This window comes from Falco punctatus (genome assembly GCF_963210335.1).
Source record: "Falco punctatus genome assembly, chromosome: 3".
NCBI lineage: Eukaryota > Metazoa > Chordata > Aves > Falconiformes > Falconidae > Falco > Falco punctatus.
This window is the reverse complement of record NC_137582.1, coordinates 18283132-18411080: the sequence shown is the minus strand read 5'-3', so window position 1 is coordinate 18411080 and position 127949 is coordinate 18283132. Positions and strand designations below refer to the sequence as shown.

Below are 127949 nucleotides of genomic sequence, written 5' to 3'. Positions count from 1 at the left end.
ATGAGCTACAGTGGGATGAAAGAAAAAAACCCTAGAAAATGATTGGCTTTGGATATTTAGAAATCGGAGGATTTGGTGGTTGTCCCTGGGATGCCCTCGTTCCCATATGTGCAGACCAGGGAGCAGCGCGTTCTTGAATTTCTTAGCAGCACCTATAGCTGTCTGTGTCCAACCCTGATCTAGCTGCTAACATTTCGATGGGTAATGAATACAGTCACCAGGATCCCAGTAGGCTTTTTCTCAACTTCTCCAAACAAATCTAAATTTTCCTGTAATGGTGGATCCATCATGCTAATTACAGCTATGGAGAAAGGTTAGCCCTGTCTGCCAACAGCTCATCTGCATTGCCGAGGCACAGGTCAGACTTGGGAAGGATTTATTTCTGTTGCAGGTTTTTATTTAATCCCTGTAGTAGTTCTGGGCTTTATTATTGTAGCAGCACAGGCATCCTCCGTTAATTCATGTTGTGTTGCTGTGCCTGTCACACGTGGGCTGGAGACTTTTGTGCTCAGAGGCTTCTCGGGCTGCGTGAGGCTGCATATGGATGGGTGATGTGGGGAGTGGGCTGAGGGTGGGGATTGCAGTCCTGGGGAAGGAAAGAATGCTTAGACCAAGTGAAAATGGATGAAGGTCTCCTGGGATTTGGGACATCTTATTAATATTCAGAAATAGAGCTTATAGCTTCAAAAATTACTGAATTATGCTGTGCATCGTTGTTTTTGCAGACATCTTTGCCCTAAGTGGGACAAAAGAGAATGACTGTGACTGCACTGTCATTTTATTTGTAAACAGAAATAGGTAGGCCATCAGTGACTTTGCTGTAGGCAGTATAGGTACCTCCTTATTAAATAACTAAAAAAAATAATACAGCCCCTGAAGGCTGCATTTCTAAGGAATTCTAACAGCTTCAGAAAGGCCTTGCAGCTGGCACCGTGATGTTTGTGTGATACCTGCAGAACACAGGGTTGATGCTCTAGAAGAGATGGAGACCTTTTTCTCTTGACTTACCCCTTGCCTGGGTTACCGCCGGGGCTCTTGCCAGGGCTGGAGTCAGCAGAAGGTCAAATGCGGGTGAATGGAGGCAGATGCCTCAGGAGATGTTCCAGCTTTGTGCTGCCTCTGTACTGGGCTATGTCTAAAAAGCAGTGAACCCTAAAGGAATGGATATGCTGTAGCTTGGCCGCTTAGGCTGAACTTAGAACTTTAATTGCCCAGAAAGCTTATAGAAGGTTGTTCTGCGTCCTTCATGACAGGGATAGCCCCATTTTTGCTGGGAAGAGCTCCTACACAATGTTGCCTGCTGCTGCCTAGGGGTCTAATGGATAATTGCGTATGTATCTGTGTAACTTGCATATAAAGTGCCACATATGTGTTGCTTTCTTCTATATCCGCTTTCCCTGCTCTGAAATGTGTCCCCTGTCAAATGGCTCTGGAGGAAATGCTCTCGGACTGGTGAGTCTCCATGTGTGAAATGCAGAAAAGCCTCCTACCTTATCACCCTGCCAGTGACTCTCCCAGGGGGATCCGCACCATCCACTTCCATCAGATACGTTTGAGAGACAGACCTTAAATATATAAATTCATAGCACAAATTCTTCTTTGTCCCGATAGTAAGTTGATTAAAACTCCTGTACTGAAATGCTGAAGAGCAAAGAAGAAACCTGTGACAACAGCCCCACTCTCTGTGCTGTGCTGCCTCATTTCAAGGCAGATGGTAGCAAATTCTCATGAAGTGACTAAAATTGGCCAAAATGAACAAAAGTCGTTGTTCCACGTGTTGTTGGAGATGCAGCATTCAGGTGTCCAGCGAGCATGAGTCTTCCCAACCTAAAAAAAGTCGTAAACTACGAGGAAGCTATGTTGTGGGATTTTTGCCTTTGATTGTAGAAGCAGCAGTTTATGCTCAGGTCATGGGCCAGGACTAAGTTTTCTAAAACATGAATGTGATAATTGAGCACAGTCAATGGCTCCAGGAGGGAACCCTGAAGTACTTGTTATTTGTGGCACCAATTATCCAGCAAGACAACTTTCTGAATATGTCACTTTCAGCAATTAAAAAATGGTTATTTTTATCACAAATGGCAAAAGCAATAGAACATCAGTGCACAGTCCAGATCTGGCTCTTAATTTCAAAGGACACAAATTATTTTAAGGAAACAGAGGGCTGACTTTTGCAGGAGAAGCTAACCTTTTCTTCCCCATATTCCCTGGAACTTTCTGTTGCAAATTCTTTAAATACTTTGCACAGTCAATTAAAACTTGTTATAACAATATATGATGGTTCGGCCCGGTGCAGCAAAACTCACAACTGGGCATTTTGCAGTGTGTGACTAAGGGCATGAAACATGGGATTATGCTTGGTTTGAAGGTCACGTATGTGATGCTCCATCTTGCTGGGTTTGAGTTTATGATGGCATCACTCAGCACAGGTGACATTTTCCATGTATTATGCTGGCTGCCTGCAGTGCTAGGTAAACCTTATAAGTAGAAGGCTGCTGGTCTGATTTCTGCTTGATTTTAGTGTCTTGCTCCTTTATCAAAAACCATTTTGGGCCAAGAACGTGAGGCTGGAAGAGAGGGAGAGTGCTGCTGGGCATGGTGATATGCACTCCTGTGACCTGGCATCTTTCTGCACAGCAGAGCCCTGAGAGCATTTTTGGTTAAAGTTAGTGAAGTTACGGTCCGTGACATAGTTGCTCTTGGCCACGCTGACAGTGTAACACAAGCATCTCAGGCAAAGGCGAGCAGAAGATGAAGCATCAGTGATGCTGTGAACACTGGGGGGGACATGCTGCTCCGATATAGCAATAAGTACGGAGGCAGCATTAATATTGTCGGAAGTGTGTTGGGTTTCTGTGGTTGTCCAAGACTTGCAAGTGATGTTGCCTCAGGATCAGGTGGCAAATTTAACCTCATCCGTGTTGCGGTACAGAAGGGCAGACCTGTGAGGTTCCTGAGCGGCACAGCTGAGATGTCTGTATTTCAATTAGGATGAAGGAAGAAACAAGTGAGAAGTTGCAAAGATATCGGTGTGACATTCTTAAAATGGCAGGTCAGGGAGACAGACACACTTTTGAATGGCTGTGGCTGAGAGCACTCGAGAAGGCAGCAGGAGGTTACCGAAACCGAGCTGAGGTTCTCCAGGCTGAACAGCAGCGGGGGGTACTCAAACCGCGAAGCAGGTCTGCAACACTCGTCCGAGTGTGGGACCGAGGATACCAGATTCTTAAACAAGATTTTGTCATTGTATTCCAAAGTTTACCATAGTCTCTGCAGACTTCAGCTGAGCTTCACGGTATTTTGCTGTCATATTTAATATTTGCTTTTTTTTTTTTTTTTTTTTACTGTAAAAATTTAACTTCCCAGGGTGTTTTTTGTGAACCTTGGACCCAAGTTGATATTTTCATCAGACTATTCTGATGGCAAACTAATGGCAATTAGAATGCAAACCAGATGCATAGTCATAGTATAACAATTAGTATCTTTAAAACCTATTAGGCTGTTGTAAACAGAAGGATTCTGTGTGGTTTGTATGGTGATTTTGTGCATGGGAACGTTAACTGTATTACCTGTGTAAGCAGCTCTTGGACGGAGTTACACTTCAGAGAGTGTAATGCAGAAAGGGCTGGAGGATTTAGTATTTACCTGCAAAAAGAGTGAAGTGACTGTCTTCCCCAAGGTGTTTAGTCCCTGCCGACCACCTGCTGCCACGAAGCTTTGGCTCCGGCGCTGGTGCCGTAGTTCTCTGCAGAGTATTCAAGAGCTGTACAGGGTGCTGGTATTTCTGTAAATGGATTTTAGCTATTTGCTCTGAAGAGGTTAAAAAAGCCACTGAATTAGACTCTGGAAGAGCTGTTCCTAGTTTTACAGATCATTTGAGCGTGACACTCACTTTTTTCAAAAAGGCAACTACCTGAGATGGAAATCTTAAGAATAATGCAGTTCTTGCATTTTGAACTACAACAACAAAAAAATCCATATAATGTTTTTAAGTTAGACCCAAAACCTTTTGACTTTTAAAAACATACTGAGTTGCAATTGCAAATCATGCTGGCAGCTTGCTTATGTGGTCGAAGCAGGTATTCACTGCTGGAAATACAGAATTGTGTTTGGGAACATCAGCTGCAGTCAAAGGTCTGTTAGCAATAGTGATACAATTTGCTTCCACTGAGCGCTGAGAAAACCTCTGTGCTGAAAATAGCCTTTCTGAAGTATATTTGCCTACCTGAATGTCATGTCTTGAGCAATGGTGTGGGAAAGGAAAGCTGGTGTGGCAGCTCTGTGGAGGCGCTCACAGCATGAAGCGGGTCTGAAGCCCAGCGTGGGCTGAGCTGCGGCAGTGCTGGGCGCTCTCCCACTTGGACAGCCACCTGGGAAATGATAATTAAACAATCCCCGTGCAGGGCTGTCTCTCTGATGTAGGGGAATTCAGATCCAATGTTATAGCCAGAGAGGGAAGTACACAGCTTTCTGAATTTCACGTGCAGTCAGAAGCGAGGTGTGGGTGATGGCGGGGTGTCTGGCAGGGGGATGGAGATGGCAGCTGGCAGGATTTCCAGTGGGGATAGGGCTGTTCTTTTGCTTGCCCAGTACAAGCAGGGACAGAGACTGCTCCTCTGTAAGAAATAATATTCTGTGTTTTGTGTTCCTCCCTGGGGGGTGCCACGCATTGCTCTCCAGCTCTTGCTTTGAGCTCAATTCCAGCCTGCACATGCCAAAAACTGCAGTGTAACCAGCCGTGAGCCCGTGCAACTGCCTGCCTTGGGCAAAGATGAGGGAAAAACAAATTCCCTGGGGGGTTTTGGAGGAAAGCACACAAGCATTTCATTAGCCAAGATACGCGTGGCCTCTTGCTGGTGTTAGATGCCCTTTGGATATTTTTAATGTCCTCATGTGAGAGAGAAGCTATGGATGAGACAGAATCATGTACGTGTGTCTCTAGTCTGTTTTAATTGTGCTTCCTCCCTTCATAATTCCTTGCTGTGGGAATTGCAGCTGAAAAAGTTTTGTAAGAGAAATGTGGTCGAGACAGTTTGTGCTTAGGAGTATCAGATGTTTCACTTCAGGGTGCTGTGAGCCCTTCTTTGGAAACAAATCTCATGGGGGGGTGTGTCTTTGATCATGTTTTATTTATTCTGAAATCAGCAGAGTTTCACTTCAGACTCTGAAAACTGGAGTATTTTTTACATCTATACAGCCAGCTATGGAGGAGGAGATTCAGCAGCTGTGCCTTGCACATCTGCTGGCTGCTTACCCCTCGCAGGTGTGCTCTGTGGACTCTGCTTTTGTCAGCTCTTTACCCTGGGATGAATGCAAATAGCTGGGAAAAATGGATTGTCTGTGTTCTGCTGCTCAAGTTTATCTAGAGAGTTCATCCTCACTTGATTAAAAAGTTTGCAAACCAATCTGCAGTCCTGCGCAAGTAATAGGATGGCAAGAAGATTCATGCCTCCGCCAAACTAATTTGTTTTTATCTGTATTCTTTGGAGTAAGTGATAAGTGGTATTTTCTAGAGAAATGGAGTTAATCTTTCTCAACACAAGACATAAAACAAAATTAAACAGAAAATTGTTGAGCAGTTTTATCTAAGAAAGGAAAAATCTGGTTATGCTAATAGCAAAGTACTTATTTACAGGGGTATGTTATGGTTTATGATCATCCCTGAAAGAATCATCATACTTTAAAAAAATTCAGGTTGAAGCATCAGCTTCCCAGTCCAAACAAGCCAGTTAAAGCTGAAGACCAGAGCTGAGAAACTCTAAATGACATATTTTTCACAAATAGTTTACCTGTTGAAAAAATGCAGATGGAACAGGCTTTTTTTTTTCTGAACTATTTGCTGATTTAATCTAAATATATTCCATTGTGAGATATTTTACCTACATTTAAATTTGAAAAGTAAAAAAAAAATAAAATTATCATGCTAAAATAGGTGTTTCATTCAATCCCAGACGGATCAAGGTTATATTCTTCAGTTCACCAGCAGAACCAAACTGGTCCTCTCCTTTCGGTTGGTGGCACAATGTGTGAGACAGGCACAAGGCAGCCGTGTGTTGCCCAGGATCGGATGGAGACCAGTGCTGGCTGCTCCCCTGCAGAGAGTCCAGACAGGTCTAGAGGTGCAAACACACGTCCCTGCATGGATCTATAGAAGTTGCTGCTTTTTTAAGGGAAAAGGAACAGCATTAAATTTGTGGGGCCGGTTTTCTCTTCTCCAAACCTTTTTGGTTCAAAGCCCTCCCTGGGAGCATCCTTGCAGAGAGGGATGCCCAGCCAGAGCTGCTGCTGTGCCCTGTCCCGCGCACCGCTGTGGTACCCGTGCCTCACAGAGCAGCAGCCGCAAACCCTGATGAGCCGGTGGGAGTTTATCAGGAAGGCGAAGTGCTAAAGTGAGATTGTAACCATCTGTCAATAGGTTTTTCTGTGGGAGAGATGTAAAGGGCAAAAAGGTTTTAATTCTAGGTAATCCTCAATTTTCTTGACTCGCTGAGCAGCAGTGCTGTGTCTGTGTCTCACCTGGCTGTGATAACTGGAACAGCGAAGCTTCAGAATGAGAAGAACTGGATGAAAATATAAGAACAGAAGTGAGGGGATGTCCTGATTGCCGTGGTCCCTACCAGTCTCTTAGGACTGACTCATTCATCAGCTTCACCATCACATCAATCCCATATATGGCATTGTGGTGGTCAAATAATTCCTTTTATTTTAGAAGAAAAAAGCAGTGGTCCATATCATCACACTGAAGTGAAGAAATGTTTATTTCCTGATTGTGCTGAATGCAAGATTGCTGAAGCACTCCAAAGGCGGTATGGTAACCGCAACGGTGAGATCGCAGGGAGCAACCCAGGTAATGTGATCTGTAGCAATTAAAGAGGTAAAATGTCTTGTCTTTCAAGGTACCAGATTAGTTCCAAAAATACCTTGCAAGTTCTGGTGCCTGGCAGTTTCAAATACAGCTGTGTTTGCATAGTATAGTTTGAAATGGCTCTTAGGCAGAGCCTAAGTGTATTGCTAAATGGACACACAAAACGCACCGTGGCTGGCCTTTATGGCAAATGTTTGGTTAAAGGAATGTTGTTGGGAATGTGCCCGTCTCTGCTGTGGCTGACACTAAGGATTTGTCATGGCAAGTTAGAGGACAAAATGGTTTGATATTTCCAAAGATGAGGGGAGTGGAAATCCATGTGCCTGTCCCTAGTGCTGGTTGCAGTAGTTTTATCCCACTGTCAGCCAAAATGGGGATTTTGTTCCTGCTATATACTTGAATCAGGGTAAAAACCCCAGGAATGTTATTGAACTTGTCGCTGCAGTCATTGCAGTATAACGGGACAGATCACATAAATGCAAGGTCTGGCTTCAGCCGCTCTGACCTGTACTGACAGGGACCCTTGCAGTCCTGAGTTATTCAGGCAACTGCTGGCAAGATTCAAGGCTGAATTTATCTAAATATCATAAATCCAACAGAGTTTTTAAAACCACAAGAGACCAGCTAACACTGGTCTTCAACCATACATGTCATCTCTGTTCTGCCAAGGAGCTTACTGCTGGGTTTTGGAGGTAGAGAGGCTGCAGCCATTCTGGAAAGAGAGATGTGGGCAGGTAATGGTTTAAGGTTTCCCAAGCTGTGGATTTGCTTTATGGGAACAGCCTGCAGTTAAATACATTTGGACAATTGTGCTGGTGAAGGTGCTCTTAGGAACCAGCCCGAGAGTGAGTGACTCCAGCAGCATGGAAATTGCTATAAACAACAACAACAAAAAAAGATCGTTATATCTTTCTTGCAGGCAAACTGGTTTTGGAAGTAGCTGACCTAAAAATAAAATAGAAAACACTGACACCACCCTTCAAAGTCTTCCAGGGTGCGTTTGCTCTGCCTCCAGCGCCTGACTGCCTGCTCATGTGCTCTGCTGGCATACTGCCTTCCCGGGCTGCCCAAGGGCTGGGCCATCCTGTGCCGTGGCAGCCTAGCACCTGAGGGACAGGGTTGGCAGAGATCCGAGATCTTCTTGTTTTCTACTTTGTTCTGTTTGGAGAACATGTTTTCTGGCTTCGAGATGCAGCCCGGGCTGAGCCCAGTGAGCCTGTGGCGGCTGCATCTTCAGGCTGCACGATGCGTGTGCTGGTTCAGGGAGCCCCTCCCTGGCTGCCCCATGGGTATACTGTTATTTATATAAAGCAGAAGAACAAGTTCAGGAGAGACCAAGGCTCGTGTTTCCTTTCTCTTTTCATTTTTTCCTAAATTCATAGTGTCATGCTTAGCACATCCAGGCAGGATGCAGAAGACTCACCTCCCTGTTGGGTTTCTGTCAGACAAATTGACCTGGCATTTCCCACGTTTTTATAGAAATAGCTTAGCAGGTGTTGAGTGTCAAGACTTCATCATGGAAAATGTCAATTGCTGTACAGGCACTTTAGAGAAATGCCTAGAGTTTTTGGAAATAAATGTAATTTCAGATTAGTGACTGGCTTTCTCCAACCTCTGATAAGTGGATATTTGGCTCTTGAATATATATATATATATATATATGTATTATGCTCCAAGATATGGCTTAATTTGCAGTGTGTGGTCAGAGCTCTGTGTGTGTTCCTGATGCTGCAGCGGAGTCTCCGTAGCTGTGGTGGAAATGGATCTCTAAGAAATGGGGCAGGGGCTCTGCTGCTGCGGCTTCGGGGGAGAAAGGGAGGGAGCAGGCGGTCCCCAGGCTCTGCTGGCCAGCGGGTCTTTACTCAGAAAGAAAACAATTAAGTGACAAAGGACTTTGGTTAACCTTCACAAAAAAGCATCGGGCTTTCTTTCCTCCTGTTCTGTTCTGTGTTTGTGTGAAAACATAGTGACAGTTAAACGAGCTTTGTTAAATCTTTCATAAAACAGGTTAGCTGTGAAGGCAGAGGAGTTAAAATAGTCTAGCATTTTCCCCACAGACTTGCTCGCAGAGACTGCTACAGATACCAAGGTCTGCAAACCCAGGATTCCTATGTGCAGTTGCTCATTTTTGCACACAGAAATTCCTGTGAGTGGCTGTTTTGAGAGAAATCCCATAGATCCTGAATTTTCTTCTATTCCATCTGAAAGTCATTTTTCCCCAATCCAGTTCCATCTGAAGTCCATTTTCTCCATTTTTCCAAATGGGGGAAAAAAAAATTATGTAAATGTGACAGTGTTTTTAAGTCCACTGTTTTTTTTTTTTCATGAAGGATCAGCTAATTATTTTTAAAGCATCTGAGGAGAGCAGAGGGGAGGCGAGGCAAGGCAGGCTTTTTGGGGACACCTATGAATTTCTTAGATAATCTCATTTCCTGGCTAGAAGTGGTTTGACAAACTACCCCTGGATATGAAGCACTGTATGAGAACAATCCAGGTCTGTGTTTTATGGAGACTTTGGAAAAAACAAAAGCTGTGTGTGCTCAAATGCTGATGTAAGGAGATTATATCAGAGGTGACTGCCAGCTGCATTTCCAGTTTCAGCGATTATCACAGTGCTGCTTGGATTTGTTTTGTACTAATTAAGTTTTAGTATGTCTCAAACTTGTGTTAGTATCTTTTTATTATGTTAATATCTAAATTCAAATTGAAAAGTGTAGCTAGCAGCCTACACATTACCTTCCACAAAACTAATCTGTCTTGAAAAAATTATTTCATGTTTTTTTTCTTGAAAAAAAAAAATCATATTTTTTGAAATAACAGACAGAAAACTTCTGTCTTCTCTTTCTGTTTTTCTTCCTGTTTATATTCCTAGATGCCTATTTTATCTGGCTTTCAGGTCCCCAGTGCAGTGCTTTTTTGCTGCTTAAAATAAAACAATTCCTTTGCAGGCTAACAAATGTGCTTCCAAATCAGGAAGGCAAGTATTTAGCTTCTGTGCTACTAACCTGTGCTGATGCTGTGAGCTTTCTGTGTTGAACCTGGCAGTGTTGGCGTGTTCAATAGCTAGACATCTCCGCCGTGACTTACGGCAGCGCAGAATAGCAAATATTATCGCTGACTTCATTTTGTGCAGAATAACTGATGGGAAGCAATGCAGCTTTTTACACGCGTCCTTGTTTAACAAGGGCTGTAATTCGTGCAGCATGTGGTTGGTGTGGAGAGACTGTTTAATGGAGGCATATTTCCCCCCATTTACAACTCAAACCCTCCTAATAAACAGTGAGTGAAATCACAGGGAGCTTAAGGAGATGCTTCACCTTTCATATGCTCTTTTCTTTGCTGGATAACAGGCAGCAGCTACATTTTCCTGTCTCTGACAGTCCAGACAAAGCTTGGTGGACTGTTGACTTTAATGTCTCGTGGAGTATTATAAAAGGAGCATAGAAGCGGCTTGTATAAAAAGAATCATCTTCTCTTCTTTTACCTTTGCCTTTCATGGTTGCTGTATTTTTAGGGTAGTTTGAGGCAGTGATCAGAATGAAGATGTCAGACTCGCACTGTGCAACCAGTTCAGCCTGCAGCCAGACTGCACCTTTGGTGTTTGGACTGGGATGGAGTAGTGCATGCCGTATACAAGCTCCCTTCAGCCCTTGGTTTGGGTTTAAAACTCCGGATTAAAGTCCTGGGGCCAAAATGCTCTTGTCCGTTCTCTGAACTCTTAGCATGGAAAAGATGCTGCTGCAAAAAGAGCTTGGACCCACGTTTCAGCCAGCTCTGTGCAGGTGATTAAAGATCACCATCACCAAATGAGAGTACAAAATCATGCGGAGTGTGGATGAACAGGATTCTGGTGGTTATAATTATCCCTGTTCAGGGTCAGGGTGTTGGGCATCAGGGTCCCCTGGGGTGGGGTTTGGGTACTGCAAAGCAAAGGGACGCTCTCTGTCCCACCTTTGACACAGCCTGGGTTGACTGTCCCTTGCTGGCATCTCCAAGGGCTTCGGTGGTGACCTGCCATGGGGGCACGTTCATGCTTCTGGCATTTCCGTTTTGCACTGGTATCCTTTGTGACTCAGGATGGAGCTGTGGGTTCCCTCATTCTCTAGAGTGGGAGCTAAGTGGTCTGGGCTTGATCTGTGTGACTTTACCCACCTCCTGTTTTCTTGAGCTTGTATTTTTAGTAAAATAGAATTCTTTCTTCCACCTTGTCATTTTGTAAATCAGTCTTATGTGTGAGTGATATGAAAATGATATGAAAAGCAAAGCCAATGCAGAGAAGGCCATGCCATGGGGTCTATTTATAGGGCAGTGCCCTTCCTGAAGTATGACCTGTTGGCTCAGGTTTTTAAGCTTTTTGGGGCAAGAACTATCCTTCTGCATAGGTCCGAATGAGTCCTAGGACAGTGGCACCCAAATTTTGAGTGGGGTTCTCAAGAAGCGATCACTCTTGCTAAACCAGAGACACTCACGAGCACTTAGCAATGCTGAGGCCATTCAAGGACATGTAAAATATTTGTGTTTGGGCAACAGCGGCAGCATCTTTCTGAGGAAGAGGTTTGAGTGACCAGGAAAAAAGGTGTGAAGTGGAAACGTGGAGCCAGGAGGTACCCACCAGGGGTGAGACTGGTGAGAGCCACAAAGATGACTGCTTGGTGATATTTGCCAGCCTTGCCACCTCCTTCATGCCCTGATAAGGGAAGTGAGTCCATGGAGCCAGAGGAATCATTGTCCTGGTTTTGCATATTCCAATCTGAAGTTGCACCTGAAATCACGGTGGTGTAAATACACATTTGTCAAAAGCACAAGGAAAATTCTCATGGCTGTGGCACTGAAATAACAAGATACTTCCTCAAAGTTAGCTGTATGTTTGACATGGACTCAAACTGGTCTGAACACAGTGTACAGGAGTGTTGTTACACCAGCCTACTTGGCAGAAACTCCATCTTATAGACAAATTTTATGTTTGCACCTGGCCTACCATTTGATACGTGCTATAGAAGCTGCACCACATAACAGTCTTAATGGGCTGACAATCAAAAGCAAGCCAAGAACTGAAAAATAGCCATTGCAAGGGGGAAAACTCAGTGCCATTGGCAGAGCTTGTAGATAGGAGTTTGCATTACAACTCGTTCCCCTTCTCAATGTAATGCCTGAATAACTTGGAATAATTGTGTCACATTATCTGATGTCTTAAGATTGGTTTGCATGGTATGGGGGAACATTAAAAACTGCAAACCACCCAGCGGTGAAGTGCCCCAACAGGTAAGACTCAGAGTTACTCCGTGATTTCTCAGCCTGTAGGCGGTTTTGCTGCACATGTGGATGGGTCTTTCTCTGCAGCCAAATCATGCTAGAAATGGAGGAGAATATTTAAAAAAAGGCTGGGATTCTCAGGTGATATTGTTCCAACAGCTCAGGCTATTAATAAAAAACAACCAAACAACAACACAACAAAACACAGGAAAAGGGGACTATGATACCTTGCAAAACCTCTAACGGTAAAATAATGATAAAGTCAAGGTAAGCCTGGCCATGGAACTACTTGGAAAAGTTTCTGGCTGATCCTGTCAAAGTAACGTCCTTGTGCTCTACCCACTAGGAAAAAGCCCTTCCGACTTGCTGCTTTGATATCAGAAAATGCAACATTTGTTCATTCCTTTCTTTAACTGAATTAAGCTAGCACTGACTGAGTAGTTTGCAAGAACTAATGAGAGCTGAACACCATCTGGAATGCCTAAATTGGGGTCAAGTTATCAGATGCCCAGAAGTGCCAGTGTAGCTATTTGTGAAGATGTTTGCCGTGCCCAAAAATTAACAGAAACATTTAGAAAGCTTATTTGGTTACAGATTCAATCCTGAACAGATGAATCAAAAGTGGCCAATTTGGAGGCAGGGCCGGTGTTTTCTAGCCCAGGTCAGCTGCACAGTCAGCATGTGGAGCAGAGAGCTGTTCACGGGGGGAACCTTTGCCTCCCTATAAAATCAAATAAGGTGGGGAGTGGCACCTCTTATTTGTAAGTGGGACCACACCTGAGAAGTCTTTATCAACTGTATTGGGAGTTATTTTAGGGACTCTGAATCACAGTGTATGGGGACTGGGCATTTTAGGGACTGTAGTACCTATGCTGGATGCTGAAGAAGCTCTCTGCAGCTGGCCCTCTGCTGTGTTTTGGTTTCTGGAGCTGGTTTGCAGTGGTGTGAAACTGCTAACTGTTACTGCTGTAATGTCCTGTTTAAGGCCTGCATGCAGACAACGCCATTCTGGTTTGAGACGTCACAGAAGAAAATTAAATAACGCGATAATATAAGAACAGCTTTACAAATTATCCCACAGACATTTATGAAGGCAAAGCAGCACAGATAAAATACACAGAGCAATTCCAAATCCATTAGCAATGGATGTGCTTAGAAGCCCTGTGTCTATTATGGAAATTTTGGGGCAGGTGTCCATAAATTGATAAAAATGCATACCCCAAGCGATGCTGATGAAGCTGAGGCTGGATCAGTAATGAGGGAGCTGTGCAAGGCACTGACACGAAGTATTCTCCATAACTATAGACACAAAGAAACAAATATGAGGCTGGGAAAATCAGAATTCACGTCAATCTAACTTAACAAGGAGAAGTGATTGTTTCACAAGTGCTTATAGGAGGAATTAAGTCTGTTTAATGCAGTCATTAGGAAAAAGGAGAAAAATAATTGCGAATGATCAGAGGGCGAGTCTGACTCATGCCAAAATCAAAAGCATTTCAAAGGCATCACTGTATTTGCCTTATCAAGCCTATACTATGGAGTAAGGTCTAAAAAAATGAAGAAGCACATGGTGTTACAGATGCAGTAACTCCCTGAGAAGGTCTCCCCTGAAAGGGGAGAGGGCATACAAATAATTCTATGGGCAATGATAACTTTAAAGCAACTTGTTTGTAGAAAATTAGGTTCAGGGGCAACAGAGGAGGGTAATAAGATGAATTGTGGAAAGGAGACTGAAAAATTACTCTAGGCAATGCTGTATGAGGTGTTAAAGCACAAAACGTTCCCTCATGCATGGCTTGGAAGCTTGCCTAGAGGTGGGATTTGTATTATGGACACTGCTGAGAAAATCCTGTATAAACTTGTTTCTGTTGAAATAAAAAAAGCAAAATAGGCATCTGCTGACATATGAACATAAAAATGTCACCCACAGGTTTTCAGACCCAATTTAAGTAAATAAACTTGTGGGTTAACTAAACCAACAGGGCATATCTATATGGGATACCAAGAAGTGCTGTTGCTAAAGTTTCCTTTCCCTTTTCTAAAGCAACACAGCTATGGAAGAAAGCAAACCAACTTTATCATGTTTTTAACTGCAATTGTGCAGACACAACTTTTTGAATGGTTATTCAGAATTTTATTACAGAGGGAAACCAAACCATCTGCGTCTGAGCTGCATGGGAAGCTGTAAGAATGCAAACGAGGAGAAGAAATGTATTTGATTCACATGGGAGAAAACTGGCCGTGTAAATTCCGGATTCTCCATGCTGTAAGTAAAAGTGAGAAAGGGATGCATGTGAAGCAGAGACATCTCTGTGTGTGATACCTTCAAACCATTGGGAATTGCTCGTGTAACAGCAGTGGAGGATCCAGGTACAAGCCTTTGTAAATTACATTTGGTTTTATTAAGTAAATCTAGGGGAGGGATGCGGTTGAAGTTTTGCCTGTGGAGCAGACAGATGCGGTGTCAGTGATCACACACTGCAGGCCAGGTCACTCGTATTCGCATTACGTCCTTTCTACCTGATGCCAAAATCAAATATTGCAGGACTCTTGGGTGGCGTCAGCTAATACCGTATGGGGAGACTGCATTTGTACCACAACTACGGTGGCCTAATGTTTTGAGCTTGTTGGGAGTATGTGAACAGGAGCTGCTTAAGGTGTTAGGTATTAGGTATGCCGTCTTTTTATGCCAGTAACTTTTTCTTTCCTGGGCCATGGATGCAAATGTTAAACCTGAACCTGCTGGGAGAGCTCAGGGGGTTCGCCTGGTAGATGTCCACACCTGCATGAGCTCTCTAGAAGCGTGTTTGGTCAGCTAAGCTTTCAAAATGCTTCTTTACCTCCGTTGACCAGGAGGCTCCAGATGACTAATTCACATGTGAACAGGGAGTCTGCAGACATCTGGAGACAGAAGAGGTGAATCTCACCTCTGTCATCCAAACTGTATGACTTGCAACACAACTCCCTTCTCAGAGGAAAGAGGAGAGAGAACAGCAGAAGAAAACCAGGAAATTTGGCAGCACGTTCAAGTTCCTCCTTTTATGTTAGAGCTGGCCTGTGCGTGGCTGTATTTTGCACCTATTTTGTTAGATTTGTCGGTAAGGGGGAAAATGGGTTGCTTTAAGATGGAGGTAAGCTGGTAAGTGAAGTAAAATGAAAGACAGTGTCTGTGTCTGCAAAAATGACAGTATCCTGGAGACTAATACTGTGTGTGCTTTCAGCAGAATTACAAATATTCCTGCTGGAAAGGCAATCGTGTAGTAAGTGGGTTTGAGTCAGAGAAGATGCCAGTGTTTTAGGAATTGCAGCATGGGCTAGAGTGATAACAGATCTTTGCCATGTTTGTTTCCTGGTGTTTACGCACAGCGAGTTAGGGTGAAAAAAACACAAAGCGTTTAAGGCTGTCACATCAGGGAGTCAGAACTATGCCTGAAGCAGCATCATGACTACATAGCACCCACATCTGTGGGTGCTCAGCATCCAGCCTGCAAGGTGCGGAGCACGCACGGTCCCCCTGCAGTCTCTGGGAGCAGACTTTGCCAAGCAGTGCCACCTGCTCCAGCCCATAGATTTCACGGTGGCACAGCCCTTCTCCTTGGCCCTGTCATAACTTGTGCTGGAATGTGGTGCTCAGTTTCCTGTGGTGGATGAGAGACCTTCATGCTGCTGAGATGGGTAAGGTGCCACGGTGTACATAGCTACATCACCTGCTCTCACACAGAACTGCCTGTGGATGGAGGAACCCAGCATCCTGGTGGCCACGTGGCTGCCTTGAGGCTTGGGACAGATGCTGCTGTAGGTGCTGGAGAGTGGGACTATGGAGGACGACAGGACTGTGGTGGTCTCTCTGACCACAGTCACCTTCCACACCAGCTACGACTCATATCCTGCAGCTGTGTGACAGATGCCTGACTCTCTCTTCGCTGTGCATTTAGAAATAGGGATGTCTTCCCATGTGATCAGGCTGTGCTGGTGCTAGTTGAAGGGGGGTGGCCCCTCCTGAAACCCTTGTGGTGGTGGGAGCTGAAGTTTCCTCCCCTCAGAAAGGCTGCAGGGGAGCAGGGGAGATTCAGAGAGAATGGCTTTGATAATCCAAAGGATAGGAAACAGCTGAGAACAACAGAGTTTTGTGACTTTCTGAAGAGGAAAAGATGAGGGAGGGCATGGTAGAAGTCCATAAAACCCAGAGTGGCCTGGGGAGGGGGTGGACATCTTGTTCACTGCCTCTTCCAATGGGAGAACTCCAGGCCAACCAATTGCACTAAAAGACAGTGTAAACCCAAAACCTGTTTGGTTTAGGCAAGATTTAGGCATCAGGTTTAGGCAAGCTGTGGAGCAAGTGGCACTGGGGAGCTGTGGTTGCTGGAGGTGCTGGGGTGAAGTTCTTCCTTCTCTCCCCTACCAATTCAGCTGCTACAGACCAGGAAAACGCAGCTCTTGGTGGGGTGGTCCCTTCTGCAGGGTTTCTCAGGAGTGTGCCCTGCTGTCATTTCCCAGCAGATATTCTTCTTGCCATAAATGCTGCTACTTCCTACCAACTAATTCAAAGAAGCAGGGCTGCTCCTTTCCTCCCTTTCTCTGGAAGGCTTGAGCCTCCAGGAGACCTCATGCCTTGAACAACTTCTAGCACAAGCTTTTTCTGGAGAGACTGGCCCAGGCTTATGCTTTCCCTAGGCTGTGGCAGGGCAGAGATGGGCTGCAGCCTCCCCGGTATGCTCCAGACTCCACAGCAGCTTCAGTCAGGCAGCATATGCCTCGGGGGGGGGTTCCTGTTGAGAAAGCAGAGAGAAATGGGCCGTCAAACTTTTATGGTGGGTTGTAATTAATTTGCATGAGAATTCTTCTTCCATTTCAGTGCATGGAAAATGTTTCTATAGTAGCTGAAAATGATCTCTTTTCCAATCATTCTGCATCACTAACCACCTTTTCGGGATTGAATTTATTCATGAGAACCCAGCAACTTTCTCTGAGAAGTCTGAACTGCTAGAGAAGCCAAAGATGATGATCTATTAATTGTGAATTTTAAACCCCTTTGCTTTAAAAACTACTGTATTTGAGAGCCTTGTCCTCTGTGCTCTGAATGGAGTAGCTTTACCATTAATGTCTTCTGGTATAAGAACATTACACGGTCCTGTGCTAAGTAGCAGCGCTGACCTGCTTCATCTATTCAGCACGGTAGTTATGTGTCTTATGCAAAATGTTTCTACAGTGAGAAACTGTGAACAAGTTTCCCTCTCATCTTTGCCACCATTCCCCTAATGATTTTAGAGACCCTAAGGCATCCCACCCATTTGTCTTTTCCAAGTACTAGTATCCTATTTTTTGTACTTGTAACTTGTCTGGAAGATACTCCAGATCACCTCAGTCACTCTCCTCTGTCCCCTGCCAGTTTCTACTGTCTTCTTTTGGGTCTGCACAGAATATTAGACTGCACAGAATATTAAAACTAGGTGTATAGAGTGGCATAGTACTTTTTGTCACAAAACAAAGAGATGACGGATGCTTCGTCCACAAGAAAGACTCTTAATATATGACCACTGCATAAATAAAATGTCCTTGTAACGAAATCCCCAAGTGAATTTTCACAACAAACCTCTCCTTTGGTCTTTCTTTCCCCTTTCCTCATGTGTATGAGAACCTCTGTCAGCTTTGCATCTGCCTGGGTGGAGCCCTTCTCCCCATTGACTGTTTTCCCATTTCTGTCCATCGATGTGCTTTACTTGGACCGTACTTCTCCTCGGCATTTCAACACACTACGTTGTGTTAATCAAACCCCCCCTTGCAAGCGTAATGGCGCTGTTCAAACTAATAGTGATAACCAGATGATGAAAGCTAGCCACACCTTTTGGTTACCCTTATCTAAACTCCCTAACCAACTTGCCTCGTCAGGGCTTGAGGAAATATTAGTGGGTAAACATTTATGAGTCACAGTGGTTTCTGGAAGTCACCTGCCTGAGCAGCAGGGAAGTGCCCGGGCTCACATAATCCCTTGGCCAGGGAGCTCTCCCCAGTCTGTATTGCATTGCTGGAGATGGGTCCTGACAGACCTGCTGTTACCCCCCCCCTTGAAACACAACGAAGTTTTCCGTGTTTAATCATCGGGTAGCTGTTTTGGAAAAGTTGCTTGTGTTATTGGTTCTCGAATTATTAGTCTCAATTTATACCAACCCAAATCCCACTGTTGGAGGATGGAAGAAACCCCCCTGTGGATTTCTAATAGAGTGAATCATTAGATCTCTGCAAAGAGTATTTGCGCTGCAACCCCCTGCCCCCAGCCGTTTCTGAGTACGTAGTAACCCTAAGATAGGTAGAGTTAACCCTAAGATGGCAGAGGGAAAGCCTGGCATCGACACCCTTTTCCTCTCCCTTTTCTCCCTGCAGATGACAGCCCATCGCCGCAGTCGCTGCTTCTCAGCTCACGGTCCGTGTTTTGCAGCCTCCTTTGCCCCTGGGGTGTTCAGGCGGGTCAGGCAGACCTCACTGAACTCCCGGGTGACCTCCTCCAGGGCACTGTGGTGTCTCTCATTTCACTTTCGTTTATTTCACTTCCAAACTGAAGCAAACCAAATCAAATTACTGGCACGGTATTTCTGAGCATGTCTCTCTACACAGAGATTAATGCAGTCAAATCTGTCCACTTTAGAAGTTAATTCAGATTAAGTCCCCTGGCCCCCCTGTGCCGTAGAGCTGTCAGTGGTCTCCCACAGAACCAAGAGATTGGTAGCTTCCCAGAAATTGGAGAAATAAAAATACCCAGGGTGAGATTAATGTCACTGTATCTTTTAAAGCCCTTTTCCAGCCAGTGCAGAGCAGGGAGGCACAGCTCCTCTGGTGTCCTCCGGACAGTCCTGGAGCACTCAATCGAGGGCAGCTGGTCCCTGATGGATGCCTGGCACCATGCAAGATGATTCTCCCTCCTTAAGATGGGTCAGTAGCCTGAATGTGGAGGAAATTACATCACTTCCGAAATGTAACATTCAGTGGCAGCTATAGCATCCACTGATCTAGCTGTGCTCCAGAAAAATGCCCCAAATAATTAAAAAATGAGTGCAGCACTGTGAAATGGAGACTTTCTTGAATGTGGGAGCTGGATGGATTGAGTTTCACCCAGAATAGCTTGGAATGACTTACAATAAAATTTGAGTTTTCATCTTTTGTTTTATTTGAATCAGTTTTCAGAGCTCAGCCCTGCGGCATTCCTTAAGGAAAACCGATGGGTCACGCTCAGTTCCCCTAATGTGCTGTTATCACAAGCAAAATTGGAACTGTATAAACACAGGCACCTAGTGCCATTAGAGACGCCAGGGAGCTCACCCATCAACAAGGGCTGGCAAGTATAGAATCCATAGGACTCCCCCATTTCTGGAGCAGTGAAGGGAGACCAAGTGGGATCTCCTGGAGCACCACAGATGGCACTGATTGCCCTTGTTGAAGCAGAGTTGCTCCTTTGCGTCTGTATTTCTGAACCTGGGTTCTCTCGTGTCTCCAGCTGCTGTCCTGATGAGCGTCCACCTAGACATACCTAGAGCCTTTCCTCAGAAAGCTGCTAGAACTACTTTGTCAGGGTAAGCTTATCTTTGGGTGAAGGAATGAAAAAAACAGCTCTCCCGGTACCTTCAGAGGACACACAGGGAACCTGTGAATCTAGAACAAGTACTTAAGATTGCAGTTTCATCAACATCTGAGCCAACCTGATGGTTCCATCTTCCCTTTTGTCCTTCTTCCTGCTCTCTGCTGTGTGACAGCTCTCCCTTTGCTTCTGGCTCCAGAACCCTTGGTTCCTCCTGCAAGGCAGCTCCAAATTGTCCACTCATTTCTGGTGGGTTAGTGAGTTAAACTGGCTCAGAGCAGTGCTGCTACAGGTGGCCTAAAATACACACCAGGAACGTGGCTGAGAGCAGAAGAGGGGATTTGTAAAGGGGAGCAATGTCTCCATCCCTTCTTAGTAGCAGTGAGCTGTTAAATTGATTCAGATGGCTGCGTGAAACCCCACCAATGATAAATGTCTAAACTAGGTGGCTTGAATGTGGCATTGTGTGTTTTCCTTAGCACCTGGAACATCCGTGCTGACTAGCCACATGCTAAACCAACCGTAAACCCTAAAAAATCAAATAAGAACCCAAACTAACCGTCACGATGCAAGACATTCCTCTTGCCAAGAGATCAGGCTTTTCTTTTCTTCCCCATTTGCTCCCCAACGCAATTCTTTGGCAACATGAATTGCAAAGCTACTGAACTGGGTGGCAAAATGACTGCACATGCAATGTACTGCACAGTGACTCGGGTCTCATTTTTTGTGCTAATTGTATGAATTGCAGCAGTTTGTTTATCCTCTTATATGAATAGTGTTTCTTAATATGTGAAACAGGTTTACTTTTGCAGAACCGTGGAGCACAGTGAAGCATGTACATTTTTTTGATATGCGAGGTCAAATGATCAGCTAGGTAACACTTTCTGTATTTGGTCAGCAGGTTGGTGTTTGATTAGTTTAATTAGGTTAAGCAAGACATTACCTAAAATATGCCTGTGCTTTGTCCCAAAGTTTACATTTGTATTGCTCCAAGGACTGATGAAAATGTTGCATTTGCTGTATCCCTGTGATACTGTAGAACATCATTTTTTGTATGAATAACTTTAAAATTATATCCTATGCTTGCAAATGCCTCAGGGAAATAAGGAACTAGAATCATTCTCATATTGCAGCTGCATAAGCTGTAGTTCAGAGAGGATGTATGACTTGTGCGGTCACAGTAACATCAACATTACTACAGGGAGCAGGTTTCATCCTCGACCCGTGCTGTAAATCCTGATATACCTGCACACACCATTACCAGTATCAGAATATAGGATCATAGAAGAGGATCACAGGAGGACTGAGCTTGGATTGTCTCTAGTCCAAGCTCCTGCTCAGAGGAGGGTGAGCCATGAGCACAGACCAGGTTACTCAGGGCTTGATCCAACCAAATTTTGAAAACCTGCGAGGACAGAGGCTGTACAACCTCACTGAGCAGCTTGTTCTAATGCTGGCTTGTCCTCACTGTGAAAACATTTTTTGGTATATCCAGGACATATAGGGAGCAATATCTGTGAACCCTGGAGGGAACTAAACTCTTGAGCTTTTTCTTGTGCCTATCCACTCCAGTGTTCTCTAATATCTTGGTCCAGCTCCCGTTGTTTTCTTCGGGATATTTGTACACTGGGGAGAGTAGTCTGAACTGGCAAGTCTGGAGAGAGGGTCTGTGCGTGCAGAGAAGGAGCAGAAATTGTATTAGTGCAGCAAGTACCTGAACTGAAGCCCAGTGAAAGGAAATGCATACCCCATTTTGGCATTGTTGCACCCCAGAACATCAGGATATTGTGTTTCTGGACAGGTTCAATGAGCCAAAATGCTGCCGTGAGTCGTAAGCTGGTTCCACCTGGCCACAGCAGCAGAGCAAACTCCCTGGTGGCAGGAGAAAGAAAAAATGTCTCTGTAAAGAAGCACTATGAGCCAAAACCACAGCGTTTTGCAAGGCTTCACTAAGCAGCTAACTATACTTGCACACTTCAATGCTTTGGGATACCTTATCTAGAATAAGAGTCATGAATACAATTAATTGTTTAAACAGCCCCACCCTCCCGTGGCAGATATCGCGGTGGGTTAGGCATAAATGCAGGCAGAATCCCGATGGCAGCTGAGGGAGGATGAGTGGTGTGTCTGGCAGGTGCTGGATGAGTTGCTGAAGGTCAGCTTGACACCACACAACAGGGAAGTGTAGATGGAGGCAAAAAAGCCAAGGTAGTGTCTTTTCTATTTTTCCTCTTCTTTGGCACTTGAAAATGTAAGACAATCTGCAGCCAGAAAAATGAGGTTTAGAAATACTTACAGACTTAGAATTTTAACATTGAAGTGGTTGCGTGAGGGTTTCATTTATGTCAGCAAGTTTATATTAATTACTTATGCTTTAAAAGTCATTAAGGGAACATCATTAGTTGTACTAAACTGCAAATGGGAGATGAATGTATCTGGCAAGCACATTTTCTTGTGTCTTTAGGGTTTTCTTTTCCTGTCCACTGTTTTTTAGAAGTTTAGTGTCTTCAGGATTACCCTCGTTCACACATGGTGTGCATCAACCCAGCAGTGCAAGTAAGAGAACAGAAATCCCTTGGAGTTCCCTGGTCCAGACTTTGGGGCTCAGATATACAGGAGCGGTTTCTGTGGCCACATCAGTCTAACGTTGCTGGTGTCTCTCCCTGTAGTTTTGTGATTCTGTCTTGAAGAAGTATGCAGAAACAGCATGCCATGTTTTGTAGGTAGAGGCATGTATGCTTCGCTTTAACCAGTGAGAACTTCTTTTGATTTCAATAGGATCCATCTAAGGGCAAAATCTGACACTTAAATTTTTTGATGTTCAGGTGCGGCAGCTGGAAATACTCTTATTTTTCTGAAATCAATCCAATTAATGAGTTAAGGATTAGCTCTAATTTGTGAGGTGCTTGTTTTTCATAAAGAAAGGATACTGGCTTTTTGCTGAATGAGAACAGAGGAACATATGGGTGTTTGTGCCTATACATGTATACATGTATGCATGCATATATCCATGTTTATCTGTATTTTTCTATATTTCTGTTTACAGTAAGAATATTTAAATAGAATGGCTTGATTATAGTGTGTTTTCTTCTTTCTACCTTCTTTTGCAGTGCAGCTGAGTGTGGTACCGGCAAAGTTTGCCCTGGCTGTAGTAGACCAAACCTAGAACTTTTTAATGGATTTTGTAGCATCTATGCAGACTCAGAGATGTGGAACTGGGACCAAAGCTTGGCCAAAGTGCTTAAGAGGGTTTGCCTGAGGATTTACCATAAATTAGTTTATATAAATAGTAAATAAATGGTAGTGGAATTAATTAATTCCACGTAGTGACAGATTTTAATTTGTGCCTGCCCTAAATTCTAGGACAACTGCACAAGGTTTTGTATGTGAAGAGAAAGGCATTTTTTGTTTCAGTAGTTTGCTTTCTTGAATGAAACAGTCTAAGAAAATGTACATAAAATTAATCTAGCATTAGCTCTGGTAAGATTTAGATCAACTTTTCCTTCTGCTGAAATGCATTTCTTCTACTGAGACAGCTGGAGCTTGAATCATTTACTGTTCTAGGGGTCTGATGCAGACAACAGAAATCTTCTCCACCTTCTCCATCAGATGCCTGGGGTGTTGGATTAGTCTCTGCACCACAGAATTCCCAGACTCAAGGTTTTTAGAGGTGACTCTAAACAGTTTATTAGCTTTGGAAAGTGGTAGTTGTTTTTCATGGATTAGATAAATCTCATTTCAGTTGATGTAGTTGAGTTTTAAGAAACCATAGTCATAGCAATGGAAAGCATTGTAAACAAGCAATGCTACAGCTCTTGGGAATTTGAATTATTCACAGGAAAATGTGAAATAGCACAGTGACATGAATCCAATCTTAAAAATATTACTGCTAACTTCTTGTGGGCCACTTGCTTAGGTAGCTCTTTCTGACATCAATAGGTTTTTATTTTGAGGATGCTGAAATATTCAGCGTTTGATTCAGTCCGTGGTCTCATTTTCTTAGGTGCTGCCATTGAAACTTCAGAAGTGAACCTGGTCTTTATGGGTAATAAGGAAATATGGGCAGTGTTAGAGCTGACATTCTACTTATTGTCTGATTTTATCTCAGATGCAGTTCTGGGATAGCTCTAGAGAAATAAGTAATTGCTTCAGAGTTTACATCAGCATACCTGGCAGCAGGATTTAACCAATTAAAAATAAATGATGTGACTTGAGTTGTTTATTGAGATGTAAATGGATGGCTTAAAAAAAATTGCACAATTATTACAAATGAGACCAACAATCATTTTACAATAGAAAACAAAGCACAGGTGTTCCTGCTTGTGCATACCCCTTCCACCCCAGAGTCTGAATAGTTTGAGGCTGCTGGCGTGCAGCTGTGTTGGAAAGAAACCTGTATCGCAAGGCAGCTCTGGGCTGAGGCAGGCATGGGGAGCTTGGCAGGAAAACCACACACGATGCAGTGAGAAAGGAGCTGGGTCTCCCCTTGGCGAGTTCTGGGTGGCTGCAAGAAGCATCTGACTGCTGACACTGCTCCGGAGGAGGGTTTGGGTTTCTCTGTAAGCGCTCAGGGAACTGTAATCCCTCCTTTTTCTACCCTGTGCTGTGGATTGTCATCTGTATCACTGCTGAGGGAAAGGCAATGGAAGAATCCTCTCATGAGCTCCCCGGGGAGCATTTGGCTGTCATCAACCTTGTGCCTAATGGCACAAAGTAGTTCTTGCGTGTGCTTGTGAAATGAACATCTGCCGGGGCTCTGGGGCGCTGGTGTGTTCAGCTGGATCATGATGGCCTTTGGTGTCTTGGTTGCAGTGTTGTAGGTTGGCCTCTCCTGGTTTAGTTGGCTATGTGGGAGCATGAGATTTGGATGCATCAGCACCTGCAGTTTGACCCAAGCCAGCATATCCCCAGCTCCCGTGTGTAAAAGTTCTGGCACATGAAAAATTTGAGAGTTCAGATTCAGAGCTCTGAGTATTGGACCATCAGAAAAATGCCTTTAATTCATAGCAAGCCGTGAGCTAAGGATGCAGGTTTTTCTTGCTGGGAAAGGCAAAACCTGTCCTGAGGATTGTATTACCTGTCTGTGTAGAAACAGCTCCTGGTGTTAAGCCTGTAAACACAGCAGGAAACCTCCTGCTGTTGGTTTTGCACATAGATAAAGCGCAGTGGCTTATGAAGCCCCTTAAAGTGCTCTCTCCTGAGAAACAAGTGAACAGAAAAGATCAATGGTACTCTGAAGTGTTTTGAGCAAGTACCTCCAGAACACCATTTGTCTCAAGGATGCGTTAATTGCAGCCTTCTTCCTTCTTCCTCATTACATGCCTTGAATCTTTTTTCCTGGCATTTTCATGGGTCAGGGTGATGTACAGGCGCTGGAGAGCAAGTCTGTGTCTCCAGAAGGTGACCTGGGAAGTCTGGGGCAGCAAGGTCCTGGTTTTACTCTCTGCAGTTGGAGAAAGCTGCCCTGGGAGAAGGAGATCTCCTGCAGTCCTCTTTCTCCTCAGGAATGTAGGAAATCATCTGTGATCTGCTGTGACCACCAGCAACTTGCTGCACCCACAGTGGCAGTGAACACTTGGGCATCCACTGCCAATGGGGAAACTGCTGCTCTTTGAGTCAAGTCATTCTTCTTCTTCCTGATTCCTTGTTACTTCTTTATTGCTATTTTTCCCCATTTTATTGCCTTTTTGTTGTTTATTATGGAGCTACTTGTAAAAGCTCTGGGAGGCTGGCATTCAGGTCTTGCTCCTAAAGCTGCAAATGGTATCACTGAATAACTTCACCTGGCTAAAATGAACTGTGTGGATAGAAAAGGTGGCTGATGGTGAGGTCTTTGGATGGGACTTGGAAAACGTTTTGACTCCTGTGTGTAACACCAGCCTTAGATCCTGCCTGCAATGCACTCATGCTGCACATGCCTCAGGGAAGTGTTGCTGAATTGGTTCTGATGCAGCTTTTCCCCATTTCCCCTTTCTGTTATATTTTATGTTACTTGTACCAATGTTTGCTTCTGCCTTAAACTCTTTATTACAAGCCCATCAAATAAATAAATTCAGTGGGAACCAAGCAGGCATCCCCATTCCTGCAGAAAGCTTGCTACTCACAGGACACAACTTAACCCTTTTTATCCTCAAAGGATGCCCACGATGACCTGACAGGGCTTCGAAGAGGCTCCACCAGGTGGCATTTGAGGACCAAAACACTGGTGGCACAGGCAGGTTTTGCGGTGTCACTCCATGGACAGGGTGATGGATAATCTCATTTTGGAGAGGCGAGATTTGCTGTCTCCAGCCATGAGCAGAAGAGAACTCGCACCACTGTCTCCCCTTCACTGACCCAGAGAGATGTTGACGTCAAGTTACTCCTGTAAAGCCCTGCAGTACAGCTAAACATGTTCATAAAAAGGTGAGCTAGCTGTGTTTCACGCAGGGGTCAGTGCAAGGGCAGGGAAGCCCTTACATTTGGGCCTCTCCATTGAAACCCCCTGGACTGTACAAACACATCTTTCCCTCCCCCCGCCTCTTAAAAACATTCTACACAATCCCTCTGTGTTTGAAATCTCTCTCTGTCTCATTAAGAAAGTTTGATATATCCCTTTCTGTGTTTTTTTGTTTTTTTTTTTACCCTCATGCTTAGACTTGCTACATGAGGGTGAGGTTAATATGAAAAAATTTAGGTGTCTCAAGTGTCTAGACTCGCTTCCTAGCTAATGGAGCTGATGGGGAGAAATGGACACTTCTGGTGCCTGATTCATATGGATGCATTTCAGATGTCTACTTGATACTGATCACCTGGGATGACTGACTGGGATGTTGCAATCTACTTCTAGATGTCTGAAGTTAGGTGAGATGAATCTGTCACTGGTATCTAGGTATGTGCAGCCAGGTCCTTGAGTAAAAGCAATCCCATGGATGGGTTTGCCTTTGCCTGAAGCAGGAACAACTCAGACCGTCTTTCCCAGCGTATTTTTTATGTGCATTACAGGGACTTTATCTCCTTCTACAGTACATAAAACTTCTGGTTGGGCAGGGCCATTTTGGTTGGCAGATCCACTAGTGTTGAACAACCAGGTGGCTTTTGCTAAATGCGTATCCCAATGTTTACATGTCCCAGCGCCCATTGCTCTCAGTGTATTCTTTAACAGTCCATTGTATCGTTCGATTTTCCTGGAGCCTGGGGAATGATAGGGGATGTGATATACCCACTTGATGACATGTCCTTTGGCCCAGGTGTCTATAAAGTTGTTTCAGAAATGAGTCCTATTGTCTGACTCAAATCTTTCTGGGGTGTCAGGTCACCATAAGACTTGTTTTTCAAGGCCCGGGATAGAGTTCCAAGCAGTGGCATGGGTTGCGGGATATGTTTCCAGCCATCTGGTGGTTGCTTCCACCATTGTAAACATATGGCACTTGCCTTGGTGGGTTTATGGAAGTGCGATATAGTCAATCTGCTAGGCCTTCCCATATTTATATTTTAGCCATTGTCCTCCATACCAGAGAGGTTTTAACCACTTGGTTTGCTTGGTTGCAGCACATGTTTCACACTCATGGATAATTTGTGCAATAGCGTCCATGGCCAAGCCCACCCCTTGATCATGAGCCCATCTATATGTTGCATCTTTTCCCTGGTGGCCTGAGGTGTCATGGGCCCATTGGGCTGGAAATAATTCCCCCTTATGTTGCCAATCCAGATCCACCTGAGCCACTTCGATCTTAGCAGACTGATCCACCTGATGGTTGTTTTGATGTTCTTCAGTCTTGACTCTTGGGTACGTGAACATCTATATGAAGTACCTTTACAACCAGGTTTTCTATCTGAGCAGCAATATCTTGCAATAATTCAGCAGCACAGATGGGTCTGGGGTCTGTGCTACCAGTTGGTCTGGTTCCATTGCTGTAACCACCCCCACAGAGCATTTGCCACCATCCATGAGTAGTATGAAGTACTGGCCATTTTTCTTGTTCATGAATGTACAAAGCCAGCTGTACGGCTTTTACCTCTGCAAACTGACTCAATGCACCATCTCCTCCAGCACTTTCTGCGACTTTTGTGGGACTCCATGTAGCAGCTTTCCACCTTTGATGTGTTCCTACAACACAACAGGACCCACCAGTGACTAGGACATATTGCTTCTCATTTTCTGGTAGTTCACTGTACATTGAGTCCTCTTCAGCATGCGTAACCTCCTCCTGTTGTGATATTCCAAATTTTTTGCCTTCTGGCTAGTCCATGATCACTTCCAAGGTTCCTGGATAACTAGGATTTCCTATTCAAGCGTGTTGTGTGATCACTGTGACCCACTTACTCATGTAGCATCAGTTGCATGAAGTGTAGAAGGGACTCTCCCTTCAAACATCCAGCTCAGCACTGACAGTCAGAGCGCCAAGAAGAGCTGTGCCTCAGTACCAACCACTTCTGAAGCAGCTTGAATCTCTTCATATGCTGCCAATATTTCTTTTTCCATTGGAGTACAGCAGGCCTCAGATCCTCTGTATCCCTGACTCCAAAACCCTAAGGGTTGACCTCTAGTCTCCCCTGATGCTTTCTACCAGAGGCTCCTGGTAGGGCCATTCTCCTCAGCTGCGCTGTAGACCACGTTTTTAACATCTTGTCTTGCCTGGACTGGCCCAAGGGCCACTGCATAAACTATCTCCTGTTTAATTTGTTCAAAGGCTTGTCATTGTTCAGGGCTCCATTTGAAATCATTCTTCTGGGTCATGCAGGTAAAACCACAGGATTGTCCATGGCGTGTTCCCACTATACCCTCTCCCTTGACTGGAGCAATGCTTACTCCTAATAGCTGAGATACTGGTCTGTACAGGTGGGGAGTAGGACGTACCTTCTTCGAATTGCTGCAACTCCTGGAACAGTTTTTTGGATAGTTTCTCCACAGTCAAGACGCAGGCCTAATACTTCCTCCATATTGCTGGAGTTGGCCAACCAATTCATCCATCAGTTGTTCCTCTCTGTCTTTCCAGGTCATTGCTGCCAATGAGTTGGCATACAATGATGGTGTGCTCCATATAAACTTCTGCCACATGGGTCATGTGCACTTGACTTCATCTGGGTCTTTGGATAACTGCTCATCATCATAAATCAGCTCCATTATAGTTAATTCCCTCAGGTACTGGATACCTCTCTTAATGGTGGTCCACTTGCCTATGTAACATACATCTTTCTCGAAGAGATATCTTTCTTTCACGCTTGACAGGAGTCATCTCCAGAGGCTGAGGGCTTGGCTTGTGCCCCTTTTCCAATCACTTTGTCAATGCCTCCTTCCATAGGAAGGGATCCCAACTGTTTGGCTTCCCTACTCTCTTATTCCAGGCTACTGGCCCTGTTATCCCAGCATCAGAGCAGCCGGGTGAGAATGTGCTCTCCTGGGTGATGGCTGAAGTGTTTTCACATATCTCACAGCTCGCCCAGGAAGAGGGATTGTGTTACTGCCTTGTGTATAGGTTCTGCCTCTTCCTCTCCTGTCCTCGTCATGGCCTTGCTTTGGAGTAGCCTGCCTCATCCACTTCTTCCCTTACCAAGGGAAGAGTTTCTCCCTTTACAAGACAAGCTGACTTTTCGCTTCCAACATTTCTTCTTGTGTGTAGGGGTGACTGATGCTGGCACAGGTTGGTTCTTGGGTTCAGCTACAGTGCTTGTCACCGGTGTGAAGTGGCAGCTGTGCCTGTCATGGTGGTTGGAGTAGCTGCAATACCTGTCACTTTGTCACCAGATCCAGAGACCTTCCCTTCCCCTGGAGGGTACTGAATAGTGTTGAACTGGGCTCGTTAGGCACGAGCCAGGCCCAGCACGTTGCAGTGATTTGTGTCGCTCTGGAATTGCCAGGGTGACAGCATACTTCTAAGTATTTTACCAGTTTTTCAGGATTCTGCACTTGTTCAGGGGTGAAGTTCCAAAACACTGGAGGTACCCACTGTTCTAGCTACATGCTGATACTATCTCACACACCCCACCACTCAAAACTCTCCAGAATAAATCTCCGGATGCTGTTCTTAATTAGTTGTTTAACTTTAAACAAGATCTGGAACACATTCAGGAGACATATCAACAGGAACGTGCCAGTCTGAACTTCCCAAGAATATTCAAAATTCTCAAGAGCTATTGTAACTAGCTGGGAGGAGAAGGGGAAAGGGAAGGACAAAAGGAGGTGAAGGAGCAGGGTCTGGGTCTTCAAGGAGAAAAGATGATGTGTGTAATTATTAATAGTTTCCAAGAGATGGCCCCCAAAGTATGGAGATGATGGCAATGCTGAGTACAGATATCAGATTAGTCTCATGACCAGAAATTTTATCAGATCATTAGCTAGTATTACAAATTACAACAAAATGATAACCTTAATCCAGCCCCCAGAGGTGAGAAACAGCACAACAGGGAACATATATAGCAAGTAAGACATCATGCAGCTTTCTGAACAAGCACAACTCTTGAGACCAAATAAACCAACATCATGACCAGTGTCTATTAAACTAGTACAATGAATCCTTATAACAAATGTGGTTTAACATGCTCTGGTCAGTCTGTCACTATCTTAACCCTTTGGGCCCCATCTTGGGTGCCAAAGAGGACTGCTGTGGATGAACTAAGCACCACACAGACGCTCACTCACTCTCCCCGCAGTGTAAGGGTAAAAGTGAGAAAAATCACGGGCTGAGATAAGGACAGTTTAATAGGTAAAGTCGCATGCTCAAGTCAAACAAAACAAGGAATTCATTCACCACTTCCCACGGGCAGGCAGGTGTTCGGCCATCCCTAGAAAAGCAGGGCTCCGTCATGCCCAACAGTTACTTGGGAAGACAAACGCCATCACTCCAACCATCCCTTCTTCTTCCTCTCCCAACTTTCTATTGCTCAGCATGATGTCATGTGGTACGGAATATGCCTTTGGTCAGTTGGGGTCAGCTGTTCTGCCTGTGTCCCCTCCCAGCTTCTTGTGCCCCCCCAGCCTCCTCGCTGGTGGGGCAGCATGAGAAGCTGAAGAGTCCCTGACCACTGCCTAACAACAACTGAAACATCAGGGTGTTATCAGCATTATTATCCTCTTAAATCCAAACCACAGCACTATACAAGCTACTGGGAAGAAAATGAAAGTTATCTCAGCCTAAACCGGGACACCTAGTCTCTGTAGGACAATTTACTTCTCTGTTCCTCGATTTTGCCGTCTTTAAAAATGAGTCTATGCTTGCCCTTGAAAAGTGCTCTGAAATCCTCGGAAGAAATGATTTCTAGTTATTATCAGATAGGTACTTCTGTTGCGTTACTGAGGAATACATTTACAATAAACAAAATGGAAGTGTCTTTTGAAAATGGCTTGTCACAGTAGAAAGGTGGCTGGGTGGGGTTATTCTGATTAATTTTAGGTATTGTGTAGGATCCATGCTGCTTGGTGTCATTGAGGGAAGTATTCCTCCTGAAAACAATTCACATAATGCCAGATAAGCTGTTGCTGTTAAATGCTGTCTGGAGGAGCCTGTCTGTCTCCACTCGTCTGCTAGGAAGATCCTGCCTTATGCACTGCTACTACGGCGTGGAACCCTCCCTTCCTCAACCCCAGCAATGGTGAACATAGTTGGGTGACTTTTATTTCAAGTTTGGGGCAATATGCTTTACATGAGCAGCAGTTCTGTTAGGGACTGCAACACAAGAAAAAGCAAATCGACTGCCCTAGGGAAGAAATGTTTTTGAGGCAGTGGGTATGGAAAATGTCTTCAGGGTGTATTCCTTGAGTAACATGAATATCTTGAGTAATATGAATACCCTCAGCAAGTTTGCAGAAGACACTAAGCTGAGTGGTGTAGTTGATTCACTTGAGGGAAGGCATGCTGCCCAGGTGTAGCTTGACAGGCTGGAGCAGTGGGTCCATGCAAACCTCATGAAGTTCAACAAGACCAAGTGCAAGGTCTTGCACCTGGATTGGGGCAATCCCCAATATCAGTACAGAATGGGGAATGAATGGATCGAGAGCAGCTCTGCAGAGAAAGACTTAAGGGATAATGGTGGATGAAAAATTGGACGTGAGCTGGCAATGTGTGCTTGCAGCCCAGAAAGCCAACCACGTCCTGGACTGAAAAAAGAAGTGTGGCCAGCAGGTGATTCTTCCCCTCTACTGTGCTCTCGTGAGACCCAACCTGAAGCCACCCACCACCACTGCATCCAGCTCTGGGGCTGCCAGTACAAGAAGGACATGGACCTGTTGAAGTGGGTCCAGAGTAGGGTCACAATAATGGTGAGAGGGCTGGAGCACATCTCACGTGAAGAAAAGCTGAGAGAGTTGGGGTTGTGCAGCCTGGAGAAGAGAAGGGTCCAGGGAGACCTTATTGTGGCCTTTCAGTATATAAAGGGCACTTATAAGAAAGATGGAGAAAGACTTTTTACCAGGACTTGTAGTGACAGGACAAAGGGCAACAGTTTTAAACTGAAAGAGGGTAGGTTTAGATTGGGCATAAGGAAGAAAACTTTTATCATGAGGGTGGTGAGGCACTGGCACAAGTCACCCAGAGAAGTTGTGGATGCGCCATCCCTGGAAGTGATCAAGGTGAGGTTAGATGGGGCTTTGAGCAACCTGATCTAGTGAAAGATGTTCCTCCCCATGGCAGGGGGGTTGGACTATGTGATTTTCAAAGGTCCCTTCTAACCCAAACCAATCTATGATTCTGTGATTTTATGAACAGAATCACACAGAAGATTAATTATTTCTCTGTATGTTTGTACAGAAGGGTGCTTATTAGTCATTCCTCCAGCAATCTTTCTTCATACAATAATCTGTATCTTATTTCATGTTTGTATACTTTTCTTCTTTACCAAATAGTCCCAGTAAAATATGAATGAAATTTGAAGCACAAGGGTTGCAGACCTGATCCTTCACAAGGAGATTCATTCCAAAATTTTATTTGGAGATAGGCTCCTTGCCAAACTACGCAGACAGCTATTTTTGACCAGTCACTTCCATCTCTGGTACTAACAATGCTTATGGCAATTGCTGGAGCTTGGCTGTTTCCAAACACCTTGAGAGGTACTGCAGTAACTGAAAGTTCTTAGTTCAACCAAATGTGCTTATTGCTGACAAAGTGTGAATCATACCCCTGAAACAGCAAACTCCTTTGAGTTGCACCCTGTGTAGGCAGGATGAGTTCAGAGACATTGATGGGAAGCAAATATTGAGACATGAAAATGTTTATTTTAGACACCAGTAGTGCTCTAGCCATTTTATACAGCCTTTGTTTGAACAGCTTCCCTCCAACTCCTGTAAAATGAAGGAGCAATATTGATGAAAGCTGTTACGTTGATGGCTATGATAAAGGTGGAGAGAGGAGATGTTTGGGAAACTTTCAGTCCCTCTCATCTGAAAGGTACAGCTGGCTTTGAATGAAAGGGTGATTTTTTTGAAAGTCTGGGCTGGTGGCACTCTTTCTTTTTACAGGTTTGGATTTTCTGGTAGCAAATGGAAACTGAATTGCTGTAGCACCAGTGAAGACTGATTTCCAGTCCAGTTTAAAGGCATTTGACAGCATCAGTGTGAAGTATGTTGTCCTGATTTCAGCTGGGGTAGAGTTAATTTTCTTCCTTGTAGTTGGCATAGGGCTGTGTTTTGGATTTAGGATGAGAATAATGTTGGTAACACCCTGATGTTTCAGTTGTTGCTGAGCAGTGCTTGCTTTCAGTCAAGGACTTCTCAGCTTGTCAAGCTGCCCTGCCAGCGAGGAGGCTGGGGGTGCACAAGAAGCTGGGAGGGGGCACAGCCAGGAGAGCTGACTCCAGATGGCCCAAAGGATATTCCATACTGTATGACGTCATGCTGAACAACAAAACTGGGGTATTTGGCCGGAGGGTGGTGGCCCTGCTGCTCAGGGACTGGCTGGGCATCGGTCAGCAGGTGGTGAGCAATTGCATTGTGCATCACTTGTTTTGTACATTCTTTTATCATTATTATTATCCCTTCCTTTTCTGTCCTATTAAACTGAATTCATCTGAACCTGTGAGGTTTACCTCTTTTCCAGTTCTCTCTCCCATCCCACTGCGGGGGAGTGAGTGAAGGCTGTGTGGCGTTGAGCTGCCTGCCGGGTTAAATCACAGCACACGTGCACTTGTGGCTGGCCATGGCTGCCTTCCTGACCAGCACCTCCAGCGGGTCACCTGGTGCTGAGTGGCAGCAGCCCCCTGTCCTGCTTGTAGCCCTTGGAAGCTCCCTGGGATTTGGCTTGGGCAATAACCCAATGCTCTACAAATAATTGTTCAAGGTGATATTATTTTTTTCTCTCTTTTATGACTAGCTCAGGACTAGAGAAGGAAGAAGTCTACGTGGCTTGAGAGGGTACAGGCTATCCAGACTGAAAATCAAATTACCCTGCAATGATTGCTGTCTGAAGTTGTACACAATTACTGTACCAGCTATATCATAAAATGCTCCTTTTAAACTTGTTATCTGTAGAAAGGCTGAAGGCAGCATCTACTCTTCTAGCTTTCGAAAGTGTAAGTCTGTTATGGGGATAATCCTCTAAAATCACACTGCAGATTAATTTGAAAGTTTTGCAGAACAGGAGGTTGTTCTGGAAGATATCTGACTGTTCAGCCCTAGCATTTCACAGCCCCACTGAGCCAGAAATAAACAAATTCTTAGCACTTTAAGAGAAGTGGGACATTCATCCTGTTACAAGAAATGTCAGAAACACCTGCTACCTCTTAGCTAGCCTCTTCATCTAGGAGCGTCTTCTACATTCTTCAAGGGCTGTCTTGTTACATATTTAGACTGGGACTAAAGTAGGCACAATAACAACAGATTTTTGATGGAAGGATATATTTAAAAAGGAAAGAGATACAATGTTCATGATGTAGGATCACAGGGACATGGGAAGTAAAAAAGTGTTGTCAGCACATGCCAATGCAAAACCATGACTCTCATACATAGGCAGTTGTAAATAAAAAACTGCATTACATGCTCAAGAATTGGCAGTAGCTTTTGGTAAAGCTCTGGGAGGGCAAGCTACATCCCTTATCCTTCACATCTGTCCATCAGGGTCCTTGCGTGTGCCCAACGGGTATCTCGCTGCTGGACCTCTGTACTTCTCTTGGCAAGGTAAGCTACATCCTTTCTGAGGATGGAATAAAAAAAGGCTCTCTGCCAGGTGGAGTGACTTCTGAGCTGCTCTGTGCTCAGACACCTTTTTGATTATGGAATCCAACCTGCTTGGCCTCCTGAAGAGTGTTTAAACTTCATGCCTACTTGGTAGAGAACCTCACCATATGTGTGATGAGCTCAGATGCTGAGCACTTCCCATAGCAGTCAGTCTGGTTTGTTCTTATGCTGGAAAGGATTCATTTGGGATTAATACTCCCTGCTGAACAGCCAACAGTTACATTCCAGTGCAAAAAACATGCTGATAAAACAGAAGCATTTTTGCAAATGTCACTGCTTAATCGGCATTATACTTTATATCATCACTGGAGAGTGATGAACCAGCCAGCAGCTTGGGGGTCATATTTGTGGGCTGTAATTTTGGGCCATAAGTCCTAATAGCTGTAATGAGCAGGAGCATGGAAGAGCTCTCAGCTCTGCCTTTGGGACTGACAGGGTTTGGTACAAAATAGGGCAGCCCTAAGAATGTTTTGTATCCATGGACTAGGCAGCCTACGATGACTGGGAATGCATGTATGGGGAAGGGAGGGAGAGGAATTAAACCACTGTGGCTTAATTCATACCTTGACAAGAGCCTAACTACTGACTTGGGACCGATCCTACAACCGTGTCCAAACCTCACGTATTACTATGTGCTGAGTCCATCCAGATGGGGCTTTTTCTTCTTCTCTTCTAGTTCCACATTAATTTGCTAATAACTGTTGCCAACTGTCTTTGGAAAGTTGAAGATTAAGTATGTTGGGAGTACCATAAAATAACAAGACCACTGGGGAGAAGCAGGATGCACAGCTGAGCTGCAGAACACGGGTGTGAATGCTGAGACCTGGCACTGACTGTGAAGGGTTGAACCACTGCTTGTGAGAAATGGCTTGGTAAGGGGTGCTTGTCTGCCTGACTTCATGGGAACAAAGCTTGGCTGGGAACAGTTCCTGTCCAGCACAGTGACCCAGGCTTGTTTTTACACCCCCAGGGCACTGAGTGAGGTATCAGCCCTGACTGCAGGCTGATTGCAGACCCCTCCTGGCTGACCTGGCAATGAGGCTTCTCTCTGCCTTTCTGGCTGAGCAGTTTCTTCTGCATACCAGCACAGACCCAAGCCTGTCACTGATGCTTCATTACTTCTGTAAATACAGTAGGGTTTTATGACATTGCAAAAGTAGAACCGAAGGCATTAGAAGGTGTCTGAGCCACTTTGTGCTGCCTGAGCCACTCTGTAGCACCCACTGGACAAGCCGGTAGGTGGAAGGGGAAGCAGGGGCAAAGAGACCTGCCAGTAGCTGCTTGGTTGCCTTGAGGCAAAGTTGGGATTACAATTCAGGGCTTTTGAGTACCACCCCCTCTGCACTGCAGTATGTTTTTTTCTTCCTATAATAAAAAAATTTAGTAAAGCAAGTGCAAAAAGATTGTGTTTGAGATCTTATCACAAAGCCGAGCTCGCTCTGGGTATGTAATACTTCACATTCACAAAGCATTTGTTTTATTTTTCAAATTTGAAATATTTTGCTTTACATCGAAGCAGCCATCAGTTCAATATTCAGGAAGAAATGCACTCACTGAGGGTAACCCAGCAGCATTGCCCCACACCAGCCAGGCCTGGCAGCAGTTCGGTAGCTCACCATCCTTGGCTGACAACCCTCCAACAGCTGCAAGAACCCTCCCCGGAGCTGCAAGAAGCATCGGGAGAAAGCTCCTGCTATGGTCCCGTACAGATACTTCCATCTCTGCACTTATCTTGACCCACAGTCAGGTCTGCAGCATCACTTACAAAAGCCAAATCCTGCTTTTTATACTTGACTCTATCAAACCTCTTTACTTATTTTCAGCTGGATCGTTAGCTGGATGCTTCTGCATAGTTTTTAGCACGTGGATTCTCCCGTTAAAAATCACAGTAATCCCATTTCTAGGGCCACCCAGTCACTGACATAGCACACCAATTTATACCTGCTGAGGAGGTGGCCTATTGAAGCTTCTCAGTTTTTCTAATCAAGTATCGCTTTCTCTCAAATCAGATTGTTCCAACCCTTTGAGGACTCCCTTGTAACAGATGATTTATGGCTGATGTTTTCTGGCATACCACAAAATGAATTAACTCCTGTTTATAGCTGCTTGCATTTGGCATCAACATGCCCTGTTTGGGGTCATTTAGATTCATAGAATGGTTTGGGATGGAAGGGGCCTTTAAAGGTATCTAGTCCAGCACCCCAGGAATAAGCGGGAACATCTTCAACTCGATCAGATTGCTCAGAGCCCTGACCAACCTGACCTGGAACGTTTCCAGGGTTGGGGCACCTACCACCTCTCTGGGCAACCTGCTCCCATGGCTCAATGGAGCAAAAGGCATCAGGTCGCTCAGGGTTTCAAAGATGATTAGGAAATGCACTCACTGAGGGTAACCCAACATTCTGCACCAATTCCAGAAACTGAAAAACAACACACGTGCATCACTAAGTGCTTATGGTAGTTGTGAGGAACCACTTTGTTCAAGCCTTAGATGCACTGGCCCACCTCTGTAAACACTGGTTTCAATCAGAGCACTTCTAAAACAACACTTAAGTCTCCTGATGCTCTTCCCATTGGATAGGTAAATATTTTAATTCCATTAACTTGCCAGACCACCCGAAGCTATTTAACTTTATGGATGTGGCAGGAATAAGGCTGGAAATAGACTCTGTATCTCAACTTTCTTGCTATCCCTTCTCTTCCACTGGAAGCCTGGCTTAGCCCAGGGCTGGTCTACAGTTTTATAAGAGAAGAGAAGCTGAGTCACTTTTAAAATGTATTGACTATTGAAAACCTCCCCTTATGTAAGCTTTCTGTTTCTTTACATCTGATAACTTGGTGCTGGGCACAGCCCCCACCTTGATTTATCAGGTAGCTCAGAGAAACACCCTATTTGTAAATACAAGGGAGTTTTTGCTTGGCCTCAGATTCATAAAATGCAAACCCCAGCACTTTCTGAGAAAGAATGAATGAGAGAGAAAGAGAAAAAAGTCCCAATTAGGTCAGAGCAGCTGCTGAAAGGTCACCTCAGCTTTTGCTACTCAAGTACTAATTCTTTTGCTACTCAAGTACTAATTGGGTGCTCAGGGTAGAGCCACTGTTTCCAGCTGAGCAAAGAGAAGGCTTGCTGGCTTGTTTCAGGTGCTTCAGGATGCTTTGTGCAGTTAGCAAAGAAGCTGTTTGGATGATGGAGATGGCTTGTAGCCTGGCAAGGGAGGCTCTCAGCCTTCACAAGGAGAGTTTGTTTGCCTGCTTGCCTGCTGGCGAGAAAAATTGATCAGCAACTGGTGGGTACTCGGGGTGCCCAGGACCTTTCTCCTGTAGAGCTGCCCGTTCAGCTTATTCAGTGGCAAATTTTTGGGTAAGGTAGCAAAACCATTCTGTATTGGTAATGAATCATTTCTGAATTCAGCCCTGCAAGAGAGATGGGGTTGGAAGTCATGAAATGAAAAAATGGATTTTTTTTTAAATTATGTTTTCTTTTTTTCCTTTTTAAAATGTTGCCAGCTGTGAGCAAGCCTCCACTGGGAGGGCTCATTGGCTTCTCATGGTGTTTAGGATTTCATCTAGAAACAGAGTGCTTTAAAACCTGGCTTTGGTGAATGTGCTTTGAAGTGGCAGTGTTGTGTGGCATGTCCTAGGGGACCGTGCTTTTTTGCTATCAGACAAATCTGCCCAGACTAGATGTGCTATTATACACGTTGCTATACCCTTCCTTAGCTCATTCCTTTCATTGAAAAAGCTAAACCTTTTAAGGGAATTGGGTAGATAGAGCAACAGTAACCCCCTGGGGCATAGGCATGTCACCCAAACCTAAGGCATGTGCTGCTGGTGATTTCTGTCCTTATTACTATTTCTTATGGTGGCTTGTTTACATTAGAAAAAGAAAGAAGATAAGAGAAAGTAAGAAAAGAAATTGAAAAAAAAAGCACTCCCAGAGAAAGCCAGAATAAGACCTCGGGGCTGACTGCAAACTTCAGAAGTGTGAATGAAGAAAAAAAGCATTTAGTTTTCTGTTCCAGTGGAGAAAAGGGGATTTTGCATGTGCTTTTTAAAGATATAGGATTGTACGAGATACCTGATTTAATTACCATTTTTCCTCCTAGGAGAGCTTTGCCCAACCACTCAAGTCAAACAAGAATGGGATTGGTGCCAGTGAAGGGCAGGGCAGCTTCTGGACAGCTAGGCTGGAAGCTCGTACCTTGTTGAAACGAGGCAGAGCAAATAAGCCTGACCTGCAGAGGCAGCCGTCTCCCAAAAGTCACCCAAAAGAAATGAAAGGATGCAGAATTTTGCACCTGGCTGATCGCTTGGGTTAAGCTCCCTAACGTCATTTCAATTTCTCTGTTATATTTCTCACTCCAGTAAGACTACTGATGCCTTGCATGGTATGGGTACTTCATCACAGCAGGGAACTTAATTATGCGTCTTGGGAAGAATGAATCCCTCCACTCTGCTGGGGTTCAAACACTTCCTTCCAAAGGTGTCTTTGGAGACACTCAGCCTCATAGTAATAGGCTTTCTTCTCTATAGGTCAGTTCCCATCACACAAAGGTAGGAACTGTGTGAAAATGGTCTTGTGGGAAGTGCAGAACAAAAGAGATCTTGTGCCTCTGTAACCTGTTCTCAGCAAGGCGTGGAGCATGTCCAAGAGGAAATGTCAAGGAGGTAGCTGTACATATGAGGCTGGAGGCAACAGCTGTGAATAATGTGAAAGTTTACATTAAGCCTTTTAACTGGGAAGACAGTAGAAGGGGGAACCGCAATCCAGGAGCTCTGTACACTGGGCTGCAATAGAGAGGTCAGGCAAGATATGGGTGGAAAAAGTGAGAAAATAGAGAAAAAGAAATGTTGTTCTGTTCTTATTAAATAATAACTGGACGTAAATACACGAATAGTTAAAATAGGCCTGTTTTTTCCAGACAGTGGCTGCTTAGTCTGACGTCCAAACCTTTCCAAGGTGTCTTGGTGGGTGTGAAAATCTCGGCATCCTTTTAGCTTGGAGCTGTTGCTCGAGGGCAGCATGTGGCTTGCTGGCTTGCTCCTGCAGGTCTCTGCAGAGCCAGAGGAGTTAATGTTTGCACAGGGCTAAGTCTTTGTTCTTGTTCAGTGTTTACCAACTTGACTAACCAAGTACCACATTTGCTACCAGCAAGTAGCAAACTTGAATGCAAATATAAGCTTAGAGAGCCTGCTCACGATGTAAAAGGTAGTGACTGCAAGAAAAATAGCAGGATGGAACCCTCATCAGTGGCACCTCAGGCCCACAGGTATGTCTAATCCTTCCAAGGTTTGAGTTAAATTCAGCTAATTGTATTTAAAGACTTCTTGAAGGAAAAAGAAAAAAAATAAACAGGTCCTTAAATGCTTGTTTAACTGCTCCTAGCAGACATGATTATTATTCCTGGTATTTATCTATTCAATACTGCCTTGTGCTTTCTTTAATCTTTTCTACCTGCACAAAATCAAGGGAAAACTTTCTGAGACCAGCAGGTGATGGCTTAAGGTCCCTGTGGAGGGAGGAAAGGACTCTTAAGAAGTGGTGCAGGAACAGGAGAAATGAACCCCTTGTGTATGATGACTGCATTCTTTATTTTGTAGACATATGTTAGTATTTAGTAGATCTGTTACCCGGCTCTTGTGCACTGACTTAAGGAAAGTTGTTGAATATGACCGCTACTTTGCATCTGTTCAGGATGTGACTTCTTTGCTGTCATGACTTGGGGTGTGTAAAAATGCTAAATGTGTCAATAAAAAGTCATCGCTTTACTGCAGAAGGGACAGGATTTTAAAGAACCAAGGCTGCATGTGCCTGGGTAGATGTCCAGTGTTTGCAGAGGTCCTGTGCTGTGGTGCTGCTATTTCTGAAGCCTTCACAGATCTTTTAAGATCATTTGTGGCAGAACTGTGCACAATTAAAAAGTTCAAATTATAGGTTGTGCAGAGTGTGTTTGAATACACCTGGTATTTCCTCTTCCAGACCATCTTTTACTCATTCTGTATATAACAGCATCTAGGGAAATAATATTTTTTTTTTAACTGAAATGCTAAAAACATGGAAGCAACTAGATCAAACTGTAAAGTCTCCTTCACCTCAGTTTCTGCCTTCCAAGAAGGGCCAAGTGTGGATACTTGGGAAAAGGGTCTATGAAACGTGTATGAGCAAGTAATCTCACCCTTAGCCGTTCCATGCACTTAGGGAGTTTATGAGCTGGATAAATACCAGACCCTGTGGCCACAAACTCCATAAATTTACCTGAAAACTCTTAGAATTCCTTGATCTCAACAAACTGTCTTGCAACATGTCTCATGATTTACGTGTCTCATTGAAGAACACTGATGCTAATTTGTTTTAAATTCATTGCCTGATAATGTCATTGAGTGTTCCTGTTTTGTCGTCTCAGGACTGAAACTGAGAAACTCTTTATGTGTTCCTCTCTCCATGTCACTCATCATTCCAAATGCCACTTCAGCTGCAGTTAGACAATATAGTAAATCCAGGTACCTCTCAAGAACATGGTGATCACACGAAACCGTGCTAACTGGGGATGAACCTTTCAAGTGTGTTGAGAGAACAGATGACTTTTTTTTCACTGTCAGGCTTTATGCTGGATCAGGTATAATTCTGGAAAAATCTTGTATTGTGTGCTTTGATCATTCTGACAGAAATGTGGTAACGAGCCCATACCTGAATGGAATCTAGCATGACTTCTAGGTGGCCCAGCCATGCACAGATCTGGTATTTATGATGAGGGACCCACCAGAATATGAGAAATACCCCATGAGGTCAGATCCAGTATTGATCTGGCATGGTGCTCTGACTCCAGCAGTGGCAAAAGGAGGTGGTATTCAGGGAGAGCACGTGAACCTGGCTACTTTCTGTGATCCATTCCTCCCAGCATCCAGAACGTTTTTATCACAAGTGTTAATGATTACATCCCTGTCTGGTCCTTTTAATATCTTTAGACTTGTTCCAACAAATGCATCCTCATTCTAGTGTTGTGGGTTTTGCTGAGTAGCAAGCAGCTCTGCCTTCACCTTATTCACCAGCTTAAGTTTATAAACTTTGATCCTATTCCCACTGAGTCATCCCTTCTCCAAACAAAGAGCCCCAGCTGTTTCAGCTTTCATAAGGTGGCTTCTCCACCCTTTTTCTGTGCCTTCTCTAACTCTGTTTTCTTCCTTGAGGGGGAAGACCAAAGCCATGCACAGTATGTGAGATGTGAACACACACAAGATCCTGAGACAGGATCAAAGAATAATTCAGGTTGACCAGTGCTTTAGAGGCAAAATTACACTCACTGCCTTCTTCCTAGTACCCATCCTGACAACATCCACCCAGCACCGTGTTGGCTTTTTTTACTGATGCTGCACACTGAGCTGCTGACTTTGGAGACCACTGGTGATGACTCCAGGACCATCTCCTTGAGTCTGATTTGCCAGTTCAGTGCTTCTCAGGCATGCTTAGTTCTTTTTACTGCACCACCTTAAAAACACAGGCTGTCATCTCTTTTGCAGGCTGAACAGACCCTGCCAAGAGCAACTACCATCCTCTGATCGCACTTACCAGTGTTTTCTGCACGTTGCTAAGTTCTGAGTTCCTTTTGAGACAGGCCATCAAAGCAGCAAGCAGTAGTCAAAATGCAGTAATCTAGTGGCATATGATGTTCCCTGTCATATTTTGGTCTAATTTCTTAGACTTCCTAATGGCTGCTTTCAGTTTTTGACTGCTGCAGCGCGATGAGCTGAAAATTTACAGAGAATTATCCACAAAGGCAGCAGAATTTCTTTCTTGAGTTGCAATAGCTGATGTAGCGCCTGTTCTTGATTGTACAGAGTTAGTGTATAATAATGTTGACCACTGTATTGGCATCTTGTAATTTTATTTTCTTATTGATGAGATACCAATAGTTGAGACAAGACCTAGAATATCGTAGTCACATAGGTGTGAAAAACCCCAAGCTTCAGAACTGATACTTGTACGTGTGCCACAGGTGGTTTTTAAATAGCAGCTTATCATACAGGACTGTGCATTCACCCCCTTGAGGAGCTGAAGATTTTCCATTGCAAATCCTTAGACTTGTTACAACAGCAGAACCAGTGGGAAATCAGGAAAAATGGAAACAAGTTAAGATAGCTAGTGAGAGCCCTCAGCTGTGAAAGAACCACAGCAGAAGTAATGGATTTTGAGATAAAGGGAGTCTTATTACTGAATTGGGATAAAGTATCTGACAATACACTGTACAAAGCAACCCTGCACTAGCAAAAGAGATACATTAAATGAATAAACAGGCAAAATCTTCCATTAACTTCTGTAATCCTGAGAAAAGAAGGCATGAAATGAGTACATCATTAACCATTCATTGAGATGTTTTTTGCTCTCTGTGTGTTCAAGAACACAGAATCTATTTTATCCAGCTGTTTGTGACAATTAAATGTAATGCAATACATTGCTTCCCTGGGACTTCATTTATTATCACAAATGACATACTAGCTTAATAAAAGATGCTTCAGAGTTAAACAGTTATGCCTCTGTTATAGTTTAGATGGATTAGGCTTTTTATTTGGAAGCCCCATCTTTATATTGTAATTACGTTTTACTCTGAAAAGAGTGGTTTAAATTATGAGATAATTTACTTTTCCTTTCAGTTTCATTGACTAGTACATATTGTGGAAGGATAAAATGAGCCGAGAGTCTTTCTGATGTTTTTGCATTTAAAAAGGAAAGAAAATATTTTTATAACATAGAGAATTAGAGAATCTTTTTGCTTGTGTTTGTTTGATAAAAATTAGAACTAATCACACAGCAATAATTATCCACGTAGTGCAATATTGTTTGATCTACTGCAAAATTCTTTGGAAAATGAAATTAAGTTGACAGAAGCAGAATTTTAAGGAGTTGCAAAAAAATAAAAAACCAACAAAAACAAACCCCCAACCAAACCACATTATAAAATGCAAATAACAGAATGCAAAGATATAGACCAACCTAACAAATTTTACATCTGTGTGTGAGAAGGCTGAAGGCTGTTTTTCTTCTTTCTTCAGTTTTGAACACTTTCTCAGTCACGGCAGTGACCGTACTCATAGCTTTACAATCCTCAGGCACTGGAGCTGGCTCAGATCTGAGCTGCACAAACCTTTGATTATCCCTGAACGAAATCATTTTGATAGTTCCAGAAAGTTTTCTGAGACTGCTGCTTCCGGGGAGGAAGGGACCTGGGGGAAAAGCAGAGCAGCTGCTCCAATAAGGATTTTCTGCTGCCAGGAGCGCCCTGGCAGCTCACTCTTCCTGTCCACTTGAGGACCTGTGGATGGTCTCAGGAGAGGTACTGGAAAAATGGGGTTTGTTTCTGTGTCTGCCCTCCGTGTTTCCAAATCCAAATACCCTGGTTTAATTCCTTTGTGCCCACCAGGAGCATGGCTCACACACCAGCACTAGGGAAGGGCATCCCAAGGCTCATGGTTATGAAACTGACCTTGACAAGTACCTCGGTCTGATGCAGGTTAAGCCCAAGACGGGGTTTTGCTTGAACAAGAGGAAGAAAAGTGTGCTGAGAGAAGGGGGCCTTATGGAAGGGGAAAGAAAATCCCTTCTTGAACTACACATGCCTGTGTTTAGAGGGCTGAGGTTATTCTTCTGACTTCATAACCAACGGAAAACTGGCTTCTGCCATCGCGCAGTAAGTATCTACAGTGATCTATTACCTGCACCCTAGAAGTGCCCGTTTGCCTCTGGATGATGTGTGACCATTCCCACAGCAAGAAGCTGCTCTCCTGATATGTCAGTTCTCTGGGCATACAGACTTTTTTGAAGGATTTTGCTGGAAGAAGAAACTAAGTTTAAGCAATGTGGAAAAACTCCAAGGAGATTCAGTATTTAGTAAGGTCACTTGTACTCTTGTGGACTACTCTGAAGTGCTTTTTTTTTTTGCCATCTTTCCTTTTAAATTAGACTGCAAATTGCAATGATTGGATATCTGAGAGAACATTATGCTGTGCAAGAAGAGATCGTGAAGCCTCTGTGATGACAGGACAGATTAAATGAAAAAGAAATGGCACGAGTGGATTTCTTTGAAAGCTAACAAGCTGGAAAGCTGGAGGCTGCCATGGATAGATCTTGATGCGAGGAGAACACAGTTTGTGAGTCTTTTTCAAAGAGTATGAAAATTAATTCACTGGCAACGGGAAACGAACCTTCATATGTACAGATTTCTGGTGCAAATCCAACGTGGTCTGAGTACAGTCAAAATGCTGTGGGATGGTTGGTGTCCCACTCTTATTTACTATTTATAGCAGGGAAACCTCAATGAATCACAGGCGTAAACTAGGGCCCACATTGCCACTGTACATATGCAGAACAGAAAAAGTTGTCCTTTCTCCAGCTTTTTTTACAATCCCCACGTGGAGGGAGCTCAGAGACTCAGTCCTCTTTGAACTAAGCAATGTTCTTGATTAGCTGAGATGGCTGATTTTTAATTGCTTCTAATCAAGGCATTTATAATAGAAAACCTGTTGGTAGTGTGTAGGAACTCTCCTCCACCTTCTCTTTGGACATTAATTTGTTCTATTGTATCTTAAATTAGCTTGTTGGATCCAGGAAGGAGCAAAATCCTTATCTGTGTTTGTGCATCTTGTAGCATATGAGGGCTAATCTTCTCTGAAGTTTGTCAGTGCTGCTGACAACCTCACCAGGTTTCAGCAGGTCCAAGATGAAAGATTTTTTTTCTGCGCCCCAAGTCTCTCCTGGTTTCCCAGGTTCTTGCAGTGCCATGTTTGTGCCTTGCTGACAGCCAGGAGGTCCTGTGGGGAACATGGGAGACCCTTCCTCATGACATCTCTGGGGTCTACCTAGAGGTGGCACACAGTTTTAATGCCTGGCTTAGGGATGACAGATGGGTGTGGATAACTTTGGGAACATTATCAGGTTTGGTGAAACAGCATGGAAGCCTGAAACTTTCCCTTCTTGGCAAGATTTTCCTGTGAAATTTTTCACAATCTCGGGAAGAGAGGAAGGAGTAATTTCCGAGTTTTCAACAACTGATTGAATTTATGTTGAAGCTGTGGTGAAAAGGAACATTTGTGGAAATTGGAAGAAAGATTACTCTCTTTTTTGCTTTCCAAGAGAACAGACTTTCTATTGCAAAAAGGGTATCCACAGAACATTTTAAAGAAGCCTAAATGATTTTTTTGAGCATCATGGATGTTACCTATGTACACAATATTTGGAGCAAGTACACTGTCACTGGATGACAAGCAGTTTACCTATCAAAATGATGAAACATCTCTGTTGTGAGGGATTGATACCCTCCATTCCCTGAAATCTTCATTTACTTAGCTTAGACCTTTACAGAGAAAATTCTGTCTGGCAAATCCTGTGTATAATGAATGCTGCCCTGCCATCTCAGCAAACAATCCCGTGCTCTTCTCCTTTCTCATAGCTGAGCTTTGCAAGTGGCTTGTGCTTGCTGCCTCCCTAGTGCTTTTGAGGGGCACTTCTCTGCATGGTCACAACTGCCCTTGGCTGAGGTAACCGGTGGGGCCAGGGATGCAGGAGAGCTCAGGTGCACCCTGGTGCCTTTCTGTGCCCAAACCTCTGGCAGACTAAAAAGCTGAGACTGAAATCTGATTTTCTTTGAAGACAGATTTTGCTGTTGGCACCTGTGGAGTGATCTCAAGCTTGGCTCTTTCTATCGCTCTATGGCACCCACTGCAGTTCTGTTTTTAAGAAGTTTCAGTGTTATGTAAATATGAAAATCATGGAAGGTGGCCCAGTTTCCACATCAGGCTTTAATAATGGCCATTCCCTTCAGTTGTCATCTGACTCCTTTTTGCTCAAGACATTTTTTGTTTTGGTACTACACTGCCACTTGTACTGGTCCAGTTTTGGCATTCTTTGGTATGTAGTTGTGCATTTGCTGTGATTGTGCCCAGCATTGCTGACATTCCTCTTAGGCCTGGTCAGTAAACTTAATTTGCTTGCTCTGAATACAACTTTGAACGTTATCAGCTTTCCTTTCCAGTATGCAGTAACTTTTCCTCTATAGCTAAATGCACTTTGAGTTTGCAGGTGATTTCAGATGTCTGAGCACTGGTTGCTATCAGGTTTGCTCAGCTTGTAGGTGCCTGCTTGTTTGGGCTAGGCAGGCTGTGCACTTCCCCAGGTGGATTTTTATTCCTACAGCAATTTAGGCAAACAAGTTCTTTGATGATGGGGGGGGGGGGGGGGGGGGGGGGAGGGCGGAAAATGTGCTGAATGTTTATCACTGTGTGCTTGTGGCTAACAGAGAACCTGAAAAATAGTGCCTTTATACTAAATCCTTAATTTTCCCACTCACATCCCCTGGTTTGTTTGTCAGTAGAGTTCATAGCACAAAATTCTCACGCAGCATAGGTTGTTTCTCCTTTTTAAATAGGCGGCATATTTGTTTCCTTGGGAAAACTGTAGAATGAAATCATGCCCAGAGACCTCCTCTTTAAATTATGTGACCAATAATTGGGAAAATAGTACAGAGCAATATATTAATAAAAGTGAAGTTCTAGATGGGTTAAAACCTATCACTGCACACAAATTTGCAGAGGATTTAGTGAATATTTTTCAGCTCTCAAAACGAGGTGTATAGAAGTATATATTTTCAAAATATAAACCCATGTAATTTCAAGATTTCAAAATGAAATTTTCAGGTGTTCTGAAATGTTCTTGACACTTCAAATTGAAAAGGACCAAATTGCCTGCAAACAGAATCACATATTTCACTACTATGCAATATGAAATCTGAACTATGGTCATTTCAGCAAGCAGTTAAGATCTGCAACAGTGGGGTTTATATTTTCACCATCAAAGAAAGCCAAGTGACCTGTTTGCAGTTTGGATTTCTGAGTATAAGTCAGGTTGGTCTGCTTAATTCAAGACAGTAAGTCCACAGGCTTTTATTTGATGAAAATAGCTTCTCAAGCTGGGATTGGTTCTACTGATTTCTTTCCCATTTTTTTCTTTTTTTTTTTTTAGTTCAGGTATTCAAAGCCAAGAGTCTATTATCGCCCACTCTTCTCCCAACCACTGCCCAGTTTACCATTAAGGAAAAACTTTTGTGTATGTTTCCTGCATTACCATGACTGTTTTACCAGATCTTGATTGACAGCAAGAAAAAAACATGTGCAGCCTCTAAGGGTCATTATTAAACATTGGTTCAAACCTCCAGAAACCTGGAAAAATTAAACTGCACACTCCAATGCTCAGAGATTTGATTTCCATTCCCCAACACCCTCTCAAATGATGAATCATGTGGCTTAAAAACACACACTTTGTAAAAGGAAGAAAAGATAAGAAAGTCATGACGATAGACAGTAGCCAGTCCTTTCCCGAAGTGCAAGGATAACTGTGCAAACTGCCAACTTTAAACTCTCAGGCAGGCAATTGCAGGACAGCCGGCTGCTTCCCACCCTGTTTCCAAAACCTTGGGTTGAAAGGGTCTCTCTGGGCACAGCTTTAACACAGAAAATGGTATTTCTCTTCCACGTTGCTAAGAATGGATGCTGTGCTGAGCCCTGCTCAGGGGCAAGGGGGAGAAGTCCCACCTTCTTCCCACAGGTTTCCCTCTCTGTCAGCCCCTGCCTCAGCTCTTGGGAAGAGCAGAAGTTGGAGCAGTAGGTCAGGTGTAAATTGCAGACTGCTAAAGGTATTAGTCTTGTAGTCATGCTTTGTTCTGTTCTTGCAAAATCTCAGAACAGCATCGGTGTCCTATTGCAGGACAAGTGCTCCTGGATCCTGACATGGGGCAAACAAAGTTTGGTGGGATGAGGCTGGCTGGCAACCAAGAAGGGACTGGGGGCTATGGGAGAAAAAGAAGAGACTCTTTGTTGAAGGGAAAATACTGTATGGCATTTGTAGAGATACTTACTTTCACCTCCCTCTTTAAAACCAACTCTACAAAACACAACTGTTCTTTCTACTCTGTCTGCTCGCTGAAGAGGTGAAGGACCAGTAGAAGAGTAAAGTAGGAAAGGAAAACCAGCACAGACCTCTGAACAGCCACCCTGGGCTTGTGCTGTCACCGGGAGAGGTGCTTTATCTTAGCTGGGCAGCTGTACTGCCTTGGGGTCATGGGGAGTTTTGCCATCAGTTTCCCAAGAAGCAGGACTGCACTGTGAGTCCTTGCTGAATGCCTTGGCATGTTTTATCCCTGGTGGCAACCAGATGGGGGCCATGCTTCCCTTCCTACATCTCATCCCATGAACACACCTCATTCCTGGATGACTATGGTAGGCTCCCAGCAAGGCGCTGTAGCCAAAACTGAGTTGAATGGGAAGAATAAGGAAGGCCTAACGAGGCTGTAGAGCCACCGTAGTCAGTTATGATCTGAAAAATGACCTCACCAAGCTTTAACTGCATTAGTTGGTTTCAAGCTGGATCAATTCCCTAATCCAGTACAGGAAAAAGTGGGAGGTAAAAAATCCCCATGCAGTGGTAGCTGGGGTTGATGCTGGGCAGAAGCCTTTCTTTAACACAGCTTGAGAAGAAACCCTTGTCCAGTCCTGTTCACGGCTTTGCTGCTGCGAGGGAGTGAGAACTAACTAAAGAAATGGCAAAAGCTGTTGTGGTGTATGTGCTGCTGCTGCAGTGGGTGTGCTCACCAAGAAAGTTAACACAATTGCTTTTATGTTTTGCTTAGTTCACTGGAAAATTGCTTTTGATCTGGAACCTGTAATTTGTGAGAAGCTTTTATCTCTGATCTTGTCACAGGTATAAGAATTACGTGTGTGGGAAGTCAGTAGGTTGGAAACTTGTCTTGGATTTCCTTTCTTTGCCTCTTGCTGTTTTGGTTTGAAAAGAACTTTCGGTTCTTCTTTCAGTGTGTTTGCCTGTAGCCAAATTTTAAAAATAAACAAAGTTAGATGTACTATAAAATCAGAGCCTTCTCTTGTTTGTTTTCAATAAAAGGAAAATCCAAATATAATGATCTTACTTGGAAATCAAGACTCCATCTTAACAGCTCCTTGAGTTAAATTAGAGTCCATCTCAGAAAAGGGCTGAAGATACCGTACTGATTGCTTTGCTTTACTTTTTTAGAAAGGGGCTGTTTGCTGGCATGAAGCTGAAGAAGAAGAAAAAAGGCAAGAAAGGGCTGACTATTGCAAACAAAGATGCACTGGGTAAGGCCTCGTAAATGAATATTGCAACTGGAAGAGCAGGTGGGGATTATATTATATCTAATTTCATGTGAACTCATTTGAATTGTGTCTTAGGGCTTAGTATTGATAAAACGGGCAATAAATCCTTGGCACTCCCAAGTAAACAGAGAGTTAATTCTTTTTTGTATTAACTGTTTCATTAAGTCTGCATTCAGACTCTGTGAGTTTGGACTGCTGTATGTGGTAGAGTAAAACAAAAATGTCAGCATGACTCTTACCATAGAGAGACGACGCATTTTTGAAAGTTTTTTTTCTGCTCTAGAGATAGATAATTCATTACAGGTATGTAATTCCTCCAGATCTGTTGCTTCTAGAAACCATAAGAACAAAGCCTGAGTAGGCTCTGATGGCTGGATGGGCTGGCTTGGTAAAATTGGGAGCTTTACTTAGTAGCATTTCTCCTCTTAAGTGTACGGCAGGTTTCTTTTTAATTATTTTTTATTTTTAACAGATGTGGGTACATCCATATGACATGCAGGGTCTCCTGTTTCTTTCCCTTAATGCACCGTCGGTTTCCAAGCTAAGGACACATTCCCTTGCACATCCAACCACTGTAATTTTTTCTCCTATCACCGCAGTCCTCCCAAGCATCAAAATCTGTAGTTCAGCCGTGTCTTCACCTTCTATAGCTTTATCTTGCATTCTCATGCCTCAGATTTCATGGAATTTTTAAAACATGGACTACTATGTATTTAGTTCAGCCCTTGAATCACAGTGTTGTAATAAACCAGCCATGTGAGTCTGTGCTCACTGTTGGACAGAAACAGGGATACCTATTTTGTGCCATAAGCATTATTTACCTAAAGGGCACACTACTTCTGAAAAGATTCTGCTCTGGTCCTTACAGCAAGGTGTTTAGACTTCTGGACCATTAAACTTCTTACCAATTACAGATATGTTGGAGTTTATCTTATGCCCCGTGAAAAATACCATGCTCTACAAGATACAGTATACTCTAGTTTACTTCAGTCTTCCATGTGAGCATTCAGATCTCTGTTTATCTCAAATGACTGAATCATTGAATAGATTGGGGTACTTATGCTGCATCTTCATCTTTTCATTAGTGTCTTTGTTGCTGAAGAATCTGAAGTAGCAAAGAAAACAATCACCAGTTCTCTCTTGTCTTGGTTGGGATTTGGGCTTAGGAGATCTATCGGGGAAGTGTGCAGTAGGGGAATGTTGTCACTCAGTGAACCATCTGCATTTTCTGTCATTGGATCCATACAAGGGAATAATTCCTGCTGGTTGGTTATGCACAACATACATATGGTTATTGAGAAGGGGGAAAGGATAGCAATTCAGATATTCAAATTACAGGAAAATGGAGCTATAAAGGGAAAGAAGCTTTGGAAAGAGTTTCCATCTCAACAGAAACCACATGGAACTCACAAAAAGTGGCCCAGACAGGATGTCATACTGACACATCTGTCCCCCAGACATGTCATGGGGGGAAGTTTAACGTGCTTTGGCCTCAGAGCAAACAATACAGACTACTACACACCCATAATCAAACAGCATGTTCTAGAGTAAATAGGATATGGAGGGTAGTCATGGGAACTTGGTGCTACAGAAGCAAACCCATAGACAGACGCCTTTGCCTCAAGGGCTGAAAATCAGGCTATGCCTACATGGATGTGAAGGCAAGTTCACCTTCCCTGTGCTCTAGGGAAGTTGGACAAGAGCCAGGGGGGCAGTCAGGGAGCATATATGTTACATGAGGTTGCTAGTGGAGGAACCTTCATGGAGCGGACTCCTGCCTGGCTGCCTTGCAACACAAGCAAAAGTTGTGCCTGCCTGTACCTGACGGGTGATTTGCCTCAGAGTAGGGGCTTGTGGAAGCCAGCTTCAAAGAGGAACATTCACACCTGATGAGGGCTATCCATGCGAATTTTATTGTACAGTGGATGGTCCTTTGCTACCATCACCGGTTTCTAAACACCCCTCAAGTGACCAAAGAGACAAGGAAGCACTGTTACAACTCTTTGTCTAGTTTTGTAGTGGAGCACAGTGTTGTAGAGTACTTGCAGAAAATGCACTTGGATGTGTTTCCTTTCCTTTGATGTGAGATCATCCATAAGGTCACCTAGGCCCCTGGATATTGCTGGGCAAATCATCTTTACTGTTGCAACTACCACTTGACAGTTTCTAGACCTGAAATTACACATCCAGAGTCGCTGAACATTTCTGGCTTATAAATGTAATTCTTGGAATGAACTACAGGCACCCAAATTTTAAACTTTCACCTAAAGCGCACAGCTCCCTTCCCAAGGCAAGTGTTGAACACAGACATGTTCAGCAAGGGGGAGAGATCCTGGCAGGACTTCTGTCAAACCATGAGGACAAAGCTGAGCAGCATGGGAAGGGCCAGATATATATGTGTACATCTGAGCTAGTTGCTGAGATTTTATTTATGGTCAGGAAGAAAACCAAGTATTTTTGGAAGCAATTTGTCTCATTTAAATATAACTTTCTACAAGAAAACCCATAAATCATGCTCTTCAACTCTATTTTCTGTCTTTGATCCTCCAGTTCATCATCTCTGCACAGAGGAAAGGTGAGAAATGATTTCTAAGCTAGGCTCTGCTGCTTTGGTTGCTTGGAAGGGACTGAGGTGTGTCAAACTGTTAAAGACAAACCATGAATGGCAGGCTCGCTGCTGCAAATTAATACCTGCAAAACCCAGCAATAATCTGTCCCGCTGTCTTTCTGGCAGATGAGAGGTGGGGCAGTCAGACGTGACTGGTGTACATGTGACTGTTGTGTGTGCACATGGGGTGAAGAGAGCTGCTATAGCTGCAATTTACATGGTATATGATATTGCACAGGAGGGGAGCTGCTGCTGTAATCAGCGCTGCTCAATACAAACCACTACTGCATCTCTAATTGTGATACCCGAATAAATAAAATATTCAGTTCATGCTGATGAGTTTGTGGCTCTGCTCCAAGTTAGCTTTTTGCAAGCAGAAATCGGAGGTGGGTTTTACTTTCTTGATTGTTTTCTTCATCAGGTGATCATGATGAAAGTGCAAACCTTCACCATGACACTCTCAGAAGACAAGAAGAGGGAGAGGAAGACCTAATGAACAGTGATGCACGGTCCAATGTTTTGGGATCCTCAAGCCCAAAGAGGAAAAGGTATTTCTTGGTGTACCTTACCTAACATCCTCTAAAAAACCTTTACCACCATTCTTGGGAGTGGCATTGCCCCAGGACAATACATCTGCTGACAGAAAATCCATTTGCTGACAGCAGTGATCCCTTCATTCCTGCTCTCCCACATGATAAAGCGGGATGTACTTGTCAGCAAAATATTATCAGCTCAAGACCACCAGGTGCTATTCAGTTCAGGGAGAGACTGAAATGGAGTCTGAGTGCCTCAATTGTGCTAATGAACTCTGCTAATGAAAATGAGTCAAAGGGGCCAGCAATCTCTATAGCTAAGAGTTTGTGTAGTTGTGTGTTTTCCATACAGGGGAGGAATGGAGTCAGGTTTAATAGGATCTACAAATGAAATCATTCTCATGCATGGCAGGTGGCTGCACTGGTCAGTGTGGATGCAAAATATTTCCCTGTCACCAAGTATATTAGAAAAATCGGTGGTCTCTGCTGATGAAATCCAGCCTAACAGTTCACAACCAAGCTACCTGCCATAAACAATGCTTTTTTAGTGACACAAAGTCTTTCCGACATGTGTCCACGTACCAGCTTTTGCCTAGACATTTGTAATTACCTGTTTTGTTATTTAATCAGGGCGAAGCTGGTGACCCGAATTCACGGAGAGGAGCTGAAATCCCAGAACTACCAGGTGAGCAGGGGCTGACTGCCCTTACGTGCCTGTGAAATTCTCGGACAGGCCAGACCTGATCCCAGGAGTGCACGCTGTGTCCTTGTGCCCCACAGATTGCCATCACCATCATTGAGGCCAGACAGCTGGTGGGTGAGAACATTGACCCTGTGGTGATGATCGAGATAGGTGATGAGAAGAAGCAAACGACAGTAAAGGAAGGCACAAACGCCCCTTTCTACAATGAGGTAGGTGCTTGCTCCTGAAGAAGACACTTTCTTCAATGGCTCTGGGTAGCCTCCACCACTTGGTAGCTCAAAAGGGGATGAACTAAGTTTGTAGCACCTACATGTCTGAGCAGGGAGATCTGTGCAGGAACTGCTTGAGTTTCAGTCTTGGCCAAGCACCACCAGTAGCTCCCTTGGGTTTAGCTCTGTTTGCTCTTTCTCTTCTCAAGTTCAGTCCATCCTGTTCCACACCCCGTCCACTGCATCCTGCCCTAATACCACTGCCTCTGCATTTTTTCAGATGGCCCATTTGGGAGCTTTGTCTTAAATGCCCCCCTTCAGCCTCCCGTTTCTACCATTTCACCATTTCAGCCTTTCCTTGAAATATGTTTGTCCCAGCTGGTAACAAACGAGACCAAAACAACCCCCCAAACCAACCAGTCCTTTGGGTTTCCTTGTGCCGCCTGTCCCTTTGGGCAGTACCCTGGGATGCAGAGTGAGGGCTGTGGGTATTTGCAAAGGGCAGTGCTGTGCAGCCACACAAGGAGGAGAGTGGAAAACAGGTCTGGGCTATGGCAGACATGAGCCAGGGAGCAAGGAAAGGGATTTTCTATGTCCATCACTGCCTCCTCAGCACCCCCACACCAGGACTTTTTAAAGCAGTAACCCAAAAAGCTAAATGATGCTGCTGAGGGTGCTGGCTACCAGCACAAAGACAATTCTGATCTACTGTTCCCTTTTCCCGCAGTACTTTGTGTTTGATTTCGTTGGACCACAGGTGTTCCTGTTTGACAAAATAATCAACATCTCTGTAAGTACTTAGGAAAGCTTTGCACAGTAAGTAAAGGTCAATGGTGTCACTTTGGCTCTAAATGATTCTTCTTAATGTAATTAAAAAGAGAAATAATTTTAGGTACCAAGGGCACTATAAAGTCAGCATGAAATATAGGAAAGAGAAAGGATAGGGAACACAAAAAGGAGGAAAGGCGGCAGCTGGCAGTGATTTGAAGGAGCATAACCCTAAAGGAAGATTGTGTGTTTTCAGGGACACTCATTGCTGGCTTGGCAACCTGTGAGGTAGAATGAGAAAATTCAGCTCAGTTAAGTGTTTTCAGCATTGTCTCCATCCCTCTAATTTTTAAGCTACCACTTGTTTCAAATGGCCGAGTTGAAACTTCTGGCTTACCTCAGTTCTTCAGGTACAACTGTTTCTACCTAAACTATCCAGGTACCTTATCCTCAGCAGCAGCTCCCAGGCTGCCTGGGAGTGTCAGTGGCTGGTTGCTATTGGCATGGGAGTGGGCTCCAGTTGCTCAATGCTGCTCCCGCAGCTTGCTGCAAGTCCTGGTGAAGCTATGTGACATCTCAGAACAGCCCTGATGGAAGACACACATGCTCTTGGACTTCTTGCAGTTTGGAAGGCCAAGCCTATGGATCCATGCTAGTTGTCTTACCAGAGGCTCCTGAGGTTCATCACCACGTTCAGCAAAGCTGCTAAGGAATTAAGGAAGATGTCCTGAGACTGTGGACAGCACTGTATTTGTGTTACTTAGAAATATCACAAGCTGTGCTGTTCATGAGCTGGTTTTTGCATTTTTAATACCAAAAGTCCCACCACTTGGCCAGAGAAATGAGCACTGAGTTGTTGCCCCAGGAAAGGTGCTTTCCCCCTGAAGTTCTTTGTCCATTTCCAAAATATACACTAGGAAAGGGTCGGTGCTGGTTGTGCTTGACAGAGACACACTCACTGGGGCCTGCTTGCCATCTCATTTACATCTATATCACTTCTCTGATTTCATTAATGTTGTGAGAGGTAAATCAGAATTGAGTCTCTTAGTTTATATGCACATTGAAATATTGCAAAGAAACATTTTAATTCTTCCTCCTCTGGGTGTACTCGGTTCTTACGGCAATTCGGATATTGCACAGAGAGTTACATGATTTCTGCAGCCTAGTATGAAACCAGTTATGCCCCATGTGTTTATATTCATCACAATTTATTTAAACCTGCCAGGGTAAGTAATAACAACTGCATCCTCTGAAGACGCATCCATCTGATTCCTGCACTGTATAATCCTGGGACCTGGGATGAACCTGTGTGATTCTACTTGGATGCAACTATATCAGTTTCTAAATTGGCACAATATTGGGTTAAGAACAGATTTCAAATGCTTGCTGTATCTGCTGTGGTTGTGTGCACCCAGTTTTGGGTGGTGTTGGATGTCACGGCTTATTACCTCCGAACCAAAGGAGACCTTTGGATTACTTTTGCTTATGCTCACTGGGAAGAGAGATAATGATACTCTTTAACCAGCCTTTTTCTAACAGGTTATGCACAATAAACTGATTGGGAGTGTGCTGATAGGCTCCTTTAAAGTAGATCTGGGGACAGTCTATAGTCAGCCAGGTAAGTCATGCATTTTCTGCCCTTTTTGGCTATTAAATGAGATGTGAGGCAGGGAAGGAGAGGAGAGGGAGGTGTGCTGCTATTTCACTTAGATGCTTGTGGTTTATGCCAAGGGATAAACTTAACAAGGTTTTTGGAAAGATTATTCTTCCATTTGGATACCAGCCACATTTTTGGAAACAGGTTCAACACTGGAAACACCTTGAGAATCTGCCCATTGGTGGGAAGCACTTACAAAGAACAGCTTTTCTTTAGGGGTAGAGAGGGCAGCTCAATGCTCTACAAAACCTAACTCCACTCATTGGTAGCAGAGCATCCAAAACTGTGCAGCGTGTGTTGGGGTAGAAGGGATGGAGGGAGGGAGAGTGGGATGGAGCGTGGAAGGAATGATGAGGGGAGCATGAGACGAGAGGAGGAGCAGCCCATAATGGGAGAGAAAAGAAGGAGATGACAAAGATGTGATCATGGGTCCACTTGACCTGCCATTTTCAGAGCTGTCCAGTGCTTTCTGAAATCTAAAGCTAAGAAAAGATCACTTGTCTCTTTTTTGGTCTGTTTTTACAGCCATCCACAAAACATGTATCTTTCTTCTATAGTTATTGAAGGACCTAGTCATTTCTCAGTCTTTAAGAATGAATGTATTTCCTATACATCACTTCCTGTAGATGTCACCCAGTTATGGCAAAAGTGTAGAGTCATTCAAGCCCCATACTGCCTTCAGGGTTTCTGCAAGAGTCAGAAGAGAGTATTGGCCTCACTGGAGTGAGCAGCCTACGTCCGTACTCAGACTGCGTTAGTCTCTGAAGTCTGTCCTGTATCTTCTGCTCACACTTCTACAGGAGGGTGGTGTCTGAGGGGTGATCCTGAGCTCATATCCCTGGTATATTCTGGTCTCTCCCTCCCACTCCCTTACACACCCAAGGTGATGGCCAAGGACTTTATGTAAATTTTTAGGGGGGTTGCTGAAGCAGGACTGCAGCAAGGGCTGTTGTGGGTGAATTGTCTTGTGCATTTTCCCACTGGAAAGATGGAGCCAAACCTGCTTCTGGCTGCTGCTTCTTCCTCTGATAGCTGCCCAGCCTCCTTTCTCAGCTGGCTGCCGGTGTTATGCCTTGCCATTGCTCTCAGCAAGGGTTTTGCCGCTGGAGAGTTCTGAGATCTTCAGACAGTTCTCATCAAAAAGTTGGTTTTCCCTCATAAAGCCTCAGCCTTAATTCAGGTTGTCCTGGTTTCAGTTGGGATAGAGTTAATTTTCTTAGTAGCTGGGGCAGTGCTTTGTTGCTGTGTTTTGGATTAGGTGTGAAAACAATGTTGGTAGGACACCGATGTTGTTAGTTGTTGCTGGGTGATGTTTATACCAAGTCAAGGACTTCTTAGTTTCTTGGGCCCTGCCAGAAAGAGGGCTGAAGGGGCACGGGAAACTGGGAGGGGACACAGTCAGGACAGCTGACCTGAACTAGCCAAAGATGTACCATGGGACATCATGCTTGGTGTATAAACTGGGGGGGTGGGGGGTGGCAGGGGCTGCCGATCATTGCTCAGGGACTGGCTGGGCATCAGTCATCAGATGGTGAGCAACTGTATTGTGCATCACTTGTTTTCTTTTCTCCCTTCCCTTTGGATTTCATTCCTCTCCCCTTCTCCCTTTTTATTGTAACTATTTTTGTTCTTTTGGTTTTATTTTATTTCAGTGGTTAAATTGTTCTTATCTCAGCCCTCAAATTTTACATTCCAATTCTCCTCCCCATCCCTCTGGGTGAGGGGGAAGTGTGCGAGCAGCTCTGTGGTACTTAATTACCAGCTGGGGTTAAACCATGACTGTCACGTGAGAGGGTGTGCATGTGTGGTGTGTGTGTGTAATCCTCTCAACCCCAGGTGTTTGATCTGTCTGTTGGCACCCCAGGAAAGCCCAGACCCTTGTGCCGGGCCAGTCTGTCAGCATCCCGTTACAGGGACCCTTTGCTGAACAGTCCTGCTGGATCGGAGGGCGATTCAACTGCCTTGTTCAGGGAAACACGCCAACAGCATGAGGGGGACCCCTCAGCTGGTCTTCCCACTTAATTTGGATGTGTCACCCACTGCTGGCAACTGCTAGTGCCCACAAAGGACCAACACCAACGATTTACGGAATCACACTCTTTATTAGTATGACATCATGACAAATTAAGGTTTGTGATTGCCGATGATAGGGACTGGCTGCAAAAACAAGCTTGAAATGATATGCAACTAAATTACATACAACTAAATTATAATCACTAATAACAGCTGTTGTGAGTTAGTTATTTAGCATGCATAAGTCAACGCATCCCTAAGGGGGAGAAGACAGGTTCAGCCTGTCGACTGATCCCAGAAGTTACGATGGAGTCTTCCCTCACTTCTCCCCTCATCTGTCCACTTTTTATACTTCATAGTACATTGCATATTCATTCATCATACACAGGATCGGTTACAAGTTTCTCGCTTCCAATGCAAATTAGTACTCATCTTCAGATAGGGCTACTGAAGTTCTCTGCTAACTATGCATGCTCCTCAAGTGGGGTTTTGCCCTCTTTCAGGGGGACTATTTGAGTTGGAGGTCATGATCTCCCACTACCACAATTATCTTTGTCTTATTTTCAACTAATTTTCTGTTGATGTCAGTGGATTGCAACGCCTTATCATCCTGTTTCTTCTCATAGCCAGAACTTTCCTCACTTGAAGGCTTCTTTCTGTGTAACTTAGGTAACGGTGTTCTTTTCACTGTCTGTTCTTTGTTTCTCATCCTCCCCAAGGGCAACTACCTTGATTAGTAGTCCCTTCATAACAACTTTAGAGAGTGATTCAGCTTGACCTAGCTTTGTGAACACTGAATCAGAGTTGGGTAATCCAGGAGTTTAGATGATAATTCCCCCGCTTTGGATTTATTTCAGTCCAGGACTAGTCCATTTCCATCACATTTAGGTGGAGCTTGAGTGACTCTAGTCATACATATTGTTTTTACTAACTGGTATCGTGTGCCCAGTGAGGTGCAGAAGTACCTTGGAAGCAGATAACTTTGAGATGGAGGTGTGCATTAGTATTATGAGATTATTTCATCTGAGGAAGGTAATTGTACCACAGTAGTTGGCTCAGCCACAGGTATCTCATGGATTCTTCATGCAACAACTGGTATGCAGCTTATCAGCTGTATGGTGCCATCGAGTTCCCATTCCTGCAGGGAGCACAACAGAGCATGGTCGCAGTGTTTTCGCTCTGCTCCATTCTCCGTCACTCCTACCAGCATGTGCTGAGCTGGCAGGATGTGTGGCTTAGGGAGCTGTGGTGATGTAGATTCTGTGCATACCAGCCATCCTGAAGGTGATACCTGTATTTTAGCCTAAAAAAGCTTTCTGTAATACTGCACTTGTTAGGACCCAAATTTCTCTGATTTCCCCCCTCTGAAGGTGATTTTCCCACAATGACAGGTGCTGAAATCTCACCTGACCTTCCACTGGTCTTTAGTCCCTGATCTCAGTAACCTTTGATGAAGATGAGCTTGTTCCTGATGAGCTCTAGATCCGTTCTTTTTGGTCACACAACATTTTGGACCCTCCAGATGTGCCCGGTAAAAAAGTGTACTTCAGCATGACCCTCCTGAAAGCATGCAGGTTGTTTGCAGTGCCCTTTCTGAGAGTCAAAAGGAGAATTATTTACATTTTTTGCATCTACTGTTTGGATATTTAAGTTTGTCCTTCTTACAGGTCATCAGTTTTGTGACAAGTGGGCGCTTCTCACAGACCCTGCTGACATTAGGACGGGAGCCAAGGGATACCTGAAGTGTGACATCAGTGTGACTGGGAAAGGTGATGCAATACAAGCTGCACAGAAAACAGCTGATACTGAGGAGCAGATTGAAAAGTACCGCAATAGTTTCTTTTTTACTGCTTTCTTCTTTACCAAGTACCTCAAGGGGGTCCTCTGTGCTCCTTTCAGTCCTTTCCTTGCTAACTTAGGGTTAATAGCAGGGTGGCATTGTACACCTGGCTGTTCTGATGTGCTCAAAGAGAGCTTTTACAATCCCCTCAATTAAATTGAAGGGCATGTTAGGGTCACTTCTCTGCAGCTGATAGAGTTGACCATGCATTGTGGCTAAGTGCCAGATTATCCCTGACAGAAGGTTCATTGGTCTAAAACCAGTTAAATATTTCTGAAGAGCAGTGCAATATGAATTAAAAATATGAGGAAAAGCTATTCCTTCTCCTCTATCAGATGTGTGTGTATGGATATTTTCCATACCCTTAGATAAACTCAAGTGCATTAGCATTCTCCTTGTAAAATACAGAAGTTCAAGGTGGTAAAGTATGCTGCCAGCATACTTCAAATTTTACAAGAGCAATGTTTCTGGTCCATACTGACATACTGGACCAAGTCCATGGAGAGTCACCAAGATGATGGAGGGCTGGAGCACATGGTCTACAGGGAAAGGAGTGTGTGTATGTGTGTGTGAGGTGGTTTCTTGGGCCTTAAGAAGAGCAAGTAAAGGGGTATCCTACATGAAAGCATTGGAACAGGCTGCCCAGGGAGGTGGTGGAATTATCATCCTTGGAAGTGTTTAACAAGAACATACATGTGGTGCTTAAAGGCATGGTTTAGTGATGGACTTGGCTGTCCTGGGTTAATGGTTGGACTTGATGGTCTCAAAGGTCTTTGCCAACCTAAACGATTCTATGATTTTCTCATGGTAACCAGAATTTTTTTTGGTTTAGATGCAGAAGCAAATTCTTACACCTTTTTTTGTCTTGTCAGGGTGCAAGCTAACTAGAGATGACAATTTTGTTGGAAAAAATACTACTTCATTGTTTGAGTTTTCAGTTTTAAGGAAATGGCTTCTTTTTGTCTTTCAGGAACCTATTGATCCCCAAAGGCTTTCCATCTGAAAGACCATGGGCCAGGTTTTATGTGAGAATTTACAAAGCAGAAGGACTTCCAAAGATGAACTCTAGTATCATGGCCAATGTCACCAAAGCTTTCGTAGGTGACAGTAAGGACCTTGTGGATCCCTATGTGGTGGTCATGTTTGCAGGTCAAATGGTAATTGGGATCCTCTTGATTACAAATGTAGGCCTTCTTTCCTATTAGCTGTGCTGCAGGCATGTGATTATGCTTATGTCCTTTATAGTTACATAAATTAAGTAAAAAGCGTATTTCTGTAATCTGAAAGAAAATTTTCAGTTCTTAAATTATGCAGGAACAAAGTGATGGAAACACTTAATGCCAGCTGATCTAATATCAGCCTCACAGCCGTAGGTTAGAGTCAGGCAGCAGGAGGGGAAGGAGAATTCTGTAGATCTGTTATTAAAACATCAAGTTACAAGACAGTGAACTACCCAGTGTGGTATTAATTAAGTGCTATGTTCTGGTCTTCCTAGAGTGAAAAAGGGAAGCAGGGATGAAATCAGTGAAGATGGTTCAGTCTGGATTGTAGGGCTGTGTTTTGACTTCTGAATTACTCTGCTGTGATTCAGGACTTCTGTAGCTTTTCCATGGGTAGCAGAAGTGTTTGAGTAGACTGTCTCAGTGTTGCCTGTCTTCATTGCTCCCAGAGCTCCTTCAACATCAAACATGGTGCTACAGAGAGCTGCCGAGAGGGACCTTCTGACTTTGGTGCAAGAGGAGTACAGAGGAATTCCAGGGACCTGGGTCCTCTGGGGTACACCCGTGAAGCACCGTGTCAGCGAGTTTGTCTTGATTATTGGTGTAAATAGGGAAAGAATCAAACTGGAAACGATTTTAAGCCAGCAATGCTTTCTGTGTGCAAGGAAGCCTTAGGGAGAACTCCAGCAAGTCATTTACAGATGTTTCAGGCATGAGAATGAGTGCCTCAGTGCTGATTTTGTGTTTTGCTGTGAATCCAAGCTGCAAAGTATTACATCCCAAACCAGTATGGGTTAAAATGGTCAGATGCATGCAGCTGCTGCAGGTTTAATAGAGGGCTGAAGGAGACATGAGAATGGATCAGTGATGTGAGTTTACATGCTGGTGTATAAAACATGGGTTTAGAGGTATCGTCAGTGTGTTCCCTGACTCTGTTCTCCCCACCAATGTGAAAGCAGAAGGCCTCCCACAGCCTGTGGCTGCACAGACTGTGATAATGGCCCTACTGTCTCCTGCAGGCTAGGAGGCATAGCTCCAGTCTCTACATCCCTAGCACACAGGCATATGCCCAGAATGTGAGCTGCAGCAATCATATTTTATACTAGATAAATTGCCTCATTTAAGGTAGTTTCATTGGTACATGCTGTCTGGCAGCTGTAATGAATTTCACGTTTTATGAGACAAATTGCGCTGCATTACCACTACCCGGGTATTTCAAAAGCCATTTGAAGATGTGCAGTTTGTAACAGAAATGCCAGAGTCTGGCTTCCTGGTTATGTTTTGTGCATAAGGGCCCTGAAGAACTAGGTCTTATTCCAGGCTCTGCCGCGTGGAGGTGAGAATTGTCCATAATGTGGTCTTTTATTAGATATGGAGGGGAAAATAAACAAGCTGATAGAAAAGCCCAAGTACTTTCAAGACAGCAATTTGTGCTTTAAAAATGTCCGGAGAGATGTTGCCAAGTGCAATTTGTGCTACATTCATTGCTATTCTCCAGAGTCTGACCCCTCTGGGGTTAAATTTGCTGGACTTTCATTTCAGGGTCGAACGACAGTGCAAAAAAGCTGTGCAGATCCAGTATGGCACGAACAGATTATTTTCAAGGAAATGTTCCCTCCACTCTGTCGAAGAGTCAAAATCCAGGTCTGGGATGAAGGCAGCATGAATGATGTGGCTTTAGCTACCCACTTCATTGACTTGAAGAAAATATCAGATGAACAAGACGGTGACAAAGGTAAAGGGGAAAATGTCTGCTCTAGAATATGCCCTTAAGGTAAAATCTGTTTGCTTGGTATCTGGGCACTGGCTAATCCCATTTTAGGAATGCCCAGAGCTCAAGTGAACATCCATATAGTTTTTGCTGAGAGACCTCTTCTTGCTTAATTTGAAGTTACATTACATTGTGCTTGGTGCATGGAGGTCTGCCACTGCTTGTCTTGTTACAGAGCTGCTACATAACTTGGTACCTTCTTTGTGACCGGCAATAGTCTGCTCTAGTCCATTAGGGATGACTGATATAAGCTTATAGTTTGTGCAAGTTTCAGTTGGGTGATGAAAGCACAAAGTGCAAATCATGGACAGAGTAGGGTTGTGTTTTTGATCTACCCAGTAAGAGCAAGGTGTTTAGGTAAGGCTCAGCTGGGTGCTATCGCATCCCAAGGAGGTATGATGGACTAGTGTGTTTGTCCTCACTTATGTGAGGTAAAGCTCGCTACCTGGAGTCTTTTTACTGATGCTTGAGTCTACATGTGTAGCCTTATTGACGTTCTGCGATCTACGGGTGGAACATGGTCAGTTATCACCGCTCAGCAAAGGCATGGTAACTCCTTAAACTTGGCAATTCAAATGTGTATCTGAGTCCTTGATCAGAAAATAAAAGATAAACCATGTAAACTGAGTAGTGACATGGGCTTGGGAACAGTTTGAACTGGGTGAAAAAGCCTCCGTTCCTCTCCTACCATGTCCCAGCCCCCAGTCTGTGGGAGAAAGTTCTTTTTTTCAAGAGGTGCAACAGACCTCATGTCCCATCACGTGTGGTATGAACACCTTCTGAGACAGAGCTCCACACCAGCAGAGTCTCTGGCTGGGTATTGGCAGAGGCTCTTTGGTGCCAAAGAATTGCTCTGAAAATAATGCTGAATATGAGGTATCCCAGCCTGCACAGAAATGAGTCCTGTCTGGCTTTTGGTTGCAAGGGGCAAGATTTCTTGGAGCAGACAGCAAGGAAAGCATGCTAACACCTAGCAGAAATGCCACAAAAGGTGCTTTATCTCCAGGGTTTTTGCCTACCTTTGGGCCTGCCTGGATCAATCTCTATGGTTCACCCAGGAACCACAGCCTCATGGATGACCACCAGGAGCTTAATGAAGGTTTTGGAGAAGGGGTCTCCTTCAGGGGGCGTCTCTTCATTGAGATTGCTGTGGAGATACTTTCAGGAGGAGCCCGTGAGTCGAAGTTTTCAAGTATTATCAAGGACATCAAATTGCCATCTAAAGACTTCAAAGCACCCAAAGGAAAAGACAAAACTGAGAAAACAGGAGAGGATCGAAAGTCACCTTCTTTTTCAGATAAGATGAACTCAACTGAAGTGGAAGTGGAGCCATTCGATGTGCCTTCAGAGGTCAGTATGATATTAAGAGATTGATTGACATATGTCCTTAAACCTCCAAGGATGGCACTGATATGTGTATTTGGGTTCAGGCCATGTAATACTGCTTTTATGTGCTCCCTACAGCTTCTTCCATGCCTCCATAGTCTTGGGACTTTCCCTTAATAATGCAGCAAAAATGGAGCATTAATGTGTACCTGTAACTCATAAAAACATCGCAAGTAGGACTTGGTTTCCATAAAACTTAGTCTCCTGTCCTATTGTCCCTTCTGCACTAGCTGCATCCATGTGTTCCTGGTAGAAACTTACATGTTGTCATATCTGCTAAATACAAATCCGATAAAGAATTGACAGAAAGCCAATTGCAGCAGCTGTTAATTATAAATTCTAATTTCCTGCATTCATTTGACAAAATCGGTAGTGGTCAGTTTTGTCAATTGAAGTCAGTAGGGAATACCTGACACGGAATTTGTGCAAGTGCAGAGAGATGCATCCCAGCCTGTTTTACTCTCCTCCTTTAACCCTAGATTTTCAACATGGTTTTAGATTGCTAGTCTCTTTACAAGAAGGGCTGCAGATCATGTGCTCAGTCTCAGCTGGCATTAACTGGTGTTACTTTCCTAACTCCACCTGTTGTACTGGGTTACATCATAGGCAGATCTGTGCTATGGTGCTCTGAGAAGGTCATGCAGTTGTGGCAAGACATGTGGGCTCAGGTGCTGAGCCAACACTTAAGCTTTAATGCCCTGCTCCATCACATCACTGTCCGGAAGCAAAAGCACATTGGTACATGTATATGCAAGCTCTATTTTTTTTTTTTTTTACCCAATAAATAGAATCCTATAATCATTTAGATTGGAAAAGACCTTTGAGAGTCCAACTGTTAACCCAGGACTGCCAAGTCCACCACTAAACCATGTCTCTAAGCACCATGTGTGCATGTTTTTCAAACATCTCCAGGGATGGTGCTTGACCACCCTTTCAATGAAGAAATTTTTCCTAAATCCAATCTAAACTTCCCCTGGTGCAACTTGAGGCCATTTTGTCATGTCCTGTCGCTTGTTCCCTGGGAGAAGAGACCGACCCCCCGCTGCCTACAGCCCCCTGTCAGGGAGCTGCAGAGAGCGACAAGGTCCCCCCTCAGCCTCCTTTTCTCCAGGCTGAACACCCCCAGCTCCCTCAGCCGCTCCCCATCAGACTTGTGCCCCAGCCCCTTCCCCAGCCCCGTTGCCCATCTCTGGACACGCTCCAGCCCCTCCGTGTCCCTCCTGCAGTGAGGGGCCCGACACTGAACACAGGGTTCGTTTCCTTTATTATATCTGATTCTTAGTGTTTTGACTCCACCTCTACACGTAAATAGGGGAGAGGAAATTGTTCTTTGGTCTTGAAGCCCAGCCCTGAGAAGTGCTCTTCCCTGGCCTGTGCCCTGGCATTGCCAGCATGAGTGCTAGCTGGAGCAGATCAAGGAGTATGTTAGTGGAGAAATGGCAAGCCAGTCGGGCAAACCTGTGCACTGGTCTTGCTTTACCTACTCATATAGTTGTAAATTGCCTCTGTCCCTCGGTTCGTCTCTGAAGATTGTAATCAAGGTGATATGAGAAGAAATTTATTTCTATAATATAGATTATCCTTTATATGGAAGAAATCCATTATTGTGAGGGGCTCAAACACTATGGTCTTAGGTGCTAGCTAAATACTCCAAGGTGCTAGCTAAATACTCCAAGTAGAGGAACAAGTCCCTTTGTAACACCAATAAATATCAATAGTAGTAAAAAGGATTTATTTCTGGCTACTCTGCCTCAGTTTTAAATACAGAATGAATAAAAGGCAACAGCATAATACAGTGATGCTTAATATTCTTTTGTTTTTGACATTCAGCAATATTTCATGCTACAGAAGACACAGTAATTGTATTACAGCTCTCTGAAAGGAAAAGCAGTAACTGGGGACATTACAAATAAGGCAAAAAATGTCTCATAGGGCCTCTGAGGCAACAGAGGCAATTTGCCCAGCCCCACCGCACAACTATTTTGATCTATTCTGGCAGCAAGATGATGTAAAACATATGCAATTTGCTTTCTTTATAATGAGAGATAGATGTTTGTGTCATAGTTTCTGAGCCTCAGCTTTATTAGACACCCTATGCTCTGGGTTCATGCTGAAAATAATCAAGATGCAAGGAAGCCAAAGTTACTCCAGAGCTGCAATCTGTTTGTGGTGTTATCTTTGATGCGTGATGCTGCTAATCCTTTCACCTAAACCTATGCCCTTCTATTGTCTATAGCAGATGTTTTTCAAAATTAAGCGATCATGGGCTGTGTCAAAAGCTGTTTCTGCTTTGCAAAGCCAGGGAAACAAATATTCATATACAGCTGATGTTTTATTCAGTGCCTCACTCGGTTGCAAAATAAGCTAGTGGTGATCTTGCCTAATGGGCTTCAGTACACTGGTGCCCATACTGTGAAATGAGTAGGGTTTGCATTGGAGAGATTGTGGCAGTCAGGGTGTAAATCTGGGGAAAACTCAAAACTTAAAACATATCACCTTTGAGCTTAGCCTTGGTTTGAGGCTAGTGATACCAGGGAAGGCAAAGAGTGGAGGCCCCTTAGATCCCACCTTTGGCTCTATGGTTTAAAACACAGCAGGATAAAAAAAAAAAAAAAAAAAAAAAAAAAAAAGGGAGGACTGCTTGGTTTCAGTAGGCTTTTGCATAGGGCTGCCATCTAAAATGTGGATACCAGAAATCTCTCTGTCTTACTGGTGTCACTGGGAGCTGAGTGTCAAAGTCTTGACTTTGGGCAAGGTCAGAGTCTTGGCAGTACAAACACATGGGCAGTAGGTCAAGGTCATCCTGGGGAAAGCAGAGCTGGGTGAGCATTCCCCTGCCTGGATGCAGTATGGCGGCAGCATCTCCTATTGCAATGCGAAGGAAGACTACGGCCACACTCACTGATAAATGACATATTCGGATGGTGATAGTTTGTTACTGCTGCGCTAAAAGAGTGCCCTTAAACTGCCCTTGAACGGCCATAGATGTATAATTTGAATGATGGTAGAAGAGTATGTGAAGGTGCTGAAACCATTTAGCAGCGACCACTGGTGAGGCAGAGTATGAAGTGAGGGGTAATGACTTTTATGTAACCAGTTCTGATATAAACTAGACAATATTGACAAGGCCAAAGCACATAGGCTTATCTCTTTTTCCAGTCATACCTGTTTCTCAGAGAAGAGGTATTACTTCTTCCTACAAATTGTGCCTCACTAACCTCTTCAGACCAATAGGTTTACGACAGTAACACTGCTGCTAAAGGCTTATAAAGACTCCTCTGTGCTGCAAAAAAAGAGTAGAAGGTAAAATAAATGTAATTTTCCTGCTTCTTTCTTCTCCAATAGATCTATGAAGAGAAATTTCAGGAATTTCTCCTCTTTGGGACATTTTTTGAAGCCACGATGATTGACAGGAAGGTCGGAGACAAGCCAATAACCTTTGAGGTTTCCATTGGTAAGTGTGTTAAGCTCTTCTCCAAAGGAGAGAGGGAATCTCAGGAGCAAGTGAATGCTCTGTGTTACTGACAGCTGTGTCTCAGGGCTCAGGAGTCAGCTTCGGAGTCGGGCTTACATTTGAATTAAACCCTGATCATAATTTCACTGGATAGTAGTCAAACTAGGCATACTGATCTGTCTCTAGTCCCAGATACCCAGTGTTAATACAAATCCTCTCACCCACTATATAGAGCAAGTTACCCCATATTCAGCCTCCTAATCTCTTGGGAAACAAAACTCAAGTAATTTACTTTAGGTTAGAGTTCATTCTGTAGTGTCCACTGCAATTAGTCCCTGGCTGTGAGGGACCCCCTTTGCACAGAAGATCCATGTGGACCATCTTGGCCAACCCTGCTGAGCTGCATGTGAGTCTGTGAGTGGGGCATGGGGGTGATGTAGAGCCAAGCCTCAAAATGCATGCACCAGCTTGTCCTCTAAGATCTCTCTGGTAAGGCTTGTCCTCTTTCTGAGTAAAGCAGGACTGTACTGTGCGAGTGATACCCTCATGGAGGAGCTGAATTGTCCCCAAGAGCAGACTAAAGAGAAAATGAAGACACTTTCATGAACATTGAGTGGGTATTTTCAAAAGCAGAACACATTTCCCTTGAGAGAAGCTTGAATTTGTCTCATTTCCCATATAGAAGTTTGCTTATGTCTGTACAAACCCCACTTAGAATCCGAGTGCACAGTAGCACCCTGGCACTTCCCATCTTTGCGCTTGTGTACCTGAGTGTGCTCAGCTGTAAGGCTATGTGTGCAGGGAGAGATGTCTGTGACAAGACAATCAAAGAGTGATATAGATTCCTGCTGAAACTTAGCAGGAAGCTGAGCTGAGAATGACAAGAAGCTCTTTTGTATAGTTAGGCAAGAAATTATACTGATTCTTGTCAGAATTAATACTAAAGATAAATCTGGCTCTGAATTCTGGACCTGAACATCTACCAGCTACCTGTGCAGTTGAAATTTGGATCCGAATTTGGCAAATGGCCATTATTTACATGAAAAGCTGGACCAAAAGTCCAGATCAAGATGTATGGGGTGATTCTTCTCCTGCAGGGAATGGTTTCTGCCTGTCTGTAATAAAATCTGTAATTACCAGTCTGATGGATGCACCTCTTTCCCAGTGCTGATAATTGCCCTTTAAGGCAAAATCCTATGAGAGAAGATGGCTGTATTGTTAGCAGAGTTGTCTGGTGTTAGGCTTGAAGCTGGGGCCTCAAAGCATTGTTATTACTAACTCTGCAACACCACTATGCCAGATTTGCTTGTCTGAAAATGAGCTTCAGCCCTTCTGAGATCAGACTTTGAAATGATCATCCATATGTTGTAAACAAGACATACATTTGCTATGTAAATCAAACACATAATTTGGGCTCTTGGGCCTAGAAATATCAACAGCAGTATTGTTTCACTTCTGAGTTTCTTTAACAAAAGCAGAAGGTCCTGGGGGCCAGCAATCAGAAGATCACATCACTTAGTGGTGGGGGTAGTATACCAGGTATATATCACATAGGGCAGGTAAGGAAGCACAGTCCTGGAGTCTGAAAAGTCATTGGGACCGACATATCCCGTCAGGAGCTTTATAAACTGCATTATGGCTGGAACACCTAATGAACAGGAGGGGATAATGATTTTCCACTGGTATGACTGGTCTTTCTCTTTTTTTTAAACCTCATTCAGGTTTACTGCCTCCAAGCTAGTCATCTCTTCACTTGTAACTCTCTGTCTCTAGGTAATTTTGGAAATATTACTGATGGGGTGTCAGCAGGAGCTGGAGGGAAAAAGAAGTTACATGATGGAGAAGCAGAAGAAAGCTTGCTACATGAGGTGGAGGGTGAAATTTCGTACAACCTTGGAGTACCCCTGATATCCACCACCCCCCCCGAGAAGCCACTGATCACAGGTGGGAACAGGTAAGAATTGGTTTCAAAACTTCATTGTGCAGGATTCTAGTTTCTATTTTGTGATCCTGCAGGACTCATTCATGAACCCTGGCAGCACTAAACAGGTAGTGTGCAACTGAGGATTTCAAATCCTCAATTACATCTTTCACAACAGTAAATTTTGCAGGCTCCGCTGGAGTGAATGGGCTTTGAGCTATTTTACACTCATATTCTAATCTTGGCCTCATGAGCTCCTGAACTTCTGGTGTTTCTAAAAAGGAGGTGTTACACCAGCTATAGATCAGTAAAGCTATAGGCAAGCGCAACTCCTTTCAGTGCTGTCCTTGGTGTAGGGTCCCATAGTCTGATCACAAGTAACATCCACCCAGTGACCACTCCAGAAGCAGAATAACACATCAAAAGTATTGAAATCTGGTCGAAACAAAGTCAGCTTCCCAGAACACTTCCCAGAGCTCATAATTATAGATGCAAACTTAAATAGCAAAAAGTAACAGAAGTAGGAGGAAATAGTCCTTGAAAAAAGGAATGGAGCAATGGATTAAAACATGCAGAACAGTTTTTTTAAATAGCCTTGATTTTAAGGTTTAAAGGTTTTAAGGTGTAAAGGTTTAATTAATTTCAAAGATGCTAATAAAAATAAATATTTTCTTTGTTAATTTTGTAGGTATAATGATCCCTGTATTGCTGAGTGCCAAGACTAGGCAGTACCTCTTTCTTTACCAGGCCAGGCACTGCCAAGCAGTTTACAGATCTAAGGACCAGGTGGGAAATACCAACCTGGATCTGTTTGGTTTCTGGACCTCCCTCAGTTAAAAAAGTACTTTCATCTTTTCTTGCAATCAATGGCTCAGATTAAATCAGAGCTAGTAGAAGAAAAAAAGACTGAAAATACCATAGCAGAAATTTTTGTTTCTTCAGCAAATAAACAGAGAAGGGAGAAAAAACCAATATTTGACAGAAAGTTGTCTCTCCTCATTAAAGGACTGCAGATTTGGGAACATGCTGGGTTATTATCCTCCCTGGGAGGTTGTGGGATTTTTAGTTTTTCCCTTAACAAGAATTTAGATTTAAAGAACTGCTGTAAAAGAATGAATCATTCTTCAAATCTTCTATTCACTGCTTGGCTCACTCCAATATTAACAATTTTTTTTCTCATTAAAGAAGATCTCTTTCCCTCAAATTTATGTAAAATGCTGCATCTTTTTTTCCCTCCTGTGCTATCTAAAACAGTTTGGCCAGCCACAGACACCAACTACTGACTTTATGACTGTCATCTTATATTGGCATCATACTGGTCTCATCACTGGATGTTTTTAGTATAATCAGTACTTAATGGGATAGCGAATAGTTTAGATAAACTTTGCATTTTAAAATCATAAATGAACAGTAGAAAATGATAACAAGGGTCCATTTTGGAGATTAAAACCACTAACTAATTAAAGGAGAAGGCAGAGCAGTAAGACTTGTAAAGCAGACATCATGAAATTGCCAGGAATTTTCCACATTTATGTCAAAATGTATAGCAAGGGTAAGCTAACATTGAAAAAGTGGTTCCTCTGAATTCTCATAGTGGGAATAAGAGACATGGAAGTTCAGTCTTCCATGTGAGTTATTTCATGGCTATATATTTTTCTTAGTAAATCCTGTAAGAAGACTCCATAAGCTCTATGAATTTCAGGTTAAGACGTTCTGGCATTGGGGGACAGCTGAAGTGGTTTTCCCTCTTATGAAACCACCAAAATTAATGATTGCCTGAGACTCGTGTAGCTCTGCTATGCACCGAGTAGAACGGGTAATGCTCACCTTGCTGTAGGTTATTGAGGAGAAAGTAAATGGAAAATTCTGTTTCTCTTTTGATATCCCATAGGGCAGTAAAATGAAGTTGTAGAGAAAATCTTAATCTTTTTAAACAGAAACATTCTTGCATAAACCTGTTAAGCGTGTGTGAAGTTAGGAGTTAGGGATAGGACGCTCAAGAGCAACAAGTGATTTGGTTTCTGTGGGCTTGGCTTAGTCGTTACACACATGTGCCCAGTTCTATCTGAAATGACTTAGAGTATCTGAGGGATCCTTACAAGCAAACATGAGAATCCCAGCCCCTTCTGGTCCCACAAGGTGAATGACCATGCCCGGCTAACTCAGCCTACTGGGACTCTGGATTTCAGGAGCAGGTGAGCAGGACTTTCTAAAAATTTGGCTGTGCTCAGACAGAGAAACCTTGAAATGGAAGAACAAGTCTTCTCTCCATAGCAAGTGCACTTTCCTTTCTTGGATACCACAGCCTTTCCCAGGGTAGAGGAAATAGAAAATGCAACCATTTTTGCAGCCAGTTGTTGAACGTTCTGAAGAGCAGGAGGCTTGGGTAGTTTTATTTATTATTTAGAGAATCGGTTTCTGTGGAGAAATACTGAAGGCAAGTTGTGCTGGTTTTGACTGGAATAGAGTTAATTTTTTCCATACTAGCTTGTATGGTACCATCTTTTGGATTTGTGCTGGAAACAGTGTTGATCACAGGGAAGTTTTCGTTACCGCTGAGCAGCGCTTACACAGCGCCAAGGGCTTTTCTGCTTCTCACCCCACCCCACCAGCGAGCAGCTGGGGGGGCACAAGCAGTTGTGAGGGGACACGGCTGGGACAGTTGACCCCAACTGACCACAGGGATATTCCATACCATATGACACTATGGTCAGCAATGTAAAGGAAGAAGCAGGAAGAGCCAGCAGATGAATACCTGGCTCCGAGCCTGGTGTCACTGGCAAATTCTGGGGTTTTTGATCACGGCTGGTCTACACGACAGCAGGCCTGCTGGTGGCAGGTGGGGTATTCTGGTCTCAAAGGGGGAAAAGATCTTAGCGCAGGAGTTAACAGGGCTCATTGAAAGAGCTTTAAACTGGATTTGAAGGGGAAAAGGGTTATACCCAGGCTGGCTAGAGATAAGCCTGGGGGAAGCATGCCAGTGTCTGCGGGATGATGTACTGGTGAGGTCCTTGGATCTGCCGTTTCAGTGGAGGTAGGGGATGAAGATCCATGTGCAAAGATGCAAAGGTTATTCATGTGTTAGAAACCGCAGAAATGCCTGAGAATGGTCATGTAGGAATGAGGGCTTCTCCCTCCAAAAAGGTGGTAGGATCAGGCCCAGCTGAATTGCATTTACACAGACGCACGCAGCATGGGCAACAAACAGGAGGAGCTGGAAGCCTTTGTACAGCAGGAGAACTATGACATAGCTGCCATCATGGAAACATGATGGGATGGGTTGCACACTGGAGCGCTGCAATGGATGCTGTAAACTCTTCAGAAGGGATAGGTGAGAAAGAAGAGGCAGGGGGGTAGCGCTGTGTGTTAGGGAGCATTCTGATTGTCTAGAGCTTAATGATGGTGACAATAAGGTTGGGTGTTTATGGGTAAGAATCCGGTGGAAGGCCAGTGAGGCAGATATCATGGTGGGAGTCTGTTACAGACCACCCAACCAGGATGAAGAGGAAGACAAAATATTCTACAAGCAGCTGGGAGAAGTCTCACAATTGTTAGCCCTTGTTCTTATGGGGGACTTAAACTTACGAGATGTCTGCTGGAAGGAAGCAGTCCAGGTGGTTCCTGGGATGTGTGGAAGATACCTTCCTGACATAGCTGGTGAGGGAGCCAACTAGGGAATGTGCCCGCTGGACCTGTTGTTTGTGAACAGAGAAGGACTTGTGGGTGATGTGATGGTTGGAGGCATCTTGGGCACAGTGAATGTGAAATTATAGAGTTTTCTATTCTCAGAGGAGTAAGGAGGGGGGTGAGCAGAACTGCTACCTTGGACTTCCAGAGGGGAGACTTTGGCCTGTTTAGGAGCGTGGTTGACAGAGTCTCAGGGAGAAAGGGGGCAGTCCTGAAAGGCCAAGGGGTCCAGGAAGACTGGACATTCTTCAGGAAGGGAATCCTAAAGATGGAGGAGCAGGCTGTCTCCATGTGCCAAAAGACAAGCTGGAGGGGAGGAAGACAGAGGAACAGAGAGCTTTGGCTGGAACTTAGGAAAAAAAGGAGCACTTATGACCTTTGGAAGAAGGGGCAGGCAACTCAGGAGGACTACAAGGATGTCATGAGGTTGTGCAGGGAGAAAATCAGAAGGGCCAAAGCCCCACTTTGGAACTTAATCTGGCTACTGCCATAAAAGGCAATAAAAAATGCTTCTGTAAATACATGAGCAACAAAAGGAGGACTAAGGAGAATCTCCATCCTTTTTTGGAAACATAGGATGAGGAAAAGACTGAGGTACTTAATGCCTTTGCCTCAGTCTTCAATAGTAAGATGAGCTGTTCTCAGGGTATTCATCCCCCTGAGCTGGAAGACAGGGACAGAGAGCAGAATGAAGCCCCCATAATCCAAGGGAAATGGTTAGTGACCTGCTACACCACTCAGACACACACAAGTCTATGGGGCCAGATGGGATCCACCCAAAGGTACTGAGGGATCTGGCAGAAGCGCTCACCAAACCCCTTTCAATCATTTATCAACAGTCCTGGCTAATGAGGGAGGTCCCAGTGGACTATAGGTTAGTAAATGTGCTGCCCGTCTACAAGAAAGGCTGGAAGGGGGATTTGGGGAGCTACAAGCCTGTCAGCCTGAATTTGGTGCCGGGGAGTGTCATGGAGCAGATCACCTTGAATGCCATCACATGGCACATACAGGACAACCAGGTGATCAGGCCCAGCCAGCATGGGTTTATGAAAGGCAGGTGCTGCTTGCCTAAACTGATCTCCTTCTATGGCAAGGTGACCTGCTTAGTGGGTGAGGGAAAGGCTGTGGCTGCTGTCTGCCTAGACTTTAGGTAAAGCCTTTGACACCATCTCCCACAGTATTCTCCTGGAGAAACTGGCTGCCCATGGCTTCGATGGGTGTACTCCACGCTGGGGAAAAAATCTGGCTGGATGGCTGAGCCCAAAGAGTTGTGGTGAATGAAGTTAAAGCCAGTTGGTGGCTGGTCACAAGTGGTGTTCCCCAGGGCTCAGTGCTGGGTCCAGTCTTGTTTAATGTCTTAATCAATGATCTGGACGAGAGGATCGAGTGCATCCTCAGGAAGTTTGCAGATGACACCAAGTTTGGTGGGATCGTTGATCTGCTGGAGGGTAGAAAGGCTCTGCAGAGGGATCTGGACAGGCTGGATCGATGGGCTGAGGCCAATTGCATGAGGTTCAACCAGGCTCAGTGCCAGGTCCCACACTTGGGTCACACCAACCCCAGGCAGTGCTACAGGCTGGGGCAGAGCAGCTGGGAAGCTGCCTGGGGAAAAAGGACCTGGGGGTGTTGGTTGACAGCAGGCTGGGCATGAGCCAGCGGTGTGTCCAGGTGGCCCAGAAGGCCAATGGCATCCTGGCTAGTATCTGAGACCGTGTGGCCAGCAGGATCATGGCAGCACTTGTTCCCCTGTACTCAGCACTGGTGAGGCCAAACCTCAAATCCTGTGTTCAGTTTTGGGCCCTTTGCTACAAGAAAGACATTGAGGTGCTGGAGTGTGTCTGGGGAAGGGCAATAGAGCTGGTGAATGGTCTAAAGAACAAGTCGCATGAGGAGCGGCTGAGGGAACTGGTGTTGTTTAGCCTGGAGAAAAGGAGGTTCAGAGCAGACCTTATTGCTCTCTACAGCTATCTGAAAGGAGGTTGTAGGCAGGGTGTTAGTCTCTTCTCCCTACTAACAAGTGAAAGGATGAGAGAAAATGACCTCAAGTTGTGCCAAGTTTAGACTGGATATTGGGAAAAATTTATTCCTTGAGAGGGTTGTCAAGCATTGGACCAGGCTGCCCAGGGAGGTGGTTGAGTCACCATCCCTGGAGGTATTTAAAAGATGTGTAGACTGGCAATTAGGGACATGGTTTAGTGTCGGACTTGGCAGCGCTGGGTTTATGGTTGTACCTGATGATCTTAAAGGTCTTTTCTAACCTATAATGATTCTATGATTCTATAAAGTTGGGGGAAGAAGAAGGAAGGGGCAGAGGAACATTTGGAGTGAGGTTTTTTTGTCTTCCCAAGTAACTGTTACGTGTGATGGAGCCCAGCTTTTCTGGGGTTGACTGAACACCTACCTGTCTGTGGGAAATGGTGAATTAATTCCTTGTTTTGCTTCGCTTGCATATGCAACTTTTGCTTTACTTATTTAACTGTCTTTATCTCAGCCCATGAGTTTTCTCACTTTTACCCTTTCTGATTCTCTCCCCCATCTCACTGGGGAGGAGTAAGCAAGTGGCTGCGTGGGGCTTGGTTGCTGGCTGGGGTTAAACCACAACAGAAGTATACACCAGAAAATAGCTCTCCAGTAGCCTGTTCTCAGCTGCAGAGCATGTATTGGATTATAGCCATTCCCAGAAGAACATAAAGGATTATATAGAGCTTCATTTCCGTTAAAAACCTTTCCACTGTGCCACCATTAGTAAGGAAAATTATGAGACCTCAGGTGTTAAATCCAGTATGCCTGAGCATGGTGTTTCATAGGGCTAGAGAATTTATATAAAGGGAGGACAACGTGCTTATCGGGTTCAAGGTTTTGACATAGTGCATACCACAACTCCAATCAAACATCAGTCTTTGTGGCCGGTGTGCATTGAAGTCATCAGAGCCTCTGGTTATGCTGGCATCTTGCTCATTCTTTTCAGTACAAGATATTCGTACAGCTGGACACCCAAAGAAAGTAGCATTGCAAAAAGAGTCAATATGGCAACTTGGACCTAAGAAAAAAAGAGAAAAGGGAGATCAGCAGGTGCATTTTATCACAGAGTTATTATAAGTTTGGTATCCCTTTTACTAAGCAGGGTCCTGCAGATCAGCTTCTGCCAAGAAATGTCAATCTCTGCTAGCTATTGCTTCTGAAAAAAAAAGCACTTGTGAAAGTAATGTGGTGGTGAGACTCTGCCATGCCTCTCCTGCTGTGTAGTATGCAGAGCCATTGCTCTTGAAGAGGTGATCAGATTTTAATTTTTGCTCCCTTTTCCCATGTTGCTTTCTGCCATTAACAGTATTTCAGAGCTTCTCTGCATGGCGCTCTGCCCAGCTTTTCTCCCACCCTGGAAAGCACTGAAATTAGATCTATCGACTTCAAGACATTTCTCTTCAGGGATCTCACATGTGGCAAAAGTGAGGTTCGTGTTTGTTCTCCCCAGCATTTACTGGTTAGCACATGTGAACACATCCTGTTGTGTCCTCACTTTCTGTGCTGTGAGAGAGCACCAAACAGTTTTTCTTTCCCACACCTTGCCCTGAACTCCTCTCCCACCTTTATGATCTGCTCTGTACTTTGTTTTCACAGGAACTATCAGTACCTACCGTATGATGAGAGGAAGCCCTGTATCTGTGTCAAGAGCTACTGGGGTGACCAGACCTTCCGTCTGTACTCTGCCAACACTCTGGAGAAAATGGCAGATCACCTGGTAAGTGGCAACTGTGTTCCCAGGCTCACGTATTCAGCAGGGTAAGTCAATGAGAGGTCACGTTCCCCAAAACAGCCCTTCAGAACTTCCCTCGACTGCATTCCTTGCTGTTTGTTTTGTGAAAGATTAACCTCTTCTCACCGCCCCCCCGGCTCCCAATTACTTTTGATCTATTAGAGCTAGTGAAGTATTTCTGTCCACCGGTTCTTTTTTTTTGGCTGTAGGGCTGTCTTGTTTTGTCAGAAACAGTTTCTTCTTTGTAAGAACAGTCTAACAATTAAAATATGAGATAAGAATAATCTGTCTCCTATGGCTCTTCCTCTGATGTCTTCATCCTCAGACCACATGGCTTAACCTGTGTTTATGCTGGAGACTCTTTAAAGGACACTTTTTGGTTTTAGTATTCCTAAAAACATTGATAAAGACAAAATGGCATATCGTCCCATGGGCAGTCACTGCAATGCCCTAGTCATAGCATTTTCCCATCATGATGTTTTTTCTACCATTGTTTGAAGTTGACTATCAAGTCTCAAGAAAGTAGTTGTATTTTTTTTTTGAAGTGACTTCTAATGTTGGATATTTTAATTTGGGGCACTCAGATTAAGAGTCTGATTCATCCCTCATTTATCCTTATATACCTCATGAGCACAACACTGAAGTCATACTTACGCAAGGTTGTATCATGAGAAGACAGTGGCTTACAGGCCAATATTTTGAACCCAGGTATTTGAAAATCAAACATTTGACTATATATATAGAGAGATGTGTTTGTCAGTGTACCTGAACACCCACAGGCCTTGCTGGAAATCCAGCTTTTTATTTTAGCTTGTAAGAAGAGACTCCATTTCTCAATGATGACAGTACGTGTTGCAGTAGACCTTGCCCATTAAAGTTTAAGAAGTTTACTCTAGCAACTTGCTGAATTTAAGCAGCAAGGCTGGAAACAGAACCAAGGAGAACTACAGTTTTTCCTCCTACCTAGTGGAGAGTCTTTCCCAATGGCTGATCTTTACCAAAGAAGTGAGACACCAAAGCTGCTCCAAGCAGTAGTGGCTTGGACTAGTAGTTGGAGAGGCTAGGCAAAGGTGAAAATAAATTATGCTGCTCGAGTCCTCTCTGTGCACTTCAAGCATAGTGATATATCAAAGGTCCTGTTCTGTCAGGTTACAAAGTCACCTCCCTCATTCTTGCTAGTCATACAGTGAATAATGGTGTTATAAGACTGGCAGAAAGACAAAGTGCCATCCATTATGTAACAGCTTTTTCATGTGTTTCTCGTAGGAAGAATCATTAGAGCAAGTAAAGGACTTGCTCAAGGTTTCAGAGATAGCATCTGAGGAGAAAATGAGGACAACCCTAAATTATTTTATCAATCAAAGCAGGTAACTACATTTACTTTAGTAAATAAACTTTATATGTTGGCTACAAATTTGAGGCTAGACAAGGAAACTGATGATAATAAAAAAAAGTACAGTAAACTTACTGAGATATAAATTTTATTTATTCTGCTATAAAAGCAAAGGCCTTCCCCAGTTGTAGTTTCTGTTTATACAGAGAAAATATTGTCTTGTTTTCAATATTCAGTATTGGCAGTAGACTACTGCCAATGATTGTCATATTATTTTGACTTTCTGGACTAGAATGTATATGGGATAAGTAGGATTTAATAAAGCATGTGATAGACGTACTGTAAAAAAGGACAAGGTTAAGATAAAAACAAAGGATTCCACATGCTGGGATAAATCACCCAGTGGGCTTTGTGTCAGCTGACGTGATTGGGCTCAAAATAGATACAAACCCTGATTTCTAGATATAAACCCTGTTTCTGTGAAATGTGATGCAAAGTTTTTGGACCCTATTCTTTGAATCTTAGAGGTGCTCAATACTTATTTTAGAGAATTTCATCATTGGTTTTCTGGTTCACGTACTGCAGTAGGCAGAGAACATTTCATTCCAATGTATTTTAGCAGATCACATTAAAAAAATAGCATATTTAAAGACCCTGTTATTCCTTTGTCCTAGGGCCTTCATTACCATTGCTGAAAAGAAGCCCAAAGGGCTGAACTACACTGCTTTGGACAAAAAGAGACTCATGCTGTTCAAGCAACAGCTGGTAGGTGTGTTTTTTCCTTTAAGCATTGATGCAGTGATATTAGCTGAAAGCACACTGGATGTATACATTTTCATTTCTATTTGATTTCATTATACTGGAATGCTTTGCAATTAGTATGAATATAATATCCAAGGATATTTTTTTCAATAAACCCTGCTGTGCTTAATAAAGAGTTTTAAGTTATGCTAAAATAATTAATTCAGAACCTGTTGTTTTTAAATACAAATAAGACATTATAATATTGAGCTGATTTTTTTCCCCCACTCATTTTAAGATGAGATGATGCTGAGTTCAGTGGAAAACCACCAAATTAACATTCTATTATGAATTTAGTTACTGCGGTGGGGCTCAACTTCAAGACTAGTAAAGTCTGGCATTTGGTATTCCTGGACCTAATCACCTCCTGCAGGGAACCAGTGAGAAGAATCTGAATTGAGTGGAGGTCATCTGAGTATTTATTAGCTTTATTTACTGTTTTTTCACAGAATTTGGTTGTGACTTCTGTCAGGACCAAGGCCTGATAAATCTAGGTGGTAATCACATGTCTCTTGGGACTTCCATACATGCAGTATACATACAAAGAAAATGGGGGACATTCACATTTTATGTTACTCAGCTCCAAAGAATTGATCACTGTCTGTTGTGAGAAAGAAGGTAATTGTTACCTTGAACCAGGTGTCTCCATTTTTTCTTTTCAACTTGAATTGAAGACTGTTTTCTCCTGCTGTGTCCAGTTCAAACTACTTGATAATACATAAAAATACATATTCTCTTTTCTGGCTGCAGGAAGCAATGTCCAGTGATGCCAAGGGAATTGTTCAGCAACAGAAAAAGAAGATGTCACTGGATGAAATGATGCGTGAGACTCAGAGCTTTATAGATAAAATTCGATTCTTGGTTGATGAGGTAATCCAACATAAAATCAGATAATTTTAAAATCTAGGCCTTGACTTTGATTTTCATCACCCTGTGTGAATAATAACTCCTGGCCTGGTTATTCAAAGAGGTCTTCTTTGGATATCTGGACCCAATCCTGTTTTGTATTAAATGGAGCTGTTAGCGGACTGGGGTAGGAAACACTGGGCTGTGTGGTATGGAGAGGATGCGGTATGGAGAGTTTTTCCTTTTTTTTAAAATAAGGTCATCTCATATACGCCCTGTTTGGGAGTGGTTTGGAGACAGCTTGTTTTCTGATCTGAATTCATGTCTCCGCTTGTATGGACACAGTGATTCGGACTCGCGTGAACTCGGGGGTCTCTGTGCTATACTTCATTGTGCAGACACTGCTTAGACATGCTATTAAGCCTGAGAATAACAGAACAGACATACCTCATCAGGCCAAAATGCAGTCAGTGCAGTGCTGTCCCTCTGAGAGCTCTCTCTGCTAGCAAACTGAACAGGGCCGAGGCTACTCCCTGGCTCAGAGAGCAAGGGGTACAGCCTGGCATGGTTTGCAGCCTACAGCTAAATTCCTTTCCTTCCCAAAACAGTGACCTTGCTCACAGTGCCTCCTGGGAACAGCCCCTGCCTGGTCTTTGCTTCAAAATATGCTCAGGCTTTGCTTGCAGAAATGTTACACAAGCATAATAGATGGTCAGATGCCAGTGCTTGAGTTTGGCCCCAGTCCTTTTTGGTTGCTGGTATAGATGAAATTGATGGCATTTCCATGGTAGCTACTTTCAACTTAAGCAGTGTATGGGTAAGTTGCTTCCTGAGAGAGAATCAGACCCAGATTTTTAGTTTCAGTTTCTCCTGAAATGGTTTATGGCATGGGTGCTCCTTAATCACTCGGCAAAGCTCTTTACCTTCAGCTCTGCTTAGGAATGGAGGTTTGGACTTCAAAGCATGAAGAGACAGTCTTTTTTAGTCCGAGTGCACATCTGCCACTCCATAGGAGCTGTGAGGGAATCAGCTCTTGGCAGGGAGTGTTTTAACAAAAAATAACGGTGATGGCTCATAGAAAGAATTCAGTTTTAGTTCAGTGTTCCTCATCATTTAACAGCCACAGAATACAGTGCCTGATGTATTCATCTGGATGCTCAGCAACAACAAGAGACTTGCGTATGCAAGAGTCCCAGCAAAAAACATACTGTATTCCCCAGTGAAAGAACAGAAAGGCAAGGACTGTGGGAAGATTAAAACTCATTTCCTGAAAGTAAGTCTGGGGCACTCTGCAAACACAGGTAATGCCTGGGGAGCATTCGGTATTCAGATTTCTTCCAGGGGTTGTATTTTACAGGCTCATATTTGTAATGTAGTAAAAATGTGTATACATTTATATCTGCCGTTAGTTTTCTTCTTACATTTATGCTTGTCCTTCTTTAAGCACTGTTTCATTGCTTGGTTTTTGGTGTATGAGTAATTAATCCTCTCGCTACTTGTTATGGCAAGTATGTAACATTGTTTATCTATATCTGTATACATAAACAGAAGAGGTACAACCTCTTCACTGGCAAAGATGTCAGAATGCAGCACATGAAAGTCTGGGAGGAGACTGGTAGGACATCAGCATGCAGCAACTCAGATAACAAGGAAACCTAGGTATTCAGAGGTAATGCAGCACTTACTCATGCTTGCTATTTCAAATGTGCCTAGGTTTGTGCAATGTATGTTCAAAATATTGTTATGGAATTATTCATCTGAAAGGAAAGTCTTAGTGGATATACTCCTACAAAGGCACTGTGGCTGGGTAGTACCTGGCAGTGGAATATTATGCAATGTAATTGTTACTATGGCCATCTGGAAAAGCCCAAACTCACAAGACAATGATACCTTCATATAATAACATTTTAGTCATTTTTCACCTGGAGTTGCTGGGAGTGCTCCCATAAAGCACAACTAAAGAACAGATAGAAATATCTAAGCTCCTGATCGTGGTCATGGGTACTTGTTAAGCACAGTACTCTTTGCCTGTATGAACAAAAAATACCACGAGTTACCCTCCAGCCCCTTCAATATCAATAATTACCTTAGGAATGGATAATGCTAAATATTTAGCTTAGCAGACCTAGTTGAAGTGGGAAGGGAGAGGAAGGAAATAATTCTACTCTTTGTCAAGACTAGTAGTGTTTTATACTGGAATATGTTTTCTGACCCGCCCAATGGAATAGTATTTTTGGTAATACATGGGACTAACTATTGGAGACCAGCAAAACTGTGTGGAATGGAAAACAGGCTGAAGTCTGGGAAAAGTAGGGTATCAGCTAGCACTGATATGCTTGCAGCTGTTAGGGTAGCCTGCACAAACCTCTGCATATATGGCAGTATGCCATTTATAGACTTTCAACTGAGCAAACTACTCATTTCTTCCCTAAGAACCACAGAAGTTCCTTGTGCTAAATGAGTCTCAGGGCCACTCACTGTGGAGAAATACCATTTATCAGTATATCAACTCAGTGAATGCTCCTTTATTTTACTCTGGCTTGGTAGGACTCAACATCCAGCCATCTCTCTTTCTTGAGCTTGTTGGTGATGAGTGGATTCTTTTCATCAGTTACCAGGCAAGCGCCCACTGGGCTGGACTGTGCAGGCAAAGGTGGACGTCTACCTATGGCTTGGACATGCCAGCTATGCCTACAACATCATGGAGAATTTGCCTGTAGGATATGAGACTGAATTATCATCTAAGACCAACTCAGGGCACAGTGCAGTGCCCTCACCTGCCTGCCTGCTGTATAAAAGTAAGGCACTGTTTCTTCTCCATTTTAGTAACTAAGAGATGTGGCCCCAAAAGCTCTAGTTCGGAGGGTGGCACAACCTCTGTTTAAAGTAACTGTTTAAGATGATCATGGCTTAGCATCTTTTCATCAGAAAAGGCTGGCTTTATTGCAAAGTCATCAGTCCTGCCACTGACACTTTGCAGATGTGAGGGAAAGAAAGGACCGATTTGTTTGCAATTTCTGTTCCCCGTCCCATGGGTCTGTCTCCTCGTAATGAGGAGTATCCTCCAGTTGTCTTGGTGAAGCTACCATGTTGAACACCTAGTAAATAAATCAGTGATGGGAGATAAAAAGTGGCAGTTAACCACCTTGCAGTAGAGACTTAGATTGGGCATTGATTTTAAGTGAATACAGAAGTCTTACACAACTTCTGAATGTCTCGGGTGTTTCTTTAGTGAGCCAGCACTAGCAACAGTTCCCCTTGTCAGATACTGGTTGGATGGCAGGTGATGATGAATCTTCCCTTCCTACCTATGTCCTGCATCACTTCCATGAAGCTGACATTACTGTTTTCTTTGCAATGCCATAGCCCCGCACCTCTTCCAGCTGAGAGCCCACATGTATCAGGCGAGGGGGCTCATTGCAGCTGACAGCACGGGACTTTCCGATCCATTTGCAAAAGTTACTTTCACATCACGCTGCCAGACCACAAAGGTAAGTTCCAAAGTCTCTTTCAGTAAATGAAAAGACATTGTTTTTCCAATTAAGCTGTGAAAAGGAAAAATCTTGGTTTTGCAAGGAGGTACCTAGCAGGAAAATCTAGATGCGTGCTCTTAAAGGGCAACTCCTGACAGTTCACTGCAAGCAAGGCAAAAGTTTAAGCATAACCTGCTACTCTCCTAACATGAAGTGCAGTAGTACTGCTTTATTTTTGGCCAGATGTCACGTTCTCTGGGGCTACTGGGACTTTGTAGCAAGTGAATTACCTTTGTCTATGTCTTTTTCTATATGTTTTTAATTTGGGCTGTTGTCGCTGGTTGGTATGAGGATGAACTCCCAGAGTTCTCTTTTCCTACAGTCTATGCGTGCAATGATTGAGCAAAGAGTGAAGACCTTTATATAGCTTCTGTAGCCATGTGAGCCAGCATGGTTCTTTGCAATGGAATTTGGCAACGCATACTGGTGGTTTTAGAGTGGCAAAGTTGAAATAAGCTGAAAAAAAGAGGTGTGAGACTTTCTGCACCACTTAAATGCTGCAAAAATGTGCCCATAAGGAGTGATCTCACATCTCCCTCAGGCAGGATCTCCAGGGGGAGAATGGTCTCCTGTGGACATTGAATTGACCCTCTAAAGAGAAAGGGGGATCTTCAACAGAGCTCCAGCAAGAAGGGTTGAAGTACAACCCTGGCAAATAAGCAGGAAGATGGTCCCTCACAGAACATGAAGACTGAATTTCCCAGGTCCTGAGGCCTCTACAATTACCCTGGAGTTAAAATGGGTCTGGAAGTTCTGAAACCCATGCCACAAACAGAATTTCCTGTGTCAAATATGGTCTCACTTCAGGAAAATTATTTAACCCCTCCATCCATCCTCTCCCCCCAAAACCACCACAGAAGACTGTCTTAATTTAGTTAAATATAAAATTCCTCTGTCACCTGCTTTTTTTACAAAGCAAATTCTCTAGCATGTGCTAAATGGAGCAAGAAGCAAAAACCATTCTCTGCTCTAAGTTGTAGGTGCCTGTTTGTGCTGCTTTTGCCTCAAGGATATGAATTGTTTTTTCCCTGTGATGTGATTTTATCTTCTAATAGAAGTTGGTGAATGAAGCCAGTGTATTGTTTAGATACACCAGGTTCAGAAAAGTAGAATTTGGCCCAGGAAAAATAGGATTTTATAGGCACAGTGTGTTAAGTTTATTTGCTACCTGAATAAAATATTGCAGTCAACAACTTGCATGTTTTTAGAAGACTGTCAGGCAAGTGCCAATAAACTGCAGTTAAGAGATTTATTTCCATTCGAAAGAATGATAGCAGCTTATGAGTTATTTTGCAGTTGGCATATTTTTCCTTTAAATATTATCTTTGTTAAATATATTTCCTGCCAAGACAAAACATTGTCTATGATGAAATGTCATAAGCATCCATGCAAGCCAAATTACAACAAATTAAAAACTATTGATTTATTATGAGTGATTTATTAAATATATTTCTCTTCTTATTTTTTCCCCATAAAGCGTTGCGTCATTACACTGCAGTAAAAGCAAGATTGAAAAAGTGTACCCTGGAGAACTGAAAACTGGCTTTGGTTTAGGGCAAAGCTTTATTTTAATATCATCATCGGACCCAAGCCTGCTTTCCTAAGCCTACAGCTTTCCTCTAAACTTAATGCTGAGTTTTGTCTACACAGACCGGGGGTCATATATTGATATGCTTGTGGGGGGTCTGTGAGGCAAACGGGATAAGGAAATGGGAGATACCGACCTCAAAGTGAAAGAATCCTATTCTTCTGGCTGGGAATAGCAGCTGAAAAACCTGGTGTCTCAGGCAAGGAGTTGTTCTGGCTGTGGGAAGGGGCGTCACCAGCAGATCAGCATGCCCTGCAGAAGGACTCCCAACCAAACAGTTCATAGCTCATTAAACTTCTCCTCTCTTTCATTAGATCATTTCTCAGACGTTATCCCCCACTTGGAACCAGATGCTGCTCTTCAACAGCATTGTGCTTCATGGTGACCGGGAGGAGATTGCTCAGTTTCCACCAGAGATCGTCATCGAGCTGTATGATGATGATGCAGTGGTAAACTCAAAATCCTTCTTAGTAAAAACCTGGGCTCTTACATCTTACTGCCAATGTGAAAGCAAAGCTGTATAACTGAATAGGTATTAAATGCATGATCTTGCTGAATGGAGCTCAGTTTTACAGTGGTTTGCAGTTGAACATCTGAAAACAGCCTTGAGATTCACTTTATGTCCTTGCAAAGCTGTGGTCTTTTTTTTTTTTTTCCCCCAAGTGAATCACGCTCCCAAAGACCGGCTTACAAAAATCAGAAGCATCTTGCCCCCACATTCCTTGCACACAACTGTAAATATTGTATGTAAGTCTGAGGAGATACGGATTTATCTCTGATGATGCAAACTCTGACACAGTCTCACTGACTGAATATAGAGCTCAGAAACTTTTGATGCTCTGAAGAGGTAATAAATAGTCAGCTCTTCCATTTTCATAGCCGCCTTGAGTTTTACCTTGCTCTTTCCTTCAGGGGAAGTTGGGTTTGTTTTCTTCACAAATACTAACCTCTGAATCACCTTGGCCGCCATGACAGCTGTGTAGGTCAAATGCCTTTGACACCTGTACTCTCCTTTAGGGTAAGGCGGAATATATTGGGTCTACAGTGGCTGCCCCTGTGGTGAGACTTGCTGATCAAAACTATGAACCACCTAAACTTTCTTACCACCCACTGCATTGTGGAAATATTTCAGGAGGAGACCTTCTTGCTACGTTTGAGCTTCTGGAGGTAAGCGAGACTTTCTTGACTGTTACACCTTTACACCCCGCGCTCACAAAAGCAGTCATGGCATCAAGGCCTATCGCACTCTTGAATTAGTGGGAACTGCAGCTGGAGCAGGACCATTCTGCTGTTGGACCTCACAGTCCCCATGGAATCTCTGTCATTCCCTCCAACCTGCCAGGGGCCACTGTCCATGCACACCACCACCAGCCCTTTGCATACTCTGAGCATCATTTGCCCATCACTTTGCCCTTCCCTAAACTGGGTTCTGGCCTGTGAAACAACTGGGAAAATCCTACCGCCGTCGCAATGACCTCCTCTTTGGAGTAGCACATGGCCCTGACTTTAGCAGCCTCAAAGGTCTCAATACTGCTTTCACTCTTAAGGAAAAGAAAGTGGTGAATAATAAGGATTGCGTTAGGGAGACTGAGTTTTCAGATATCCCTAACACGTTGAAGAGAAATGTTACACTGGTTTCCAACTGCAAGGCAAAAGGTAAATTCAGCAGATGCATGAGTGGGGTGTATCATGCCTGGGATTTCAGTGAATTTCAGTGGAATCTGCAGAGCCACCAGTTAGAGGAAACTTCTCTCTGCTAGAAAAGCTATAGCAGTTTATTCGGAAATCTGAAATGGGAAAAACGTGGAACTCCATGACACGTTTTACAGATATTCCCAAGGTAAAACAGGCTTTTAAGCATGATGGGCTAATTATGTTCTTGATGAAAGCCTGAAATACGACACCATGTGGAACATTTCCTCATTATGGTGGGTACCTAGGGATAGAGTCTAGTAGCTTAGCCATAATTTCCCTGTTTTTTAATTGAAATCAACTTTTTGGTGAATAACAAGAGCATTGTATATTTTTTTTGGTGATCTTTTGGGACAAGGGAAGCAGCACGGCTTCTGGGATATATCCAAATATACCCCTAAGACTTCTCTAGAGTGTTGACCAGAACTTTAAGTAAAGACCCCACAGTCCTTATTTTCAAGCTCTGTACTATTATTCTCAGTGACAACACTCTAGAGCATCTCACGTAGCAGATAATAGCAATATGGACATTATAGAAATTTTTAGGTAAAGACATATGTAAACATCTGCCAGGCTTCAAAGCACTCCCAAAGCTGATGTGCCGGTGGCCTCTTCCAACATCAGGAGATTCCTGATGATGCTCTGTGAGGATGGAAACAAAAATCTCTTATAGCTAATCTATTCTCATTCCGAGCCCATAACCTTTCCCATGACATACCGTGTTTGATAACGCTGATCTGCAGGTACCGTTTGCTTCAGCTGAAGGAGTTTTGTGTGAGTTAATGCTCCTTTTTCAAAATGAATGCTATTATGTCTTGCTGAAGGGACAAAATGATTCTTACAGGAAAGCACCCTGGCATTTAGGAAAATAGGAGTCTTAAAAGAATACTAGGAGTCATGGTTTTGCTCAAAGTGGGCTCAGGATTTACTGGTTTTATTTTTTTTTTATAATCAAAAAAGTAAAATCCCCTTTTAAACACACCTTGTGGGTATTTTCCTCAAGTGTCATTTGAGTGCTAGATCAGTCTTCACCTCTTGCTCTGTGCAGTTTCACTGTAGCCATGAAGCAAAGTCCTTTCTGAGTTATACCAAGCTAATTTCACTAAAATTAACAGTGTAATACAGAAACACTCTCACATCCACTAATGGCTGTTAGATTTTGGAAAACTGGGGACCTTGCAATGAGAACTGTTCGGTTAACTGCAGTACTTAAAAAGAACAAAAATGAAGATCCAGGTAATCTTGATTTGATATCAGTCTTAGGTTTTGCAGTCACAGAGTGCAGTTTAATAAAACTCTTTACAAGGCACTTCTGTCCTCAAATGTGAGCTCTCACTAGCCTTACGCTCCTGAGCTATGTCCTTTGGAACTAGTCCCTTCTCACAGCTGTAAGAGGAGACAAAATTAGCTATGTATGTTGTAGATTTTTGTTTTTTTTAAATAAATGGTGAGGTTTAGAAATTACATATGCATAAGGTCACTGTAACATGCAGATCAATATATTTTTCTTGATCACCTGTCATCAGAACCCAAGTCAGAGAATGCAATGAAAGTGGGTACCCTGGGATGTGAACTGTGTGCAGGGACACGGCAGCTGGTCTGTGATCTGGTTCAGGTGGTCTTTGCCTCTTGTTTTACTTAAAGTAGCAATTAATCTATTGTGGGGTAAATTATTTGAGCATTTAATGTCAGTTAATGTAGAGTTGTAAGCTTGGAATATAATTAAAGCTAAACAGGTGGATTTCTAGACAAGCAAGTATTGTGAACAAAGTTGTGTGTTTCTGTTTGGCTTTTTAAATGGTATGACAGAGGTGACTGATAGAAACCAGATACATTGGGGAACTAGACCTAGATCTCTGGCCTCAAGTTCCATGAAATCTATGAAGTGAGTTGCTTTGGATTTTTAGTGATAAAAGGTGTTAAAGGTGTGCATGTGAGTTATTGCTGTTAGTTGTGTGAATACTCATATATGCTGCAGGTGCTCTGCTGAAAGACATGTTTTCCACCCATCTCCCTCACCTGCAAGGTACTGGGGCACACATCCTTTCTCCCTGATGCTAATTAAACTCCCGCACAACTGTACATCGCTGCAGATAACAGACAGGTGGCCTAGTTAAATGAAGCAGAAGACTTGAACTTTACAGGTCCTTTGAAAGCTGCACCTCAGTTGCTTCACCTTTCAAAACTGACAAGTTAGCTTAGGAACGCTGAAGCGCTCCAGCAGTTGCGTTTCTTTTTCCCAGAAGCTGTACGCACAGTACGCTTTAGGTACTGTACTGCCTGGGAAAGCTGAGGAGAGCTCTGTCTGTAGGTTGTTAGCTCACCTGTGAAACCTGTGTTCTTACTGATCTCTGCTATTGCAGCCTGAGCTCCTGGTAGGGCTCATCATCATGTGCTGGCTTCAGCTGTTCTATGTAAAAATTTGCTAAGTCAGGCCAGGCTTCAGATCTGCCCTGAAAGGACTGAGAAGGTCATAAATAGGAATAATAGTTGATAATTAGAAGGGATTGGGAAATGAAGCCAGGGAGCTTTCTCACAGCAGGTGAAAGGAACAGGCAGCAGAGCCTGGAGCACAGCAAGAGACAAAGAGACAGTCAGGCCCCAGGGCTGTGGTGGAGCCTGCCGTCCTTGCAGCCACAGGGCACTGGGTGCTCCCGTACACCCCAGTAAGCTCCTGGAGGTGGGGCAGGCTTATGTGCGATCACAGGCAAAGAATGTAAGTGCTGCCTGCCACAAGATTTTTGTATGGCACTGAGAAGACCCAGCCCAAACTCTGGAGATGCGATCTGCAAGTTCTTAAATGATGGCAGCATGCAATGATGCAGGACAGCGCTTCCGCAGCGGCCAAAGGCACACTTGCCTAGCAAGTGTGCGGTTTCGCTGATGTGTGCTGTCTGTTCACCAGCCTTTTTGAACTAGAATCAGATCTAGAATTTTCCCATGAAAGTCTTCTAAGCACTTTTTCTTGGGACTTTTTGTTAAACAGAATTACCATGCTTTCCATTTTTAGTAAATAGAACTCCTATGCTTCAGCACATGTATGTCTTCAGGGCAGGCTAGGACAAAGGAGCCTTTTTATTGGAAAGGTGCATAAACCAATTCTATGGAATACTCTTCCTGCCAAATGTTTTAGCGTCACAGCAGGACACATAGCAATCCAGGTCACATTCACAGCACAACCTGTCTGCTCTGCAATGTGTCTTATAAAACTGCATTAAATTGACGTGTTCTGCGTGCCATTCACAGAGACTTCTGATACTGGTTTTATTCTTCTGAAAACCAGCCTCAGTTATGACTCCTTCATTTTTCAGATTCCCCAGTCGGGCCCAGACAGACTTCCCCCACTGGATCCACCAGATGTTGGCCAGATTTACCCAGTCCCAGCTAATATCCGACCAGTTTTAAGCAAGTACAGAGTGGAGGTGAGCAAGTTAGAATATTTCCATTTCCAAATCTCAGCTCCTTTTATTCTGTTCCTGAACTGTGACAGTAAGTGTTGATGAGTTTAAAATCCTGATCAACAGGAATCACCTAAAAATAGCGTATGGATCCCAAATTACACGCGGTAAGCTCAGATCACATTGATTCTCTGTGGCTGGGCCTGCAAGGCAGTGCTTCCACCTGAGGCCAGGAAGGCTACATCTCAGTCCTGACCTGCTGGGAGGGAATGGCTCCAGTGGCAAAGTGTGGCTGGCAGACCTGCTCTCTGGGCCACCCAGGGAGGTGTTTCCATGAGATGGAGAAATTCCCCTTGCAGCTGACCTCACTGGAGGTGAAGTTCAGCATCAGCCACCTCCCAGGCTTTTTCTGATCCCAAACTTCAGTCAAGCAATGTCTCCTGCCTGCATACAAATGTTTGCACCTTCTCTACCCTCCTCTCTTGCACCATTTGGGTCTAAAGTCCCCTTATGTTAGAGAGCAGGGAAATGTGACATCTTTTCATATCAGCGTAATGCTTGGATGCTGCCCAGACTCACCACTCACTGTCACTCATCCTGCAGCCTTCACACCACCTGCCTATTTGCCCATTTTACTGTGCCAAGTCAGATCCTGCTTGCGTTACCTGGTGGCTCTTCCACAAAAATACTCCTTCAGGAGCCCAGAAGCAGTTCCAGCTTTGCCTTCAAAGATCAAGCAGTCGAGCTGCTGAAAAGGAGAGAACAGTTATTAGCCCTGCTATATCATTTACTTAAGCTGCTGTTTTCTGTACATAGGGAAGAGGTTTTGTTAGCAGTGTTACTTTTTTTACACCTGATATTGCAAGGTAGATAAGCCCATGAACTAATCTGCTGATGCTTAAATCCTTAAACTTAGGTGTTCCTCTAAGTTTTGTGCTCTGAAAGCCTTCCTCCTGCCCTTGCAGCATGATTGCTTTGTGCTGCTTGTACATTTTCTATTTCACACTGCTGTGACATTCATCCTAACTAACTGTAAGGCACTCAGCTTAGAAGCATCCCCGCTGCAGGCTTCTTGTTTGGACAGCTGAGCAAAGCAGCCACCCTTCCAGAGTGATTCAGATCTTAAATCATGTTTTGAAAGTGCATATCTGTCTCCTTTGGTTCTGGAGAGAGCACAGGATAAGTCTGCTTCTCAGTCTGATACCTCAGGCACCTTGAAATCAGGGAAATTGCATCCAGATCCAGACAGTTAAATTGCTGCAAGAACAGGTTTATAGTTGAAGTGCATGTGTGTAAAGGAAAATACGAACTCTGGAGGGCATCCAGCAAGGAAATAACACAAAATGAATGTAACACAACTGTATTCGTTAATATACTATAAACTGTATCTCACACTGGTAGAAAAGGCCACAGAGCCACAGAAGTGTTCCCCAACTCTAATCAGGAGCCTCCAGGAACAGAGCAGGATCTCACCAATCCCCACGCCCCTCCAGTGCCCCTTGCCAGTCCCGGACTCACATGGATCTCCAGTCCTGCCAGTGTTCAGTTGTCCACAAAGCCACCCATGCTCCCTTTTGGTTCCAGTCTTCATTTTAGGTTCATGAGACTCACGGCTTCTCTCACCAACTGTAATGTAACCATCTCTCGCAGCCCCAGTGCTCTCCTTCATGGCCCCCCATCGTGTGCTGTATAAAGTCCCATTTTTCCTGCAGACCTGTTTTACAGACCCTGTCTCCTTGTCCTCCAGACCAGGAGCATGGTCTTTTGAAGGAAAGCTGCTCAGAGACCTCCTGTCATCCTTTGCAGACCTGAGGGCTAGCTCAGCTGGCAAACCTCTGCTCGTATGGGATTTGTTCGCTCCTTCAACAGCTCTGACACTTTAAACAAACCAAGCCCCTGCTGTTCAGATGAGTAGTCCCCTGGCCTTGCTGAAAAGACAACTTTTTCAAATGTCACTATTATGTCTTGCTGTTGGCAATTACTCCTTTATAACTGTTCGATGTTATTGATTGTTTTAACTTCCACCGTTAACCCTGATGGATATTGAATATTGGATTTAAGTTGGTTTTTTTCCCAGTAGTCCTGCATACCCAAAGGAATACAAGGTGATGGGATCCCAGCAGTGGCTTCCCACAGACTGAGGGGTCTCTGCAGGCTGCTGATGTTTCTCTCTGCCCACGACAGGTCCTGTTCTGGGGTGTTCGAGAGCTGAAGAAAGTCCAGCTTCTCTCTGTAGATCGCCCCCAGGTTCTCATCGAATGTGCAGGGAAAGGAGTGAAATCCTCTGTCATCCAAAGCTACAAGAAAAATCCCAATTTCAGTGGCCTTGCAGACTGGTTTGAAGTGGTAGGTAGAGCATGCTGCTCCTTGCCTCTCTGTTCTCTTGTTAGGCAGGGTGTTAATTACTAATTTCCTTCCTTTCTTGTCAAATAATTTCCACTGTGTCTTGATTAAATACTAAGGGACATCAGTTCTCATGCAAAAACTACTGATTTGAAGATGCCTTAAAAGACTTCTGCTAAAACTATATGATAAAAGAAGGTGATGTTCCTCATGTTATGTCCCAAGTAGGCAAGGAAATATGCTGCAATCAGATTTTTACTGATAGGTTGGAACTTGTTGGCAGATAACAGGGATATTTTTCATCGTTTTTCCTCCTCCTTTCCCATTTTGCAGGGTAGTGCTGTTTCCTTTATTTGCTTTCAATTTTTTAAATTTTCCTTCATATATTACTGGGCCATTAAGAGGATTGATGATTTCTGGCTTGTGAGCTTTGGACTGTTTCATATTGTAACATTTGCTGTTATGGACTGTAAATCTAATCATTGCCTGTTGTCTGGGTTATAAAAGCTGGTACTTTCAGTGGACAAAGGTCAGCATTAGAAAAAAATAATCTATTCAATTTGCTCTATTTACTAACACCAAAAGAGAAGTTTATTTATAAGGCAAAAGGATATCAAAACACTAACCTGGATACTAAAATACAGTTGCTACAGTATATTTAGCTTCCACTGTATGTTACATGTCCAAAGAGCTGTTTTCCCTTTCATAGTTCATCCTATAAGACATGTAACCACCCAGTGTTCACATCTCATGGCTGGGCAAACTGAGGCAGATAAGGTTAACAGCCCTCAACAAAGCAGCAGTGGCATTAAGACTCAGAACTTCCAACACAGCATTCATTCCTTCTGAATGCTCCTGATTCTCCCAGTTTATTCTAACAAGAGATGCTCTTAAATGACAGCATGGGACTCAACTCTGTAGCACAGTCACACAGTCCACTCTCTGTTCTTAAGAGCAAGGCTTTCTCCAGACTTTGCAGAAAACCATGAACAGAACTATGTTGCCTATGCTGTATGCATTTTGCCTCTTGAGTATGTTAATAGCTGAGGAGAAGGGAGGGAAGAGTAAAAGCCTCACTACTGTGCAAGACAAATATTCTATATGTGTTCTGTATTCTGCAGCAATTCTCATGCTGCTATTTGTCCTCCACTAGGAGCTGCCTGAAAATGAACTTTTGCATCCACCACTAAGCATCTGTGTGGTCGACTGGAGAGCATTTGGGAGGAGTACTCTTGTTGGAACACATAACATCAATTGCCTTAAGCAATTCCTGTGTAAAACTCAACTGGGTCCTGAAGCTGCACCAAACAGACTAGACGTTGTAGAAACTGAGAGAGGTAAATGTCCAACCCTGACCCCAAATAGAAAGACAAAGTACCTACTCGGAGGCTTAACACTAGGCACACACTTCAAGGATATGCTTTATTGTGTTGAGTGTAGGGTCAAACCCTTAATGGTATGATCTTTTGATGATCACCAAATGTGATGATAGCATTTCTGGCTAAATCTTACCTAACTTGCAAAGTTTCAATTTCAGTTTCACCTGAGTCATTCCAGTCTGCTGAGTTACCCCAAGAAGAACCATTTTCAGCTGATTACATCTATGCTGAGGTGGAGCAGGGTAAATGTACAGTGGTAGAGCCAGACCCGTATCTCACAACACGTCCTGCTACTGAACCAGAGTACTCTGCCTCTGAACCAGGAAAAGAGAGAAAACGGAAGGTGGGTATAGCTGAAGCTGTCAGCTTACTTTCTGTTGCAGTCCTGCAGACTTCAACCCTTCTTTATAAAATGGTAATCTCTTACTTATCTCCCGATTAGAGATTCTGGGTACTGATGTTAACACCCATGCTATCTTGCTGGCCCTTGAGAGAGCTAGGTAGCAATGTGGCTTTGAGCCCATATAATTTCATTATTTCCATTAACAGATACTTCCTTTCTTTCCTTTTGTGCTAGACTGTCATCTCACGGGCAAGTACTACTGTAGTAATAGGATTTTTGCTTTTCCTGACCTTGAATGATCTACTTAATTGCAAAACTCCCACTGTGAATGACTGTTTCTGTGTCCATAGCACTTAGTCAGGGATGACAGCCTCCCTTGTGTTAGATGCTGTACAAATGCGGAGCAGAAAGTCTGTTTCCAAAAGATCTTGCAGTCAAAATATAAAACGGGTGTTAATCTATGGGTAGAGGAAAGGAAAGTATATGAAAACAGGCAGTTCAGATCAGCATGGGGTTTACAGTACAGTATACGCTTTAGATTGTACACATTTTTTATTCAGATGCACATGCTCCGCCTTGCTCTGTAGTTTCTCCCATCACAATCACTCTTTTATTAACAACAATAAACGCAGAGGATGCAGGACTGAGTTCCATTTCAGAAGCTGTTTCTGCCGCTACATAAAGCATGCTTCTTTATTTGATGTTTCAGTGGTCAGATGCTTCCAGCATCCTTCATGATTAGAAGGTCAAAGAAACTGCAGGGATGTCTGGTTCTCCAGATGTACACACCAGTCAGTCTGCATCTTTCATCTGGTATAGAAAAATTTTAAAGTATGACAGAAAAGTATAGTAAGAAAAAAGTCCTATAGGGAACCCCGTAAATTAACCATTTTTGTTATATTATTATTCCCACTTATATATCATTCCCAATTATCTATCTTTGCTCCAGCTTCCCCAGCCAAGTTGACAACTTTCTGTAAGGGTGTAGGATGAAATGAAGTCAGTAAGATTTGCCACATGAGCAGGTGATCTTCAGATTCAGATTTTAGCTTTTTGTAAGAAGAGAACAGCTGAACTGCAGCAACCATTGGGACTCTTTCTTCTTCCAAAAGGCAATAAAGTAACGATGGGAGTTCTTAAAATACTTGCAGACTTTAGTGGGAGAAGCCAATCTGTATCTGAATGTTTCCATCCCTTAAAACATCATTACCTATTTCTCTGTGTAGATTTTCCTGCTGTATGGGTTGCTCCTGTGACAATATTTCAAATGCTCAAAGTTTTGGCATTGTCGGTAGGTAATAGAGATAGCTTTAATAATATGTTTGTGATGTTTGTGATGAAGTGTCTTGGATTAAAAGATGGAGACACTAATTCATATTGCATTTATTTAGCTTTTGGAGGTTGATAATTTCTTCATATAGGTTTGTTCATGCTTGACCTCATGAGTCAGGTGATTAGTTTTAATCAGTTCTAGTGTTCAACAGTATTTCCCCCGTTCTTCGGTAGGATATGAAAAAATCTATCCGACGGTCAACAAAGAGGAAAAAAAGAACAATTGCAGATGAATCAGCTGAAAATGTTATTGACTGGTGGTCCAAATACTATGCTTCTGTGCTCAAAATGCAAAAGGTAAGTCACTCAGCATGCCTAAAACTCTCATGGATGAGCAATGTTGTAAAAGTAGATTTACTGCTGAATGATTCCTCTTCGGTATTACCTTCATAATGAGGAGTTTGTCCATCATCTTTTTCTTTTGAAAGGCAAAAGGAATTTTTTCCAGTGAGGGAAAACCTGAAGACAGTAAGTAAATTGTTTGCATTTTTCTATTTACTTGTCCTACTAATACTTTGCTTCTCTACTATTTTACTGTCAACAATTACTGTCTGGTAATGGAGTACTGGTGGTATACCAGATTCTTTCCTCTACAGGCCAGACAGTGAGTAGGTTAAAACTTCATAGGCAGTGTTGGTTAACATGAGGTTTCTGTCTTTCAAGTCTCATGTGCAGAGATTTGGAAAGTCAAAGTCCCAAATGATAGAAGGTGGAGATTAGGATAATCTTAGGTTGCGGTTGTAACAGGTTCAGAAAAAGCAGCTTCTCTCCATCTTGAATTCAATTCAGCATCAATGATGTAGGAACAGCTTCTGTTAGGCGACTTCATAGTCATGTGTGTTACTTCCATAGCTGAAAAGCTTTGTGTCTAGCTCAGGTTCTAGCGGAATTTTTTTGCACAAGAACTCAAAAAAGTTGGCCAGAAATAGGCTTTTTGTGTGTGTATGTATATTTGTCTCCATACATGTATACTCCATGGCTTAGCAGGTCCTCCCACAATCAAACAGAGCTGTAGAAAAAAATTTTTTAGACAAATGTGACTGCTTGAGCAGGCAGGGAAAGAAAACAAATGTTTACTGCTCCTAACAGTAGCTGGTATTCAGAATTAAGCTATAACATCTTCCCATGTCAGAGCTGACTGCATTCACCAGTGTTTGAGGTGATTTCTATTTTAAAGGAGGTGTTGAGATTGCTCTGGATGGAAGACACGACCTACATGTCAGATGGTATAATTCTGGGAATAGCAGCTGACAGTGGTTTAGTGATCATCAGGGCTGTTGAGAGATAAGGCAGAGATCAGTTTCTGACTGAAACTCACTTGTTACAGGGTGGAAATAGATAGAAAACATTCTACAAAGGTGTGATGTTCACTTACAATTAGAAATTTACTTGCCATTGTGACATCCATCCACATGCTATTCAGGCAGCTGTGGCATGTTGTTTTGGACCACTGACTTCAGATCTCATAAATTCTCTTCTGATAATTTTTGTCACATATTTTCACTTATGATAATCATTGTACAGATGAGACAGAACTGATATAATATATACATATACGTATATTTCTAAACAGTGGTATCAAACATACATGAACTACTCAAAAAATGAAAGTAAAGTGAACTAAAAATCCAGATTTCAATCTACGAACTCAGCCATCTCAGTGCCATATTTGAGAGCTCACCCTCTTTTTGTTGGGAAGTCCCCTCTTGGTGTTTGGAGTCTGGCTTGAGGCTGGTCATACCACCTCCCATTTCTCATACTTGTAGGTTATCACAAGGTGAGATACACTATTTTGTGATGCCTTTGAGCAGAGAAGGACTTGGATCAGTCAGCCTAAATAGCAGCTTCCAGTTTTAAATAAGCCTTAAATTTTATGTGAAAGCTGTTAAGATCTGTTAGTTTTATCTGGGAGGAGGAAGGAAAAGGGTGTTCTGTGAGATGGCCAGCAGGGAAGGAGTGATGCTGGACACCATCACACTCTGTCAGCCAAGCTCATCATGAAGACTGTTAGCCACAGAGATGATCAAATGCCACCTCTCTGCCTGGGAGGAGCAGCGGGAAAATAGAGGACCCCATGCTTCACAGCAGAAGAATGAATGGAGAAGGAACATTTCAAATGTATTTTGCATCCTTATCTGAAGCATTTGGTGTGCTTTGCTCACTAAAACCTACATGATGTCATGAAATCTCTGCAGATAAGCAGTCTTCGGACCACATTGCATTGATCATAGAAGAGGAGCCAGAAAAAAAGAAGGATAAGACATTGAAAAGGAAACAGAAAGAAACTCCAAACCTAGCAACACTGCAGGTAAGTGAAAAGTAAGGCTCTGAGGTAAGGTTGTTATTCACTGTCTCCCCAAAGCTTGCCATTAGCAGGTGAGTTTAGTAAACCTTCCATACATTTATTTCATACACCTTAAAGGAATAAACCAACCAAAATGATAGTGATAATGCACATCAGCACATGGGCCCCAGAGGAAACCAGGGCCTCATAGGGCAGGTGGCCTTAGACTGTCAGTTTATCAGTATAGACACACCTAGAGAGACTTTAGTGAAAATTCTGTTTTGTTGTTTGCCTGTAAAACACCGAATTTGGAAATACCCAATTTCATGTTGGAAATAATACAGCCTATTAAGAATGAATTAAAAATGAGTAATGAAAGCATTGCTGTAATCACTAGTGCATCATCCCTGATGGGGAAGTAATATTCATCTTGCATTAGATTTGGTTGGGTAACGATAGAAGGAATTCAAAGAAACTATATAGGTCATGCAAAATGACTGGAGAGATGAAGAGGTTTGAAAAGATTAGAACTGCTTGGATTAGATTCTAGCTGAATAAAGGAGAATTCGAAACCGCTGCTTCCATTTTTTAAGAGGTAGCACTAGTCTAGGCCCTTCTATTTCACACTGAATAACTCTTAACAAATTACAGGGGGAGAGTGCTGAAAAAACCCCATCCTTTTAAAAAGGATTTGCTGTTTTTACATACCCTACAGCTCTGTCTCCACAGGACTTTATTGTATTGTCTACTTCACTCTCACATCCTGACATATTAACATACCAGAATGGGTCAGCACATCAAAGGCACATTGCAGAGAGAAAACAGAAGCAAAAAGCAGCGCATCCACATTTTTTCACCCACACCAGTGCTTAGAAATGTTCATTCAGGCCCTTCTAGAGCCGCTTCTACTGGCTGCATTAATGTGTTATTCCAGTAGTTGGGAAGGACACCGGTTAAGGACAAACCTGCTCCTGTTTTAAGTGGGGAATTAACTCCCCCCCCCCCCCCCCCCCCCCCACCCTCCCCCAAGGAATTTTGCAAAACCTTGGTTTTATTAAAATCTGTATTTTGAGTCAAAATGGATTTCTAGTCATCCTGTAATAAAAAAAAGTTGCTATAAATATATTACCTGCACCACAAAAAATAAGCATTCTCCTGTTTTCAAAGATTTATGAAGGAGACTTGGAGAGTGAATTTAATAACTTTGAGGACTGGGTGAAAACTTTCCAGCTTTTAAGAGGAAAATCTAATGACGAAGCTCATGCTGACTCTGGAGACAGAATAATAGGAAAATTTAAGGTGAGCTTAACGTTGAATAAATGGGTAATAATTTAGAGACTTTATGTTTTCATGCATATTTCAGGTATACCAAAGATGAAAGTAAAAGAAATTGACAGTCTGTTGTAAATAAAATTATCTCTTTTATGGGATCTAGAGTCATATTTTTCCGTTCCCTTTACCTGATAGATGAAAGCAGCATCCACCACCGGGTGTTAGCTCTTATTTTGAAACAAGGTATTACAAAAAAGTTTTAAATCACAGAAGGAAAATAAGAGATGTGTTATATAATCCACGTTCCACTAATGCAACTTGATTACTGCACTGTCAGTTACAGCACCTTATATTTAATTTTCAGTAATTTAAATGAAGCTTACAGTGCTCCAGTTAGAAAAAACTGCACAGCCTGATCCAGGGCACCATTAGGCAATTTGAAAACACAGCTCAAAGTGTGAGTAATATTAGTAGGAATCCAAGCACTTTGTAGTTCAGAGGAACTGATTAAACTCAGTGATACTGCAATCAGTTTGCAATGCAGACTTCAGCTCAAATTACTTGCTAGTTGCTTTCAGGCAGTATGAGCTACTCAGCAGAGTGAGTCAATATTGATTTATATGAATTGTATGGTGGCTGCAAAAATACAGTTGGATTCCAGTCACACTGTTGTGAAACTAACCCAATGGAATTCTCAGTTTGCAAATATACAGTTAAGGGCAAAATATTAATTTTAGAATATTAATACTAAGAAAACTAGATTTAGAACACCTGCAGGTGTTTTTCCTTTAAATAATAGAGAGTTAAGGGAATAAAAGTACTTCTTGCAGTCATCTAGATGTGATGATAGTACCACGTTATAAATTAAAGACATTTTGAAAGATTAAATTTAGTGCACTGAAGCCTATGTTCCCTTTGAGTGGTACCTCAAAATGTGTTGTGTATATGTATGTACTGCAGCGCAGGCTGCATGAATGAGGTTTTGTTTGCATTCGGAGGATTGTTTTTTGTATCGCACTTCATCTGTTTTCGAGGGAGATAAAAGGCATTGTATTACCAGGGCTCTTTCTGCATATACCCAAGTCCTGAGGATGGCAGCTTGTTGGATGGAGGGCAGCCCCGCATTCTGCAAGGAATACCACCAAACCACTCGGTCAAAGTCCTCATCAGGGTTTATATTGTGGCAGTAAGTAGGCAGATGTTCTTTTAACCTTGAAATAACTTGGATGTTTCTTTTCAACTCAGTTTACCTCCAGTATCTTTGCAGTGAAGCTTGTGAAAATCCTTATCCATGTGGTAGAAATTTTTTGGTCGTATTTCAGACGACGTTTCATGTTGTAGAAATGGGTGTTCAGAGTAGAAAAATTGTTACATATTCCTCACGATAAATCACAAGATCGGAGAATCACACTACTTGTTCAAACTGAAAGCGCTAGAGACATAGCTAACGTAGTATGGACAACCGGTTCCAGCTACATTATGCAAATGTATCCAGTTTTAATCAGTAGAGTTGTTTCAAAATTGCACACATTCAAACAAAACCTCAGTAAAGGGGAAATGGGAGCATATTTTTGAGGGCTATGAACTGCATACAATCAAAGTGGTAGATGTGAATAAGTTATGGGATGGAGAAAGAGGTGGAAATACAGAGGACAAGATGATGAGAGAGTGCAATGTGAGAAGTAAAAGGGGTAGAAGGAGCTGGTATTTCAGAGAAACAAGAGTTGCAGGTGGTGTAAGAAGGAAAGAATGGCAAATAAAGCAGAAGAGAAGACTAGGAAGAAGAATAGGAAGAGATTGCTTTGTTTCCTGAATATAAAGACTTCCAAGCTATCTCATAAATACAGTCTGAAAAGTTCTTTTACACTGTTCAGTGATCTGGACCAGTATTTTTGGGAAACCTTTCCTGAATCCTACATGCACTTGTGCAGCCATCTTCTTCCTCAGTGTTGCCTCTCCCACTCACCTTTTTTTCTATCTTAGTGGTGGGACAGCATTTAAACCTTCCACCTTTGCGAACTCTTTTCTCCAGATCATCTTTCCCCAGTACCCTGCAAAGCTAAATGCCCAATTTTATATTACATGAGGCAAGCAAAGCCCCTGCATTTGCAGGACACCCAGGACTGGGCAGGAAACCCACGGTCCTATGTCGTGACCATGCTGTTTTTAAGCACGCTTCGTGAGGACACAGTCTTTCTTTCTAACAGGCGTTCAACCTCAGCCCAGCTGATCCAGATGGCAAGTCAGATCCCTACATTGTGCTGAGACTGGGCAATACAGAAATAAAAGACAGGGAAAATTACATCCCCAAGCAGCTAAATCCAGTATTTGGAAGGTCAGTGGTGGCTTATTTTCTTATTCAGGGGTGGTTTCTGCTTTATCACTTGCCACAACTATTGCTGTTACTATTCCAAAGTGTTTGTTATATGCTGATTCCTGCCTGTTTGGATGTTTTGCAATTCTGCTGGTTAAAATGTTGAAAATTGGTGTCACCTTGTATGATTATAAATTATTTCATTTTCATACCAGTCAAAAAACATCGCAGAATACAATTTGTGAGAAGTTTTGCAAAATGATGCATGAGAGGAAACGAGGCAACAAATGATCTTGTCCGTGCAAATTAATGTAATTTTTAAGTTTAAAGTGAAAAAAGTATTAGCATAGTAAAGTGTGATTTCACAACCTTTGTTGCTATTTCAGGTTGACTAGAGGGCCAAATAAATCTCCTGATTTTAGGACTAGGACAAAAACCCCTAGTTTTCTGAACCCACACAGCCTTCTGAATGGGGGAGCCAGGGGCAAGCTGTCAGTAAACATCAACTTTGTATTATAAATGTTTTATATGTATTTATATTGTTAATTCTAATAGCTGTGATTTTTTTTTTGCCAGTAAGTTTCCACATTTTAGGAAGGTCGAAAATGTTCTTATGTAAGAACATTAAGACAGAGAAACTATACTATGTTGGACAGAAAGCCCCCTAGGCCAGGGTCCTGTCTGCAAAAACAGAGATTTAAAGAAAAAAGTATAAGGGGAAAAGACAAGAACAGAGCGGTCCCTCCATAGCACGCCATCTCAGTTATTATGATTTAAACTCTTCCTTAGTAGAAGTTCCAAATGAATGATCATTATGATAAACTGTAAAGTACAGCCATCATAGATGCATATAGATGGAATGGAAAATTGCCACTGTGTTTATTTTAGACAAGGTTAGGAATGGGCTGTTCATTTGGATGGTCCTTGATGCTGCTGCCAGTGGCTGGGGTGGCTGGACCAGCAAATCCTTCACAGCAGTAGCATCACTCATAGTAACCACCTCTCATCATCCTGGAAGCCCTGGTCAGCATGGCACCACCAACTTCTAGCAATAAAAGACCATTGCCAAACCCCTCTGTCCTCCAGAGACTGCTTTGCTGTTGCTACAAAATTTACTTTGGCCACTTTGAGAAAAAGGACAAAATTTGTTTTTCAGGAGACAAAGCTCAGTTTTACCTGTGCTTTGGAGAAATCTGGAGGCAGTGTTGTGCTGATGAGGATGTCCTGTCTTCCACCAATTTGTTAAATCCCTTTTAAAATCACTTTTATATTTTTGGCTTCCCTAAACATCTCAACGACAATGATTCCTATCCCTGACAAATGCACTCAGTGAAAAGGGAGTTCTGATCTTTGCTTCTTTGAAACTTGTTTAAAACTGTTGCCTGATCATTTTGTTGGGTGCCCCCAGATTCCTATATTCAATATTTAACCTGGAGCCTTTGAAAGAAAACAGCCAAGACTCAGATGTCCCTTTTGGGGCTTCTGAAAAGCATGTGAGAACTCTTACATAGAGCTTCATTAGCCTTGTAATTTCCATGCTTCCATCTCTATTGGATTCAGGATAAACCATTGCAGCTGACCAGCTCTGTCCCATTGCTCTGTCTGCTGTAGGTGGGAAGGATCTTAGAACTGTACAGGGGATGGTACGGAAGCAAGGGAAAGAAAAAAATTTTTGCCCTGTGTGTTTCCAGTGTGTTCAGGTATTTCATTGAAACAAAAAACACTACCAAACACTCATGCATACGCACGCGCACACACACACACTGTCTCTTATTAGAAGAGACACTGTCCACATGTTGTTTGCACAGTATTTGTTAACTCAGTCTTTTGGGCTTCCAAACTGATTTGACTGCATGTAGGTCTCAATTTTTGCTGTAGATCATTTGAAATACAAGCTACATTCCCCAAGGATTCCTTGCTCACAGTCCTGATCTACGACCATGACTTCGTGGGAACAGATGATCTCATTGGAGAGACTAAAATTGATTTGGAAAATCGTTTCTACAGCAGGCATCGAGCTACCTGTGGGCTACAAAGTCAATATGAAATGTAAGTACCTCTTCAGACAGCAGCAGAGCACACAGTGAGTTACTTGACTTGAAGGAGAAATTCCGGATGTAGCTAAATATTGTGCTTTCTCCAGCACAAAAGTGCACAGGAGGCATTTTAATTAAAATTCACCAAAGAACTTAGCAGTGGCTTTGGGTAGCTGCCAGGCTCAGTAGGAAGCGGATATTTTAAAATTAACAACACTCTTTGTTCACCAAGTATTTTAGATGGTAACCAGCCTATGTTTAATATACCTGCTTGATAAACTGCCTTTGGACAGGCATAAAGGGCAAATGGGAAAAAAATCTGTCAGAAGTAATGACAGGGCTCTGCTCTCCACTATTCATCTGCAACTGGAGTTGTTGCAGCAAAACTGGTGGGACTGGCGTGGCACTGAGGGGAGCAGGAGCAGAGTGGGACTGCTGTCCTGGCCGCTGCAACGGTGGTGAGTCACAGGGCGGTGGTGCTGAGCTCCTGGTCCCTGTCATACAGCTGCAGCCTCAAGGACGTTGTGCACAAAGATTAATTAGTGCAGAGAAAGTCAAATTAAAATAACTCCATTGCCCTGGGGTGGGGCACTAATGTGGGAGATGTGGGCTTGGAGCTCTTCTCCTGTGGTTGTTCCTCTATCTACAAACAAAGAGTGGGCAACATGGAAAAGCAATCCAGGAGCGCAGAGCAAACCCCAGGACTTCCCTTGCCAGCTCAGTCTCCAGTGTGAGGTATTTCTTTATGTGCTTGTTCCAGGTCCGAGATAATCTCAGCTTCTCCTCCGCATGTGGGAGCCGCAGAACGCTTCTCATTAAATGGAGGTAGAACATATAGACATGAATCCTTTAGGTAGAACAGGGAATGAGCTCTGGTCCTTGAATGAGCTCCGGTCCTTTTCCTCTTGGGGAGCATGCCAACGTCTGGGCTACTTTACCTAAGCTGTGGGTGAGGCTGCTTCAACTTTTCCTGTTTTTTAAGAGAGAAGAGTGTTTGGCCCCAGGACCTGAGGAGACAGAAGGGGTGTCTCAAGTAGGACGTAGCACTGGACAATTCAGAGCAGTTTGCCTGAGCAGATGTTAGGGCCACTGACCGCAAAGTGAGTCTCTGCACGGGAAGTCCTGATTTGCAAGTGGACTTTGCTGAAGGAAAATCTCACCCATTTCTCTTTGCTCCTTGTTCCCTCCTTACAGAGAAGGGTACAATGCATGGCGAGATGCAACCAAGCCAAGTGAGATCCTCACTAAGCTGTGTAAGGACTACAGAATAAATGGACCCTTCATGCGGCCAGGGGAGATACAAGTAGGAATGAAAGTCTTCAAGGGACAGACAATCTTCACAGAAGATGACAATGGTAATGAAGCAGTTCATCGTTCTTCAACTGCATTGTAGAAGTACCGAGAGCCTGCCCAAGCTGTAGCTGGGGCCCTGTTGTGCTATGTGCTCTGAAGTCAGATTACTGGAACCTGCCTCTGCTTTGAAATACTGTGGTGATGAAAGCTGTGTCTACATTAGCTATTGCCATGGCTTATTTTCAGAGAATCTGTAGGGTGAGAGAGTTATTGCTGATCACCTGACATCCCCATGGTAGGCATTGGGGGATACTTTGGACTAGCTCCTGCCTGATCCCAAGGATGGGATGCCCAGGATTGGTTGGAGTTCAGGTGACCCTCTTGGAACATGTCTTCTGGCTTTGTTTCATCTGAAAGAAGTCCACGTGCATGCTCTGAGATCCTTCCACACAGCAAGTCAAAGCATGGGAAGTCAGGGAGAGTCTTCAAAAATGCATTCCCTGTCTAAACTAAAACACTAGTGTAGGCAGGCCCAAGAAGTGAGAAGAAGAGGGAAGGGAAATACAGATGTGAAGTGAGTTACTCAGGGTCAGACTAAGTCTCTGACCAGTTAAGTTCTAGGCCAATTATCTGCCAGTCCTACCTTACCTACTTTGCTTTCCTCTCTGTTTTTTTCCTCCTCTTGATTATTATCACTCTGACTGGTCTTCTGAAGCACTGACACAGTGCTATGGAAAGCTGGGTATCTGTGGGGTCCATGAATCCAGGGTGTAGGACAGAACTTGCTTTCAGAGCTCCCAGATTAAAAAGAAGTCAAAGCTACCAGGAAGTTGAGTATCCGTATCACTTAAGTGTGGAGTGGGACAGAGCCATCAATGAAAGATGTCTCTGCACATAGCAGGGAGTTTGGACAAGATGACCTTTGAAGGTCCCTTCCAACCCAAGCCATTCTATGATTCAGTTTTATACCCAGGGTAAGGAAAAAGGATGGAGACTTTCAAGGGGGAACAAAAGGAGCTGGTCTTGGAGACAGTAGTGGACAATGTGGCAGTGTAGGGAAACCTCTACTCCCTTATCTGTCCTTTAGCTGGCTAAAATCAGATGAAATACATCACATCTCAAACACACGTTGGTGCACAAAAGGGAACCAGGACTCATAACCACAGGGTCATCCTTCCTCACTCTTTAAGCCATTGTGAAGGGTTTAATATCTACTATTTAAATCACAAACAAACATTTTTGTGAACTATCAGCAACTCAGAGATAGCAACACCCCTAGGAAAAGTGATATCAGTTTGCTGACACAAAGAAGCCAACTTCTCACTTGGGTACTTCTAATCTAGGAGATACCCCTCTTCAGAAGTCTGGGTTCCTTTTGTGTTGAGCCCACAAAAAATGAGAAGAAAGAGAAGCTCAAGAGATCAAAAGCCTGTCTCTGCTTTCCAATATCCACCCTACTTTCAGTATTGGCACTGATCCTTCCTTGAGGTGCTATCTCTGGCGTCTCCCTTCCTCCAGTGGCCAAGCTAAAATGGTCAAGAGGTGACATGTTGTTGCCCATGAACTTCAACCCTTTTCCTTTGAGGTGTGATTCAGTTGTCCAGGAGGGTCTTCACTGCTGCCATCATGAGGCAAAATAAGGCCCATTATGTAATTACTAATGCCTATTTTCTGTCAGCTTTGTCAGAATCAAGTCTCCTTGTCTTTCATGAGCTGTAAAAAAGCCTCATATTTGCAATTTTCTGTGGAAAGGTTAGTTCACAGTCTTCTTTCTTGCTGTTAGAAACTACTGCTGTAATAGCAAAATTACTTGCTGTGTGTTGCAGATAAAATGCTGCCTAAGTGCTAATCTCCTAGTTACCATGGTGTGTACCTTTATTTACAAGAACTAAATGCATTTCAAGACCTTTTCTTTACTTAGCTGGGATTCATAAAACCTTCCTTTTAGCTCAAGAAAATTTTTAATGACCAACTTGAATAATTAATGGAATGTGTTACCAAGGGGTCCAACATTGTAACTCAATTCTCTCTGTTCTTTTTGTTTGACTTTTTTTGTGTGCAGAGGAGCCAGTTGAATCGTATGAACATCTCTCCTTAAAGGTTTTACATGCTTGGGAAGAAATCCCTGGAGCTGGATACAAACTGGTACCAGAGCACATTGAGACTCGGCCTCTCTACCACAAGGATAAGCCAGGCATGGAACAGGTAGAGCAGCTCAGAGGTGGTGGTGATGGACCACCTTCTGATAGTTGCTTCTGGTAGACCCAGGAGCAGTTTTTCTTTCCTCCAGTTATTGTGGTTTCTATTTGCACCTGCAAACTTACAGAGCATCCGAGTGTTGTACCATAGATGAGACTTTGTACCGTATCAACCTGGAAGTTGTCACACATGTATGTACGGCCAGTTACCCAAATACACAGTAATCACAAAAGGTGTAACTGCACATTTTCATACTTTCAAATGCTTTACTGCATTAAGTTAACCCAAACTCTGCTTGTGTTTAGACTTTAGTTCTTGGGAGTTGCTCTTTGTGCGAGAGAGCAAATGGAAACATATTGAGCTCTGCCTAGGGGCGCGTGAAGAACGCATTGAAAGTTTATGGGTGAGGATTAAGGGGCAGGCTAATGTGGGTGACACTGTTGTGAGTGTTTACTACAGGCCACATGATCAGGAAGAGGAAGTTGATGAGGCCCTCTACAGACAGCTGGAAGTACCCTTATGATCATAGGCTTTGGTCCTCATGGGGGACTTATACCAGTCTGATACCTTCTGGAAAGACAGCTAGGACCACACAGTCCAGGAGGTTCCTCAGAGTATTGCTGATAACTTTTTGACACAGGTGGTGGAGGAGCCAATGAGGCAAGGTGTGCTGCCTGACCTTGTACTCACAAACAGAGAAGGACTGGTTGGGGATATGAAAGCTGGGGGTATCCTTGTCTGCAGTCACCATGAGATAGTGGAGTTCAGGGTCCTGTATGGAGGAAGCAAGGCAACAAGTAGGATTGCAGCCCTGGACAGGTGGTTCTGTCTAAAAATGAGGACAAACTTCTTTACCTTGGGGGTGACAGAGCACTGGCACAGGCTGCCCAGAGAGGCTGTGGGGTCTCCTTCTCTGGAGACGTTCAAAACCCACCTGGACATGATCCTGTTCAACCTGCTCTAGGTGAACCTGCCTTAGCAAGGAGTTGGACTAGATGGTCTCCAGAGGTCCCTTCCAACCCGAACCATTCTGTCATTCTGTGAATCTTTTTTTCCCCATTCATAAGATACTATTTTAATATGAATTTTACCTTAAAGTTGCCAATGTTTGAGCTCAATTCCAACTTCATCAAATCCCTGAGAGACTGATAGAATACATGTATGAAAAAAATACATTGTATAGTAACCTTATAGATTAAATCATCGTTACAGGATAGTGAGCTGGTTGGTGTTTATAGAGGAAGTGGTGGTTTTGGACATCAGGACTACAGTTAAAGGCTTTTAAAGTCTCTCTAAAAGAGGGTTACAGAGATGTTTCTCTCTTTGTTTTCAAGGGGCGTGTACAGATGTGGGTCGACATGTTTCCTAAAGACATGCCTCTGCCAGGACCCCCAGTGGACATTTCACCAAGAAAGCCCAAAGGGTAATACTATGTGCTTTCCTCCCAGCCTAATGACATAAGTCTTCAAAGACTGAGTCTTCCTTAAATGTCTGGAAAGAACTATAAAAGAACTATCACAACAAACTTCTGTGATCCTGAGAAAAGTTTTCGTAGCTTCACGTGACTTCAAGGCAAATGAGAGCATGTAGTTTTGTCTCCTCCATGGAACTACTCGAAGAACATTTGGGATATCACACACCTCTTTGTAAAAGATCCCCTTTTCATACAGAGATTGCAGCTAGCTAGAAGGAAGAGTCCTTTAATAATTCTGATGCTATCATCCACTTGTTGAGCTGAAAGAAGTAATTCCAGTTTCACTACCTCTTTCAGCTAGATAACTTATTTGACCCTGGATGAGATCTTCAGTCTGATGCAGTAGTATTACATCTATTGGATCCCAGCACTTCATTCAAAGATAAGATCAAGAAACACATAAAGCAGCAACATACAGAAGAGATATGTTTGGAATAACCTGTCAGATTTCACACAGATACTTATGATGCTTTATATGCAATGCTACACATAGTTCTTCAAGCTGAGTGAATGTTTGTAAATGAAACACAAAAACTACAACAGAGTTCTCAGCCCATCCTGTGTCAGCTTTATTCCAATATTTTAGGAAGGTCTTTCCTGATAATTTTATGTCTGAAGCAGCACCAGGTACTATTAAAGTATTATTTATGTTTGAACAAGAAACAACGTAATAAAAACTTGTTTCTTTTCCTTTCACAAAAGCCAAGATATGACAAAAGTAAGTCTATGTAACTACTTTCTTCAAACCAGAACTTTCTGTAAAGACCCTTAACAACAAGCATTTTCCAGTTCAAAAAGCTTTAGAACTAATCATACCCACAAACCCAAATTGTCACTGCCATTTTTGTAGTCTACACAAGCAGGGGAAAATATTGTCAAACAGTTAATTTTGAGAAAGAAAGTAAGCATGCAAACATGAGTTACACATTTTGCTGAGAAAAGCATATTTGCTGCAGCAAAACAGGCTCCAGGCTCCACAAGACTTCAGACACTTTGTGAAAACATTTCTTGTTGACAATCTTCAACTGAACAAGACTCTGACGGAGCACTGCAGATGAAAGTTTCTTTGGTTAGTGCAGAGGCTTGATTTTCATGGTTGACACCTCCTTAAGAGCTCCATTACCTAGGGTATCTGGTAACTTCTAGGGCAAACTGCTTCACATCTGAGGCTGAGGCTATTTCCAAGACAACATGTCACACCAGAAAAATCGTATGTTGGTTTTCTCAAACATAGGGTTTTTTTATTTTATTTTGCAGACCATACAATGACTCAAGGCATACCTAAATTTTTGAGTATCATTTTTTTTATCTCACCTGCAACATCTGTATTTCACTTTGTATTTCTAGAGCTTTGGATGGCCACCATAAATGTCTGTATATAGGGAGTGGAAAGGATGGGAAAACATTAATTCCTTTTACTGTTGCTTCTAAAGATGATTGTGCTTGCTTACATGAAAATATCTCTAAACAGTGCCTTTTAATGCACTGCATTGCACCAAAAATAATGGTCTTAGGCATTTCTTCAGAAAAGCACCTCTGAGGGAACTCTGGTTTTTATTGGCAAACTGCTGGCTGTTTTGGAGACTGATTCGATGATGTTGTTCAGATCAGCTTTGCTTTATTTCACTTCAGCACTTTTGTGAAAAGAAATGAAAAGGAACAGGCACACAAAAAGCAAGGAATTTTCCATCCCTCCAAAGCTGGCAGTGACTCCGCTGTCATTCAGCATATTCCAAGAGTTGAGAGGAGCCACTATCCCCACTCTATCTCTAGACTTTTTTAAACAGAAGAGGCCTGAGGCTCTTTTTTAAAAAGTTTTGCACAGATACAACATTTCTCACTTTATAAAACCATGATTTGATAGAAGTTTACATTAGTGTCTGACCAGAGCTTAAGTATATGCAGTCATACTTTCTTCTCTTTTCTTTTCCAGCTACGAACTGAGGGTAATAATCTGGAATACAGAAGATGTAATTCTAGAAGATGAAAATATCTTCACGGGGCAAAAATCAAGTGATATCTATGTAAAAGGGTAAGTTCTTCAGGACTTGTTTTCAAAAGAACATGTAATATTTCATTCAAAAATCAGACAAAAAAGTTATGTTGTTGAGAATATCCAATAAGCTATTTCTGTGACCTGGGCATTTTGCTCTAAATGCCTGCCTAAATTACTCAGCTGTATTGCATAATGCTTTTTTTTTTTTTTTTTTTTTTTCGTTCTTAAAATCAAGTCACTCTAAAATGACACTATTTGTTCCTTCCCGCTCAGGCAGAGATGGCACAAGAAGAGAACCAAGCCCACGGTTTGGCAAAATAAAATACTTAGAGAATTTGAACTGTAAGAGTTTACACAGCTGCAGGGAGATCTGGCATAATCAGAGAAAAGGGAATTATGAACATATCAGAAACGAGAAATCAGATGTTTGCCAGGTTATTTCTATTGGAAATATTTTCTAAACTTCATGTAGGGAGCATGTGTGGGTGAATGACCATGGCCATGCTGGGAGGAACATCACGTGTGCTTTCTGCTCTCCGTCTCCTTCCTGCTGCAGACAAAACGACTGCCACAGCTTCACAGATGTAACTGGGATAATCAGTAAACCATATCACATAACTAAAATGAAAAGGGAGAGAGCAAAAGGGAAGCTTGACACTCAGACCAGTTCTTTCCTGAGATTTTAGCAGGTTACTTCCTAAAATTACTTGCCTGTTTTGGAGTACTGCTTTGCACTTTTTGCTTCTGAGCAGGATTTGGATGCAGGTACCAGAAAGGCTTGGGGGGAAATTATGGTATAAGTGTTAGTAGGAAATACTGGAAATCTCAGATGCAAGATTGGTCGTAGATTTCTTGCTGTGTTTCCACTGCTAGAGAGTGAGATTAATATGCCAGTATGAATTGTGTCATTGTGGAGTCCTGGAAAAATCTGAATTTGTAGAGTGCTAGGCATATGGCAACATGAATTTCCCTAAAAAGTTGTTTCAGGATTGCCAAAGACTAAATGCAAAGAGCTGGGGGCGGGAGCACTGGGACTGATGGAGCAGGGAAAGGAGGATGTTTTCCACCTTGCAGGTTCTGAAAATCATGTGAACACAATAAGAAATCCAAAGTAAGCGTAAGGACAGGGCAATCTGGTAGCAGCTCTTACTTCTGTTTAGGGTATACCTACCTGCATTTTACCAGGCAAACTTGCATTAGCTCTGACCGAGCTGTGTGGGGCACCAGGAACAGTACCACTCCTTTGGAGTGGGTGATACTAACCCAGGTAAAGCAGGTGCTAATACAGCCGTACGGCCCCCAGCATGCCACAAGTGCAGTTACTGCATGCACTGGCTGAGCAAACCTCCCCTTGTAGTTCCCTGAGAGGAGCTGCTCTTAAATCACTGGTGTTTACAATGATATGTCCAACTTAGCAATAAACTAATGTGTTCAGAGCAGTAGCAGAGTAGCTCTGAGAGTGAAAAATTGAGGGAATAACTAGGAGCCAGCCTTTGGGCTGAGCTGTGTGATAACAGGAGGACATCACTATCAATGCCAGAGCAGTGTGACAGGGAGTGGAAAACTTTTTAATTTTGTGCCTTTATGATGAAGACGCAAAGCTCATTGTGTTCAGACATTGCATGTGGCACTGGATCTGTCCCCGGGCATGGATTTGCACTGGGGGACATGCCATGCTTGGGATTATTACTGTTTTTCCTGATTCCTTTTTGAAATAATGAGGCTTGCAAGGGAAAAGCCACACTTTGGATGTAGCACCAAAAAATGCTAATCTTTACTCAAGCTGTGATAAACTATCTTCACAGCTAAAATATATCTAGCTGGATCGTTACCTCAGTGGAGCTCTCCAGAAGAGAAGATTATGTTTAGGAAAGTGTTGTCCTTTTGTACCGTAGCATTGCACATCAGATCTTGTGCACACTGTAGCAGAAACCAAGAGGAAATCAAAAGAAAAAAAGAGAGACCTTTTCAGCCATACTTTCACCATGTTTATACCCCCAAACAGCAGCTGCAAACAATTTAGACTTTAATACCGAGCACTGAAATCAGTCTTTGACACTGACACAGTATTTATTAGTGTGGCACAACATGAATGCTGGGTGGTAAGTGGTGGGCAAATGACTGACTCTGTCTTTGTCAGTCCCAAAGAAGACAGACGTTTTGGCCAAGAGCAAATTCCAACTGGTATTTTGGGGTCTGATCAAAACAGAAATCATATTCTCACTCTTGGCTTTTGGTCATCACTGGCCATTGCTGCAGCCTGTGCCATGGTGGGGAGGTGGTGGCTGAGATCCCCGAGCCAGGGCTGTTGGTGCATGTCACAGTCCTGAACGGTGTGTTGCCTCCTACTGATTAGGTAGGAATTAGTAAATGATCATGCTTGTAACCAAATAATGGCAACCATAATTCAAGCTCCCCTGGTGACAGCAGTGCTTTCCACTGTGTGCTTGCTACAGATGGATAAAGGGCATGGAAGAGGACAAGCAGGAGACAGATGTACATTACAACTCCTTGACAGGAGAGGGTAACTTCAACTGGCGCTTTGTGTTCCCGTTCCACTATCTCCCAGCAGAGAAACAAGTGGTGGTTAGTAAAAGAGAAAACATATTTTCCTTGGAAAAGTCAGAGCGCAAAATACCTGCTGAGCTGGTTCTTCAGGTGTGGGACTTTGAAACCCTCTCTTCAGATGATTTCTTGGGTAAGTATGCAATGGATCTGCCTGAACATCACTGGAGGTCTTGCCAGACCTGTGTTTTGTAGAGGTACATACAGAGAGGTGTCTGAGACCCAACTTTTTGCTTGTCTTTCTCTGAAGCACCACATTGTAAACTTAGACATTTCTTGGAGAGGGAATAATTAGGAGCTCAGATAAGACAATGTCAGGGCAACACAAATGAACAACTGACAGTACAGAGAGATCCCCAGCTCTGAAGCTTGGGCCCAAGCTGCTGCATTGCTCCATGTATCTCATTTGGAAGCCACTGTTTGAATGCCTTTGTGTCTTTCTGGTTTCTGAGTCTTGTCACATTCCTTCTCCCTCCAGGCACGCTTGAACTGAACCTGAATGGATTCCCTCGAGCAGCAAAGACAGCCAAGAGCTGTGACCTAGACATGGTTGTGGCAGCAAGTGCAGAAAACAAGATCTCCATATTTCAGCAGAAGCGCGTCAGGGGCTGGTGGCCTTTTATCAAAGCTGGGGAGCTCACGGTAAGCAGCTCGCTACAGATGAACAGCTTTTCTCTGGGACCGATATGCTCTGCTAAGGTCCTGAGACAGACAGATGCTAATTTTGGATATGGTATCTGAAGAAGAATCACCACTGGCAAGCCATAGGGCTCCTCTAAATGGTTTAGTGGGTCCCCATAGATCTGGTTCAAATCATCCCAGGCAACCAGAGCACTTCGTACTTGTTCCTTGCTTTCTTCCACTGTTCATTGCCCAGCACAGTGGATGGGTAGAGTAGAAAATCAGGTGTTTACAGACAACTTTGTCAGCTGAGGAAATCCTGGGAGGAATCTCACCTGCGTATTTATTTCTTTACTATTTATTTCTCACTTCAGCTAGGGCAAAGGAACAGATTTTGGAACTTACCATTATTCTCCTTGACAGTGACCCATCTCAACTAGAAAGAGCACAGCCCCTGTGTGCTCAATAAGCCAATTTTTTTCTGGTTTAGTGGCAGGATACAATTGGTATAAAGGAATGCAAAGGGCAATGCAGCTTCCCCCAAACTCTACAAGACTTGTTATGTTTAGAAGTATCCTCCTAGGAAGAATATAAATGCTGCCCCAGAAGTTTTCATTTACCCCAAATCTCTAGCATAACAAGGCTTACAGGAGTGTGTAAATCTCACTCAGCATGTACCTAGCCATTTTTCTCAGGGGTTTCTGCTGCAGCTTCCCTTCATAATGTTGTAGTGTTTTCTGTGTATAATCTGGAGCTACTGGAATACTGAATTGGATAATGAAATACTGAAATACAGAAATTCTCAGTGTTTAAAACAACTTCTCAATTTTTCCTGTCTTTAAGGCCTCTTTGTACTGTTACAGCAGTATAGGGATTCTCAGTGTAAATGAAAGACAACTCTGATCCTCTGTTTCCTAGGTGGAGTGCATATATCTAGGCATGAAGTACATTCTGATGATTAACTCTGCACATGATCTTTGGGGTATGTCTATATGAAAAAGAGCATGAAGCAGAGTTGTGTGAGCTAGTAAAGAAACCCAAGCTGGTGTGCTCACGTGGCCACAGAGTACTTTGGGAGCTTGGACCTGAACCCAGGCATCCCAACAGTCCAGTCCAGGGATTAGTGTGGTTGAAGTCTCTTTAGGTGCATCCAGATCCCTTTGGGGATGCGTGCCAAGAGCTACAAGCTGCCTTCCTGTAGCATAGCCCTCTACAAATTCACCTGCTTTGGCCCTTCTCCCTCCCTCCCTCTCTAGCCTTCCATTGATTCTCCAAGGGTTTTCCTAAACCTCACCCTTCCTTCATATTTCTGTCCATTCCAGCAAGAAGAATGCTTTAATAAAAAGTGCCATCTTCAAGTTAATTGCCTTCTTCAGATTGCAGGTGACTGTGTACTTAGTGAATGGACTCTGCTCCCAAATCCCTGCTTTACCTCCATTTTCTAAGCCCTAGTACAGTTGATTCTTTCTCCCAGTCCACTTTCATCTATTGATCTCCTAGTCTTCCACACTGATCCCTTTTATCTGCATCCTTCTTTCAGCCCAGTTCTGTGCTGAATCCCAGCCATTAGCCATAGATTAACCCTCTAGTTTTTGATATCCATGAAGGTATGGGGTAGGAAAATAACAAACAAATGAAATGCCATTTGTCTGGTTTTCATCCATCACAGCAGATTTTATGAAGCTGATTTGATTTACCCACTCTTAATCATTACTAGAATCTTTAAATCTCTGAAATATTTTATTATTTTTTTCTTTGGCCTAATTGAATCTATAGTGGCAATAGTACTGAAGAACATTACCTGAAAGAACAGGGAAAAGAGAGCACATCCCTGTAACCTAACACAGACAGAAATATAAACAGATTTGTTGCTGTAAGTGAAAAACAGATTTTTAACCCATATTTAGGAAGCTCTAGTTTCCATAGCAGAAATCACAGTTGGTACTATGAGTCAAATAACTCATATTACATATTTCTAATGCAAGGCATAGCAGACATGACCTTTTATATGTGCTAATATTTTATTAGTCACTCAACAAGTTTTAATGGCTTGTTACAGTGAAAACAAGCAGTAAATCAACAGTTAAATCACATTATGACTTTTCTGAATTCTAGAAATTATCAGTAAGTTGGGGCTGAACACAGTTCTCCTTTTGTCACAGCTCTGAGTATCATCTTCTGGCCATTCGTCAAGAAAATTGACTGAATCCATCTGACAGACCACTATTCCTTTACTCTGAACAGAGCTCTAGGACTGCATGATATTTTCTGCACATAGATCTCACTTCTACCCACCTTCCTTTTGTGAGCTGAGACCCCACAGCTCAACTGCTCCAGCACTTGTGACTGGCTGAATTTCCCTCCTGTTGGTGGGCTACACCTGACCCATGTCGGAAACACAGCTTCCAGCTCGGCAATTCAGCTCACCCAGGTGTGCAATAGATAGAAGACAGGTCTTCTTGGATTAATTATGTTTAGGAAACAGAAAACACATTTATGGGTCTGGAAGAAAACACCCTACTTCTCTTTCCTCTTGGTCCTTGAACATAAGTCAGAACTTGGTGCCTGCATTTCCTTTGTGCTTTTTCTTTAATTGCAAAAAAATTATCTTATTTTCTTTAATCAATTTCCTTTGCCCTTGGCTGGTTCCATAATTTCTCTACAAGCCAAATCCTGGTGTGATTTACTAATAATAACCTAGGACTGGATGCTTATGTATGATCTCTCTGATCCAGGGCAAGGTGGAAGCTGAGTTTCACCTAGTCACAGCAGAAGAAGCTGAGAAGAATCCTGTAGGAAAAGCTCGAAAGGAGCCCGAGCCCTTGGAAAAACCACAGTGAGTAGGAACATACTCAGTAAATGAACTTGTGAAGGGGAATTCAGCAGGAGATGTGAAAGGTCAGGTCTCCTTGCTTCTCTGCTGGCTTTTCTCCTCTTTCCTGCTGTAACCTTGAGCAAGCCACTTGTCCAACTTGTGCATTGCCTTGCTGCTGGCATTTGTAGCTGGCACCACCTTCCAGGTTAGATTAAATGCTGTCCTCTGCAAGCCCAAATAAATACCATTGCTGAATGTTTGTCCTCAGCTAGAGTTCACATGTGAGCTCATTCCATAGCTGACCTGGCACGTGATAATCTCTTAAACCATCGTAACTTATGCATACACACACCACCTCACTTTGGCCACCTATAGAGATCAGATGAATTCTATTTATTAGATTAATCATAGAATCATTTTGGTTGGAAAAGATCTTTAAGATCATCAAGTCCAACCGTTAACCCAGCACTGCCAAGTTCATCACTAAACCACGTCCCTAAGTGCCACATCTACACGTCTTTCAAATACCTCCAGGGATGGTGACTCAACCACCTCCCTGGGCAGCCTGGTCCAATGCTTGGCAACCCTTGCAGGGAAGAAATTTTTCCTAATATCCAATCTAAACCTCCCCTGGTGCAACTTGATGTAATTTTGTCTTGTCCTATTGCTTGTTATCTGGGAGAAGAGATTGACCCCCACCTGGCTACAGCCCCCTGTCAGGGAGCTGCAGAGAGCGACAAGGTCCCCCCTCAGCCTCCTTTTCTCCAGGCTGAACACCCCCAGCTCCCTCAGCCGCTCCCCATCAGACTTGTGCCCCAGCCCCTTCCCCAGCCCCGTTGCCCATCTCTGGACACGCTCCAACACCTCAATGTCCCTTGAAGTGAGGGGCCCAAAACTGAAGATATTTTAGGTGTGGCCTCACCAGTGCCAAGTACAGGGGGACAGTCATTGCCCTGGTCCTGCTGGCCACACTTTTGGATACAAAACCTGCTGGCCCTGGTTTTGGATACAAACCAGGGTGCTGTTGGCCTTCTTGGCCACACAGCTGGCTCATGCTCAGCCAACAGTTGATCACCATTCCCAGGTCCTTTCCCCCCAGGCAGCTTCCCAGCTGCTCTGCCCCAGCCTGTAGCGCTGCCTGGGGTTGGTGTGACCCAAATGTGGGACCCAGCCCTAAGCCTTGTTGAACCTTATACAACTGGCCTCAGCTCAGCCTGTCTAGAGCCCTCTGTAGAGCCTTCATGTTTATGTGCTTTAAAATGACTGTATGAAGTATTTCCTACGTCATTTGTTTGTTTGGGGCTTTTTAATTATGAGAACCTCGGATATTAGGGAAAAAATTCACTGAAAGGGTTGTCAAGCATAGGGACAGGCTGCCCAGGGAAGTGGCTGAGTCACCATCCCTTCAGGCATTTAAAAGATGTGTAGAGATGGTGCTGAGAAAGATGGTTTAGTGTTGGACTTGGTAGTGTTAACAGTTGGACTCCATGATCTCAAGGGTCTTTTCCAACCTAAATGATTCTGTGATTCTAAGAATTATCTGCACACATTTAAAGATGTCTTAGTTTCTGTGTGTCAGTGGAAAACTGACCTCTGCATACATCTCTCTATCTTTGCATAAATTAATCACTTGCAGATGAAGGTACATAAAACGTGAAAATCAGGTCATACAGGAATGATACAACTTTAACAAATCTATCTCTAATTTTTTTGTACTTCATAATCAAAGAATGAAGATGCTTATTTTTCATCATAAAACTTTTTAAGTGGTTTAACAAAGGCAGATGATCTAGAAGAAGCATTTTATCTTTCAATATTTGTCACATTAAAAAATACTACGGGCTGAGATTTTTGCATTCAGAAAAAACGTATCTCTAATCTGTTTTGGCTCACGCACTTTGTCCTACTAAAGTAATGAGCTAGATTTTTTTAGAAAAAAAGAGAGTAATTGATGTTGTATTTCCTGCTACCAAAAATCAATTGCTAATCATAATGGTAATCATTGCATGTTCTGTTTAATTTTGTTGGTTTGATATATATCTCAGGATAAACACAAAAAAGGATAAAACAGCATAAAGGTAGAATTGCCAATACTCGTACAAAGGGTATAAATTTAGCCTGTAAATTAAAGGTATCAGAGGCTTGCTGAAAATTAACCTTGGAAAGACTTTGATTAATCATATCACCCAACATCTTTATCCAAAAGTAGGATGATTCATGCCTGACAGATGTCTGCCTGAAAGATTCCCAGCAACGGAAGCTAAAGCACTGTCTTACAGAGGAGAGAGGACTGGGGTAGCTCTGAAATACATATGGTGGGAAGCAGTCAGCCAAGGCAGTTTTAAGAGCGAGTGTCGTATGTAACAGGAGGATTACATGTGCAGGTTGTCAGCAGCATGCACAAAGGCATCATGTAATTTTCCTCTCATTTTTTCAGGCCCAGCCCATGCACCTCAGGGGCATTTTATCTGCAAATGGGCCAAGAGGTTGTCACTAGCCTGGAGGTCCCTTCTCTGCTGCGCAGCTGGCCTCCAGGTGTTTTGACCCAAAGCCACAAAACCAGAGCCTCCCTCAGGATCTTGCACTAGAGAGGCTCCACATCTAGGTTTTTATGATGAAATACACAGCCAACACATGGCTTAACCCAGTTCTACTCTTGAGATGTATGCCTCAACTGAAATTAGTTTCACTTAACATTACCTGTTTCAGAAGCAAGCCATTCAGGCTCCTTCTGTAGCCGCTCAAGTACAGGTGGGGTAGTCATCCCATTTACTTAACACACACATCTTAAGATGGATCTGGGGAAAGAGATGAATTATCCTCCAGAAGGTCCTTCCTCTCCACATACAGACAGCTCACAACTCACCAGGCTGAACACCTAAGTTTTAAAGTTAAGCAAAATAAATCCTAAGTGGTGTTGCTAAAGCAACACCAGCACGTGGATAGTAAATACTATTTTAGCTAGACCCTCACTGGAAAGGAAATAAACTATAGCTGAAGGCATTACATACCCCAGGTCCATAAAGCTGGTATTAAAATTTGCCATCTCACTGCCCCCAAGTGATGAAATATGATGTGGTTCATGCATGCAGAGTAGTCAGAATCAACAGAGAGAACAGATAAATGTTTCTGAACTTCAAATGAGTTCTCCAGGAAGAAGTGGATCTCAAGGAACTTTGTGTCAGCACGTCCATATACCTATGCCAATACTAAAGGTTCACTTTTTTTTTTGCTAATCATGGAGGCTCACACATCAATTTTTTCAGATTGTTTTACATAATTAATTTTTTAAATTAAGAAACAAAATACTTTCAAACCCAAAATTACCTTAAAAAACTACTAGAGAGTAACAGACTCTTTAATGTACCGGAGCAAAGGTGGACAAAAATTAAATGTCTGGGAACTAAAGAAAAACATGCAAATGAAAAATAAAGTGCCATGACTGTAAAGCACCACAAGGATATCCATCTCTTCATCTCTGCCAATCAAGAAAGGATGCTTTTGCAGATGCAGTCTTTATAATAAATACGCTGCTATAGCTGATAGGGAATTCTATTGCCTATGTTGCAAAGAAACAAATTAAATGAGCAAGTCTGGCTTCTCCCCTCCCGTCTTTAAAGGTTATGAAAAGCCCTTAAGGAGTTGAACACACAGACTAATGGTTTTGTTACTCAAGGCTGCGATTCAATAAGTACTCTTTAGTGCATACATTTTTTTAATAATTCCTTTTAACCTGGAAGGGTTATTTCTTGATTTATTTCTGAGTCTACTTCAGAATAACACACAGTCTTTATTTAAAAGATATTCAGCTAGTCTTTTAGATTTACAGACTTTCTGTTACATTGGCATTTACTTCGACAGGCTAAACGCTGAATTCTCCAGGTGACTAAGACATTGCTTGAATTCCTTCAAAAGGAGGAGAGACTACACCACCGTTTTCCCTAAGGAGAACATAGTTTTCCTCTCTGTATGCAGCCAGCTTTGCTGTACAGTGTGAAGAAACTCCTTGTTAAGGAGGAGAATATGACATGGGGTAACATTTGGAAAAAAATTAGGATCATGGATGCAGATATTCTCCACCAGAAGAAGGTGGCTTTTCTTTAGTACCCAGGCAAGCTACCTAGGTTTTGGGTTTCCTCTCACCTCCTGTTTCAGAAGGCCTGCTTTAAATTTCTTTTGCAAATGTGCTGTTTTGACCCATATGGCAGACCTGAGCTGGCTCTGACTGCTATGGCACCATGACTCACTGAGCAATCAGATGTTTTTGTAGTGCCACATATTTCAAATGCTTTTTTCAAATTTCCTTTTCAAATGCTAAATTCCTTGCAATGACCAGAAGGCTTTTGTTCTCAAGTTCAAGATGTCTGTATTTTTTCTTAAGGATTTATCATAGTCTTGTCTGTAATTTTGAACCCCTTATCCTGCCTTAAATTGGAGTAGTTATGAAGAGTGAACTGGAATTTCATTCTGAATGGTTTGTGGATCTTGGGCTGTGGAATGGATGGAAGAAGATTGACCCAATAGTATGTGAAACTTGAAGTTCCCTCTAAACTCTTTAGTGTATTCCTAGGAGTTAAAGGTCCTTTTCAGACTCAAATATGTATTTTGCAGCATGGTAGCTTTGGAAACAGCTGGATCTGCTTTTACAAAAGTTTTTCTTTTTTTTTTTTTTTTTTTTTTTCTTTTCCTTCCCCCTTAGCCGACCAGACACATCCTTCTCTTGGTTTGTAAATCCTTTCAAGTGTTTGTATCACCTGATCTGGAGAAATTACAAGAAGTACATCATCATCGGCATAATTCTGCTTATACTCACTGTCTTCCTGGTGCTCTTCATCTACACACTGCCAGGTGCGATCAGTCATAGGATAGTTCTAGGATGAACGTAGGTTATGGCTCTCACTGTAACCAATCATATACAAACACTCCAGTTAAAAATAAAATTCAGGCATACAGAATTAATCAACCTGAAACATCTCATTCCTTGTAAAAAGAAAACATAACTATTCTTACCAGAAATTGGAACTCTCTTGGAATATTTTCATGTCTTCTTTGGCTGCTCATTCAGACTCAGCCTTAATGTACATCTTCATTAATATACTGCTGCAGCTTCATTGAAAATGGAAGTTTGATTCTGCACCTAAAACTGAGTTTGAAAGTAAATTCCTCAATGCTATGCAGAAACTGATTTCTCAGACAAGTGTTTATTACAGACAAGTGATTAAATATTAACAGCAAAATCTGTATACAAAGATAAATGTTAGTTCAGTCTTTGCATAGTTTTGTAATTATTTGAACTGTTTTTCAATGACCTTATAAAGGCATGATTATTTTGGGATAAAAGGTTTATTAAAAAAAAGCTAAAGTTAAAATGTCTCATTTGCTGTCACATGCAAGCATTCAACCTGCACCTCTCAGTAGGAGCTCTGTGCTCACACACTTATAAATGAGGTAAGTGTCGGTGATGGGGGAGGTAGAAACAGAGATGGGAAGAACTTGTTTCAGCTGGAGTTTGAAAGTGCTGAAGGCCGCAGGAGGGATCAGGAAGATCCCTCAGCCACAGGCACTGTGGTAGCAAATGATCCTGTAAAGGAGAGGGAACAGGGAGAATCTTGCTGCTTGACAAAGAAAGGGAAAGAGGAATGGAAAAGAAAAGGGCTGCAGAGTGGAACAAATCATGGAAGATTAAAGAAAATAAGGAACAAAACCTTACACAGCTGTCAATGTGAAAATCCTCATCTACTGAGGAACACAGAAAACGCTGCAGCCTGTGTCATGCACAAAGCAAATGCTTGATAACTTAATGATCCCACTTGGCCTTAAAATGAGTGATTATGAATCTGAAGTAGCTATAGCAATCTTCTCTAGTCTCATCCATGGTTAGACATGTTGTAAAGGTGACCTTTGAGAAAATGCTTTCTATCACGCTCCACTTACACAAAGCGTGAGCACCCTTTGCAAATTTTAGGCAAGAGAAAGAAATCCTAGAAATGCTGATAGTTCTGCCAAGCTCAGGGTGCAGGAGTAGAAATGTAGGCATCTGCATCATTCTCAGAGGCCACTTCTATGGGAAGCCTGTGTGGTGCCGCTTGTACCTGGCCTGTTAAGGCTATGCAAAGAGCTTCTGTGATCCCCTCTGGCCTACAAAACAGGTAATTGCATTTTTCTGAAAATGGATCTCAGTGAAACTTCCACAGAGTAAATATTTTACATTTAAGAAGCATTTAGAGCTTGGTTTGGATGGGATGAACTGCTCTAAAAGTGCCTCTTCCTCATTCCACTGACAGTAGAGGCAGATGGCTAAAGGCAGGCTGAAAGCATCCCATCCCCACCTCATCCAGCAGATTGTGACTCAGTATTTCTTCTGAATTTCACATTCTAAGGATACAATAAATATAACTAAATTATTTAGGTATGTTAATAATTGCTTTACAACTAGGCATGTGGCAAAGGGCCACATTGGGTTTTTGCTTTCAGGCTATTTACCTTTATGTATTTATGTATTTGATATGACTAAGAAGTCAGAACACAAATGGTTGAATCTGCTCTCATCAAATGTATCAGTGCAAGGCAGCGATGTGGAAAGGTGCCCAAGTCCCTCTGTCTCCTATCACTCTGCTCTGTGCCCTCGTCTGGTACAGTCTCTGCTTACACAGCATGTGTGACACATTCCTCTGAAGCCACTTGTTTGTCGATTTTTCCCTATTTGCAGCTAAGCCTGTATGAAACAGAAAAGAAAACATCATTTCTCCTAATGTGTCTTACTACACCATAAATATTGTAAATGCAATTTAAAACTTCCAATAGGAGCAAAAGAAAATATTTTGGTGCAAAAGGTGGGAGATAAATTATGACAACCAGAGTATGTTGTAACAGCCATAAAAGCAATGGTTCTGATTTTTTTCCCAGTGTGTCAGGGAAGTAGGCCTGATCCTGCATGGCAGCTGCTGAGTCCATCTGTCCTTACTCTGCTTGTTTGCCCTTGTTGCCAGGACTGTGGCTTGAGTACCCAACCCATGCTGGAGGGTCCTCCTGCATGGCTCCAGGCCCAAGCCTTGGCTCTGGCCCCAGCAACAAGCATGCAGTGGCAGCAGTTCTCTTAGGACAAGATGGATTAAACAACATCTCCCTCCAAGTCCTAGTCTGAGTCTGGATGAGCAGGGACCATGCAAAGACCTGTGTCCCTTCATTCCTTGCATCCCAGTGCAAAGAGCCATCTCCTTCACCTCCTGCTGCGCCTAGGGTCTTCAGTCCCCTGCAGCACAATCATTCCTGAGCCCCTTGTATTGCTGAACACAGAGATTCCTTTATCCCTGCATAGCCCTGCAGCCTGGGCTAAAAAGGGTACCACACAGCCAAAACACAAGCAAGATAACTCTTCCACAACTCTCAAACCGCCTATCATTACGCTCAACAAATGTAGGCTGAGCTGGACAGCATTGTCATGTGGACAAAGCTAAATCAAATACCTTTTCATCATCTTCCAGATGGCTGCAAAGTAGCTGGAGAGGTAGGGCTGTCAGTAAATATTACAGAGACAAAATATAGCAGTACTCAATGCTGGACTACTCATATAGATGACAGATGTTATGGTTTTGCATCTTAAATGAATTTATGGCGACATGGGTTAATAGGCAGCGAGGAGTGAGGTTTATAGCGAGGATTGTTGTTATTGTCAAAGGCTCTTACCCATTTCATACAAGAAGACGGGATCCTTGTCCTGAGCAGTTATCTCAACATTAGTCTACAATTATACGGGCTCAATTTTGAGGCCAGCTGGTAGAACTTGGAGTTTTATCAGCTGGTTTCTGACCACAAATAGCTCATTAAATAGCTGAGTGCTACCATTGGCAAATTCAAGATCTGTGGACAAAAGATTTTACTCTTGGAATGGGAAGGCTAGCCAGGAATCCCCCAAATATTTGGAAATAATAGCCTACCACTTCTGATCTAAAAAAGCACGTCCTGCTTTGAGACATTTGGCTTGCAACAACAAACACTGCTTTTTGCATACAAAATTCTTCTCGGATGGGAGTAGATGTCATCCTTCTGGGGGGCAAACTTGAAAGATGGAGAGACCTATGCCTAAACTGTTGAAGACAGACTCGTGTTTGGGGTGTAATAATTTCCAAGTGCACGCCCAATTTCAGGTACCCTGTGTCAGATTTTTAGACACAAACTCACCTCCTGCTGGCATTTAAGGAGCAGAGTGGGAATAGATTCCCATCCATGATTTAGTGTTGTGGAGCAAGTTGGGCATTGATCACCCCTTCCTGCTCTAGGCTCCAGTTGTAGCTGATTCGATACGGGCACATCAAGGTGGGTGACTGGGGTCAGATGTGTCAGAGGATCATGCTGACCATATTGAAGCCAGCTCTGGCTTGGAAACATGCATCGGTGCCAAAGCCTTGCTGCTTTCAACAGGACATATGAGGACACAAAGCAAATAGTGGTCACCCACACCTGCGGCCACTGCTGTAGGTAGATGTGCTGCATTTTCAATCACTAGGCAAATCTTTGCACCAAAAGGAATTGTACAGGTTTATAATGCTACCAGCAGATGCCAAACAGCACATCAGCAGAGATGGGGCAACAGAGGAAGATGGACCTCTGCCTTGCTCTGGTGATACAGCTGAAGAACATTCAAGGAAAGGAAATTGAAAGTCTACTTTTAAGCAGGAAAACCAAAGAAGAACCTAACACCTAATCTACAATGTGAACCACTAGAAGAGGAATGGTTCTCTGTGGGGAAAAAAAAAATTAAAAAAAATCTCAGCTCCAGGCATATTCCCAGGCACACTAAAATGAATTCTTTATAAAACATTATTATTACATCAGCCAGAATGAAGAAACATTGCTGCCTTTGAAGAACAGAGATGTGAAACCACTTGCTTTAACAGAGTAGAAGGAAAGTGATAGAAAATTGCTATCGGACCTTTTCTGTCAGGGCCTCCCATAAAAGGGAAAAATAGTGAAAAACCCCACCAGATTACTGAATGGCAAGACCTTGAGCAAAGTATCTATTAATTTATCTCTCTGTCATTTCTATTAGTTCAGGAACGTACAGTGGCATGGTAATACTACAGGTAAGCAAGAGCATGAAATGCTTAAGCAGCAGCAGAAGTTTTGAGCTTGGCCAGTAGAAGCAGACTGTAACCAGTACATAGTGGGGGTTGCTGCAATCTTGCCTGATTCCCTACTGTAGGAACAGAAAGGAGCTGTTACCATTGATTTGGCTACCTGATGATCAGGTATATGACAGTAAAAGGTGAGCCTTACAAGGTCTTATTGACCCTTTTTGACAATTTTGCATACCATATAGCGATTAAAACCCAGTAGCTAATTAGAACAAAATAAAATCTTGTCTCACACTGCACAGTGTAGCAGCTCCCAAAGAACACACTTGCTGATCCTGACTCTTGCTACAGAAGCCTGCAATACAGAAACAACATTTACCTGTGTAAGCAAAAGCTACCCCAGCCCAGCTGCTGAAGTCCAGCTGTTTATTTGTGCTCACCTGGGGCATACCACAGTGTGAAATGATCACCAGACTCACTAGGGGTTAAGGATGGGACCATGCGCAGCACCCATTACCAGCTGTTTCCTATTCATAACATCCCAGCCCATCACCAAACCCTCAGGAAAACCCCAGCATAGACTTCCTTCCACTGCCACCACAACTAGGGAGCTTGAACTACCACAGCATAAAAAAAGGATTGGAGAAAAACCCACATAATTCCTAACTCCCCCTCCCTGCCCATTAAGTGAGACAGAGAAAAGCAGCACTTGATTTCCCTGTAAGCCAAGCTCTCACCAAGCCCCTGCTGATGCTGAGCCACCCAGCAGAGCCAGGACAACCGCAGCATCACACACAGCCCTGGCTCTGGCAAGATGCAGCCCTGAGGCTGTGCCACAGGACGAGGTTTCAAGCCCAGGTTCCTGCTGTGCCAGCCAGGAGATGCTTACCATCATCCACAAAGTCTTTTCTGCAAAACTCACCAGGTCCCAGTCAGTTCCTCTGTGCTGTGCCGTTAGTCTGCATTTCAGACGGCGACATGTGTCCTGGCAGCATGCAGGACCAGGCTAGTACATGGGCTCCCCAGACCGGCTACACTCACATCTGCAGCGCTTTCTTCAGAGACCTTCTCTGGAGATCTGTTTTCCTTTCTTTGCCGTGTGGCCCCTTGGCGCTGGTGCAGACCCCTCGGCAGCAGGTACATCCCTCTCCCATCTCTGCATGACCTTGGCAAAGGGCTGATTTGCTTCTGCTGTGAATGAGGCAGCACATCTGCCTCCCTCCCAAAATAAATGGGCTTTGCCAAGTGGAGGCTTTTCTGACAACCTAGCTGATGGACAAGTGTCTCCAGGTCCTGTGCTGGCAGACATCACACTCTGAGCATGGTGAATGCTCGCCTCTCTTCCCACACCACACTTACAGCACACTGTAAGAGGTGCTGGCAGCCTCTGAGTCACTGCACCAGCCCAACCCGGCATCTTGTCCTTGAATTGCTCAGACTCCGGAAGAGCAGGACATGGAGGGAAGCAGGGACATCAGAAGAACCCTTTCACACATGGGAGCGACTCCAGCAACTCACGCTGTCCTTCTCATCAGAGATGTGCTAATTTGTTTCTGCAGAAGAAAGAAGGTTTGCTGGCTATCATTTATATGCAGTTCTTTCTATTTTGGGGGGAGAGATGGAAATACATGTATTTGCTGACTGCCCCAGCCCTTTAGCACCCCACTGCAGCTGGACCCTTGGTTGCTCATGCTGAGCCACAGCTCCCTCAGAGGTGTCAGTGAGCAGCCATTGCACAGCCGTGGTTGCAGTGGGGCAGCTGCCACCTCCATACCTGCTCCAAAACGCCAGGAACGTCACAAAATAGACAGTTCAGCAGGTCAGTCCAAGGGGATTGATACTGACCGAAAAAAAATCAGCCTGCACCCCAGGAATGTTTCAGGGAGACTA

General features: G+C 43.3%; 1 protein-coding gene across 1 annotated transcript; it reads left to right on the top strand.

The window, feature by feature from the left end:
- The first annotated feature begins 13128 nt into the window (after positions 1–13128).
- Positions 13129–121997, top strand: FER1L6 (fer-1 like family member 6). Its single transcript, XM_080381750.1, has 41 exons — positions 13129–21896; positions 49904–49986; positions 53034–53160; positions 53776–53830; positions 53926–54057; positions 54785–54847; positions 56365–56443; positions 60163–60319; positions 61306–61492; positions 63098–63290; positions 64333–64676; positions 68058–68166; positions 69940–70120; positions 77393–77513; positions 78795–78895; positions 79536–79626; positions 80413–80532; positions 81629–81781; positions 83120–83306; positions 83875–83999; positions 85944–86078; positions 86647–86796; positions 90633–90743; positions 92904–93065; positions 94216–94399; positions 94600–94784; positions 96291–96413; positions 96545–96584; positions 98312–98424; positions 99568–99699; positions 100733–100858; positions 101880–102007; positions 103865–104035; positions 105217–105377; positions 107378–107520; positions 108849–108937; positions 110922–111020; positions 113441–113682; positions 114028–114191; positions 116906–117006; positions 121685–121997. Exons 1-41 carry the CDS (start codon positions 21877–21879, stop codon positions 121863–121865), a joined length of 5568 nt encoding a protein of 1855 aa, XP_080237876.1. The 5' UTR covers positions 13129–21876; the 3' UTR covers positions 121866–121997.
- The last annotated feature ends 5952 nt before the right edge of the window (positions 121998–127949 follow it).

Coding starts and splice junctions, on each gene's coding strand:
- FER1L6 (XM_080381750.1), top strand. CDS start 21,877: ATGGAGGCAAAAAAGCCAAG. Junction 96,414..96,544: donor CTGTGCTCAAAATGCAAAAG/GTAAGTCACTCA, acceptor TTCTTTTGAAAG/GCAAAAGGAATTTTTTCCAG. Junction 98,425..99,567: donor CAAACCTAGCAACACTGCAG/GTAAGTGAAAAG, acceptor CTGTTTTCAAAG/ATTTATGAAGGAGACTTGGA.